Source organism: Oryctolagus cuniculus, chromosome 8 (assembly GCF_964237555.1).
Source record: "Oryctolagus cuniculus chromosome 8, mOryCun1.1, whole genome shotgun sequence".
Classification (NCBI taxonomy): Eukaryota; Metazoa; Chordata; class Mammalia; order Lagomorpha; family Leporidae; genus Oryctolagus; species Oryctolagus cuniculus.
The window spans coordinates 143,020,046-143,152,898 of NC_091439.1; the positions used below are offsets into that span (position 1 = coordinate 143,020,046).

Sequence of the window (132,853 nt, forward strand, 5' to 3'; positions counted from 1 at the left end):
GAATGTTATAACTGTAAAGCTGTGTAGTTCTGCATATACTCCTATGAACTTACTTCTAAGGGTACAATTAAAATCTTGCCATAGGACCCCAAATACCCTGAGATGCACGGAAAAAATACCCTCTTTTTTTTTAAAAAAAGATTTATTTTATTTATATGAAAGACAAAGTTACAGAGAGAGGTAGAGACAGAGAGAAAGATCTTCCATCCCCTGGTTCACTCCCCAGATGGCCACAAAGGCCAGAGCTACACTGATCTGAAGTGCAGATACAGGGGTGCAAGGACTTGGGCCACCTTCTACTGCTATCCCAGGCCATAGCAGAGAGTTGGATCTGAAGATGAGCAGCCAGGACTAGAACCGGTACCCACATGGGATGCCGGCACTTCAGGACAGAACTTTAACCCACTGCGCCACAGTGCCAGCCCCTAAAATTCCATCTTAAGTGTTAAAGTGATATTATGGTTGGGATAGAATGTCAGGTAAGAATAGAAGTAAAAAGGAGTGAGTGCTCCAACATGAGAAGCAATCCACACACCAGACTCATAGAATGACAATCACTTTAAATAGCACTCTGACCTCAGAATCAGCCCTTAAGGCATTCTGGTCTGGCTTAAAAGCCAGGAGAGCATTTCAGGCATGGAAAGCCAAGACACTGTGGCAAAAAAATGTCCTACATAAAGGACCTCAGTGGGTGAGACCCCATTAGAAAGAGGTGGTCATCAAAGAAGGAGGTACTTTTCTCTGAAAGGTGGCGAGAACTTCCACTTTGCTTATGGCTTTGTCTAAATACTGGTGGCATTTGTGGATTCAAAAGGCTTCCTATTCCTAATGTTGTACTTAAGAAATTTTTATTCATTAAAAAATAAATTAAAAAATAAATAAAAATTAAAAAATAGCCTTGAATGATCATTGATGTCATACATAAGAGTGTTAATTATTAAATTAACAATCAGAGTCACTGCACTAACTTCCCATGCAGGACCTCTGTCCCCAAAGAGTTGTATTATTATTATTATGTATAAGTGCTCGCAAAAGATATATCATTCTTGTGTGCTTCTTTAAAGTTAAGTTTCTTAAAAAAGAAAAAAAATGAAATTAACTTTAAGATACAATGACTTTGAATAGCTATTGTCTCAGCCATTGAGGAACAGTTGGTTTTTTCATGCAAATTGTTGAACTCTCTACTTAGTATAGAGTTGGTCTTCTGTGCATAAAGTTAATCAAAAATGGATCTTAGTGGAGAATGGGACTGGGAATGGGAGACAGAGGAGGAGGAAATGTGGGAGAGTGGGTGAGAGGGTGAGTATGGTGGAAAGAATCACTGTATTTCTAAAGTTCTACTTACAAATGCATGAAGTTTTTGTTCCTTAAATAAAAAGTTTCTTTGGGGGAAAAATAAAAATATATTTAAAAATATCCTTTTAATGGATATATGAAATAGACCAAATGTTGAATTTAAAAAAAATAGCTTTCATTCAGATCACACCAAGTCTAAAGCTTTGCAACCTCATGATTATATATCCTTGGGCAAACCAGTTACATACCTTTTCTGGCCTCAGTTCCATATTCTTTTTTTTTTTAACTTTTATTTAATGAATATAAATTTCCAAAGTACGATTTATGGATTACAATGGCTTCCCCCACATACCGTCCCTCCCACCCACTACCCTCCCCTTTCCCACTCCCTCTCCCCTTCCATTCACATCAAGATTCATTTTCGATTATCTTTTTTTTATCTTTTATTTAATGCATATAAATTTCCAAAGTACGACTCATGGGTTACAATGGCTTCCCCCACATACCGTCCCTCCCACCCACAACCCTCCCCTTTCTCACTCCCTCTCCCCTTCCATTCACATCAAGATTCATTTTTGATTATCTTAATATACAGAAGATCAGCTTAGTATACCTTAAGTAAGTATTTCAACAGTTTGCTCCCACACAGAAACATAAAGTGAAAAATAATAGATGATTTTTTTTAATGATGATGAAATCAGATCAGACCTATTGTCATGTTTAATCCCAGTGAGAGTCAAGTTGGGAGTTGATAATTTCTTTTTTTTTTTTTTTACAGAGGATCAGTTTAGTATGCATTAAGTAAAGATTTCAACAGTTTGCACCCCCATAGAAACACAAAGTGAAATATATTGTTTGAGTACTCATTATAGCATTAAATGTCAATACACAGCACATTAGGGACAGAGATCCTACATGAGGAGTAAGTGCACAGTGACTCCTGTTGTTGACTTTACCAATTGACACTCCTGTCTATGGCATCAGTAGTCTCCCTATGCTCCTCCAGTCATGAGTTTCGAAGGCTATGGAAGCTCCTTGAGTTCTCCGACTCTTATCTTGTTTAGACAAGGTCATAGTCAAAGTGGAGGTTCTCTCCTCCCTTCAGAGAAAGGTACCTCCTTCTTTGATGACCTGTTCTTTCCACTGGGATCTAACTCGCAGAGATCTTTTGCCAGAGTGTCTTGGTTTTCCATGCCTGAAATACTCTCATGGGCTTTTCAGCCAGATCTGAATGCCTTTAGGGCTGATTCTGAGGCCAGAGTGCTATTTAGGACATCTGCCATTCTATGAGTCTGCTGAGTATCTCACTTCCCATGTTGGATCACTCTCCCCTTTATTTATTCCATCGGTTAGTGTTAGCAGGTACTAGACTTGTTTATGTGCTCCCTTTGACTCTTAGTCCTTTCATTATGATCAATTGTGAACTGAAATTGATCACTTGGACTAGTGAGATGGCATGGGTACATGCCACCTCGATGGGATTGAATTGGAATCCCCTGGTATGTTTTTAACTCTACCATTTGGGGAAAGTCAGCTTGAGCATGTCCCAAATTATACATCTCTTCCCTCTCATATTCCCACTCTTATGTTTAACAGGGATCACATTTCAGTTAATTTTCAACACTTAAGAATAACCGTGTATTAATTACAGAATTAAACCAGTCATATTAAGTAGAACAGACAAAAAAACTACTAAGAGGGATAATGTATTAAGCACCATTGTTGATCTTCTGTCCTGTTGATCTGTCTATTTCTGAGAGTGGAGTATTGAAGTCCCCCAGTACTATTGTATTGGGGTCTAAGTCTCCCTTTAAGTCCGTTAACAAATCTTTTAGATAAACCGGTGCTCTGTATTTAGGTGCATATACATTGATAATTGTTATATCTTCCTGTTGCATTGATCCCTTAATCATTATGTAGTGTCCCTCTTTGTCTCTCTTAACGGTTTTTGTGGTAAAGTTTATGGTGTCTGATATTAAGATGGCTACGCCTGCTCTTTTTTCATTTCTGTTGGCATGGTATATCTTTTTCCAGCCTTTCACTTTCAGTCTGTATGGATCTTTGTTGGAAAGATGTGGTTTTTTTTTTAACTTTTATTTAATGCATATAAATTTCCAAAGTACGACTTATGGATTACAATGGCTTCCCCCCCAATACCGTCCCTCCCACCCACAACCCTCCCCTTTCTCACTCCCTCTCCCCTTCCATTCACATCAAGATTCATTTTTGATTATCTTAATATACAGAAGATCGGCTTAGTATACCTTAAGTAAGTATTTCAACAGTTTGCTCCCACACAGAAACATAAAGTGAAAAATAATAGATGATTTTTTTTAAATGATGATGAAATCAGATCAGACCTATTGTCATGTTTAATCCCAGTGAGAGTCAAGTTGGGAATTGATAATTTCTTTCTTTTTTTTTTTTTTTTACAGAAGATCAGTTTAGTGTACATTAAGTAAGGATTTCAACAGTTTGCACCCCCATAGAAACACAAAGTGAAATATACTGTTTGAGTACTCGTTATAGCATTAAGCCTCAGTGTACAGCACGTTAAGGACAGAGATCCTACATGAGGAGTAAGTGCACAGTGACTCCTGTTGTTGACTTTACCAATTGACACTCCTGTTTATGGCATCAGTAATCTCCCTATGCACCAGTTATGAGTTTCGAAGGCTATGGAAGCTCCTTGAGTTCTCCGACTCTTATCTTGTTTAGACACGGTCATAGTCAAAGTGGAGGTTCTCTCCTCCCTTCAGAGAAAGGCACCTCCCTCTTTAATGACCTGTTCTTTCCACTGGGATCTCACTCACAGAGATCTTTTTGCCAGAGTGTCTTGGCTTTCCATGCCTGAAATACTCTCATGAGCTTTTCAGCCAGCTCCGAATGCCTTTAGGGCTGATTCTGAGGCCAGAGTGCTATTTAGGACATCTGCCATTCTATGAGTCTGCTGAGTATCTCACTTCCCATGTTGGATCACTCTCCCCTTTATTTACTCCATCGGTTAGCGTTAGCAGGTACTAGACTTGTCTATGTGCTCCCTTTGACTCCCAATCCCTCCACCATGACCAACTGTGAACTGAAACTGATCACCTGGAACAGTGAGATGGCATTGGTACATGCCACCTCGATGGGATTGAATTGGAATCCCCTGGTATGCTTCCAACTCCACCACTTGGGGCAAGTCAGCCTGAGCATGTCCCAAATTATACATCTCTTCCCTCTCCCATTCCCACCACCATGTTCAACAGGGATCACATTTCAGTTAATTTTCAACACTTAAGAATAACTGTGCATCAATTACAGATCTAAACCAGTCATATTAAGTAGAACAGATAAAAAAACTAAGAGGGATAATGTATTAAGTTGTTCATTAACAGTCAGGGCTATGCTGATCAAGCCACCGTTTCCCATAGTGTCCACCTCACTCCAACAGGTTTCCCTCTTGGTGTTTAGTCAGTCGTCACCGATCAGGGAGAACATATGGTATTTGTCCCTTTGGGACTGGCTTAATTCACTCAGCATGATGTGTTCCAGATTCCTCCATTTTGTTGCAAATGACTGGATTTCGTTGTTTCTTACTGCGGTATAGTATTCTAAAGAGTATATATCCCATAATTTCTTTATCCAGTCTATCCTTGATGGGCATTTAGGTTGGTTCCAGGTCTTATCTATTGTGAATTGAGCTGCAATAAACATTAGGGTGCAGACCTCTTTTTTGTTTGCCAATTGAAATTCCTTTGGGTAAATTCCAAGGAGTGGGATGGCTGGGTCGAACGGTAGGGTTATCTTCAGGTTTCTGAGGAATCTCCAGACTGACTTCCATAGTGGCTTGACCAGTTTGCATTCCCACCAACAGTGGGTTAGTGTCCCTTTTTCCCCACATCCTCTCCAGCATCTGTTGTTGGTAGATTTCTGCATGTGAGCCATTCTAACCGGGGTGAGGTGAAACCTCATTGTGGTTTTGATTTGCATTTCCCTGATTGCTAATGACCTTGAACATTTTTTCATGTGCCTGTTGGCCATTTGGATTTCCTCTTTTGAAAAATGTCTATTGAGGTCCTTGGCCCATCTCTTAAGTGGGTTGTTGGTTTTGTTTTTGTGGAGTTTCTTGATCTCTTTGTAGATTCTGGTTATTAACCCTTTATCTGTTGCATAGTTTGCAAATATTTTTTCCCATTCTGTCAGTTGTCTCTTCACTCTCCTGACTGTTTCTTTTGCAGTACAGAAACTTCTCAATTTGATGCAATCCCAATAGTTGATTTTGGCTTTGACTGCCTGTGCCTCCCGGGTCTTTTCCAGAAATTCTTTGCCTGTGCCAATATCTTGAAGGGTTTCTCCAGTGTTCTCTAGTAACTTGATGGTGTCAGGTCGTGGATTTAGGTCTTTAATCCATGTTGAGTGGATTTTTGTGTAAGGTGTAAGGTAGGGGTCTTGCTTCATGCTTCTGCATGTGGAAATCCAATTTTCCCAGCACCATTTATTGAATAGACTGTCCTTGCTCCAGGAATTAGCTTTAGATCCTTGATCAAATATAAGTTGGCTGTAGATGTTTGGGTTGATTTCTGGTGTTTCAATTCTGTTCCATTGGTCTATCCATCTGTTTCTGTACCAGTACCATGCTGTTTTGATTACAACTGCCCTGTAGTATGTCCTGAAATCTGGTATTGTGATGCCTCTGGCTTTGTTTTTGTTGTACAAGATTGCTTTAGCTATTCGAGGTCTCTTGTGCCTCCATATAAATTTCAGCACCATTTTTTCCAGATCTGAGAAGAAGGTCTTCTGTATCTTGATTGGTATTGCATTGAATCTGTAAATTGCTTTTGGGAGAATGGACATTTTGATGATATTGATTCTTCCAATCCATGAGCATGGAAGATTTTTCCATTTCTTGGTATCCTCTTCTATTTCTTTCTTTAAGGTTTTGTAATTTTCATCGTAGAGATCTTTAACGTCTTTGGTTAAGTTTATTCCAAGGTATTTGATTGTTTTTGTAGCTATTGTGAATGGGATTGATCTTAGAAGTTATTCCTCAGCCATGGCATTGTCTGTGTATACAAAGGCTGTTGATTTTTGTGCATTGATTTTATACCCTGCTACTTTGCCAAACTCTTCTATGAGTTCCAATAGTCTCTTAGTAGAGTTCTTTGGGTCCCCTAAATACAGAATCATGTCATCTGCAAAGAGGGATAATTTGACTTCTTCCTTCCCAATTTGTATCCCTTTAATTTCTTTTTCTTGCCTAATAGCTCTGACTAGAACCTCCAGAACTATATTGAATAGCAGTGGTGAGAGTGGGCATCCCTGTCTGGTTCCAGATCTCAGTGGAAATGCTTCCAACTTTTCCCATTCAATAGGATGTTGGCTGTGGGTTTTTCAGAGATTGCTTTGATTGTATTGAGGAATGTTCCTTCCAAACCCAGTTTGCTTAGAGTTTTCATCATGAACGGGTGTTGTATTTTATCAAATGCTTTCTCGGCATCTATTGAGATAATCATATGGTTTTTCTTCTGCAGTCTGTTAATGTGGTGTATCACATTGATTGTCTTGCGCACATTAAACCATCCCTGCATACCAGGGATAAATCCCACTTGGTCTGGGTGGATGATCTTTCTGATGTGTTGTTGCATTCTATTGGCGAGAATTTTATTGAGGATTTTTGCATCTATGTTCATCAGGGATATTGGTCTGTAATTCTCTTTCAGTGCTGCATCTTTTTCTGGCTTAGGAATTAAGGTGATTCTGGCTTCATAGAAAGAATTTGGGAGGACTCCCTCTTCTTCGATTGTTCTGAATAGTTTGAGAAGAATTGGAGTTAGTTCTTCTTTAAACGTCTGGTAGAATTCAGCAGTGAATCCATCTGGTCCTGGGCTTTTCTTTGTTGGGAGGGCCTTTATTACTGTTTCAATTTCTGTCTCAGTTATGGGTCTGTTTAGGTTTTCTAAATCTTCCTGGTTCAATTTAGGCAGGTTGCATGTGTCCAGGAATCTATCCATTTCTGATAGGTTTCCCTGTTTGCTGGCATACAAGTCCTTGTAGTAATTTCTGATGATTCTTTTTATTTCTGTGGTGTCTGTTGTTACGTTTCCTTTTTCATCTCTGATTTTATTGATTTGGGTCTTTTCTTTTTTTAGTTAGTTGGGCCAATGGGGTGTCAATTTTGTTTATTTTTTCAAAAAACCAGCTCCTCATTTGGCTGATTTTTTGTAATGTTTTTCTTGATTCAATCCTGTTGATTTCTTCTCTGATTTTAATTATTTCTCTTCTCCTACTAGATTTGGGTCTGGTTTGCTGTAGGTTTTCTAGATCCTTGAAGTGAATTGAAAGCTCATCTATTTGGTGTCTTTCCAATTTCTTGATGTAGGCACCTATTGATATAAACTTTCCTCTTAACACTGCTTTTGCTGCGTCCCATAAGTTTTGGTATGTTGTGCTGTTATCCTCATTTACTTCCAGAAAGTTTTTGATTTCTCTTTTGATTTCTTCTATGACCCATTGTTCATTCAGGAGCATGTTGTTCAATCTCCATGTGTTTGCGTATACTCTAGGGATTCCTGAGTTGCTAATTTCCAACTTCATTCCTTTATGGTCTGAGAAGCTGCATGGTATGATTCTAATTCTTTTGAATTTGCTGAGACTTGCGTTATGGTCTAGTATGTGGTCAATCCTAGAGAAGCTTCCATGTACTGCTGAGAAGAATGTAAAATCTTTAGCTGTAGGATTGAAAGTTCTGTATATATCTGTTAGATCCATTTGGGCTATAGTGTCGTTTAAATCTACTGTCTCCTTGTTGATCTTCTGACCGGATGATCTGTCTATTTCTGAGAGTGGAGTATTGAAGTCCCCCAGTACTATTGTATTGGGGTCTAAGTCTCCCTTTAAGTCCGTTAATAAATCTTTTAGATAAACTGGTGCCCTGTAGTTAGGTGCATATACATTGATAATTGTTATATCTTCCTGTTGAATTGATCCCTTAATCATGATATAGTGTCCCTCTTTGTCTCTCTTAACAGTTTTTGTGGTAAAGTTTATGTTGTCCGATATTAAGATGGCTACGCCTGCTCTTTTTTCATTTCTGTTGGCATGGTATATCTTTTTCCAGCCTTTCACTTTCAGTCTGTATGGATCTTTGTTGGAAAGATGTGTTTCTTGTAAGCAGCAAATAGATGGGTTTTGTTCCTTAACCCAATCAGCCAATCGGTGTCTTTTAACTGGACAGTTCAGGCCATTCACGTTCAAAGTGACTAATGATAAGTGGTAACTTTGCCCTGCCATTTGCCAAAGATAAGTTCTAATATATGCTTTGAATTCCCTGTGATCTTTTGCTGTGAGGTTTCCTTCCTTGGTTTCCTTCCTTTACCTTCTTTCATATTGATGACCGTGTTTCTTTGTTTCTGTGTGTAACACATCTTTAAGCATCTTTTGCAGGGCTGGACGAGTGGCAACAAATTCTTTCAATTTCTGTTTGCTATGCAAAGTCTTTATTTCACCTTCATTCACAAATGATAGCTTTGCAGGATATAATATTCTGGGCTGGCAGTTGTTCTCTCTTAGTACCTGGGCTATATCTCGCCATTCCCTCCTAGCTTGTAGAGTTTCTGATGAGAAGTCAGCTGTGAGTCTGATTGGAGATCCTCTGAGAGTAATCTGACGTTTCTCTCTTGCACATTTTAGGATCTTTTCTTTATGTTTCACTGTGGAGAGTTTAATTACAACGTGTCGTGGTGAGGATCTCTTTTGGTCGTGTTTATTAGGGGTTCTGTGAGCTTCCTGTACTAGGATTTCTCTGTCCTTCTCCAAACCTGGGAAATTTTCTGCTAATATCTCACTAAAAAGGCCTTCTAATCCTTTCTCCCTCTCCATGCCTTCAGGAACTCCTAGAACCTGAATGTTGGGTTTTTTAATAGTATCCTGAAGATTCCCGACAATATGTTTTAGATTTCTAATTTCCTCTTCTTTTCTTTGGTCTGACTGTATCCTTTCCTGTTCTCTGTCTTCTAAGTCCAATATTCTCTCTTCTGCTTCTCCCATTCTGTTTGTAAGGCTCTCTATTGTGTTTTTCATTTGATCTATTGAATTCTTCACTTCAGTCATTATCCCAGTTTCCTGTTGTACTAGTTGTTTCGTTTCATTTTGATTCCTCCTTAATATTTCATTTTCACGAGAGAGATTTTCTGTCTTGTCCATTAAGGATTTCTGTAGTTCAAGAATTTGTTTTTGATAACTTCTTAATGTTCTTATCAATTTTTTGAGATCTGCTTCTTGCATTTCTTCTATGTCATCATCCTCATAATCTTGAATTGGGGTGTCTTTTTCATTTGAGGGCTTCATGGTGACTTCCTTGTTTTTATTACCTTGGTTTTTGCGTTTGTTATTTGTCATATTGGAGATATTTGGTTTCTTCACTGTGGTGCTTTTTCTTGTTATACTATGACTCTAGATTAAGTGGACTATCTGTTTTTGATGGAGCCTTAGGGCTTGAGATGGGTGTGGCCTGAGAGCTCTGTTTGGTGTGCCAAAGGTGACACTCCCAGGTTAGGTGTGGTAAACCTCTCTCTCTCTCTTTCTTTTTTTTTTTTTTGATTCAAAAGGGAAGTTATTCTGCACAGCTGAACGAAGTTGGAGGTAGTTAGCAGGCAAATGATATACCCACAGGAGCCAGAGATCAGAAGCTCTTTCCCAAGGACCACAGAGGGAATCTGTTCGGCCCTCAGAGTGGGCTCAAATTCTCCTTCAGTCTCCCACTGGGTTGCCAAAGTTATGGAATTGTAGCGTCTCTGGAGAGTACTCACATGAATTCCGTGAGTTCTCTCCCCCACCGTCTCTTTTTTCACAGTCTCAGTTCAGTAGCACCACAAATTTACTAGGTCCTAATCTCCTGTTAATTCGCCCCACCCAGAGTCAGGTTTTTCTGCTAGGCTCAGGGCCGGTGCAGACCTGAGGTCGCTCTGCTTATGACATATGTCCAAGATAGCGCCTGCTCTTTGTCTTGCTCACCCTTGAGAGGTGAGTGGAGAGAGAGAAACCCGTGTCCGTACCAGTCACCTTTTTTTTTTTCCTCTCTCTCTCTTCCAGTTAGCCTGGTGAAGTTCCCCCCCCCCGGGGTCGTTCCCTCTAGTCTCCTCTCTCCGCTTGCCTGCTGGTGTCTCGGGCTATTGAGGTTCAGCTCACCTCGCATTCCAGCGCTGGTGTGTTGAGTCTGCCGCTGGAGTCCCGAACTGTGGGCTCCCACGCTCTCCACGCAGGTCCGCTCCCCTTCCAGTGCCGATGTGTGGACTTGGAGCCCTGGACGTCCCGAGTCTCCCCGCTGTTGTCTGTGTGGCACACACTCCCCTTCGAGCAGTGGCGCGCAGACCCTGCAGCTTGTGCAGCTCGGTCCCGTGGCTCGGCTTCCACGCGGTGGGCGACCTTGTTCTCCCAGTAGGTCCTCCGATTCATGGGCACTCGATCCAGAAGAGTTTCCTCTGCAATATTTTCCTGGTTCTTTTTTCTGAGGCTACCGTAACTCCCCTTTTATTAAAATAAATTTTCCCAGACTATCAGTGCGCGCCCTCACTATTCCGCCATCTTGGCTCCACCCCAGTTCCATATTCTTTAAAGTTAACATAATAGGAGCAATCTAATTTTTTTCTGGAAACATAAAATGCTGAAAACATTTTCTTATATAAAATAAATGTTAGTGATTATCATTATTATCTATTCACATTTTCCTATATAAAAGTATTCAAGTATCTGTCAATTATGTATTATGTTGTAGTGTACACATTTAGATACAACTCACAATGTATTTGAAATAAAATTGTATACATTTAATTTTATTAAAACACTTCTATTTCTCTTGAGATGGTAACTCAAACTAGGTTCAATTCCTGTTTAATTCAATGAATAAGACATTTCTTGCCCAATTACCTAGGTAGTGTAACTTATTAACTCAATTGTGCTTTCTGATGGTACCTGCATATTTTGCAAAAAAGATATAAACTGTGTGTCATTTTGGTAAAAAATAAATCTCTAGGTTAAATTTGATATTTAAAGAAAGGGACTGTTCTATGGCAGTAATCTTAAGCTGGTACACTGATGCACTTTGATAAATGGATTGGGGTTTGCTAATTGTGTATTTGCATTTTGAATGTATGGTGCATATATATATATGAGTGTTTGCTCAATTTAAAGCTACAATAAAATAATTTTCTGCTTGGATACATTTGACGAAGAATAACAGAGCCACATTTTAAATGAGTTTGGTGCTTCAGATTCATCATATATGTTCCTTCCCTGTACTAAACTCAAAAATCAGATTGTGAATGTTATGAAATCATTTGAAGGTAGATTATGATAAGATAAACATTAGCATATGTTCTATAAGTATAAATCACCCACCAGAATAACAAGAAGGAGCTATTCCAAGCACCCACAAATATCAACAAAAAGCAAGAAGTGTGCCAAAAGTAGTTTACGATAAAATACAACAGAAGTAATGAAATATTAAGACTTAAATCCAAACATATAAATAATATGATTAAGTGTAAATGTTTTGAAAACACCCCTAAATTTACAGCTCAGCAGAATGAATATAAAACAAGACACAAATGTGTGTACTCAGAATGAGTATGAATTAAACATTTATGTGTTAAAAGTAAAGGACCATCTGCTAACACTTGTCAGAAGAGATCTTATCAGTGTTGGGCAGCATCAGTTTCAAAAGAAAGGGTATGATTAATGCTGAGTGTATTTGTCAGTTATAAAGGGGGCAGTTAATTATGAGATCATAATATTCTTAAGTATTCATGCTACTAATAACAAACCTTCAAAATATATGTAGCCAAACACGAACAGAACTGCAAGGAAAAGAAACATTCAATAAAATAAATGTTGAAGAGAAATTTGAATGCCATCTTGATTTCCCAAAAAAACACACTATATTCTAGATTTCAAACACATCTCAATGCATTTATAAGGATGTAATTCATTAGAACAAAATAGGGATGTTTCCTACTACCACTTCTATGCAATATTGCACTAGAGGTTCTAGACAATTTGATTAGTCAAGAAAAGATTTAAACTCATTTTCTTGGAAAACTTTACAGCTTTCTTTAGCCTGGTATTATAGTATAGTGGGTTAAGCCTCTGCCTGTGATGCCAGCACCCAATATGGGCGCCAGTTATAAAGCAGTGGAGGATGTGCTAAGTACTTGTGCCCCTGCATCCATGTGGGAGACCCAGAGAAAACTCATGACTGTTGTTTCAGACTATCTCATCCCTGGCTGGTGTGGTCATTTGGGGAGTCTCTCTCTCTCTCTCTCTCTCTCTCTCTCTCTCTCTCTCTCTCATTGGGCCTTTTAAATAAATCTTTAAAAACCCCAATTTTGAGAAGAAAACAGACTTCTTGCTGGCTTGTGAGGACTTCAAAGAATTCCAATCACTCCAGAAGCTGTCCTCAAAAGCAAAGAAAATATATGAAATCTTCTTAGAAAAAATATATAATGGCTTGGAAAAAGCAGCATAAGATGGCCCAAATACTTGGGGCCCTGTACCCATGTCAGAGACCTGGAGGGAGCTCTGGGCTTCTGGCTTCAGTCTGGCCTTCAGCCATGGCTGTTGCAGCCATCTGGGGAGTGTACCAGTGGAAGGAAGATCTTCATTAATCTTCACTCTGCCTTTCAAATAAATAAAAACCTTAAAAACTGATATATGTAAATCCAGCAATAGTACTGGGTTTCCCATTATTGTTGTGTTAGAATTTTCCATAATTTATGGCTTGTCTCAAACACAAAATTTGAATCCATAGGGGACACAAGATATTGGAATATCATGGTTCTAGCATAGTTTGATTTTTCTTACTGTTTAGAAGTCCACAGATTTCTATAAATAATTTTTCCTCCTCTGTAGCATCACTAAGTACTTTGTCAGGCAGCTTGGACATAGTAGGTGCTGTCTAGGGAGTCACAGTGTGTTCAAACCCTTGGTAGTGACCACAGGTGAAGGTGGCATTGAAGTGGCAACAGAGATTGCATATTGTGATGGTGTTGATAACCAGCTTTTATGTTCATTTTGATCTTGATCCTTAGGAAAAATTTTTTTCCTAGGATGTCTTCTGTTCAACATGCCTTTTTTAAAAAAATATTTATTTATATATTTGAGTTACACGGGGGGGGGTGTCTTCCATCCACTGGTTCACTCCCTCAATGACTGCTGCAATGGTTGGAGCTACACTGATCCAAAGCCAGGAGCCAGGAACTTCATCCAGGTCTTCCACATGGGTTCAGGGGCCCAAGGACTTGAGCTATCTTCCACTACTTTCCCAGGCCATAGCATAGACCTGGATCAGAAGCAGACAGCCTGGACTTGAACAGCATCCATATAGGATATGCTGGCATGGCAGGCAGCGGCTTTACCCACTATGCCACAGTGCCGGCCCTCATTGTGCCTTTAAAATTATTTATGTATTTATTTATTTATTTATTTATAAGTCATAATTAGAGAGAGAGTGAGAGCAAGAGGGAGAGAGGGAAAAAAAGGAGCATTTGCACTTCCATCTGCTGATTCACTCCCTAAATGGCTGCAAATTCTTAATTCCATTGTGATTTCTTCTGTGACCCACTGGATACTGAGGGATATGCTACTGATTTTTCATGTATTTTCTGACCTGTCAAATGTCCTTTTGTTTTTGATTTTCAGGCTTTCAAAAGTTGTTTTCTTTGGGAGCCAGAAACATGGGTAGTGTTATCCATCTGCTGGTTTGCTCTTCAAATGCTTGTAACAGCTGAGCCTTTTCCAGCCACACTGAACTCAATCCAGGTTCCTCACATAACTGGCAAGAACCAAAGTGCTTGAGCTACTAACTGCTTTTTCTCAGCATTCACATTGGTGGGAACTGGAAAGGGAAACAGAGTCAAGACTTGAACCTAGGTAATATAATATACAATGGGCATACCAAATGATATCTTAACTACCAGGCAACTCATCCCTAATTTTTCAATTGAAATCCCTCATGGCCAGAGAAAATATTTTATGGTTTAAATCCTTTCAACTTTATTTAGGCTATTACATGATCTAGTAAACAGTCTTCTCTGGCAAATGTTGCATACATACTCAAATGGAATGCATTATTGAATGGTATAAAATAAACACTTTGTTGTTATAGAGTGTAAATTTTCTATATCCTTTTCAGGCTTTTTTGGTAGTAGTACTTCCATTATTGAAAGATGGATATTGGCATCTCGGAGCACTGTTGTTTTATGGTTTATTTGTCCATATATTTTTGTCCATTTTATTTAATTTTAAAAAGCTTTGTTAAATATATATATATGACATATTTAATACATATTGGATGATCATTTTGCTACTTCATATTTCTTGTTTATTTTTAGTGGCATCTTTTGCCTTAAAGTCTAATATGGGGGTATAGTAGTTGAAGGTGCCGCCTACACAGCCAGGATCCCATATGGGCTCCAATTCAAACCCCAGCTGCTACAATTCCAATTCATCTCTCTGTTATGGCCTGGGAAAGCAGTAAAAATGCCCAAGTTCTTGGGCCCATGCACGCACATGGCAGACCTGGAAGAGGCTCCTGGCTTTGGATTGCTGCTGCTCTAAACCTTCTGGCCATCTTGGGAGTGAACCAGTGGATGGAAGACTTCTCTCTCTCTCTCTCTCTCTCTCTCTCTCTCTCTGCCTCTGCCTCTCTGTAACTCTACCTTTCAAATAAGTAAATCTTAAAAAAAAATCTATTCTGTGGGTGATGTGACATACTGGGTAAAGCCACTGCCAGCAGTGCCAGCATCCTATATAGGCACCAGTAGAAGATGGTCCATGTCCTTGAGCCCCTTTATTTATGAAGGAGACCCTGAAGAAGTTCCTGCATTCTGGCTTCAGACTGGCTAAACTCTGGCTGTTGTGGCCATTTAGGGAGTTAACCAGCAGATGGAGCATCTGTGTTTGTCTCTCCCTCTTCCTCTCTATAACTCTTACTTCCAAATAAATTAATAAATCTTTAAAACAAAAAGATGAAAAGTTTAGTCTGAGCATTGTTTGCTAGTATAACCATCATTCTTACATGCTGGAAATTGTGTTTTTTCTTTAATTTCTGATCATTTTGCATCTTTGAATCTTAAGTGTTATCTCTTGTATATGATGTATTACTTGAACTTATCTGCTGTTTTGTTTTAATGGACAAAATTTGCCTTTTTAAAAAAGATTTCTTTCTTTACTTTTTAAAAATAACCTTGTCTTTTAATTCCTTTCACCATGTACTTTTCTTAAAGATTTATTTAATTTATTTGAAAGGGAAAGATACAGACAGAGGGAAGACAGAGACAGAGAGATCTTCCATACACTGATCACTTCCCAAATGGCCATAATAGCCAGGGATGGGCCAGGCTGAAACCAGGAGCCAGGAGATTCTTCCAGGTCTCCCACATGGGGTCAGGGGCCCAAGTACTTGGACCATCCTCTGTTGCTTTCCCAGGCACATTAGCAGGGAGTTGGAACAGAAATGGAGCAGCTGGGACTGAAACCAGTGCCATTTAGGGATCCTGGTGCTGCAGACAGTGGCTTAACTTGCTGTACCACAGCTCTGGCCTTAACATTTTAAAATCTTAATTTATTAATATTCTCATTTTGATGTTTGATTAAAAATCTCACTCAAATATAATGTGTCTTGGGGGCAGGTGTTGTGGTATAGCAAATTAGACCACCACTAGGAATACCTGCATACTATATTGGAGTGCCTGGGGTGAAGTCCCACCTGTGTTTCTGATCCAGCTCCCTGAAAATGTACACCCTGGAGACAGAAAGTGATGGATCAACATTTGGATCCCTGACACCCAAGTGGGAAGATCAGATAGGGTTCTATGCCTCAGGATTTAGACTGACTCAAGCCTGGCTGTTTTAGGCATCTGGGAAAGTGATCAAGTGTATGCAAGTTCTCTTTGTCTCTGTCACTCAGCCTTTCCAATAAATAAAAATGTTACAATAAATATACCTTAATAGTAGACAATGTGGGGCCAGCACCGTGGCTCACTTGATTAATCCGCCACCTGCAGTGCCAGCATCCCATATGGGCACCGGGATCTAGTCCCAGTTGCTCCTCTTCCAGTCCAGCTCTCTGCTGTGGCTCAGGAGGGCATTGGAGGATGGCCGAGGTGCTTGGGTCCCTGCACACACATAGGAGACCAGGAGGAGGCACCTAGATCCTGGCTTCAGATCAGTGTAGCTCTGGCCATGGCGGCCATTTGGGGGGGGGTGTGAACCAATGGAAGGAAGATCTTTCTGTCACTATCTATCAAATAATAAAAAAATAGACAATGTGTCCTGGGCTTAAACATGCCCCATTTCCTGTCTACCACCTTTCCCCCAAACAAGTTTAGAATCAATACTGGCAGAGGGCCTTTTGTGTAAACTGGTCCAAGAACTTGCTTTTTCCTTACCTTCCTTACTTCTGTCTAGTGATGGGATGATTGCTTTGCTTAACATCTTAGAATTAAAGTGTTTAGGAGCTCTCATTTCTTTTGCACCATTGGCAGCCTCATTTGCATTGCCACTATTTAGATATTCAGTCTCAACAGTTTCAGTTGGTTTTAGTAGTTCTTACTTTGATGGTAGATTTTTTTTTTTTGCTGGTCTTGGAGGGTTTCCCCTGGATAAGTGGTGGATATGTTTTGAGCCCAAGCTTAGAGGTCATGACTCAGGGTAGAGTGGTTGTGAAGATGGCCCAAGTCCTTGGGCCCGTGCACCCATGTGGGAGACCCAGAAGAATTTCCTGGCTCCTGGCTTCAGATCAGCATACTCTGGCTATTGTGGCCACCTGGGAAGTGAACCAGCAGATGGAAGACTCTCTCTCTGCCTCTCCTTCTTTCTCTGTGTAACTCTGACTTTCAGATAAATAAATAAATCTGTAAAAAAGGATGTCAAAAATTAACTTAATCTGCCAAGCAAATGGACAGCCAAGGGCAACATCTGTCTGCATTTCACTAACTGACCCTCTTCTTTCCAGGGGGATGGGCATTCCTTTTAAAATCAGACAACAGGAAGAGATGTTTCAAAACTGTAGCTATCTTATTTCTCAGGTGTTCACGTATGCTCTACTGTCCTAATACATACACAGTACTGTCCTCTGATTTTTGAAACCCAGTTGACCCATCAATAAGAGTTAGATGCCTTCTTTTGCCCCTGATTTTCTGTCTGTAAATAGTTTTACATTACTTGAAAGCCTGCAACTATTCTGAAGAGGGAGCTGTATGAATACCTACACTTTTTCACTCTGATGTGTAATAAAAGTGTATATATAAATACATAATTATGTAATTATATTTATATGAGGATGCAGCAGAAAGTTTATGGAAAACAAAAGAGAAGTTTATTTTGTTAAAATATTGTTGAACCCATGAATGGTATTTTTATTGATTGCATTTTTCATGAACTTTTTGAAGAGCAACTTATTTGCATGAGTTTTAACATTTGGTTTTCAATTTGGATTTCAATCAAAATAAACACAGCCTTTACTTCCATTTGCCACCACCTTTTAAAATTGCCCTTGCATATGTATACATGTATTTATACATGATCCAACTTGGTTATATTTTCCATGCAAGAATATTTTTGCTCCAGAAAGTTATCTAATTTCCCCCAAATTCAGTTAAAATGATTTACTTTGTTGACATTAGTGGCAGGAAACATTGCTCTGAGTCAAAAAGAATTCATTTTATTATTTTATTTTCTATCATCATGCATGTTTTTATGGTGCTATTAGTTACAAACTTTGCTATTTTATATATAATTTTAAAATCAGAAACAAATACAAACATATTTAATTCTCCTGGGGGAAATCTGAATTATACATTTAGTCTGAAAGCTGCAATAACTGGAGGTTACTGCCAAACTATAGCTGTGGTGCCTCTGGGTCTACCAGGTCAAAAGGATTTCCATCAGCACAGCACAGCCCTGCAGACCTGGGTGGAATTCCAAGGGTTGACAGACACATTTGAGCAAGGGGTTGCCAGCTCCTCTGCCCCCAGAGGCTGAAGTTACCCTGGGAATCAGAGTGCATCCACCTGCCTATGTGAAAGCACAATTCCATCCCTTAGAACCCCATTCAGCCTGGAAACTGGCTCTGGTTTTGCAGGGGTGTCTTTAGAATAAGATTTGGCTGGAACGCTTCCTGCATCCATGTTAACACATGATTATTCTCTCCACCTCTTTCTGCATGCCCAGGACTTCTGCAGCAGTCCATGTGTGTGCAACACTGTTAACTGTAGAGAAAATGGTGTTATTTAGGAGTTTTAAAATATGCATTTGCCTGCTAATAGTTTACTTTCAGAGACCCATTTATGTCACTATGCATACTTACATTATTTTAAGCATGTGTAATGCTGGGTGTGTACAGTATAGTACTGAATGTGTAATTTGAATCAAGTGTAGTGCTCTTTGTTCAACCTGGATGGCCTTGCAGAAATGCTTCCTGTGTTACTTGCAGCTTTTTGTGTGGCAGCTGGGGGTGGGGAGAACAACCTTAAAATGGTGGCCCCTGGGATCTCATGATCCCAAGCTATGCTTGAAGCATTCTCATCCCCAGCACTGGACATTTCAAAGTGAACTATTACAGGACAGAATTTCTATGAAATGGAAACTGTATGAGGAGCCACTTATAGAGTAGATTTTAGTAACAGTAGGAAGCTAACGAATAAATATCTGATATTAAGCAAAAAAAAAGATAACTTCATTGTCAATAAACATCCAGAAAAAATTAAAAAAAAAATCCTGTTTCTTTAAAATGGTGAATTATCAGACTGGCCTAGTGTGGCACTTGCAAAACTGTATACAGAACATTTCCAGGATGAATACAGATTTTTCAGGGTATTGATTACTTCACAAAAAAACAAATGAAATGACTACAGTTACCCTAGGGCTAGAGTTGCCTTATACTATATTTATATATGCATAGGTTACATTTAAATATTCAAAGAACAAACAAAAAGAATGGGTGCATATGTAATGAATTAAAACAGTGATTATTTGAGAAATTAGTAATTTTAGGAGCAATAATAGAATAACAAGCACATATAAGGAAATTTACCATAAAATAGTCTTCTGCAAATATATTACAAATGAAAATAAGATAAGAAATTGCAAAATGTAAATGAAACAAATATCTTGCTACTTTCTAAATAACCATGATGGAAAGATGTCAAAATATAGAAGTACTCTATTGAAACTTCTAAATATCAACAGTAAATTAATGGTCCTATAAAAATCCAGATTTATTTATTTATTTATTTATTTGAAAGAGTTACACACAGAGAGAAAGAGAGGCAGAGAGAGAGAGAGATCTTTCATCCGCTGGTTCACTCCACAATTGGTCACAATGGCCAGAGCTGTGCCGATCTGAAGTCAGGAGTCAGGAGCTTCCTTTGGGTTTCCCACGTGGGTGCAGGGGCCCAAGGACTTGGGCCAACTTCCACTGCTTTCCCAGGCCATAGCAGAGTGCTGGATCAGAAGTAGAGCAACCAGGTTCTCAAACTGCCACCCATATAGGATTTTGGCACTGCTGGTGGCAGCTTTACCAAATACACCACAGTGCTGGCCTCAGGGAAAATTATCTTACCAGGAAATGGTTAATGCTCAGTCTTTTCTAAGATGGCTCTGGAAAACTGTGTTCATGAATATCCCCAGGGAAATAATTAAAAATTTCAAGGGATTTAATTATTTTACAATGATAAAGACAATCCAGATAGCCATAAATTCATACTGCTAGGATTAACTTATATTAGCATAATAAAGATATATATAGAGGTGAGCCAAAACTGCCATGGCTCACTAGGCTAATCCTCCATCTGTAGCACTGGCACCCCAGGTTCTAGTCCTGGTTGGGGCACCAGATTCTGTCCCGGTTGCTCCTCTTCCAGTCCAGCTCTCTGCTGTGGCCCTGGAAGGCAGTGGAGGATGGCCTAAGTGCATGGGCCCTGTACCCACATGGGAGACCAGGAGGAAGCATCTGGCTCCTGGTGTCAGATCAGCACAGCGCACCAGCAGTAGTGGCCATTTTTGGGGGGGTGAACCAACAGAAAAGGAAGACCTTTCTCTCTGTCTCTCTCTCTCACTAAATCTGCCTGTCAAAAAAAGTTTACTCTCTTGTACACCCTAGTTAACATCTCTCCAATCAGAACTGGCATGTCCACTGATTCTAATAATACACAGGTTACTAATAGGCCCTTGTGTTATTAATTGCTGGACCCAATATATGACTAGCCACCTAAAAGCAGTTAAGTTGATGATACTTAGAACACAATGTAGTTCCTAAACCAAGAAGAATTGATGACTTGACTCCCAAACGAAACCAATGGGGAATGTGATAGGGTGACTTAAAAAATTGGAAACTTAGGAAATTTGTGACAGAATGACCTAAGAAATTTTTTCCACAGGATAGATATAATACCTGAGTGTGCTTTGTTTATATGCCTGTAACCAGCATGTTTTTGGCTTCTGTACAACTGCTTGCTGGCTTGCCAGACAGTAGTTTTTGCCTTTGAAAATTCCCCCACTGGCGCCATGGCTCACAAGGCTAATCCTCCACCTGTGGTGCCAGCACCCTGGGTCTAGTCCCGGTTGGGGTGTCAGATTCTGTCCTGGTTGCTCCTCTTCCAGTCCAACTCTCTGCTGTGGCCCGGGGAGGCAGTGGAAGATGGCCAAGTCCTTCGGTCCTGCACCCACATGGGAGACTAGAAGGAAGCACCTGGTTCCTGGCTTCAGATTGGCACAGTGTGCCAGCTGTAGTGGCCATTTGGGGGGTGAACAATGGAAAAAGAAGACCTTTCTCTCTGTCTCCCTCTCTCTCTCTCACTGTCTAAGTCTGCCTGTCAAAAAATAATTCCCCCAAAATGCAACTCAGGGCTGTCTTCTCTGGACTTGTTCTGTGAGCAGGACAGCCACCAGCTGGCTACTAAAGACTCCTCAATTTGATTTCATTGATTACAGTGGACTTTGTTTGATGTCCCCGACAACAGAAGGTAATATAGAAACAGTATAAAAATTGCATGGACATATTATTTGTGTATAGTTATAAATACTGCTTTATGATTTTATCATGCACATTATAATATACCACTTTCCCCGTGCTATAATCATTGCCATGAATCCATTTTGTCATATTAATATATCTGTTTTCATAAAACTAAATACAAAATACCTCATTATAAGCTCTAGTCACCCACTGTGCTGTGAAACATTAAAATTTATTTATTCTACATTTTGATATTCCTTATCTAACCATTCTTTAGCCCACCCCCATAATTAAGAGTCTCTAGTAACTATTACTCCAATTTCAGGTCAGACAGGGTGCTGGATGAACATGACTGTGGGATCCTTGGGTGACAGGACTGTGAAAATACTGTGGCTGTGTGGGAGGCTGCAGGCTGTGACTGAGACTTTGGGCATCAATGTGGGTGGCTCTACATGCTCATAGCTACCTTATTTTCTGGTGAGGGTCATTGCTGCAGAATACATGTTCACAGGGAGTACTGCTTAGATTCTTTGTGTTGTTCTTGTGGCAGCAAGGATGAGCCCACTGGGGCTCATGCACAGGCATTGGTCTCCTTTGAGGAGAGGAGGTGAGCATAAGAATATGACAACAGAGCAGAACAAATCTTCCTTCATATATAAAAAAAAGAGATTTACCACACTTAACTTGGGTGTCACCCTGGACACTCCCTTCACTTGAAACACTGTGCAGAACTCCCTGACCACACCCAGCATTCAACTCTAGGTATTCACTGAAAGAACACTCTTCTAGGCCAAAGAAGCAGAGTCCAAATATAAAAGACATCACAGAGGGAAAAAAATACTAACAAGTATCACCACAAATGCCTAATAATAAATGAAACAATTCAATAAACAAGAAAATGGAAGACAACATGATGATCTCAAAAGAACAAAACTCTTAAATAATAGAATGTGAAGAATAGATGGAAGAAATAGCAGAAATGGAATTCAATAAATTAATCATAGAACTGTAAGTAATCAAAAACAAATTCATGAACTAATATCCAAACATGACAAAAAAGTTTCCCCATGAAATTGAGATTTTAAAATGAAATCAAATTAATTATTGGATATGAAGAATTCAAGGAACAAAAATAAGTACAGTGGAAAGCCTCTCAATGAGGCAGTGGAATAGACTCAATGAGGCAGAAGAAAGAATATACAAATTAGAAGGCAAGTCTCTGGAAAATTTACAGTCAGAAAAAAAAGAAAAAAGGAAGAAGAAATTAAAAAGCTAAAAACAGTATCAGAGATTTGATACTATCAAATGTCCCAACATACAGGTTTTACAAATTTCTGAAGGTTTAAAAATAGAGAATGGATTAGAAGGCCTATTTAGTGAAATAATTACAAAAAACTTCCCTAATTTAGAGAAAGGAAGGGATGTCCAAGTACAGGAAACACACAGAGCTCTTAATGGACATGACCAGAAAAGATTTTCACCATGACACATTGAAGTCAAACTCTTCACAGTAAAACATAAAAATAGATTGTAAAATGTGCACCAGAGAAACACCAATTTACTTTCAGGAGATCTCCTATTAGACTCACATCAGATTTCTCATCAGTAACCCTACAGGCTAAGAGAGAATGTCAAGATGTATTCCAAGTCTTAAGCAAAAAAAAATTGTCAACCCAGAATACTATACTCAGCAAAGCTCTCACTTATGAATAAAGGTGAAATAAAGAACTTTCATAACAATCAGAAATCAAGAGTTTGTCACTGCTCCTACAGCCATAAAAAATATGCTTTAGGATGTGCTATACACAGAAACATAGTCATCGCTACAAAAGGTGAAACCAGAAAATCTCCAAGTAAAAGTTTAAAGGAAAGCCAAAGTAAACAATATGAATATTTATGGAAAAATGGCAGGGACAAGTTGTTACTTATCAATATTCACCTTGAATGTAAATGGCCTCAACTCTCCAGTTAAAAGATAAAGAGTGGCTGAATGGATTAAAAAACAAAACCCATCTAATTGCTGCATATAAGAAACACATCCCTCAAACAAAAACACATGCAGACTGAAAGTAAACAGATGAAAAAAGTTATTCCATGTTAACAGATGGTATAGCCATCCTAATATCATACAAAATAGACTTTAACATAAAAAAAAATTTAAAGAGACAAAGAAGGTATCAATTCAACAGGAGTATGTGACTACTGTTAATGGAGTTAAAGGGAGCCATAAACCCCAATACAATTGTAATGGGGTCTTTAATACTCTACTTTAAGCAAAGAACTAATCAACCAGATTGAAAATCAGCAAGAAACAACAGAGCTAATAGACCCTATAGAACAAAATAATCTAACAGATATCTACAGAACTTTTCATTTTAGATTTATTTACTTATGTGAAAGTCAGAGTTACACACAGAGAAAAGGAGAGGGAGAAGAGAGAGAGAGAGAGAGAGAGAGAGAGAGAGAGAGAGAGAGAGAGATCTTCCATCTGCTGGTTCACTCATCAATTGGCTGGAATGCCCTGAGCTATGCCGATCCAAAGCCAGGAGTCAGGAGCTTCTTCTGGGTCTCCCATGAGGGTTCAGGGGCCCAAGGACTTGGGTCATTTTCAATGCTTTCCCAGGTTACAACAGAGAGCTGGATCAGAAGTGGAGCAGCCTAGATTCAAACCGGTGCCCATATGGGATGCTGGCACTACAGGAGGCAGCTTTACCTGCTATGCCCCAGTGTCAGCTCCAACAGAATTTTTCATCCTAAAGATGCAGAATATACATTCTCCTCACTAGTGCATGCAACTTTCTCTAGGGTAGACCACATACTAGGCCACAAAGTAAGTCTCAGCAAATTCAAAAAAACTGAAATCATACTATGTTTCTTCTATAACCACAAAGGAATGAAGCTGGAAATCAACAACTCAAGCATCTCTAGACCACATGCAAACACATGGAGACTGGACAATATGATCCTGAATGAACAGTGGGTCACTGAAGAAATAAAAATAGAAAAAAATTCTGGAATGAATAAAGATGACAATACAATATATGAAAACTTCTGGGATACAGCAAAAGAAGTGTTAAGAGAAAAGTTTATAGCAACTGGTCACTACTTCAAGAAATTGGAGGGGCCAGCACTGTGGTGTAGTTGGTTAATGCCCTGGCCTGAGGCACCAGCATCCCATTTGGGCACCAGTTCTAGTCCCGGCTGCTCCTCTTCTGATCCAGCTCTCTGCTATGACCTGGGAAAGCAGTAGAAGATGGCTCAAGTGCTTGGGCTCCTGCACCCGTGTGGGAGACCTGGAGGAAGCTTCTGGCTTCTGGCTCCTGGCTTTGGATCAGAGCAGCTCCAGCCATTGCGGCCAACTGGGGAGTGAACCAGCAAATGGAAGACCTTTCTCTCTCTGACTCTGCCTCTCTGTAACTCTGCCTTTCAAATAAATAAATAAATCTTTTTTTAAAAAAGAAAGATATTGGAAAGGAACCAAATAAATGAGCTATCAATGCATCTCAAGGTCCTAGAAAAACAACCATAAAACAACCCAAAATTAGTAGGAGGAAAAAAAACCTTAAAACTAGAGAAAAAATAAAGAAAACTGAAACCAAAAAAGAATACAAAAGATCAGCAAAATGAAAAGCAAGTTTTTTGAAAAAATAAACAAAATTGAAACAACACTGGCCTAATTAACCAAAAAAGAGGAAGAATACAAAGAAATAAAAGTAGAGCTGGAAAAGGAAATGTAACAGTGGATACCAATGAAATAAAAAGAATCATTAGCAATTACCACAAAGAACAGTATGACAACTAATCGGGAAACCTAGAAGAAATGGTTAACTTTCTGGACTTATACAACTTACCTAAATTGAACCATGAGGACACAGAAAACCTAAACAGACCAAAAAACAAGATAGAAATTGAATCAGTAATAAAGACCCTCCCAGCAAAAAAAAGCACAGGACTGATGGCTTTACTGCTGAATTCTACCAGACATTTAAAGAACAAACTCCAATTCTTCTAAACCTATTCAAAACAATTGAAAGAGGGAATCCTGCTAAACTCCTTTATGACACAAGATATACTGCATGACATTTATAATCAAAACATCCAAGAATTTGCAGGATGGACAGGCCAATTAAACAGAATAGAAACTCCAAAAATCAATCACACATCTACAACCAAATTATCTTTGACAAAGGAGCTAAAATCAATCCCTGGGACAAGGATATTCTCTTCAACAAATGGTACTGGGAAATCTGGGATTCCACATACAGAAGTATGAAACAAGAATATTACCCTACTCTCTACAAAAAATCCATTCAAAATGTATTAATGACCTAAATCTATGACTCAATATCATCATATTATTAAATAATTCTTTGGGAAACCCTACAAGGCACTGGCATGGACCAAGAGTTCTTGGAAAAGACCCCAGATGCTCAGCAAATCAAAACCAAAATTGCCAAATGGGATTACATCAATTTGAGATGTAATTTCTGCACTGCAAAAAACAAAAAACAAAAAAAAAAAAAACACTCAGCAAAGTGAATAGGCCACCAACAGAATGGGAGAAATTATTTGCAAACCATGCCACTGATAAAGGATTAATAACCAGAATCTACAAAGAGATCAAGAAACTCCACAACAGCAAAACAAAAAACCCAGTTAAACAGTCATTTTTTCAAAATGGGAAATCCAAATGGCCAATAGGCACATGAAAAAATGCTCACATTCACTAGCTATGAGGAAAATACAATCAAAACCACAATGAAGTTTCAGTTCACCCACATAAGAATGGCTTTCATACAGAAATCAACAAATAACAAATTCTGGTGAGAATGTGGAGAAAAAGGTACTCTAATCCACTGTGGGTGGAATTGTAAACTGGTATAGCCACTGCGGAAGGCAGTATCAAGATACCTCAGTAACATGAATATAGAACTACCATATAACCCAGCCATTCCTCTCCTGGGATTTTTATCCAGAGGGAATGAAATTTACATATGCAAGAGTACCTGTACCCCCATATTTATTGCAGCTCAATTCATAACAGATAAGATATGCAATCAATCCAAATGTCCATCAACTAAAGATGAAATAAATTATGGGGTATGTACACCACAGAACACTTACTACACAGCAGTTAAAAAAAATGGAATCCTTTCAGTTGGAACAAAATGGATGTAATTGGACAAATCATACTTAGTGAAATAAGCCAGCCCCAAAAGGACAAATACAATCTCTGATATTTGATAACTAATAGAACACCTAAATGGTAATCTATAGAAGTAGAATTAACATTTTAAGATTTCATGACTTTGAATAGCACTTGTCTTGACTGTGGAGAAATTTTTTTTTCATACAACTTGTGAAAATCACACACACACACACACACACAAAGAAAAAATTCCATATTGCATACAAGAGAGCAAACATGATTTGTAACACCTAAGACATATCTTGCAAGCAAAAGACATTCTGAGGTATTCACAAAAATGCCAAAGTAAAACTCAGTGACGTTCAGATTATAAAATAAAGATATAAGTATCAAATATATTCCTGTGTATCAAAAATAAACATTATGAAAGTACAATTAGCATTAACATTCAATGTAGCATTAAAGTGAAAATAACACCAAGAAAAAAAAAAAACTTGGAGTTCATATTTGAAAAATACAAAATATAAGAACATGCAATTTTTAAAACAAAGCAGTGATTTCAGTAAGAGACTTAAATTTTAATACAGCAAAAAATAGTAGTCATTTGAAATGCAATCAAATCTTCAGGAAGATATAAATTCATATATAGTAAAATGACTGATTCAGCCATAGATAAATGTTGACAGGGACATTAAGAACACGGAAGCATCATATACCTAAATAAAATAGTGCAGGCATTATGAAAAATAATTTGACAGTTTTTCAGCATGTTCTACATGGGACTATAGCCTCAGCAGGTTATCTCCCAGGTAGGCCATTAAAAGATACAAAATTTATATGCCCATAATGGCTCACTGCAGCAATAGTCATGAAAGCCAAATATGAAAGCAACCCAAATACTAATGTGCAAGAAAAAGAGTTCAGTATATCTTTTATAATGGCATACTATTTGGCAATAAAAATTAATGAAGAAATGAAAGACCACAAAAATAATGAAAGTCAAAATATTTTTTTAATAAAGAGAGAAGAAATCAGAAGCAAAACCCCACACATTGTATCATATTCAAAAAATGGCTAATCTCTGGATCTGAGTTTAGATTAATGCCTGTCTGCAGCTAATGGTGGATGAGAATTTAATGTAGTTACCTGGTCTATGGAACTTATGTTGGCAACATAAAATGAGGTCAGATCCCAGACACAGCTATGCTGAGAGATCAAGGTCTGGGACAGAGACCTTGCTTCCAATGTCTTCTGAAAACTTGGGGAATCAGGTCACCCTGGGAAGAAAAGAGGAGCCAGGCACCTCATAAATGACAGCCTCTCACCTGCGTGAACCCCAACACACAGCCTGGATTCTCTCTAGTGACCATCTGGTCCCCACTGCACTATCAGGGAAAATGCAAGGCTGCCACCACACAGCTGCCCAGAGATGACTCCTGGACTCCTGGGCCAAGTCCCTGCCAGGAAGGGACAAGACTTGTGGAGTCCAGGTGCCAGCCCAGCCCTGAAACTGTGGACAGAGGAGCTGAGGGAAGTGCTGTGCCAGTAGCAAGATGGGACCACAGACTCCAGAGCCCTCACCACCTTCCCCATCTCTGCATGCCTGCCCTGCGCTCATCTTCTCATGGCTGCTGAGGGGTGCGGAATTCTGTGGAGAAAGACTATCCGAGAACAATGGATGAATCTCCCAGCAGCACAACCCCCTCCTAGGACCTCTGTCTGCCATAGAACTGGACAACGATTAATATGTCAAGATCCCATGGGATTATGTAATATTTATTCCACCGCCACTGATTGGACAGTTTAGATAGCATGTACAACATCACAAAAGATACAACCAATCACCATCCTCACAGCGCTGACGTGCCAGATGGGAAAAAATAAGAGGGGAGTCCTGGGTTCAGTACCAAAACTTCATTCTCTATGGCTCTACCCTACCTGTAGTGGGAGGGCTTTTCACCCCTGGTCCTACCTCCTGCTGGGCTTCCTCCTGCTTTCTGGTCCCTGTCACTCAGAGGATCCTACCTGGAGGTCACAGCACCTGTTTCAGGTCAATTACAATCCAATGGCTATTTACTGGCATCTGAACCTTCTTTTCTGCTTACATGTGACACATTTCTCTGTTGAGACTGTTGGGCACCAAAAAATATGTTGTGCCCAGATCATTAGATCCCCGCAGAGACCCCCAGGGAGTTGACCACACTGAACTGCAAAAGTAAGGTTTACTCGGGAGTACAAGCCGTGACAGAGACCTCATCCAACCAACCAGCACAGTGGAGGAAGGAATGAGGCCCCGGTCTTTGGGAGAGTTTTTAAAGGAAAAAAGGGCTACATCAGCAGGAACAAGAGTTACATACAGCATGGAAGCTTTGGGTACAGGGAGTTACTTTGTTTAGCAATCTCTACTGTGCTTTCCGTGGTCTACTGAGCTAGCTGTCCCTGGTAAGCTTTGATATCTCCAGAATGCCTGAATGCCTGCTTTTACAAGGACTCAGGTCTGCTATGGGAAATGGAGGCTGCTTTTTTTATTGTTTTAAAATGGAGTCACTTTGGTTCTTCAGAGACATTTGTGTGTGTGTGTTTTTTTTAAATAGTAACTTAAAGAACATTTAAAGACATCGCATTATTTACTCATTTCCCTTTCTCTTTTCAATTTTTTTCTAATTTGCCTATTGTCTTAATTTTTTATTCACTTCCTGCTCATGTGTGTGTGTATGTGAGTGTGTGTCTTTCCAGTAATCTCATTTATAAGTTGTATTTGTTTTTTGTATTTCATGGATTAGCCATTATATAAACATCATCCAATATATTCATATTTTACTGCTCAGAAATTGATATTTAAACCTTATATTTCCTTTTTTATTGTAATATTTCACTGACTACTCCTGCAGTAGAAAGTTGAAGAGATAGTGCAGGCATCAGGGACTAGGTTTACCCCTAGAGAAAACAATTTCAATGATTCTGCATTAGTGGTGGTTGTTGTAGGTTCCCTTCTCTGTTGATTAGATTAAGACACTGGATTGTTGTTGTTTTCTTTGTTACTCTGTATTTTTTTTAACTGGATGTTGCACTTTGCTTTTAAACATGTGACCAGAGTGAGCATGTGATTTTTGTTGCTCCCCCTCTTCGTGGAGGAACGACACAGGACCCTGCGTTGTTCTTTTGTCTGCTTGGCCCTTCCCGGGTTTGCTGCTGGTTCTTCCCGGGTTGGCTGCCGTCCCTTCCACCTCCATGGAAGGGCGGTGCCCCCTGCCACTTTCCCCACTTCCGCGGGGGTGTGGCACACCGCCGGCCAGCTCTCTCGGGGGCTGCTCAGATGTTCCTAGGTGTTCCCCTTAGATGTTCCTGGTGCATGTTGTCTCTCTCCTCCTTTATAGTCCTCTTCCACCAATCCCAACTCTGCTACCCACACGCCGAGTACGCTGCTCTCCTGCAATCAGGAGCAGGATCAGCTCCTGCAGGTTATTGGTCGAACTGGAGGCAGCTGCGTAGAAGCTGTTTACTCCTCTCCCAGTGCCATATTGTGGGAGAGCAGATACATAGAATAAGTCTTAATTCCAGTAACTTAGTCTAGTCCGAGTTGCTCCCCACAATTTTCTTTTTGTAATTTTTTACCTACCTGGGTGACTTGTAAGGGAATCTTAACAACCCTTGCATTTTTATTATATATTGCTTACTTTTGATTTTTTATGTTTTCATATGTAATTTCATTTATTATATTAATATTTTGTTTAGGATAGTTCTAGCTCTGTTTTTGAAAGGGATACTTCTAAGAAACTTAATTTTTCTTTCAAGTCATGTTCCACTTGCATCATTATCAATGTAATGCTGATTTTCCAAAAGAAATTTTAAACCTTTCTCTGTTTATTTCTACTTTGGGTAGGTCTGGGAAACATAGATTTTTCTTCCTAAAAGTTTGAATTATTCTGTAAACGTGGATCAAAATTTAGATTTTTGTGACTCTTTTCCTTACTGTACTCTTTGGAACAGGGTCACTATGAATAGCCCATGCTTAAGGAGTAGAGTTGACACATATCCTTGAGGTTGGAATTTGTTTGGGATTCTTTGCCTGGAAGTATTATCTCTCATTTATTTATGTATTCAGTCATTCATCCATGTCACTGTTGATTCAGCAATATTTACTTTATACTTTGAATATTATCTAATTACACAGAAAATACACATTATGAAAAAAGAAACCTATACATGTATGCTATTATTTAACTTATTCCAGTTTTGGCCATTGGGGAATTTTTCATCTGGTTCCATTGTCATACCCCCTCATGATGGAATTATTTATTCATTATGGGAACATCTTATTCTCTGGCACTGTGACATGTCCCAGGCTCATATTTGTATATCTCCTTGCCTGAGACAGACTCAGCCATTTTTCCAAAGAGCCCTGGATCCTTTGATTGTAGAATAGTTTTGGAAATCAAGATCTGGGCACTATGTATGTTCAATGCTGCTGGGTTGTTGTTACTTCCAAGCCCTATCAGCTGTCAGAGCAAGGGAATGCATGTAAACAACTCCGTATATATGGATTTATAAATATTCCTATCCTTTATCTATCTATCGTAAGCTGAATGTGTTCTCATTGTTGTCTCCAACTCCAATCCTTGACCACAAGAGTCTTCTTAGTCATCTCCCTTTGATTTTCTGTAAACTTCCTTTCCAGAATCCTAATTTTAAAACATTTCTGGAGGCCAGCATTGAGGGGCCGTAGGTTAAGCCACTAGCTGTGATGCTGGCATCTCATATGATCATTGGTTCAAGTACTGGCTGCTCCACTTCTGATCCAGCTCCCTTTTAATTTACCCTGGCAAAGCAGCAGAAGAAGGGCAAGTACTTGACTCCTACCATCCATGTGGGAGACCTGGATAGAGTTCTTGGCTCCTGGCTTCTGCATGGCCCAGTGCTGGCCATCGTGGCCATTTGGAGAGTGGACCATCAGATGGAAGATCTCGCTTTTCTCTCCTTCTCCCTCACCATCTCTATAACTGCCTTTAAACTATATAAATATTTTTAAGATTTTCCTTAACTTCATTCTAAAATGTGTCTCTGTTTATATGTATGTGTTATATGTACATCACAGAACATTTGGAAATGTAATATAGGCTATGGGTAGAGATCAAACCTCCTCCTATAGTTAGTCACTTAACATTTACACACAGATAACCACATATATACATATACTTTTACAAACAAAACTATGACCAAGGTAGACATGGTATTTTGTAGTCTATTTTTCCTACTCAACAGTGTGTAATGAGCTTTTCCCTTCAGGTTGTTAACTATTCTTTTTAAAGGTCATAATTTTAATTGGCTGAAAATAGTAACCTTTCCTTTTGACCACTTAAGTTTTACAATTTTTCTATGATGAATAACTATAGTAAACACTCTTCATATAAGTCATTATGCATATCTCTGATTTTTAAGTTTAGACTGCATTGTGTAAGTTGAACTATTAGGCCTGAGAGGTAATTACTGGGTCCCAGAGTAGTGGCATTTTAAGGACTATGGTAAAAAATGCTAACCTTCCGTATAGAAAAGAGAGCAGTAATTTATCTAGCTACCAAAATTGTAGAAGAGTCATTTTCTTGAGAAAATGCTTAGTAATAAGAGGTATTGAAAAATTTTAAAAGAATCAACTGAGTCATTAAAATGTCATCTCATTGTTGTTTTGCATTAAACTTGTTTTATTATTAATGTGTGAATTTTATTTCCTAAGTTAATTGTATATTTATATTTCTTCATTTCTATACTGCATTTACTAATTTTAAAATAGTTTATAATTAAATGGATGGAGGGGCCGGTGCTGTGGCATAGTGGCTAAACCTGCCATCTGCCGTGCTGGTATTCCTTATGGGTACTGATTCAAAACCTGACTGCTCCACTTCCTATCCAGAAACCTGCTGTAGTCTGGGAAAGCTGTAGAAGTTGGCCCAAGTCTTGGGCCCCTTCACCCCTATGGGAGACCTGGAAGAAGCTCCCGACTCCTGGTTTCAGACTGGTCCAGCTCTGATTGGCTGGGCCAATTGGGGATTAAACTAACAGATGGAAGACCTCTCTCTTTCTCTCTCTCTCCCTCTCTCTCTTTGCCTCTCTGTAACTGTGCCTTTCAAATAAATAAATAAATCTTTAAAAAATTTTTAAATGAATGGAACAAATTTATATATTTCATATATATGGTTTTAAGAGAATAATGATATTCCCCACTCTACCTTCTCTCTCTCCCTCTCTCCCTCCCTCCTTCTTCTTTTCTTATTTTCCTTTTTATTTTTACAATGACATTCTGTTTCTTTAAGATTTATTCATTTTATTTGAAACTCAGAGATACACAGAGAGAGAAAGACAGGCACAGACCCCCAGAGACACCTGGGACCCCCCAGAGACTCCCCTGAGAACCTGAGATTCCCTGAGACCCCAGAGACCCCCCCCAGAAATCCCCAGAGTCCCCTAGAGATCACCAGAGAGCCCTGACCCCCTGAGACCCGCTGAGACCCCCAGACACCCCCTGAGACCCTCAGAGATGCCTAGGACCCCAGAGACACTTGGGACCCCCAGAAACTCTCAGAGACCCCCAGAGAACCCCTGGACCTCCAGTGACTCCAAGAGAGGCCCAGGGACCCCCTGAGATCCCAGAGACTGTGAGAGAACCTCAGAGACCCCCAGAGAGACCAGAGACCCTGAGAGACCCCCAAAAGACCCCATAGACCCTCACAGACACCTGGGACCCTCAGAGACTGTCCTGAGACACGCTGAGATCCCAAGAGACCCCCTGGGACCCCCAGAGATTTCCAAGACACCCAGAGATGCCCAGGGACCCCCTGAGGCCCCCAGAGATCTCCTGGGACAACAAAGAATCTCAGAGACCCCTCCCAGAGACCCTGAAATACTTGGGACACCAGAAGTGGACTGAAAGTGACTTAGGAACCCGGAAGTGGACCGGAAGTGAGTCTGAGAACCATGAAGCTGACTGGAAGTGACATGAAATGGACTGAAAGTGAAATTAGGAACCTGGAAGTGGATCAGAAGTGACCCCGGGAACCCAGAAGTGGACCTGGAAATACCGGAAGTGACTCTGTGAACCTGAAAATGAACCAGAAGTGGGTTTAAAATGACTGGAAGTGGGTCTGGGAACCCATATGTGGTCTGGAAGTCTATTGGGAGTGGGCCCAGGAACCCAGAAGTGGGCCAGATGTGACTGGCAGGAGGGAAGGAGGGAAGGAAGGAAAGAGTGAAAGAAGGGAAGGAAGGAAGGAGGAAGGGAGGAAAGAAAGGAGTGAAGGAAGAAAGGAAGGAAGGAAAGGAGGGAGGGAGAAAGGAAGGGGAAAGGAGGGAAGGAAGGAAGTAAGGAAGGAGGGAGGGAAGGAAGAAGGAAGGAGGGAGGGAAGGAATGAGGAAAGGAATGAGGGAAGGAAGGAAGGAAGGAGGGAGGGAAGGAAGGAAAGAAGGAATTCATGAGTCAAGCTGAAATTCCTGCTGAGTCATCATAACATTTCTGCTGACTCATCATTATTACATACCCACTCACTCAGCATTATTATTTACCTAGTGAGTCATTATTACACACCTGGTGAGTCATCATTTCATACCTGCTGAGTCATGACTATTATACACTTAGTTACACACCTGCTAATGCATCACTATTGCATACCTTCTGAGTCATCATTATTACATACCTGCTGACTCATCATTATTACATACCCAGTGAGTCATCCTGACATATACACTCAGTCATCCTACTATAATTGCTGAGTCATCCTACAATACATGCTGAATCATTCTACTATACTTGCAGAGTCATCCTACTACACTTCCTGAGTCATCATTTCACACCCACTGACTCATCATTACCTGCCTGCTGATGCATCATTAACATACATGGTAAGACATTATTACACACCAGCTGAACCATTGTTATGACATACCTGGTGAGTCATCGTTATTACACACCTGCGGAGTCACCGTTTCAAACCTACTCATTCATCATTACATATCAACTCAGACATCGTTCTGTACCTACTGACTCACCATTTCATACATGCTGAGTCATCATTACCTACCACAAGTACACACCTACAGTCATAAAACTACACCTACTAAGTCATACTCCTTGACCTACTGAGTCGTACTTCTAAAATTGCCAAGTCATGCTTCTAGATTTCCTGAGTCATGCTTCTAACACTAACCCAAACCCAAATCCCAAACCAACCCTAACCCTAAACCCAAACCTAACCTGCTGAGTCATGGCACTAGGCCTGCTGAGTCATGCTTCTAACCCTAACCCTTACCCAACCCCAAACACAACCCTAACATAGCCCCTACCCCTACCCGAACCCAAACCCGAAACCTAACCATAAACTCAACCCTAACCCTAACACTAAGCCATACCCCAACCCCAACCCCAACCCTGGCCCTGGCTCCCAGGCCCAGCCCCAACCCCAACACCAGCCCCAGCCCCAGCCCCAACCCTAACCCCAACCCTAACCTGACCCTAACCCTAACCCAACCCTAATCCTAGCCCTAGCCCTAGCCCTAGCCCTAACCCTAACCCTAACCTAACCATAACCCTAACCCTAGCCCTAGCCCTAACCCTAACCCCAACTTTAGGGTTGTTGTTTTATCTGTGTACGCTTAGAAATAGGTGAGTTTGTTGATCGACTTATGGATGGTTCTGTGGATTAATTGTCCATGTCCCACCTTAGAAGACCCGTGTTCAAATCCCAGCCCTGGCTCCCCAGTCTGGCCTCCTGCCCTTGCTGACCCCCGGAAGGCAGTGTAGATGGATAGAGTCCCGGGAGGCAGTGTAGATGGATACCAAATCCCGGGAGGCAGTGGCCATGACATCATAAAGACAGCAATGCCATTATGAGAATTTAGAAGGCAGTGAGTTGACACAGACTGTGGACTTTGGGCCAAGCGTGGAGGGCTCAGCAGAGAGAGAGAGGAGGGTTAAGGGTGTGCTGGTGACCCCTCCTCTAGTTGGGGGTAGGGAGGAGAGATGAGAACCTATGGCTGCAGTGTCTACCCTGAGGGGCCCGCAAGCCACCAGCCTTTTTCTCGCACCACGTCTGGTTCATTTGGACACTGCACAGCGGGTGAGTGGACGCTGACTCCCCCTGCTGGGGACCAGGATGGAGGTCCTGGGGGTGGGCTCAGGGCTCCATGCACCTGTAGAGACCTGGATGGATTTCAGGCTCAGGACCATTTGTGCACCTGCTGAAACCCGGATGGAGCTCCTGGGGACCCCGTGCACCTGCTGAGACCCGGATGGATTTCTGGGTCAGGGCCCTTTGTGTACCTGCTGAGACCCAGATGGATTTCTGGGTCAGGGCCCCTGTGCACCTGCTGAGACCCGGATGGAGGTCCTGGGGGTGGCTCAGGGCCCCTGGACACCTGCTGGACACCCGGATGGAGGTCCTGGGGGTAGGCTCAGGGCCCTGTACAGGTCCCTGCTGAGACCTGGATGGATTTCAGGCTCAGGGTCCCACAATCCTCCCTGAACAGTGGCTCATGAAATCTGTGTTTTTTGTGGTTGTTGTTGTTTCCTCTCTAGTGTGCGTCTCTGCCGTAAAGCCGTGGGTCTGTCGGCTGCTCAGCGTCCTGTGTGTGGCGTTGTCCTGGGCCCTGGCCTTGAGCCTCGTCTGCAGCACCTCGTGGCACCTCTGGGAGTTCCGCAGCAATTTGGTACCCTTTGTGTCCATCGAGTTCTGGGCGGCCGTCTACTACCAGTGGGTCAACGTGTCGGGGGCCCTGCGGGCGGTGCCCATGTGCAGCCACATCGACAGCAGCTGGGTGCTCCCGGCCAAGATGGAGTATGGCCGGGACCTGCTGTTCTTCACCAACTTTGCCAAGGCTGCGGCGCTGCTGCTGGGTTGGGCCCAGCCAGGGTTCCGGGAGCTGCCGGAGCTGGACTCCAAGACATCCACCTTGTTCCTGGCACTAAGTGGCGGCTGCACCTTGACCGCCATGACCTGGAACGTGGCAGCTGATCGGTGGGGGCACAACGCCCTGGGCTTCCCCTTCCTGCTGCACTTCCCCATGGCCAGGGACAGCCTGGTGAGGGCGCACGGCACCTACGTGCTGCCTCTGAGCCTGGCCACTGCCGGGCTGACACTGGCCAGTGCCCTCCTCGTGTTCCTCAGGGAGGTGTCCTGGTACAGCGGCGTAACCAGGTGGCGCCTGGAGCAGACAACCTGGGCTGATAACCCCGCCCCCTGGGCTGAGAGCCCCCAACCAGGGCTGAGAGCTCCCCCCTGAGAGCCCCCCCACCGCCTGGGCTGAGAGCCCTGCCCCCCTGGGCTGAGAGCTCCCCCACCTGCACTGAGACTCCACCTGGGCTGAAAACACCACCCTACCTGGGAAAAGAGAGCCCCCCATCTGGGCTGAGCACCCCCTACCTGGGCTGAGAGCCCCCCCACCTGAGCTGAGAGCACCCCCCCACACCTGAGCTGAGAGCTCCCCCAATCCTCCTTTGGAAAATTTCTTAAAGAAATTTTGGCATCCTTGGCTCTTGTCTACCCAGTCCATGTCCTAGCACAGCGTCCTGCGCCCTCTGCCATCCACTGGGTCCATTCCTGAAATGCCCACAGCAACAGCCACAGGGTGGGGCCAGGCTGGAGTCAGGAGCCTGGAGCTCTCCATCCGGGTCTCTAGCAGGTGCACAGGGCCCCTGCGGCCTCCATCCGGGTGTCTAGGGGCTCCATCTGGATCTTTAGGGGCTCCATCCGGGTCTCTATCAGGTGCATGGGCTCCATATGGGTCTCTAGGGACTCCATCTGGGTCCCCCCAGGGCTCCATCTGGTCTCTAGGGCTCCATCTGGGTCCCCCAGGGCTCCATCCGGGTCTCTATCAGGTGCATGGGGCTCCATACGGGTCTCTAGGGCTTCCATCCTGGTTCCCCCAGGAGCTCCATCCGGGTCTCTAGCAGGTGCACCGGACCCCCAGGACTGGAATGCATGTAAACAGTGACAGGCAGACAGAAGAAAAGAGGAAACACAAAATGGAGGTTGTGGAGACCATTCATGCATTTTACACTTGGGTGATGATTTATAACGCCTAATAAAATGTAACCTATATGTTGAGTTATTATGACAAGAAAAAAAACATGAAAGAATCAAGATGGTGGGGCAGCAGCATTGCACAGGGGGCGGAGCTGCCTGGGAGGCGTGACCATCGCGGGCCCCGCCCTTCCGAGGAACCAACATGGCCGCCTGGAGTGTGGCCTCCTCGAGCCCCGCCCCTCCCGAGAAACCAAGATGTCCGCTCGCAGCGGGAACGGAGGGGCGGCCGGCACGGTGACTCCGCACTGGCTGATGGCGCGGCCAGGTGGGGCCAGGATGCCAAGGCTGAGCGGGGGCGGCCGGCGGCGGGGACGGGGACCGCAGGGCGATGCCGCCCGGGAGTCGCCATCCCCGTCCCCGCCGCCCTCACCGCCCGCGTCCCCAGCGCCCGCAGCGCCTCAGCCACCGCTGCCGCCAGCCCGGGAGAGCCCCGAGCTGCCGCTGCCCGCCGGCTGGGAGCGGACGAGCGACTACGACGGGCTCCTCTTCTACATCGACCACGACACGCGTCAGACCTCGTGGATGGACCACGCGACCGGTCAGTGTGGGGTCATCGACAGCGCCCCGGGTCCGGAAGGCAGGGGTGGACCCCATCCCCAGGGCCCTGGGCTCGGTGTGACCCCCTGGGAGGGTCCAGGTCGCCAGATCCCTCCCCCAGGGCCCTGGGCTCTGTGTGGGGTCCCCAGGAGGGTCCAGGTCGCCCCGACCCCATCCCCAGGGCCGTGGGCTCGGTGTGACCCCCTGGGAGGATCCAGGTAGCCCCGACCTCACCCCCAGGTCCCTGGGCTCAGTGTAGGGTCCCTGGGAGGGTCCAGGTCACCCCGATCCCACCCCTAGGGCCCTGGCCTCCCTCCAGTCACCTTTCGCAGGGCGGGCACTGGGTTCCCTCACATCACCCGCCATTCCGGCCCTTGGAATTTCCTCTCCCGAGCTGATGGGCTGATGGACGGCCCTGTCTTCCTGTCCCTGTCCTGGACCTCTGGGAATACCCCTCCCACCCCAGTGCCTGATTCCCATCCTGTGAGACCAGGTGTAGTTGGCTTCGTGGCTCTGTTCCCATAGCCATTGAGGGAAAGCATCTGTCCAAGCCCAGAATTGAGCTCGGATCCACTGCCTGTCACTCTGAGAACGGCCGGCCCCCTCTTTGTCACTCTGAGCCAAGTCACACCCCCTCCCTGTCACTGTGAGCCAAATCGCGCCCCCTCCCTGTCACTCTCACCCAAGTCCCGCCCCCTGCCTGTCACTCTGAGCCTGGCCCTGCTCCCTCCCTGTCTCTCTAAATCAAGCCCCATCCCCTACCTGTCACTCTTGAGCCCGGCCTCGCCCCCTCCAGTCACTCTGACCCAAGTTCCTGCCCCCTGCCTGTCAGCCAGTAGAGGGGATTGGCAGTAAGATGAGGTTGGTAAACTGTATTTTGACTGTAATGAGAATGAAGCACCACCAGAAAGCATAGATGACATTCACTTACGGAAAGGAAGGGGTGTGGTGCATCTAGGCAGATGCACAGCCCTAGGACATTTCCAGCTAAGGATGTGTCTTTGGTTACAAAGAGTAAATCAGGGACCTTCTGGAGCTCAGCCACTGGAATCAGCTGATGGCATTGTGGAGTTCCATTTCACCATGCCCTTTCTTTTTTTTTTTTTTTAATTTAATTTAATTTTTTTTAATTTTTTGACAGGCAGAGTGGACAATGAGAGAGAGAGAGACAGAGAGAAAGGTCTTCCTTTTGCCGTTGGTTCACCCTCCAATGGCTGCCGCGGCCGGTGCGCCGTGGCCAGCGCACCGCGCTGATCCGATGGCAGGAGCCAGGAGCCAGGTGCTTTTCCTGGTCTCCCATGGGGTGCAGGGCCCAAGCACCTGGGCCATCCTCCACTGCACTTCCTGGCCACAGCAGAGAGCCAGCCTGGAAGAGGGGCAACCGGGACAGAATCCCGCGCCCCAACCGGGACTAGAACCCGGTGTGCTGGCGCCACTAGGCGGAGGATTAGCCTAGTGAGCCATGGCGCCGGCCCACCATGCCCTTTCAAATACTCAAAGCAGATATATCTGCCATGAAATGGATAGTGTTTTCACATATTCCAATAAATCAATCAAATTTGTGCCGAGGGTTAACTTAAAATTCAAAGTCTCTTGAACATATGTGTTATTTATATTGTACCTTCAGTTTCTGTTTTTTTTTTTTAATATAGATGGCAGATTAAAAATAAGTAAATAAAATTCTTCATTGCTATAAATTCTCTAGATTATTATCTATTCTACTTTGACCAATAAGCTTGCTTCTTGCTCTTCAAAGTTTTGGAAACCAACTTATTTTCTAGTCTAAATCTTGTTCAAAGATGTCATGATGGGATACCTCATTGTAACTTTCATGAGGTAACACTATACTACTTTTTATTCTCTTTCCAATTTTTTTTTACATTTTATTTCAGACTAGTTTTAAATTTATAAAAGATAAATTGTGAAGTGGTTATACAGAGTTCCCATATATCCTTCTCCCCATTTCCTTTGTTAACATCTCATAAACTAAACTTGGCTTCCCTTTTTTTTTTTTTTTTTTTAAATCTGGAAACCTTTTATCCTTCCTATTCTGACCAGCCTCTAGTAATCAACATTCTGTGTTCAGGTTGTTTTTTTTTCCCTTTTAGCTTTAGCTCCCACGTGTAAAGGAGAATGTATGCTACCTGTCTTTCTGTGTCTGGCTTATTTCACTCAATGTGGTGTCCTCCAGTCTCATCAGTTTTGCTGTAAATGACAGGATTTCATTCATTTTTTAAACCTGAATTCCACTCTGTGTGTGTGTGTGTGTGTGTGTGTATGAGATTTTTCTTTATACATTAGAGAAATGGACAGTGTGGTTTATTCCATATCTTGGATACTGTGAACAATGTTGTTATAAAAGTATATTCATTTTTGGGGGGGGGTATATACCCAGATGTGGATTTCTGGATTTTATGGCAGATCCTTTTCCAGTTTTTTAGAAATGTCCATGCAGTTTTCCACAGTGGCTGAACTAATTTAGTTACACCAAAGTATGTAAGGGTTCCCTTTTCTCCATATACTTGCTAGTATTTCTCTCTCTGTCTCTCTCTCTCTCTCTCTCTCTCAGAATAGCCATTCTGACAGGATGAGGCGATACCTCATTGTGGTTTTGATTTGCATTTCTTATTTTGAGAACTATTAGGTCCTTTGCCAATTTCTTAAATTATTTGGTTGTTTTTTTGCTATTGAACTTTTTTTTAAGATTTATTTTATTTATTTGAAAGACATAGTTACAAAGGGGGGGGGGGAGAGAGAGAGAGAGAGAAGTCTTCCATCCACTGGGTCACTCCCCAAATGGCCACAACAGCCAGAGCTGAGCCTATCCAAAACCAGGATCTAGAATCTTCTTGCAGATCCCCCTTGTTGGTGCAGGGGCCCAAGGACTTAGGCCATCCTCAGTTGCTTTCCCAGGTACATTAGTGGGGAGTTGGATTGGAAGTGGAGCAACCAGGACATGCACAGGCACCCATATTGGATACTGGTGCTGCAGGCCAGTCCTTTAACCTGCTGTGCCACAGCAGCTTCCCAGTTGTCGAGTTTTTTGAGTTGTTGCTATATTTTGGATATTAATCCTCCCTATCCCAATGGCTTACAAATATTTTTGACTGTTTTGTTGGATGTCTCATCTTTACTGATTGCGTCCATTTCTGCATAGAGCTTCTTAGTCCAATTTTCCTGATTTTTACTTCCTTTTGAGTTATGTCCTTAGAGCTACACATTTACAAATCTAATTAGAAATGCATTTTGACTGATTATCATATCTGAAAGCATATTTGTCTTGTATAGATTTGGTATAGGTTGTTTATGTCAGAGTCATTGAGCCAGTAGATTTATTATCATATTTATGAACATTCTGCTAGCATCCAAACTTGGATTTCTAATACTAGATTTTTTTCTTTTGCTGGTTATTATGTTTTCACATTAATGGTTGTAATCATGTTCTCTCTTGCACTGACATTGTGAAGTTTTGGTAGGATAAGCCTCTTGTAAATTTTCCTTCACTCTTGACATATGATGACCCCATTAAAATGAAGATTTCAGACCTGGAATTTTTTGCCTTATATATATTTTATTTTATCTTTCTTAAAGTCTAATTGAAGTCATAGAAAACTCCCCTTTTGTTTTTTAAATTATTCCAGTTTAATAAAATTATTTGATTATTAAACTCCATATTTAAGTTCTTCCTTAATTTTATTTAAGCAATTACATTTTTAATTTCAAAGAGCTGTTATTCTTTCTCATTTTTCTTTTCTGTACCATTCTTATATTGTTCTGTGCAATATACAATTCCTTGCAAATACCTAGAAAAACTAGAAATTTGCTGCTGTATATTTAATCTTTCCCAGAAACTATGTTGATCATTCATCGACTAATTCATTTTTGATTGATGACTATGTTATATATAGTTTTGTATCTTTATATAGATGGGTGGTTGTCTCTTCAGGTGTAAATACGAAGCTCATGTGAAACTGTGACATTCTAAGCTATTTCATTTCTATATGCAAACAATATTCTGAGTATTCCCTAGATTCTGCTTCTAAAAGGGAAGGCAGTTGAGAGTCAATGTGCTGGATAATGACAAAGCTTTGCTTTACAGTGAAGCCTGAGTCCTGGATGATAAAATCCTCCATCAGTGCCAGGAAGTGCATAATGCCTAGTAATTAGGCATTCAATGTTTATATTAGGTGACTTAATAAATATTTCTGTGGAGACCATGAATGTTACTGAAACTACCCTAAATTTTAGATTATAAAATGATGATTGTATCTTTATGGAACATACCCTGGATTGAGCATTTAGTTATTTTATATGAGCAATAACAAAAAGATATTAAATACTCTTTTGGCTCTGTTATAAATTGTATATGACTTACAATGTATATCTCTAATAGTCTAGAGATTCAGAGTATTCAGCATGCATGCATAATAAATTTCATGTAAAATATCAGTCCATCGAAATTTTTTCAAGAAGATTTGTTAAATGTATGACTGAAAAAATTGGAATTTATTACAATTGATTGTGAATTCTTTTTTTAAGATTTATTTTATTTATTTGAAATACTGAGCTACAGAGAGAGATAGAGGCAGAGAGAAGGGTCTTCCATCTGCTGGTTCACTCTCCAGATGGCCACAATGGATAGAAGTTCAATAGATAGTTGGTTCACCCCTCATTGGCCAGTGCGGCTGGTGTGCTGTACTGATCCAAAGCCAAGAGCCAGGTGCTTCTCCTGGTCTCCCATGTGGTGCAGGGCCCAAGCACTTCGGCCATCCTCTACTGCATTCCTGGGCCCCAGCAGAGAGCTGGACTGGAAGAGAAGCAACTGGGACTAGAACCCAGTGTGCTGGCGCTGCAGGCAGAGGATTAACCTATTGATCCATGGTGCTGGCCAATTCTTTAGTGGTAAATTTAATTTATCTTTCACTTTTTTCTGATTTAATTTTGTAAATAATAAAATGAAGTAGAACAGAGAGAAATTCAAATCATCTTCTTTAAAAAGGAGCAAAATTTACATTTCACCACATTTCATATTGAAAACAGAAATAAAGTTTCAAAAAGACTTTAAAATAGTTATTTTAAAATACTGAATTTATTATTTAACAATAGAAGATGATATTGTTATGCCATAATATAAATATGTGAATCTTATTTCATAAGAATTAGAAACTAACTAGAATACATGTGGCTTATCTAATTCTTATTTCATAAGAATTAGAAACTAACTAGAATACATGTGGCTCACATTTCTAAATCTCAGAACTGCTGCTATGATCCAGGTATTACAATGTCTAGAGATATTTGACAAAAATAATAATTTTTAAGTAAATGTTAGCAATATCAATGCATGCGATATGTTATAAAGTTTCTAAATTTTAATACCTTTTTAAAAATTTTATCATATAGGTACATTATTATACACTGACTATATGACACTATCATTTTAAGCAATATAGAACATATGTATACATTCAGCACTCATTTCCCAGAATCCATTTGGTAAGTGAATTGAAAAAAGCAAATGGCATTAATATTCCTTTTCTTACAGAAACTCATGAGTTGAGGGTACTTCAAAAAGTTCATGGGAATATATTTGTGAGATACCTAAACATGGATTTCAATTTTTATACCAAATAAATTTATCATTTAATTCAATTTCTCATGAACTTAACGTATCCTTTTATATGGCATTGGTCCCAAAAAGACAAGTACCATGTTTTCCCTGATCTAAAGTATCAAACAGAGTACAAAAAAATGTATAGAAGTGAAATTTCCACTTTGAGATTGGATGATTGTTTACAGTCCTTGTCTATACTGTTGAGGAACAGTGTTTTTTTCTTCTTACTATTTATTGAACTCTTTACTTAGTGTATGGTTATTCTTATGAGTATCTACTTTATGCTTATACTGATGAGAATCTACTTTATGCTTTATACCCACATATATGCTGTGGTATATTATATCTGAGTTACTTTTTTTTTTGAGTTGTTTTGCTGATAAATAGAAGTATAATTGTTTTACAACTTACGATCAAAAGTAAAAATTGATATTATCTCTCATTTCAGTATTTAATATATAGTTCAGATATAGTAATCTATTGTGGGATTTTTCTTTGTAAGATTGTTTCATAGTTGTGGTAAGATTTATGCCGTATATTTTATCTGTTCATTTTTGAAAGTGCTATTTTCTTAGCGATTTATCTCTTTGGTCTAGCTTTTCAAACTTATTGATGTAAATTTTCTTGTAATTCCCTCTTTGCATTTCAATATTATATTAGATTTTCAGGTTTGTAGTTATGACACTTTTTGATCATTGTTGTTGAATATCTGCATTTCTTTCCTTTATTCTTTTTAGTTTTGTCAGCTAGTTGGTTGGATTATCAAAGGAATCAACACCTGCCTTTGTTGCCTTATGTTTTATACATTTTTTTTTTGACAGGCAGAGTGGACAGTGAGAGAGAGAGACAGAGAGAAAGGTCTTCTTTTGCCATTGGTTCACCCTCCAATGGCCGCCACCGCCGGCGCGCTGTGGCCGGCACACCACGCTGATCAGATGGCAGGAGCCAGGTACTTATCCTGGTCTCCCATGGGGTACAGGACCCAAGCACTTGGGCCATCCTCCACTGCACTCCCTGGCCACAGCAGAGAGCCGGCCTGGAAGAGGGGCGACCGGGACAGAATCCGGCGCCCCGACCGGAACTAGAACCCGGTGTGCCGGCGCCACAAGGCGGAGGATTAGCCTAGTGAGCCGCGGCACCGGCATGTGTTATACATTTTCTATTCCATTATTTCCCAAAGTTATCCTTATGATATTTATTATTCTTGTCTTCTTTTAGCTTATTTTTTATTTACACAAGTTCTTATTTTTTATTTTTTTAAAAAGATTTATTTAGTTATCTTAAAGGGAGAGAGAGAGAGTTCTTCTCTGCACTGGTTCACATCACATCTGCTATTTGCAACAGCTGGCACTGGCCAGGCTGAAGCCAGGAGCCCATAACTTAATTTCAGCCTCCCACATTGGTGGCAAGAGTCCAAGAACTTAGATAATCTTCCACTGCTTTCTAAAGCACATTAACAAAGAGATCAGAAGCTAAGCAACTGGGACTTGAACCAGTACTCCAAATGGGATGTAGGCATTGGAGGAGGCAGTTTAGCTATCCTCACAATGCCAGCCCCTTTATACAACTTCTTGGGTTAGTTTTTTTTTTTTTTTATTTATTTGACAGATTTATTTGACAGTGAGAGAGAGAGAGACAGAGAGAAAGATCTACCTTCTGTTGGTTCACTCCCCAAATGGCTGTTACGGAGCTGCACCGATCCAAAGCCAGGAGCCAGGTTCTTCTTCCTGGTCTCCCGTGTGGGTGCAGGGGCCCAAGCACTTGGGCCATCCTTCACTGCTTTCCCAGGCCACAGCAGAGAGCTGGACTGCAAGAGGTGCAATCGGGACTAGAACCGGTGCCCATATGGGATGCCAGTGCCACAGGCAGAGGATTAACCTAGTGAGCCAAGGCACCAGACCCAAGTTAGATTTTCAATCATTAATTTTCTGTTGTGTTCGTTTGGTCATATAGGCATTTTAGGTAATATTGTATCAACACTCATATAAACATTTCCAAGTTTTGTTTTCTAACATTTTGATTACATTTATTATAAAATTTTTACTTAATTCCACTGTTATTGTTATTTTTGAAGAATGAGTTACTTAGGTGTTAGCTGGATATGTTTTCTTTGTTGTATTATATTTCCAGTGCCAAGAAAAGTATTTTTTCATTTCTGAATAATTTTTTGCAGTACCCTTGTTCCAGGTTACTCATTCAGACAACATTGGCATTGGTTTTGAAGCACCTAAAATGTATACATTCACATAAATTTATAAATGTGTACATAAAATGGATAATAAATATGTATATTGCATCAAATCCTTCCTTTGCTTAATATTGAAAATGATGCTTGTAGCATCATGAATGTCAAAAAGCAGATTATAGACTGGTGCCGTGGCTCACTAGGCTAATCCTCTGCCTGCGGCGCCGGCACCCCAGGTTCTAGTCCCAGTTGAGGTGCTGGTTCTGTTCCCATTGCTCCTCTTCCAGTCCAGCTCTCTGCTGTGGCCCGGGAAGGCAGTGGAGGGTGGCCCAAGTGCTTGTGCCCTGCACCCACATGGGAGACCAGGAGGAAGTCCCTGGCTCCTAGCTTCAGACCAGCACAGTGTGCTGGCCATAGCAGCCATTTGAGGGGTGAACCAACGGAAAGAAGACCTTTCTCTCTGTCTCTCTCTCACTGTCTAACTCTCCCTGTCAAAAAAAGAATAAAAAAAGCAGATTATTTGTGAAATGGGAACAATTAACTTACAGGAATAACTGCAATGAGGAACATGCCTAGGGTAACAGTTATATATTTACATGTATTTCACAGTGAACATAATGAAATGATCATATTTCAATATAAAATTTTAAAGTACATTATAGGACCAACACAAATAACTATAAATAATTCATGTTACACTATATTACGTTTAGCACTGTCTTTGCTAGACTTTGCTTAGTCATTGCAAATACAGATTTCCTAGGCTAAATATGGTAAGTCCCAGGGAGTTTCAGTTAATTTTGTGTCAACATGTTTAATTAGTTAACATGCTATCTAAAACTGGGAAACTACCTCATTTTTATTATTTTAATATTTTTCCATAACCTTCATCCTCTGATTTACAGGCATGAGAAATGACATTTTGTTATTTTCATGCAAGAAAGAGAAATTATTACTTAGTTATTTATTTGTTATCAACAATGTGACTCATTTTCATAATTACAAAACAAATAGTCAAGTTAGGAAATGCATCAAAATCAGCATCTTGTTAGCTAAAATAAATATTTTTTTCTTTTCTTTTTTTTTAATTTGTTATTTTTTTAACTTTTATTTAATGAATATAAATTTCCAAAGTACAGAATATGGATTACAATGGCTTCCCCCCCATAATGTCCCTCCCACCCGCAACCCTCCCCTTATCCACTCCCTCTCCCCTTCCATTCACATCAAGATTCATTTTTGATTCTCTTTATATACAGAAGATCAGTTTAGCATACATTAAGTAAAGATTTCAACAGTTTGCTCCCACACAGAAGCATAAAGTGAAAAATACTGTTTGAGTACTAGTTATAGCATTAAATCTCAATGTACAGCACACTAAGGACAAAGATCCTACATGAGGAGTAAGTGCACAGTGACTCCTGTTGTTGACTTAACAAATTGACACTCTTGTTTATGGCATCAGTAATCTCCCTATGCTCCAGTCATGAGTTTGCAAGGCTATGGAAGCATTTTGAGTTCACCTACTCTTATCTTATTTGGACAAGGTCATAGTCCAAGTGGAAGTTCTCTCCTCCCTTCAGAGAAAGGTACCTCCTTCTTTGATGACCCATTCTTTCCACTGGGATCTCACTCGTGGAGATCTTTCATTTAGGTTTTTTTTTTTTTTCCCCCAGAGTGTCTTGGCTTTCCATGCCTGAAATACTCTCATGGGCATTTCAGCCGGATCCACATGCCTTAAGGGCTGATTATGAGGCCAGAGTGCTGTTTAGGACATTTGCCATTCTATGGGTCTGCTGTGTATCTCACTTCCCATGTTGGATCATTCTGTCCCTTTTTGATTCTATCAGCTAGTATTTGCAGACACTATTCTTATTTATGTGATCTCTTTGGTTCTTAGTTCTATCATAAAATGAATATTACTACTCTATTGAATTCAAAATTTAGAGAATTTTTTGAAAGATTTATTTATTTATTTGAAAGGCAGAGTTACACAAAGTGAAAGAGGCACAGAAAAAGAGGTCTTCCATCCTCTTGTTCACTCCCCAATTGACTGCAATAGCTGGAGCTGTGCCAACCTGAAGTCAGGAGCCAGGAGCTTCTTCCAGGTCTCCCACATGGGTGCAGGGGCCCTAGCACTTGGGCCATCTTCTACTGCTTTCTCAGGCCACAGCAGAGAGCTGGATCAGAAGTGGAGCAGCCAGAACTCGAACCGTTGCCCATGTGGGATGCTGGCACTGTGGGCGATGGCTTTACCCACTATGCCACAGCACCAGCCCCTCGAAATTTAAAGAATTTGAAGATTCTTCTTCTGAAAAATATCTTTTCTTTTTTTTTTAAAGAAAGTGTTATTTGTTTTATTTGAATGGAAAAGGGACAGAGACACACAGAGAGAGACAGAGAAACAGATCTCCCATTCACTGGTTCATTCATCAGATTTCTGTGACAGTGAGGCTCTGATTTTGGGTTTTCCACATGAGTGGCAGGAACCCAACAACTTGAAACTTCACAGTAATCTTGAATTCCTGTATCATTAGTCTTCCAAATTTCTTCTTCATTTTATGTATTTTGTTGACTATTCTGTCTTTATTTCCAAATAATTTATAGAATTATTTTGTTGATATTGACAAAATAGTAAAATAGTTTGCTTGGGATAATACAGATTTTGTTGGCTTTAGAGATCAGGTTGGGAAGAATGAATGAATCTTCCCACACTTCAGGTAGAAATATCTCTGAATTTATCTTTTTAAAGATTTATTTATTTATTTGAAAGGCAGAGTTACAGAGAGGCAGAGAGTCAGAGAGGCAGAAATAGAGAGAGAGAGAAAGAGGAAGAGAGAGAAAGTGAAGGAGTCAGTCTTCCATCCACTGAATCACTCCCCAGTTGGCGGCAATGGCTGGAGCTGGGCCAATCTAAGCCAGGAGCCAGAAGCATCTTCTGGGTGTCCAGTGTGGATGCAGGGGCCCAGGGACTTGCACCATCTTCTACTGCTTTCCCAGACTACAGCAGAAAGCTGGATTGGAAGTGGAGCCACCAGACAGGAACCAATGCCCAAATGGGATGCTGGCACTGCAGGTGGTGGCTTTACCTGCTGCACCACAGTGCTGGCTCCTGAATTTATTTATATAGCTTATTATTTTTGAGAGTTTTCTGATATTGCACTTGTACATCTTCTATGTATTTTGTATCCAAATATTTCATTTTATGCTAATTAAATGGTATTGTATCATTAATCATGCATTCTAAGTTTAAACAATTGATGTTTGTATGTTAACATTTTAGCCTGAAATTTGGCTATAAGTGTATGTTAGTTCAGAATTTTTTGCTCGGTACCTAGGAATTTTGGGGATAGATGGTACAATAATCAGTGAAAACATTTAGTTGCTTCCCTAAAACTCTATCTCTTTGGTATCCTTTTTGGTTCTTACTGCACTAGCTAGGTTTAACATTATGATGTTGCATAGAAAAGTTCTGAAGTAGCATCCATACTTTGTTCTTCATGGTGGAGAAAGCTACAGTTTCTTACCTTTATGTATGATGTCAACTATAGGGTTGTTTTGTAGATGCTATTTATGAAGTTGTAGAAATGCTCCTGATTCCTAATTTACTGAGAGTTATTGCAATAAATGTGTATTAGATTTTGTTGAATGCTTCAACAATTTATAATGTATAGCTTTTCTTCTTTTATTGGTGCGTAGTTTGGTTACAGTTTTTGACTTTTGAATCTTGAATTGGCCTCATATAACTCAATTTTGATAACATTTCTCCAGAGCATGTTGTGTTTATATATTATTGTATTTAATTTGCTAATAGTTGAGGATTTTAGACCTATATTCATAAGAGTTAAGGCTGAGTTTTCTTTCATGTTATGATTTTATGTGGTTTGGTTTTACTCTAACACTGATTGCATAAAATGAATTAGGAGGTATCCCCTCTGCTTCTTTGTTTTTGAAGAGATTTCAGAGAAATAGTATATTTCTTCATTTTAGCATTTGTTATAATTCACTAGTAAAACCATTTGGATCTGTTACTTTGTGATTTGGGATGATATTAACAACTATTTCTTCAATTTCTCCTATAGTTTTACAGGACTTTTCAGACTATTTTTGTCTCCCTGCAAGATCATTTTTAATTGGGTATTTCTGCATTTGCCATTAGGTTGCTTAACTTTTGAATTTTAATATCTCATATATTTTGGATTTTAACATTTTATTATATGTAGCATTTGGAAATATTTTTGCTCAGTCTGCAGAGTGTCTTTTCAATCTGTTGATTGCTGCCTATTGTGAAGAAGCTTTTTAGTTTGATGTAACCCCACTTGTCTATATTTGCTTTTATTCCAATACTTTTGCAGTCATATCCAAAAAATCTTTGCCATGTTAATGTTAAGCTTTCCCCCTGCATACCTTTATAGAATCATTTTCTTAAGATTTGTTTTATTTGCAGGAAAGGCAGAATGACAGAGACAGGGGGAGAAAGGGAAGGAGAGAGAGAGTGCAAGAGCCAGGAGTCAGGGACTTCATCCAGGTCTTTCATGTGGATGGCAGTAGCTTCTTTTTGAAGACCAATTCACTGTATGTGCATGGATTTATTTTTGGGATCTCTATTCTGTTCCATAGTCTGTTTAGGCCAGTAGTATGTTTTATTACTGTAGCATTAAAATCATTTTTAAATTTTTTTTATTTCTTTATTTGAGAGTTAGAGTTATAGACAGAGAGGAGAGACAGAGAGAAAGGTCTTCCATCCTTTGGTTCACTCCCCAAATGGGCATAATGGCCAGAGTTGTGTTGATCCACAGCCAGGAGACATTACCTCCCTTTGGGTCTCCCATGTGGGTGCAGGAACCCAATCACTTGGGCCATCTTCCACTGCTTTCTGAGGCAATAGCAGAGAGCTGGATCTGAAGAGGATCAGCAGGGATGAGATGGGATGTTGGCACCACAGGTGAAGGCTTACCCCACTACGTCACAGTGCCCACCCTTGTAATTCATTTTTAAATCAAGAAGAATTATATCTTCCTCCAGTGTTTTCTTTGCTCAAGTTTGTGTGTTTATTATATTATATTGTGGTCACAACTGAACTTTAGAATTGTTTCCTGTATTTATATAAAGGATATTGATCTTCTTGTAGGGATTGCATAGATCAGTTTATATGGCATTTTCCTTTTAATAATAATAATTCTTCCAAATCACGATTAGAGGATGATCTCCTATTTGTGTATCTAATTTTATCATTGATATTTTGAAATTGTCAGTATGGAAGTGTTTCACCTCTTTGGTTAATAGTATTACTGAGTATTTTATTATTTTTGTTGCTATTGTGCCTGAGTTTGCTTTTTTATCCTTCTTTTTTCTTTTTAATTTTTATTTGAAAGAATTATAAAGAGGGAGAGGCAGAGAGAGAGAGGGAGGGAGGGAGAGAGAGAGAGAGATTGAGAGATTGAGAGAGAGAGAGATTATCCATCCTGTGGTTCAATCCCCAAATGGCTGCAATGGCCAGAACTGGGCCAGGCCCAAACCAGGAGCTGGGGGGCTTCATCTGGGACTCCCATGTGGTTACAGGGGCCCAAGGACTGGGCTATTTTTTGCTCTTTTCTGTTGCACATTAGCAGGGATCTGGATTGGAAGTGGAGCAGCCAGGAGTTAAACTGTCATCCACACGGGGTGCCAGTGTTGCAGGCCTGTCCCTTAATACATTTTAACAAATTTAGAAGTATTATTTAAAAATGTGTCATTAATCTCCACATATACTGAGATTTTTCTGACTATATTTCAAATGCTGATTTCAAGTTTAAATCATCATCAACTGATAGACTGAATAATTTTTATTTCACTAATTTATTAAGGTATATTTTATTCACCAAAATGTGGTTTATCTTTTTTCATTATCTATGCGAAGTTGAGAAGAGTGAATGTTCTGCTGTTGGTGGCTGAAATATTATATGAATGTTAATTCAATCTTTTTGATTAATGATCTTGTTCATTTCAAATATGTTTTCTGAGTTTGAACTTGTGGAATCTATAAATTACTAAAATACAGGTTTGGAAATCTCCAAATATAACATGATGTCTATTCTTCCTTATAGTTTTCTCAGTTTTGGCTTCATGTATTTTGATGCTCTGATATAAGCTACTAACATACTAAAGAAGCTTTTGTCTTATAGGAGATCATTATTTGATATGTCTGATAACTTACCTGGCCTTGAAATATCCTTTATTTTAAATTAGCATAGATATTCCAGTTTTGTGTTTTTTTTTTTTTTAGATTAGTGTTATTGTGCTCTTTCTCTTTTCATGTCTGTGCCCTTATATTTAAAGGGGGTTTCTTAGAGACAACATGTAGAAGGATCTTGTTTTTATGTCTCCCTATCCTGTGGTTGTCCATGTCTTTAAGCTGATAGAATATTCACATTGATAGTGATTATTGGCATCATTTAATTCCTGTTTGTGATTCTTTTCTATTTATTATTACTGTTCTTTGTTTCCCTTTTCTATCCTTATCTCATTTCTGCTTTCTCAGATTTTAATTGTTTATTTTGAATGTACATTCCTTCTTCTATTTTAACAAATATACTTCTTTAAAAATTATTTTTAGGGATTGTCCTAGAATTTTTGATATGCATTTACAGCTAGTCTAAGTGCATTTTTAAATAACACTATGCTATATCCTGGGTAGTCTAAATGACACATATCAAGATATTATCAATATTATCTTCTCTGATATCTATTATAATATTGTCACTCATTTAACTTATGTATATATTAAAATCACCTAATATTTCTTCTATTATAACTTGAGAGTTGTCATTTAGGTCAATTAAGGATAGAAGAAATAAAAATTTATTTTTACTTTGATTTATTTCCTCCTTGACACTGTTCATTATATAAATCTTTGCTTTATGACCTATATTATTTTCTTTTCTATGAATAACTTATTTTATGATAAACCTCCTCTACTTTCTTGTCATATGTCTTTTTTCTACTTCCTGAAGAATAATTTCATTATCCATAAATTTCTAAGTCTGTTTTTCTTTCAATAGATTAAATATTTCACTCCTTCCTTACATGGCTTCTGAAGAGAAATCTAATACATTCCTTCCCCTCCACCTCCTTTAAGGTTAATGTAATCATTTTCTTCCAGTTTATTTCATTTCAAGATTTTCACTTTAGGGTTTTTTACAGTTTAATATGATTTGACCTTGTGTTAATTTGCATACCTTTTATCCTGAATGCTGTTCTGTAAGCTTCTGGGATCCATAGTTCAGAATCTATCTTTAATTTGGGAAAACTTCATCCATTTTCAGTTTTTGGGATGTTTCTGTTGGCATGTCTCAAACTCACTGATATTTTTCACCACTTGATTGAGTGCAGTCTACTGATAAGCCTAAAAAAGGCATTGTTTTTTTCATTTGTGTACAGTTATTTAGATGTTCAGTATTTTCTGCTGATTCTTTGTTAACATTATCATATCTCTGCTTACGTTACCCACTATATTTGCATTTGTAAACATGTTTTCAGTCCTTACCATGTAGTTGTATTTATTACATATTTCTTATCTACTAATTTCCAAAAACACACCCTGTCTAGATCTGATCCTGTTTCTTACTTGATCTTTTCAAACTAAGATTTCTCTTGGCTTCTAATATGACTTACAGTTTTTGTTAATATGTGGAACTAATGTGTAAATTTTTTTCTTACTTTACATTATTCATTGGCTTTGTTTCCCATTTTTCCTGATTAATCCTTTTTTTTTCTTCCCAAGAATTTTTCTTAAATACAGTATCTGTTTCATAGCTCTTTCCATTTTTACTCATTACTGCTCTACTGGAGGAGTCCTGTTGATGTGACATAAAATATGGCTGAGCAAAGTATTCCACGATGTTACTGAATTCTGGGGATTTGATCTTTGTAGTTGTTAGATTCTTTTGCTTATCTTTCTGGGTGACACAGTAAGACTAAAGAGATTTGAAATTGTCTCATTGCCATTCTCCAGGTTCATGAGGTCCTGATAAACTTATTTTCTCTTGGGAAGGAGGAGCTTGTCATTAAGAAACTTTGGAGCATATTTCAAAATGATTGTTTCCCGCTTCCTGCTGCTTGAATAAAGACCTTTCTCATCTCTTTACTGTGAGAAATTGATGTGGTTCCTGGAACTGAAATTCACAAAAATGTGGAGTACCCCAAGACTGTGGCTCAAAGGAGTTTTCAGTCTCAAAGCCAATCTACACTTAGCTTCCCTCAGTTCACTAAAACTGTCATAAAGTGTCATTATCAGTGTAAATCTCCAGCATCTTCTTCCTCAGATAAACTGATCTCAGTGGTTGTTTTCAGTATGCTCTGTCTCTTGAGATTTTGAGAAGCACGTTTGTCCTGTGATCTCTGTTCTCTGATGGTTATGAGAAAAGTTGTTGGTTTTCAATTTATTCCAAATCTCTCTTCTCAGAAAATCAGGAATGTCAGTTTTTAAGCTCATACATGTCATAGCCAAAACAAGAATTCTATCTTCTTTCCTATGTTGTCACGTTTAAAAAACAGTATTTTTCACTTTGTGTTTCTATGTAGGTGCAAACTGTTGAAATCTTTACTTAATATATGCTAAACTGATCTTCTGTATATAAAGAGAATTGAAAATGAATCTTGATGTGAATGGAAGGGGGGAGGGAGAGGGAAAGGGGAGGGTTGCGGGTGGGAGGGAAGTTATGGGGGGGTGAAACCATTGTAATCCATAAGCTGTACTTTGGAAATTTATATTCATTAAATAAAAGTTAAAAAAAAGCCTGAATTTTAGATACTATATTTGCTGAAAAGCATTAATGGTAAAGTGCATCTCTTTATGAAAAACTAGCCAACATGGTAATTCATGCCTTTAAAAGTCCTGAAATGTACAGCAATAATGTCACTGTTTAGTCTTACAGAATATGATAAAAAATAGCCGATACATGCCATCTTGACAGCAATTCTATCTGTTCTGGTCAATGCTGTTCTTTATTCTGTATAATTTATTCTTTAGAATATGAACATATTTCATTAATCTTTGTTCATTATATTATGAACAATTACAACCACTCATACTTAATATATGCTTTACTGCTATATCAGAAGTTTTCATAACTTTCTCCTCCCTTTACTCCTTCAAAATAAAAATTGAAATAAAGTCAAATGGAAACCCAGATCTCTTTATTATCTATCTTGCTTCAAAGTTTCAGGTTTTTTTCTGTTTGTCCTCAACACACTCAATTCTCCCATGTTCCTATATTTTTGGACATCCTCTACTCTTTTCTATATTACAGGTGCATAATTTCTCTGTTATTCCAAGCAAACACAGAGACCATAAAGACCATAAGCAATATAATTGTTGTCCAACACATCTATCCTGTTCAATAATAGCAGGCAGCCTGATTTGATTTAAAATAAATATATCTTGATATTCAAAACTCTTTAATAGCATCTCATCACACGTGAAAAGTCCAAGACTCCTTTCCCTGTCCTAAGGTGTTCTCCTTGAAGAAGTTCAAATTTTTATTCTCTATCATGTCTGCTACTTCAGAGCATTTTTATTGGTTTTTCAGTGCTGTTTAGCAGGAGAATCCAGGCAGTTGGCTGGCTTGGGATAGAAACTATAAAGGGCATTAAAAAAAGGGCCATGTGAGTTTTGGAGGTGCAAAATATGGGGACAAAATAGGTGAAGCATCTATTGTATCTATATAATGCTGTGAGAAAACATGACACTTCATGGAGGTACTGACCAAAAAAAATTTAAAATTAAGGAAAAGTTCAGACTCCTGTCACATGTAACCAAATATCAAAATATATACTCTGATTTCCTTTTCTAATTTCTATAGATTAACTGAGTAGATTTTTGCAGTTGTTCTGACTTTTTCCCTATATCCATGGATTTCCTCTTTCTTTCTTTTTTTTTACTATGAAATACACAAATTATCACAAACTTAGAAGCTTAAATTTATAAATTTTTATTTCACAAATTCTTTGTGTCAGCACATCAGGGTATGAGGGAGCTGGCCATTTGCAAAGCAGCATTCAAGATGCTGGCCATGGCAGGGTTCTCATCTAAGTACTCACCTTGGGATCAGTCTATTTAAAAGTCCACTAGGGTATTTGGGTGACTTTAGAAAGAATCTGTAAGCAATAGAATCTTTTATAAAATGAGGTAATAAGGTGAGCGAAAACCCCTCACTTTCACCATAACTATAACTTTGAAGTAATTCACAAGCATTAGGAGAGGTTTATACAGTGGCATAAATATCAGGAACTGTGTGTCATGAGGGTCTCTTTAAAAATTTGTCCATGACATCCATTAACACCTTTTTTACTAATCTTATTTCTCTACTTCCCTCACAACAGATTAGCTGGAAATGTTTTAACTTGCTGGATTTGATTCCCCACTTTCTTTGCATGTATTCAAGTCATATGCTTCTCCATCATTCTACGAAAATTGTACTATTCCAGGTCACCAATTATCTACCTAACCATGCAGAGTCAAATTGGCAATTATCAGCTCTCCTTTTTCAGCCTAACAGTGAAATCAGCTAATAATTATCTCTCCCTGAAATATCCTCTGAACCTAACATTTGGAATATCCATATTCACTTATTTTTCTCTTTCTTTAGCTATCTCCAATCTCATTTTCTGCTTATTCTTCTTCTATAAAATCTGTTTCCCTTGAAAAAACTCCTGCTTTTATTTTTTTTCTCTCTGTACTCAATTAAGTGCATGGATAATATCTTCAATTCTCATGGTTTTATATATCATCTATAAGGGTAGACATTATGGTAAAGTGGGTATGCCATCACTTGGGATGCCTGCATGTGATATTGTAGTGCCTGGTTTGAAATTAGACTACTTCACACGTTTGACTCAGCTTTCTGGTTTTGTGCCTGGAAAGTTGCAGTTGACAACCCAGTGTTTGGGTTCCTGCTACACATGTGAGAACCTTGATGGAATTCTTGACTTCTGACTTCTTACTGGCCTAAAACTGCTATTGTGGACATTTGTGAGTGAACCAAGAGGTAGACACACTCTCTGATGTGCCCTCTTTATGTCTTTCTCAGCCATTGCCTTTCAAATAAATGCATTTTAAGGAATGGTTATTTAACCATTGAGGAAATTATTTAACCTTGAGGAAAGGTTATTTAATGGATGCAAAGACAAAGATAGGATTAAGAAGTTCTGATATTCTGTTGCACAGCAAGGTCACCCTAGGTAATGATTATTTACTGCACTTTTTAAAAATTTTTAATTTTTTTTAGATTTATTTATTTATTCAAAAGTCAGAGTTACATAGAGAGGAGAGGCAGAGAGAGAGAGAGAGAGGTCTTCCATTGGATGGTTCACACCCCAGATGGCCGCGATGGCTGGAGCTGCACCGATCTGCAGCCAGGAGCCAGGAGCTTCTTCCAGGTCTCCCATGAGGGAGCAGGGGCCCAAGGACTTGGGCCATCTTCTACTGCTATCCCAGGCCAAAGCAGAGAGCTGGATCAGAAGAGGATCAGCTGGACTAGAACCAGTGCCCAGTGATGGTGCTTCAGGCAAGGGCATTAACCAGTTGTGCCACAGTGCCGACTCCATACTGCACATTTTTCTATAAAAACACTATAAGAAATAATTTTAAATATTTCTATCAAAGTAAATGATAATGTTTAAAAAGATAGATATATTTAGCCTGATTGGGCATTAAATAATTTATGCATATGTTGAAATAAATATATCTGATGGATACTTACAATTTTTATGTAAGTTAATTTTTTTAAATAATGAAAATAGGGGCCAGTGTTGTGTTGTGACACAATATGGTAAGCTGCTATTTGTAATACCATCATCCTATGTTGGAGTGCTGATTTGAATCCCTGCTGCTCTGGTTCAAATACATCTCCCTGCTAATGCACCTGGATAGACAGTGGAAAATGGCCCAAATTCTTGGGCCCCCACAATGCATGTGGGACATCAGGATGCAGTTCCTGGCTTTTGGCTTCAGCCTAGCCCAAACCTAACTCTTGTGGCTATTTGGGGAATAAATCAGCAGATTAAAGACCTTTCTCATGGTGTTTGGGTGCTGTGGTGTAGCAGGTAAAGCTGCTGCCTGCAGTGCCGGCATCCCATATGGGTGCCGGTTTGAATCCTGGCTGCTCCACTTCTTTTCCAGCTCTCTGCTATGGCCTGGGAAAGCAGTATAAGATGATCCCTGTACCCATTTGGGAGACCTGGAAGAAGCTCCTGGCTCCTGGCTTCAGATGAGAACTGCTCTGGCCATTGTGGCCCATTGGGAGTGAACCAGCACATGGAAGACTTCTGTCTCTCTGTCTCTCTCTCTCTCTCTCTGTTTCTCTCTCCTTCTACTCACTCTCTGTGTAACTCTTTCAAATAAATAAAGAAATCTTTTAAAAAGAGACCTCACTCTCTCTCCCTCATTTTCTGTCTCTTTCTCTGTCACTCTGCCTTTCAAATAAATAAATATATAAATAAATACTTAATAAAATTAAACAAAAATTAGCTATGTACCAATGAATCCTAAATTTATATATTTATTCTGGACCTCTTCTTTTTACTCACTTCTATTAATCTGCTGTACAATAACCCATTTAAATGTTTAATAAGAACATTCTCTAATCTGACATTCATCTCAATAGCTGAGAATTTCAATTTTCAATTGTCCAACTGCAAATAATCATAGTGATGCTCATCAACTCATCAATCATCTTCTCTCTCTTTTCCTTTCACATAAACTAATTAATACATAAAAACCTACCTGTTACTGTCTTTGAAATATTTCCCTTATATGACAATTTTTGACCCTATCCTTTCCTAGCGCTCTGGTTCATGTAATCACCATTTTTATTATGGGTTATTGAAACAGGCAGCTCTATTGTCTTTACTTCAATTGCATAGTTTTCCATTTTCAATACTCTCTATCTGGTTTTATTATTAATTTAGAAAATAGAGCAATTTACTTTCAAATGAAATTAAAGCATGTCATTCCACTTACAGAATTCTCTGATTGCCATTATTTCAGAACTAAACTTAAATCCTTTACCATGATCTAGAAGACATTCTCAAACTTACTTCCTGCTGTATTTTTATTGCTTTTATGTTAATGATGAAATTGGGTATTTTGAATTGGTCCTCTGGACCCAGTTTAGATGATTTCAATTTTGCTATAAAATCCAAGCATCATAATCCAGAGCCATTTCATTAAATGCTTTCTTCTCTCCATCAGCCTGATCAGCATGTTCATCTTGGCCACATCTAAGTCGGAGTTGCTTCACAGCTTGTCTGATCTGGTGATAGCTGGCCTTGACATCCTCAAGAAATGCAAGTGTGTGTGGCCTTCCGTCTTCCTCATGGAAGCTCTGCTGTCAGGGGGAATTGATGGCATGCCAATCCAACTTGTTTCTCCTGGAGGTGCACTTTCAGGGTTCTTTGGGCTTCCTCCAGAGTTACACTGTTTTATTTGTTTTTCTTCATTCTTTCCTTCCTTCTTCCCTCCCTATGTTTTTTTTTCCTTTTCCTCCTCTTCCTCTTTGTCCACTTCTACTTCTACTACTACTACTACTGCTACTACTACTACTACTTCTCCTTCCTTCTCTTTTGCTCTTTCTCCCTTCTTCCCTCCCTTTCTCTATCTCTTTCTCTCTCCCTTTCTCTCCCTCTCTCCCTGTCTCTCTATTACAGGTGGCTGTAGATAGCTTTCAGTGCTGTTTTCTTGTCCTCAGCATTTGCCTTGACATCCACTTTGGAAGGGGCAGAAGCTTTTTTGTTTTGGTGCCATCTTGTTCAAAAAGGCCATATTTTCTCACTTTGTTTAAATATAACTTATGAGTCATTTTGTTTCAGAATTACACTGAAGGAGGAAAATCTAGTCACTCTGTATTTTTTTTTTTTTGAAGATTTTCTTATGTATTGGAAAGGCAGTTACAGAGAGAGAAGGAGAAACAGAAAAAGAGAAGAGAGAGAGAGAGAGATCTTCTATTGGCTGATTCACTTTGCAAATGGCAGCAGTGGCCAGGACTGGCCAGGATGAAGCTAGAGGCTTCATCTGGATCTCCTACATTGGTGGCAGGGGCCCATACCCCTACTCCATCTTCTCATCTTCTGCTTTTCTTGAGCCACCAATAGGGAGCTGGATAGGGCATGGAAGAGGTGGGACTCAAACAGGTGGCCTTATGGGATTTCAGTGTTGCAGGCTGTGGCTTTACCAGTTACACCAGGATGCTGGTTCTAGTTATTATGAAAATTTATATAGTTAAGTATGTGAAAGTTTTAAGCAAACAATATCCTATGTCTATTGTCATTAACAGGAAGTTTGTAGAAAAATATATCTTGTAGCACTTTTTATCAGTGAAAAATGTATGTATTTTGGTAGTCAACCTCATTCACTATCTCATAGTTTTAAATAAAAATACCATCTGGCGCCGTGGCTCAGTAGGCTAATCCTTCACCTGCAGTGCCGGCACACCAGGTTCTAGTCCCGGTCGGGGCACAAGATTCTATCCTGGTTGCTCCTCTTCCAGTCCAGCTCTCTGCTGTGGCCCGGGAGTGCAGTGGAGGATGCCCCAGGTTCTTGGATCAGCACAGTGCACCGGCTGCAGCGCGCCGGCCACAGTGGCCATTGGGGGAGTGAGCCAACGGAAAAGGAAGACCTTTCTCTCTGTCTCTCTCTCTCACTGTCCACTCTGCCTGTCCAAAAAAATTATAAAAAAATCAAAAGACCATGTTATGTTGAAAGAATCACATCACCTCCTGAGTTATAATAGGAAAATAAACAATGCAATATTAAAATAAACTAGTATATGCTCTGAAAACATATTTAACCTCTCTTAATGGCATAAATAGTAATTAAAACATTAAACATTGATACACATATATATGTAAAACATTTACTCATAACAGAAGATAAATAGTATAAATGGTATAGAATATTAGCAATGGGTTTCCATCCTCAAGCCAAGTTTAATTGTTTGGTAGTGACTGGTTCAAACATGTTGATTGTGAGTAATGACTTCTCAGGAATGATTGCTATGGAGTTCAGAGGGAAGAACTGAATTAAAGATAGTGTGCTTCACTGTCTGTGTGTCTCATCAGTCATGGTAGAGAGACCTAACATTATTTTTCTCTCAGACATGTAGTTTACCTATTTTCCAGTTGAAGACACATAGATATGAATACAAAAAGGATAGTAACAAATATATAATATAGGCATTAGGTATATTAAATTTCATGTACTGGCATTAAAATGAATAGGTATCATTAAAAAGTGAGTATGACAGACTCCGAAGATTATGCAATGCTAATTTGTGTTTTTGATACTGATCTTCTGTAATTTGAATCTTGCTTCTACAACATACCAAGTACATGATGCTAGCAAATATTCTTAAAATATGAATAACAACTCACTTCATAGGGTTATGTTATTGAAAAAATCACCTTAATACAGTAAGTAAAATCAACATTGTTATGAAAATTAAAGTGTATTTTAAAGGCATCTGCCTAAATAACCTGGATATTTTGCTACCAGTTACAATGGAAGTGGATATAGAGCTTGTTAGCTTCCAAGATGTCTTATTAATCGCAAAGGGGGACCCTAGATTTTATCTTTTTCTAATTTTTTAAAACTTAAAGTAAACAACATTAATGTGTTTAATATATACAGATTTAGGGACATAGTGATACTTTCTACCCTACCCTCCCTCTGACCAACACCCCCATCTTTCCTCATTCTTCCTCTCTCATTCCCTCTTAATTTTTACAATGATATATTTTCAGTTTTTGTTATGCTCATAAGATTAACTTTTTCATATGCTGATTTCCTTTCCCTTGGGTAAATTTTCAAGAGTGAGAATGCTCATCTTATAGTATATCTATTTTTATCTTTCCAAGGTATCTCCATTCTTTTGAATTCCTTTTCAGGCATTTCATCAATCTCTTGATCTTCATTTTTTTAATTAATTAATTTTTCTTGACAGGCAGAGTGGACAGTGAGAGAGACAGAGAGAAAGGTCTTCCTTTTCCGTTGGTTCACCCCCCAATGGCTGCTGTGGCTGGTGGGCTGTGGTTGGTGCACCGCGCTCATCTGAAGCCAGTAGCCAGGTGCTTCTCCTGGTCTCCCATGTGGGCGCAGGGCCCAAAGGCCTGGGCCATCCTCCACTGCACTCCTGGGCCACAGCAGAGAGCTGGCCTGGAAGAGGAGCAACCAGGACCAAATCCAGCGCCCCAATTGGGACTGGAACCCAGAGGATTAGCCTATTGAGCCACGGCTCTGGCCTTCATCTTCACATTCTAATATTGATGTGTTGTCTTGTTTCTTTGGGGAAATCATGCTTTCTTTCTTATTCTGATTTCCTGCCTTTCTGCATTTATTTTTAGTCTTTTGTAAAAAACTTGGTGTTCTCCTCTGATGGATTTCATCTTTAAACCATGCCTCTGTGGCTTAGTGAATTGTCTGTTCTTTCAGATGCTTCTCCCCAGCCGGTACTAGAACCCCAGGGTACTGGCACTGCAGGCAGAGAATTAGCCTAGTGAGCCATGGCCCCAGACCAATATGATGTTCTAATACATGAATACCATTTGCAATGATCAAATCAGAATATTTAGCACACCCATGAACTCAGATATTTATTTCTCCATTGTGGTGAGTACAATAAAAATTATGTTAATTTTTACAAGATCATTTTGACTTGAATGTAAGCAATGCTTAACATAAGGTTAAGTTACAGCTATGCAAAACAAGGAGGATATTATTGCACCAAATGAAAGAGATAATTGGGAGGTTGTTACAGTACTGAGTTCATTTTCTGTTGCTGTAACTGGTTAATTTATAATGAGGTTGATTTTGGCTGCTGATTCTGGAAGCCAGTGGGTTCTAGAGCATGGCCACAGCATCTGGCAGATAGGTAACCATATGCATAGAGGAGACAAAGCATGTAGCATTCCCAGGCTTCACAGCAACTTGTCCTTGAAGTAACTAATCCAGTGTTGCAAGAGCAATAACTCACACACCTCTGAGAAGAAACCCAGTCCTTCCAGGACAACATGAATCCTAAATGACCTAATGACTCCTGAAAGTCCTCACTTCCTGATACCGTATAAAAGACAATCAAATTTCAACATGTGTTACGGAGAAAACCATATTCAAACCTAGCATAGTGCAGAGAAACTAACAAATTGTAAAGGAAAAATGATTTTGAAAGGTAGGAAGTTTCTGATTGGATGCTGGAGATGAATCAGACTCCACAAAAGGATTAATGAATATAAATCATATTTAGGGCACAATAAGAGATGCTAGGGAAGAAAGTAAGATAAACGAGAAATATCCAAATGAGAACTTTTCCATTTTAGTCCTTTCCAAAAACATGAGCACATATCTAGGAATAGTTCCAATTCTGTGAAAACCTGAAAGTCACATTTGAAGAATGCTTAATGAATGTGAAAGTGATTTATCACAAAAGACAAAGGATCTTTTAGGTAGTAAAGTAGCTGTTAGATTGATGTGAGATTTTTTTTTCAAATTGGACAATGAGTAGATATCATAGGTAAAGACTTCTGAATCCAACTTAATAATCAAACATAAAATAAATTTAAATTTGATTTTGTATATAAAATCAACAACTAAAAATACATGATAGTGGCTGGCATTATGACACGGTTGGTTATGTCAGTTTGCTGCTCTGCTTCTCATTCAGCTCCCTGCTAATGCACCTGGGAAAGAAGTACAATGGAGCTTGAATGCTTGGCCTTTGCCACCTTTGTGGGAAATCCAGATGGATTTCAATTTCTTGGCTTCAGGCTGTCCCAGAGTTGTCCCTTGCAACCATTTGAGTAGTGAACCAGCAGATTGAATATCTCTGTCTGTCCCTCTGTCTCTGTAAACTCTGAATTTTAAGTAAATAAATAAATAAAATATTTTAAAAAGCATGTGAAATAAATCACATATTGTTGCTTATCCCTTATCTTAGAAAAATACTGTTCACAATTTTGTAATTTAGTTCATTCAGATGAAATCTGAATTCCATTCTTAAGCAATGCTAACCAAGATAAATGAAAACATGTCCACAGAAAAACTTCTACACGAATATTCCTTCCCATAGTTTTTCACTGTAGTTGGTGAACAAAAATTTACTTGGAGGTAGAAATGGGAAACAAGCCAGAGTGTTAGGGGTATGTCAAGACTTTTCCTAGGAACTGATAGAATCAGCCATTGTTTTCTGGGTAGGTTCTGGGTAGTTGGGCAATATGTTGAGAGGAAATGGGATCCCAGAGGAATATAACTTCTTCTGGTGGTAATACCCATTTTTCTGGATCTGAGCTAGGTGGGGCTTCCTTTTATAATATGGATAATACATCTATTCTTGATACTTTTAATGATTCTTTTGCACAAGTTATTTTATTCTTTTTCTAAACTGGAGCAGATTCTAAACATGAAATCTCTTCAGTAACAGATTAAGTACTTCAGAAATCATAATTTTTCTGTTTTTTAGAGGCAACTTAAGCCAGTAAATTTAGTCTCAGTAATTGCTGATTTGTAAGGATTTATTGCTGAGTATCAAAATAAGGTTTTCTCCATTTTTGACAGCTTTAAAAATATGGTAGTGGGGCTGGTACTGTGGAACAGCAGGTTAAAGCCCTGGCCTGCAGTGCCGGCATCCCATATGGGTGCTGGTTTGAGACTCGGCTGCTCCACTTCCAATCCAGCACTCTGCTATAACCTGGGAAAGCAGAAGAGGTGGCCAAGTCCTTGGGCCCCTGCATCTGCATGGGAGACCTGGAAGAAGCTCCTGGCTCCTGGCCTCAGATCAGCTCCGCTCTGGCCATTGCAGTCATTTGGGGAGTGAGCCAGCAAATGGAAGACCTACCTCTGGCTCTATCACTCTCTGAAACTCTTTCAAAAAATAAAATAAATCTTTTAAATAAATAAACAAAATATGGTTGTTATTCAATTTCATAGATGTTATGGGGTATCAATTGTCATGTGCTTTGAAATTCTAACACAAAATGAGAATCATGTTACTTAACATATCCAACAAAACATGTTAAAAATTAAAAATAACATAAAAATCCATCAACTGATGAATGGAAAATCACAAATATATCTGTTCAATGAAACATTATTTGGTCATAAAAGGAATGAAGTTATACATACTACAACATGATTTTTTTTTAATGATTTTTTTATTTATTTGAGAGGCAGAGTTATAGAGAGAGGGAGAAACAGAGAAAGGTCTTCCATCCATTAGTTTAAATGGCCACTATTGCAGGAGCTGGGCCAGTACAAAGCCAGGAGCCAGGAGCTTCTTCTGGGTCTTCCATGCAGGTGCAAGGACCCAAGCAATTTGGACTGTATTCTACTGCCTTCCCAGGCCATTAGCAAAGAGCTAGATCAGAAGAGAAGCAGCTGGGACAAAAGCCTGTACCCCTAATGGAATATCAGCACCATAGGCAGAGGCTTAACCCCCTGCACCACAGCACTGGCCCCTATGGATGTGTTTTGAAAGCATTATGCTAAATGAAAGAAGCTGTTCACAAAAAAACAAACAAACAACAAAATACCATGTTGTATGATTCCACTTATATAAAATGTTTAGAATCAGCTAACCAATAATATTTTGAATCATTGAGTTTCTTCCTTTTGTGGCTCATATTCCCTCCAGCCCTGCTACCAATTCCATATATTCCTCCTGGTTGAAAAAGTCTTCCTTTTCTCTCAGTATGTTATTTGTTTCTTATGTTATGTGCCAGCAAATATTTGAATTTTACTTAAATTATTTTGGCAGGAACCAATTTTAGTACATATCCTTAAATATATTTATGGGTGAATAAACATGATAGTTTTTCTTGTCCCTAGCTATAGATACAAAGCCAATTTGGGAAACATTTGGCTACATATCACTACTTTTTTTCCCTAATAAGTCTACCACTTTACTGATCAACTTGTATGCCCTAGGGACAATTCCTGGTGTAGTATCCCCAGCAGGGTCCTTTTTAGTCATTCGGAGTTGGCTTACAGCATGAGACGTGTTTGTCATTCCTGAGATGAATGTAACTGAAGTCTAGAAAATTTTAGAATATGACATTTTGTTTCATTATATCTCTTGGAGAGCATGTCAAAAAAAGGTAATTTATTTTGTTACATTATTAAAAGTTAAACTTCCTAAGAAGTTAAAAAAATTTTTTTGACAGGCAGAGATAGACAGTGAGAGAGAGAGACAGAGAGAAAGGTCTTCCTTTTCCGTTGGTTCACCCCCCAAATGGCCGCTACAGCCAGCATGCTGCACTGATCCGAAGCCAGGAGCCAGTTGCTTCCTCCTGGTCTCCCATGCGGGAGCAGGGCCCAAGCATTTGGGGCATCCTCCACTGCTTTCCCAGGCCACAGGAGAGAGCTGGACTGGAAGAGGTGTAACCAGGACAGAACCTGTGCCCCAACCGGGACTAGAACCCGGAGTGCTGGCACCACAGGCGGAGGATTAGCCTAGTGAGCCGCGGCACTGGCCAAGAAGTTAAACTTTAATATAATGATAATAGTTGTGGATGGTTAGATTTATATAATGTTTACCTTCAACCTGAAAAATCCTCCTTTTTCTTTTGTTTTTAAAATTGAAATCATCATTACCAGAAGGAAAGAAACTGTTAACTTCTGTGGCTTAGGAGCTAAATATTACCCTCTGTCTCCCTCTCTCTCTCTTGTTTTTTGTAATAATAATTTTCTTAAATCATTCAAATCTTGGAAAAGAGATGAATTAGTGTTTAAACTTGCTTCATTTTTATCTTTGGTAAATGGAATAGTGGCAAACAGAATTGCTTCTTTTGAATAGCTATGCAAGGTCAAAAGTGAAGACTTCCTATTTATTTAACTGTCATATTGAAAGGAAACTGGAAGGATTTCTTTTAGTACAGTGTAATGTGAAAATTCATAAGGTTAGAAATAATTCCCATCCCAACTGAAAACTCATAGGTAACTTTTAAAAAAGATTGAATTACAGTTGTCATTTCTGTGTTTTCAACAGAGAAAGCAGTAGGGAGAATACCTGACTGAATGTTCTCCCTCATTTCTGAATAATTACTACATTCTTTGAATAATGACCTTGTCAGGTGACACTTTACTGGGAAGGCCAGAGAGCATATGATTTTCAAAGTGCTTGAATTCATGCATAGTAATTGCACCTTTTTTTTTTTTAAAGTAGCATTTTGACTAAGTGAATCCTTTAACTTTTAGTGGTACTCTAATATTGGCTCAAGTGAGTATTTGCCCTTGATATATTGATTGAAAAACAGAAAAATCATTTTGAGCTTTGATGTTTGGGGAAACTTTAAATTTATTGGTTCATGGCATTTTTGTGTGTTAAAATATATTTTAATCTCTAAAAAGAAAGATGGAGACTAATCAAAGCAGTGTCCATTTGACTATTATACAAGTTAATAAATTAATATTTTGTTCTGATTGCTGTCGCTCGCTCCGCAGGCTTGCGGAGGAGCGGCAACGGATTTGCTGTTGTCTCTTTCCCCGGTCTTCCCTGGATTAGCTGCCACACCCCCCGCCTCCGTGGAGGGGAGGCACCCCCACCACTTCCCCCACTCCGTGAGGAGCAGCAACCTGCCAGCCGGCTCTCTCAGGGGTTCCTCAGGTGTTCCTTCAGGTTTTCCTCTTGCATGTTGTCTCTCCTCCTTTATAGTCCTCTTCCACCAATCCCGACTCTGCTGGCATTCTCTCCCCACACACTGAGCACGCTGCTCTCCTCCAATCAGGGGCAGGATCAGCTCCTGCAGCTTGTTAGTTGATTTGGTGAGGCAGCTGTGTGGAAGTTGTTTACTCCCTCTCAGCACCATATGGTGGGAGATCAGATGCATAGCGTTAGTCTTAGCAGTTCCAGTAATTTAGTCTAGTCTTGGTGATCTCAGTATTTATCCTCAGTATTTATTTGTCCATAGTCTTGGTACTTATTTGTCTCCTGGGTGATGGGCCCTGCTCCCCATTAGGTCCTGCTCCCCACAGATTCCCCCTTCTTTTTATTCTTTGGCGTTGATACATGCCTGTCTTCGGTGCTCCACAGTCACACTCTGCTCTGCCCGCAGGTGCTTATCGCCTTACTAATCAGGCAGACTGAACCTGGGTTTTCTCATTGCCATGTTGTGGGGAGGCTTTTAGGCGCTGATGAGTGCCTGTGTTCGGTGACCCACGGTGCATTCTCTGCTCTGCTCTGCTAGAGTTGCCCGCAGGTGCTTATTGCCTTACTAATCAGGCAGACCGAATCCGAGCCCTCTCATTGCTATGTTGTGGGAAGGCTTTTAGGCGCTGATGCGTGCCTGTGTTCGGTGTCCTGAGGTGCATACTCTGCTCTGCTAGAGCTGCCCACAGGTGCTTATCGCCTTACTAATCAGGCAGACCGAATCCGAGCCCTCTCATCACCATGTTGTGGGGAGACTTCCTTATTTTTCTCTATTTTGTTTTTCTCTATCCGGCTTTCTTATTCCTCTCTTATTTTACTTCTATCTCCAGGCATTCTTATTCCTCTTATTTTACTTCTATCTCCGGGCATTCTTATTCCTCTTATTTTACTTCTATCTCCAGGCATTCTTATTCCTCTCTTATTTTACTTCTATCTCTGGGCATTCTTATTCCTCTTATTTTACTTCTATCTCCGGGCATTCTTATTTCTCTCTTATCCCCGCGGGTTCCCGGCACCCACCCCGCGGCGGCTTTCCGGCACCGCGCGGCTTCCGCGCCCCGCTGCTTCTCGCGTGCGCTCTGTGGTCTCTGTGCCCTTCACGCTCGCCCCACGGCCTCCATGCTCTGCGGCTTCTCCAAATCACGGCCTAGCTTACATCTCCACTTTTGGCTTAGTTTTCTGTCTTTGCTCCCTGGGCTCATCTGACGAATCCCAACCTAGCTTACGTCTCTGCTTTTGGCTTAGATTTTCGTCTTTGCTCCCTGGGCTAATCTGACGAATCCCAACCTAGCTTACATCTCCACTTCAGCCAGTCCCCGGCTTCACTTTCCCCTAGCTTATATTTTTCTCTCCCCGGTACTTTTCCTAGCTTTCTTCCAGCAGTATTTTTCTCTCTATTCTATTTCTCTTTATCTCTCTATTCTATTTCTCTATCTCTCTCTAAGCTTTCTTCCAACAGTATTTCTCTCTCATTTCTCCTAGCTTCTCCCTGCAGTCCATATCCGAGTCTAAGTTTTTTCTAGCTTTCACTTTTGCTTTCAATCTTAGATTTCTCCTAGCTTCTCCTGGGCACTTTCCAGCTTCTTCCCCCAGTCCGTATCCGAGTTTTTCCCCAGGTTTTCGCTAGCTTCTCCTGGAACTTTTTTCTGTCCGGCTTTTTGCTAGGCTCTCCCTAGTCTTTCTCCAGTATTTTCATGCTTCTTCCCTCCTAGGTTTCATATCTGAGTCACAGCACCATTTGTCACTCACTCCGCAGGCTCGCGGAGGAGTGGCAATGGATTTGCTGTTGTTTCTTTCCCCGGTCTTCCCCGGATTAGCTGCTGCCCCCCGCCTCTGTGGAGGGGCAGCACCCCCGCCACATCCCCCGCTTCCGCGGAGGAGCAGCAACCCACTGGCTGGCTCTCTCAGGGGTTCCTCAGGTGTTCCTTTAGGTGTTCCTCTTGCATGTTGTCTCTCTCTTCCTTTATAGTCCTCTTCCACCAATCCCGACTCTGCTGGCATTCTCTCCCCACACACTGTGCACGCTGCTCTCCTCCAATCAGGGGCAGGATCAGCTCCTGCAGCTTGTTAGTTGATTTGGTGAGGCAGCTGTGTGGAAGTTGTTTACTCCCTCTCAGCGCCATATGGTGGGAGATCAGATGCATAGCATTAGTCTTAGCAGTTCCAGTAATTTAGTCTAGTCTTGGTGATCTCAGTATTTATCCTCAGTATTTATTTGTCCACAGTCTTAGTACTTATTTGTCTCCCGGGCAACGGGCCCTGCCATGTTACGGGACACGGGCCCTGCTCCCCAATAGGCCCTGCTCCCCACAATTCCTACAGAATTTTTGATAATAATAATGTTACACTGTAGATAAAATTCATTACCAGACCCATCACCTTTCTTAGCAGTTACACCATGAACTTAGCATTTTTTAAAGATTTTTTTTCCTTTATTTGAAAGGCAGTTACAGAGGGAGAGACAGAAACAGAGACTTCCTTCCACTGGTACACTCCCCAAATGCAACAGCCAGAGCTGAGGCATACTGAAGCCAGGAGCTAGGAACTTCATCCCTGTCTCTCACATGTGTGCAGGGGCCCAAACATTTGGACCATCCTCCACTGTCTTCCCAGACATTAGCGGAGAGCTAGATCAGAAGTGGAGCAGCCAGGGGCCAGCACTGTGGCATAGCAGGTAAAGCCGCCACTTGCAGTGCCGTCATCCCAGACAGCTTTTTTGTTTGCCAATTTAATTTCCTTTGGGTAAGTTCCAAGGAGTGGGATGGCTGGGTTGAATGGTAGGGTTATATTCAGGTTTCTGAGAAATCTCCAGACTGACTTCCATAGTGGCTTAACCAATTTGCATTCCCACTAACAGTGGGTTAGTGTACCTTTTTCCCCACATCCTCTCCAGTATCTATTGTTGGTAGATTTCTGAATGTGAGCCATTCTAACCAGGTTGAGGTGAAACCTCATTGTGGTTTTGATTTGCATTTCCCTGATTGCTAGTGATCTTGAACATTTTTTCATGTGCCTGTTGGCCATTTGGATTTCCTCTTTTGAAAAATGTCTATTGAGGTCCTTGGCCCATCTCTTAAGTGGGTTGTTTGTTTTGATGTTGTGGAGTTTCTTGATCTCTTTGTAGATTTGGGTTATCAACCCTTTATCTGTTGCATAGTTTGCAAATATTTTTTCCCATTCTGTTGGTTGCCTCTTACTTTCCTGATTGTTTCTTTTGCAGTACAGAAACTTCTCAATTTGATGCAATCCCAAATGTTAATTTTGGCTTTGACTGCCTGTGCTTCTGGGGTGTTTTCCAAGAAGTCATTGCCGGTACCTATATCTTGCAGGGTTTTTCCAATGTTCTCTAATAACTTAATGGTGTTGGGTCATAGATTTAAGTCTTTAATCCATGTTGAGTGAATTTTTGTGTAAGGTGAAAGGTAGGGGTCTTGCCTCACGATTCTGCACATGGAAATCCAATTTTCCCAGCACCATTTATTGAATAGACTGTCCTTACTGCAGGGATTGGTTTTGGATCCTTGGTCAAATATGAATTGGCTGTAGAGGTTTGGGTTGATTTCTGGTGTTTCAATTCTGTTCCATTGGTCTATCCATCTGTTTCTGTACCAGTACCATGCTGTTTTGATTACAACTGCCCTGTAGTATGTCCTGAAATCTGGTATTGTGATGCCTCCAGCTTTGTTTTTGTTGTACAAGATTGCTTTAGCTATTCAATGTCTCCTGTGTCGCCATATGAATTTAGCATCATATTTTCCAGATCTGACAAGAAGGTCTTCGGTATCTTGATTGGGATTGCATTGAATCTATAAATTGCTTTTGGGAGAATGGACATTTTGATGCTATTGATTCTTCCAATCCATGAGCATGGAAGATTTTTTCATTTTTTGGTATCCTCTTCTATTTCTTTCTTTAAGGTTTTGTAATTTTCATTGTAGAGATCCTTAAAGTCCTTGGTTAAGTTTCTTCCAAGGTATTTGATTGTTTTTGTAGCTATTGTGAATGGGATTGATCTTAGAAGTTCTTCCTTCAGCCATGGCATTGCCTGTGTATACAAAGGCTGTTGATTTTTGTGCGTTGATTTTATATCCTGCTACTTTGCCAAACTCTTCTATGAGTTCCAATAGTCTCTTAGTAGAGTTCTTTGGGTCACCTAGGTAAAGAATCATATCATCTGCAAAGAGGGATAGTTTGACTTCTTCCTTCCCAATTTGTATCCCTTTAATTTCTTTTTCTTGCCTAATAGCTCTGGCTAGAACTTCCAGAATTATATTGAATAGCAGTGGTGAGAGTGGGCATCCCTGTCTGGTACCAGATCTCAGTGGAAATGCTTCCAACTTTTCCCCATTCAATAGGATGTTGGCCATGGGTGTTTCATAAATTGCTTTGACTGTATTGAGGAATGTTCCTTCCATACCCAGTTTGCTGAGAGTTTTCATCATGAAAGGGTGTTGAATTTTATCAAATGCTTTGTCGGCGTCTATTGAGATAATTATATGGTTTTTCTTCTGCAGTCTGTTAATGTGGTGTATCACATTGATTGTTTTGCACACATTAAACCATCCCTGCATACCAGGGATAAATCCCACTTGGTCTGGGTGGATGATCTTTCTGATGTGTTGTTGCATTCTATTGGCCAGAATTTTATTGAGGATTTTTGCATCTATGTTCATCAGGGATATTGGTCTGTAATTCTCTTTCAATGCTGCATCTTTTTCCGGCTTAGGGATTAAGGTGATGCTGGCTTCATAGAAAGAATTTGGGAGGATTCCCTTTTTTTTGATTGTTCTGAATAGTTTGAGAAGAATTGGAGTTAATTCTTCTTTAAATGTCTGGTAGAATTCAGCAGTGAATCCATCTGGTCCTGGGCTTTTCTTTGTTGGGAGGGCCTTTATTACTGTTTCAATTTCTGTCTCAGTTATGGGTCTGTTTAGGTTTCCGATGTCTTCCTGGTTCAATTTAGGCAGGTTGCATGTGTCCAGGAATCTATCCATTTCTGATAGGTTTCCCTGTTTGCTGGCATACAAGTCCTTGTAGTAATTTCTGATGATTCTTTTTATTTCTGTAGTGTCTGTTGTTACGTTTCCCTTTTCATCTCTGATTTTATTGATTTGGGTCTTTTCTCTTCTTTTTTTAGTTAGTTGGGCCAATGGGGTGTCAATTTTGTTTATTTTTTCAAAAAACGAGCTCCTTGTTTGGCTGATTTTTTTATAGGTTTTTTTTTTTTTGGATTCAATCCTGTTGATTTCTTCTCTGATTTTAATTATTTCTCTTCTCCTACTAGATTTTGGTCTGGTTTGCTGCAGATTTGCTAGATCCTTGAGTTGAGTGAAAGCTCATCTATTTGGTGCCTTTCCAATTTCTTGATGTAGGCACCTATTGATATAAACTTTCCTCTTAACACTTTTTTTTGCTGCGTCCCATAAGTTTTGGTATGTTGTGCTGTTATCCTCATTTGTCGCTCCCCCTCTTCATGGAGGAACAACACTGAACCCTGCCTAGGCTTCATATCCAAATCACGGCACCATTATGTCGCTCCCCCTCTTCGTGGAGGAACGACACAGGACCCTGTGCTGTTCTTTCGTCTGCTCGGCCCTCCCCGGGTTTGCTGCTGGTTCTTCCCAGGTTGGCTACTGTCCCTTCCACCTCTGTGGAAGGGCGGTTCCCCCTGGCCACTTTCCCCACTTCCGCAGGGGAGCGACACACCGCCGGCCGGCTCTCTCGGGGGCTGTACAGGTGTTCCCCTTAGATGTTCCCCTTAGATGTTCCTGGTGCATGCCGTCTCTCTCCTCCTTTATAGTCCTCCTCCGCCAATCCTAACTCAGCTGCCCACACGCCAAGTACGCTGCTCTCCTCCAATCAGGAGCAGGTCATGCAGCTTGTCAAGTTGCTGAGAGGCAGCTGGGTAGAAGCTGTTGCCTCCTCTCCCAGCGCCATATTGTGGGAGAGCAGATGCATAGAATAAGTCTTAATTCCAGTAACTCAGTCCAGTCCAGGTTGCTCCCAACATCATTTACTTCCAGAAAATTTTTGACTTCTCTTTTAATTACTTCTATGACCCATTGTTCATTCAGGGGCATGTTGTTCAATCTCCAGGTGTTTGCGTATGCTCTAGGGATTCCTGAGTTGCTAATTTCCAACTTCATTCCTTTATGGTCTGAGAAGCTGCATGGTATGATTCTAATTCTTTTGAATTTGCTGAGACTTGCTTTATGGCCTAGTATGTGGTCAATCCTAGAGAAGGTTCCATGTACTGCTGAGAAGAATGTAAAATCTTTAGCTGTAGGATGAAAAGTGTGTAGATATCTGTTAGATCCATTTGGGCTATAGTGTCATTTAAATCTACTGTCTCCTTGTTGATCTTCTGTCCTGTTGATCTGTCTATTTCTGAGAGTGGAGTATTGAAGTCCCCCAGTACTATTGTATTGGGGTCTAAGTCTCCCTTTAAGTCCGTTAACAAATCTTTTAGATAAACCAGTGCCCTGTAATTAGGTGCATATACATTGATAATTGTTATATCTTCCTCTTGAATTGATCCCTTAATCATTGTATAGTGTCCCTCTTTGTCTCTCTGAACAGTTTTTGTGGTAAAGTTTATGTTGTCCGATATTAAGATGGCTACGCCCGCTCTTTTTTCATTTCTGTTGGCATGGTATATCTTTTTCCAGCCTTTCACTTTCAATCTGCTTGCATCTTTGTTAGAGAGATGTGCTTCTTGTTAGTAGCAAATAATTGGGTTTTGTTCCTTAACCCAATCAGCCAATTGGTGTCTTTCAACTGGACAGCTTAGGCCATTAATGTTCAATGTGACTAATGATAAGTGGTAACTTTGCCCTGCCATTTGCCAAAGATAAGTTCTAATATATGCTTTGAATTCCCTGTGATCTTTTGCTGTGAGGTTTCCTTCCTTTATCTTCTTTCATATTGATGACCGTGTTTCTGTGTTACTGTGTGCAACACATCTTTAAGCATCTTTTGCAGGGCTGAATGAGTGGCAACAAATTCTTTTAATTTGTTTGTTATGAAAAGTCTTTATTTCACCTTCATTCACAAATGATAGCTTTGCAGGATATAATATTCTGGGCTGGCAGTTTTTCTCTCTTAGTACCTGGGCTATATCTGACCATTCCCTCCTAGCTTGTAGGGTTTCTGATGAGAAGTCAGCTGTGAGTCTAATTGGAGATCCTCTGAGAGTAATCTGACGTTTCTCTCTTGCACATTTTAGGATCTTTTCTTTATGTTTCACTGTGGAGAGTTTAATTACAACGTGTCGTGGTGAGGATCTCTTTTGGTCGTGTTTATTAGGGGTTCTATGAGCTTCCTGTACTAGGATTTCTCTGTCCTTCTCCAAACCTGGGAAATTTTCTGCTAATATCTCACTAAAAAGGCATTCTAATCCTTTCTCTCTCTCCATGCCTTCAGGAACTCCTAGAACCCGAATGTTGGCTTTTTTAATAGAGTCCTGAAGATTCCTGACAATATGTTTTAGATTTCTAATTTCCTCTTCTTTTCTTTGGTCTGACTGTATCCTTTCCTGTTCTCTGTCTTCTAAGTCCGATATTCTCTCTTTTGCTTCACCCATTCTGTTTTTAAGGCTCTCTAATGTGTTTGTCATTTGATCTATTGAACTCTTCACTTCATTATGATTTCTTGTCACTATCAGTTTCATGTTGTACTAGTTGTTTCATTTCATTTTGATTCCTCCTTAATATTTAATTTTCACGAGAGAGATTTTCTATCTTGTCCATTAAGGATTTCTGTAGTTCAAGAATTTGTTTTTGAGAACTTCTTAATGTTCTTATCAATTTTTTGAGATCTGCTTCTTGCATTTCTTCTATCTCATCATCTTCATAATCTTGAATTGGGGTGTCTTTTTCATTTGGGTGCGTCATAGTGACTTCCTTGTTCTTATTACCTCGGTTTTTGTGTTTGTTGTTGGGCATATTGGAGATATTTGGTTTCTTCACTGTGGTGCTTTTTCTTGTTATACTATGACTCTTGATTAAGTGGACTGTCTGTTTTTGATGGAGCCTTAGAGGCTTGAGATGGGTGTGGCCTGAGAGCTCTGTTTGGTGTGCCAAAGGTGACACTCCCAGGTTAGGCGTGGTAGATCTCTCTCTCTCTCTCTCTCTCTTTTTTTCTTTTTTTGATTCAAAGGGGAAGTAATTCCGCACAGCTGAATGAAGTTGGAGGTAGTTAGCAGGCAAATGATATACCCACAGGAGCCAGAGATCAGAAGCTCTTTCCCAAGGACCACAGAGGGAATCTGTTCTGCCCTCAGAGTGGGCTCAAATTCTCCTTCAGTCTCCCACTGGGTTGCCAAGGTTATGGAATTGTAGCGTCTCTGGAGAGTACTCATGTGAATTCTGTGAGTTCTCTCCCCCACCGTCTCTTTTCACAGTCTCAGTTCAGTAGCACCACAAATTCACTAGGTCCTAATCTCCTGTTAATTCATCCCACCCAGAGTCAGGTTTTTGTGCTAGGCTCAGGGCTGGTTCAGAGCTGAGGTCGCTATGCTTATGGTGTATGTCCAAGATGGTGCCTGCTCTTTGTCTTGCTCACCTTTGAGAGGTGAGCGGAGAGAGAGAAACCCGTGTCCGTATCAGCCACTTTTTTTCTCTCTCTCTTCTAGTTAGCCTGGTGAACTTTTCCCCCCAGGGTCTTTCCCTCTAGTCTCCTCTTTCCGCTTGCCTGCCGGTGTCTTGGGCTATTGAGGTTCGGCTCACCTCGCGTTCCAGCGCTAGTGTGTTGAGTCTGCGGCTGGTCCCGAACTGTGGGCTCCCACGCTCTCCATGCAGGTCCACTGTGAATCACTAGTTCTGGAAGAGTTTTCTCTGCTGTTTCTTCCCCTACTCTTCCTTGAACCTGCAGTATCTCCACTTTTATTAAACTGTCTCTCCCCAGACTATCAGTGTGCTCCCTTCCTATTTCGCCATCTTGCCGCTCTCCGTCCACAATATTTCTGATGTCCATATTGTCACATGTGCGTGTGTTTCATTATTTTCTTTTGTAGAATAGTACTACCACATTTCATTTATTTGTTATCATTTGATGATTATTTGGGTTATTTCTGCTTCCTGGTGAGAGTGAATAATCATACTATGAATATAGATGGGTAAGATTTTTATGGATATATTTTTATTTCTCTTGGGTATATGTCTGGGGGTAGAATTTATCTGGATGATCAAGACAACTATATTTAACATTTTGAGGAAGTGGCAAAAATACCTACACTATCTTATAATCACCCCAGCAATATCTGAAATGTTCAGTTTCTGTGTACCTTCTAATATCTGTTATTGTATCTTTATACATCCTCATATACATGAAGTGGTAGCTTGGAGTTTTGGTTTGCATCTCCTTAATAACTAATGACTAATGAACATCTCTCCATATATTTGTGGCATTTCTGTATCTTTTTTAGAGAAATTTCTGTTCAGATCTTTTACTCATTTTTAAAACTGGATTTTTAGTCTTTTCATTGTTAATTTTATGTGTGTTTTACACATTTTGAATATGTGTTCTTTTTTAGCTATATCATTTTCAAATAGTTTCTATGAGTTATCTTTTCACTTGCTTCATGGTGTCCTTTGAAAAACAAAAGCTTTTAATTTTGATAAAGTCCTGTTCATTAAGTCTTCCTTTTATTGCTTGTGCTTTTGGTATCATATCCTAAGCCAGTGTGAAGAATATTATCCCTATGTTTTCTTTCCTTTTTTTTTAAGATTTGTTTATTTGGAAGGCAGAGTTACAGAGAGGCAGAGGCAGATAGAGAGAGAGAGAAAGAGTGAGAGCGAGAGAGAGAGAGATCTTCCATCTGCTGACTCAGTCCCCAAATGCCCGCAACAGCTGGAACTGAACCAATCCGAAGCCACGAGCCAAGAGCTTCTTCTGGGTCTCCCACATGGGTGCGAGGGCCTAAGGACTTGGGCCATCTTATACTGTTTTCCCAGGCCATAGCAGAGAGCTAGATCAGAAGTGGAACATCTGAGTCTTGAACTGGCGCCCATATGGGATGCCAGCATTGCAGGCTGCAGCTTTACCCACTACACCACAGTGCCAGCCCCCTTCTGTTTTCTTTTAGCATTTTTTATAGGTCTTTAATCTGTTTTGACTTAATTTTGTATATGCTGTGAGGTAAGGGATTACATAATTTATTTGTATGTGGATAACACAGCATATTTGTTGAAAAGATTTTTCTTTCCTCCATCAAATTATCTTGGCACCCTTGTTGACACTCAATTGACCAGAAATATATGGGTGTGCTTTTAGGATCTTAATTCTCTTTCCTGGAGTATTCTGGGTCCCTTGCATTTCCACTTAAATTTTAGGATTGGTTCGTCAGTTTTTTAAAGAAAGTATCTGAAATTTTAATAGGGATCCTTTTGAATCTATACATTAATTTGAGGAGCATTGCTGTCAACAGGTCTTTCTGTTTACTTGAAAACTGTTAGATATCTTTACACTTATTTTGATCTCTTAAGATTTTTTAACATTTTTACTTTAAGGTATAGAAATACACCTTTTTCTTTTAACATTTATTTCTATGTATTTATTTTTGTTGATGCCACTTTAAAAAGAATTATTTACTTAATTTTCAAATATTGTAGCCCATATATTCGTAGCATATTGATATGCATTTGATCTTTGCACAGCATATTGATATATTCTACAATTTGTTGACCCCATTTAATAGATCTAATAGCAATTTTGGCTGATTCCTCAGGATTTTGTATATACAAATTCAAGTCCAGAGTTTATCCATGTTATTGAGTTAATTTCATTGAATACTTCACGTCTTTTGACCCTATCTTCCTGTTCTTATTTTATTCTGCCTTTTTGATGTTACAATTTCTGACTTTGGCCAGAAATTCTTCCTTCATTTATATTTTCAGACATTGTAAATGTACTTCTCTTAACTCTTTGTCAGATGGTTTTTTTTTTTTAAGATTTATTTTATTTATTTGAATGAGTTTCAGAGAGAGGTAGAGACAGAGAGAGTTCTTCCATCCAATGGTTCACTCCCCAGATGGCCACAACAGCCAGAGCTGTGCCGATTCTAAGTCACAAGCCAGGAGCTTCTTCCAGGTCTCCCACACAGGTGCAGGGGCCCAAGCACTTATGCCATCTTCAACTGCCTTCCCAGGTCATAGCAGAGAACTGGATCAGAAGTGGAGCAGTGGAATTAGACCAGCACCCATATGGGATGCCTGCACTTCAGGCCAGGGCTTTAACCCACTGTACCACAGTGCTGGCCCCTGTCAAACTGTTTCAATTAAACTAATTTTACATGGAATGATAGAATTTTCTGACTGTCAATTGTTCATTCTGTTTGATACCTTTTTGTTGTTGTTGTTTAAAGATTTATTTATTTATTTGAAAGTCAGGGTTACACAGAGAGATGAGAGGCAGAGAGAGTGAGAGGTCTTCCATTTGCTGGTTCACTCCCTAATTGGCTGCAATGACCAGAGCTGCACCAATCTGAAGCCAGGAGCCAGGATCTTCTTCCAGGTCTCCTATGTGGCTTTAGGGGCCCAAGGACTTGGGCCATCTTCCATTGCTTTTCCAGGCCACAGCAAAGACCTGGATCAGAAGCAGAGCAGCTGGGACTTGAACTGGTGCCCATATGGGATGCTGGCACTACAAGCAGCAACTTTTCCCACTATGCCACAGCACCTGCCCTGATACCTTGTTTGTATTAGATTTTTGTGAATTTTGGTTTGCAGGCCTATTTTGAGTGGGAGGTTTTATGAGCTTAGTGTTCTTTTTATTTGACTTTGCTCTTTACTCCCTATGATGATTTTTCAATTACCTGCATCTGGTTCCCTAACATGCCCGTCCATAGGTTTTATAATGACAGTTTGATGTTCAACCCAGAGTATTACTGGGTATTGGTTTACACATTCAGCTACTGCATTTTCTTTCTTTTTTAAAGATTTTGTTTGTTTGTTTGAAAAACAGGATAACAGAGAGAAGAGGAGAAAGATCTTCCACTTCTTGATTCATTCCCCAAATGTCCACAGTAGCCAGGTTTGGGCTATACCAAAGCCAGGATCCAGGAACTCCATCCAGACTTCCATCATGGGTGGCTGGGACCCAAGTGCTTGAAACATCTTCCACTGCTACCCTAGCCTGTTGGCAGGAAGCCAACTTGGGAGCAGAGTGTTTGGGACTTGACCAAGCACTCCTATATGAGATGCTAGTATTGCAAGGGGTGCCTTAATCCCCTGCTCCACAACCACAGCCCCCACTGTACTCTATTTCAGGTGAGCAGGAGCCTTGTACCAGCCCTCAATGTCCCATGTACTCTTTTCACAGCCAGTGCACTGCAGCCAGCGCACTGCACTGATCCGAAGGCAGGAGCCAGGTGCTTCTCCTGGTCTCCCATGGGGTGCAGGGCCCAAGCACTTGGGCCATCCTCCACTGCACTCCTGGGCCACAGCAGAGAGCTGCCCTGGAAGAGGGGCTACCGGGACAGAATCTGGCACCCCGACTGGGACTAGAACCTGGTGTGCCAGCGCCGCTAGGCGGAGGATTAGCCTGTTGAGCCACGGCGCCGGCCGTCCCATGTACTCTTTCCTTCCCATTTCTATGAAACATATGTTCTTACCTCACTGGAGCCCCACCTCTGGCTACCATCATTTCTCTTTGGATCCAGCATGCCAGTAGCCTCAGCCCTGCACCCTGCTTTGAATTTCTTTTTCTATGTTGGGCCATGGAGGTTTTTATCTTATTTCTGAGCTTGGTTATGCTTTTTGTTTTCCATTTTATATTTCATATACAATGTTTTCTGTTTTGAGTAGCTGCTCTACTTCTGATCCAGCTCTCTGCTAATGTGCCTGGCAAAGCATCAAAGGATGGCCCACGTGCTTGGATCCCTGTGCCCACATGGGAGGCCTGAAAGAACCTCCTGGCTCCTGGCTTCAGTCTAGCTCAGCCCTGTCTTTTACAACCAGAGGATGGAAGATATTCTCTCTCTCTCTCCCCCTCTCCCCCTCTCCTCCTTTCCCTCTCTCCCTCTCTCCCTCTCTTTCTGTATGTTATTCTGCCCTTGAAATAAAACTTTTTTAAAAAATGAATATTTCTCCAGTAGATTTTCCCCCAACTCACAGGAAAATCCTTTCAGTTTCAACTAACAGTTGAATATTTACTTGCTATATTACATTTGCTATGCTGAACATTTTACCTATTTCATTCAATTACAGCAACCCTACAAAATTTATATGATTGTCATTGTATAAAAGAATAATTTGAATCTTAGACTGTTGAAGAACTTGTCAGTAGTCAGTAGAATCAGTACTCAAATGCAGGTATATCTCATTTGAGTCTGTGCTTTAAATCACTTTTTTATGCATTTCTATGCTAATTGAGAGAAGTTTGCATTATATTCTCTTCTCCTTTCTGACAGATTAGTACAATTTAATGATATTTTCATACAAAAAATAAGAAATTAGAGAAGGGAACAGACTGCATGATTTCTGCATTTGTCAGAACTTCAGCTTGTGTTTACTGTAATATAGGATTTCATAATGTGTTTGAGGAACATTCCCTGAACTGCTGGGATTTTTCCTAATAGACTATCATTTATGCTATTGTTAATGTTTAAGAGGTGGTGATGAGAGACTTTGTTTTTCCCCATTTTTCCATTTTTATTAATATGATATTTGTAGATGACTTCCAAAGAGGCATACTTGTGATTGTGTGGCTTTGGTATATTTTTTTAAATGCTAGATTAATCACAATAACTTTTTGCAATCTAAAGGAAAGCATCATTTTTTCCAAGTTAATATTTCAGACTCTTGGTATCTGTTGTGCATGCAATCACTCTAAGAAATGAGACAGACATACTTTACAGAAGGGTAAAAGATGGTGAGAGTTGTCATTACTGAACTGAGTAGTATATTGAGAAGTTTTAGCAACATTCCAAGTATAGGAATTTGTGGGTGAAGAATTAAACTTAAATCTCATGCCTTGCCTGCATTAACTAACTAAAATATGCCCATTATTTACTTAGTAGCAATTGTTAGGCCAGTAAGAAAAAAAGGAAGCTATGCAAGCTTTCAACCTATACTAGGTAATTGGACTTATAGCTGAAGAATAATAATGACTGGGGCAGGTGCTGTACCTCAATGTGTTAAATACCTGGCCTGCGGTACCAGCATCTGATGTGGGTGCCAGTTGTAGTCCCAGCTGTGGTACTTCCAATCCAGCTCCCTGCTAATGGCCCTGGGAAAGCAGTGGAAGATGGTCCAAATACATGAGCGCCTATACCCTCATGGGAGACCCAGAAGTTTCTGGTTCCTGGCTTCGGCCTGGCTCAGTCCTGGCTCTTGCAACCATCTGGGGAGCAAACCAGAGGATGGAAGGTCTCTCTCCCTCTCCCACTCTCTGTCTCTCCTCCTCTCTCTTTATAACTCTGCCTTTCAAATAAAATAATAAATTTTAAAGAATAATAATGACTGTATAAGAGTAGTGCTTATTTAAGTTTGCAAGAAATCAAGAATTAAGATAATGAGTATTACAGTCAGGTAATAAAAAGAACACGTGTGCATGCTAGTGCTTTACTAGGCTGATTATAAATGAGCTTTTGTGTTAGCTTGGAGTGAAACATTGAAGGAATACAATTTTAGTTAGATTTCTAGTGATGAAATAAGTAAGGAAGTATAGAATAATTCTTAATGGGTTGCAACTCTTTGATGAAATGAATTTCCTCTATGCCTTTCCTCTAATTGTGGAGAGGGTTTATTGGAAATCGCAAGTTTGAGCTACTCAGACTGTATCCCATGTATCCCATTTCTCTAGGGCCAGCTCAGCCCTTCATCCTGTCAAAGCAGATAAAATAGAACAGGTTGCAATTTGCTATAGAGGGGTCTTGGGATGAAGCATTTTAATGTCTATAAAGAGTAGGCAAGACCTTTATTTTTAAAGACTCCCATGGAACATTTCAAATGGCATGGATATTTCTTGGTGCCTTTGCCAAAATTAATGGATTTGTGCTATGAAATTAAAGGAAAGCTAAGCATTTAGGCCTGCTTATCAACCATTAACATTTTACTAAGTTTATTTTAGCTGACTTGCCCTAAAACTATCACATATTTGAGTAAATAATACCTTGAAAAGAAAGTCCATTAATTTTTTTTTAACTTTTATTTAATGAATATAAATTTCCAAAGCACGACTTATGGATTACAATGGCTTCCCCCCCATACCATCCCTCCCACCCGCAACCCTCCCCTTTCCCACTCCCTCTCCCCTTCCATTCACATCAAGATTCATTTTCAATTATCTTAATATACAGAAGATCAGCTTAGCATACATTAAGTAAGGATTTCAACAGTTTGCTCCCACACAGAAACATAAAGTGAAAAATAATCGATGATTTTTTTTAAATGATGATGAAATCAGATCAGACCTATTGTCATGTTTAATCCCAGTGAGAGTCAAGTTGGGAATTGATAATTATTTTTTTCTTTTTTTTTTTTTTACAGAAGATCAGTTTAGTATGCATTAAGTAAAGATTTCAACAGTTTGCACCCCCATAAAAACACAAAGTGAAATATATTGTTTGAGTACTCATGATAGCATTAAATCTCAATGCACAGCACATTAAGGACAGAGATCCTACATGAGGAGTAAGTGCACCGTGACTCCTGTTGTTGACTTTACCAATTGACACTCCTGTCTATGGCATCAGTAATCTCCCTATGCTCCAGTCATGAGTTTCCAAGGCTATGGAAGCCCTCTGAGTTCTCCGACTCTTATCTTGTTTAGGCAAGGTCATAGTCAAAGTGGAGGTTCTTTCCTCCCTTCAGAGAAAGGTACCTCCTTCTTTGAGTAACTGTTCTTTCCACTGGGATCTCACTCACAGAGATCTTTTTGCCAGAGTGTCTTGGCTTTCCATGCCTGAAATACTCTCATGGGCTTTTCAGCCAGATCCGAATGCCTTTAGGGCTGATTCTGAGGCCAGAGTGCTATTTAGGACATCTGCCATTCTATGAGTCTGCTGAGTATCTCGCTTCCCATGTTGGATCACTCTCCCCTTTATTTATTCTATCGGTTAGTGTTAGCAGATACTAGACTTGTTTATGTGCTCCCTTTGACTCTTAGTCCTTTCATTATGATCAATTGTGAACTGAAATTGATCACTTGGACTAGTGAGATGGCATTGGTACATGCCACCTTGATGGGATTGAATTGGAATCCCCTGGTATGTTTCTAACTCTACCATTTGGGGCAGGTCAGCTTGAGCATGTCCCAAATTATACATCTCTTCCCTCCCTTGAAAGTCCATTAATTTTTAGAACTGTGTCACTTCAACATAGGAAGAATACAGATTTACAAAAATATCATTTTAAAAATTAAGAATCATGTGTTATGGTCAAGATAATACATCAGATTGGTACAGTTTGACCATTGTTTTTAAAATTTTTGACTCAGTCTGAGATTGAATTGCCTTTATGATTTCAAATAGCTATTCCAGCCAAGAACCCTGATGAGGAGATGGCACGGAGAAACTGGAATGTAATAAAGTGCCAAGTATGAATTTTTGGATTCTTCTCATGCTTTGAGAATAGGAGTATCTTAAGACTTGATAAAATGGTGCAATTTTATATTTCCCATTTGACTTACATTAAAAGGTTGATTGTCTTTTAGTTAAACTATAGAGGGGAAGAGCAGAGATTAAAAGATGTAGTTCTTAAAAGGGGATGGCTTTAACTGCAAGTTACATGAGTGACGACACCCCACTAAAACAAGATGCAGTGCAGCAACAAATATTTTTCATTGAAGGCTCCTCTTTTCTGCAGTAATTTAGAGTTAATTGGTGCAGCTTCTCAATAGAAGACTTTGTGTTTTATGTTCTTTGATTCTTCCTTCTATCTCTTCCCAGCTGCTCTTTTATCTTCCCTTTCATGTAGTGCAGTACAGCTTAGGCAACTAGATGTAATAATGATGTAAACTAGTTTAGGTGAGAAACTTAGATCAGCATGCAGATAGCAAGAAAACAGTGCACACTAACCATTGCCAATTTGTGTTTGCTTAGCCTTTGCTTGGACTGTGTACATGCTAAAACTATAGGTTCCCATAAAATCAATAGATAATGCTAGCAAAACTATTATCACTCTCTCTTCAGGAAATTGGCTAATAACAGAGAACCTCATGAAGTTTGGTATTAAATAATTTTAAGACTTGCGAGAATCTTTCCTCTACTATCTTACATAACTGAATAGAAATGTAGAGGTATCAGGCAACAAAGTGTGACTATCAATGTAACTATAGAACTTCCCATCTCTATAATGTCACCTTAGGGTGGTATGGGATGGGGAATACCCAAGAGACTAAAGATTGGTTAAAAGTGAGTGAAAACTGGCAATAAGAAAATGCCTACTGAACATATGATTGGAGCCAATTTATGAAAATCTGTTTTATAAGTGTTTTCCTACCATTATCTTTGCAAAACAGATAATGAACTTAGAAATAAAGTAATATTGGGTTGTAGTATTAGCAAGATAAATGAACTTTCATAAAATTACACAGGAAAATATGTACACATTATATACCTTATGCCATATCTAAGCTCTTTGTCTCATCCTTTGCTCAAATATTGCATATCCAATGGGTAATATATGTATTTATATTTAGTTCAGAACCCATTACTTTTATTACTACAATATAATAAAAATGAAGTCAAAGACACATCGCATACTGATTTCCAAACAGATGGTATATAGCTGGAAAATAGACTAAAGCTATAATAAAATGGGGAAAATGGGTTCATGAAATTAAAAGAAAGCTTAAAATACTCAGGGTGTCAATGAGTAACAAAATATGTAGTAACCGTGGGAGATGATGGCTTTATTTGAAGTGAGGGGAGGGAGGAGAAAGCTAGAAGGAGGCAAAAACACAATTGGGTCTAAAATTGAATTTCTCTGATAAGGCATTTCAGAAGCAGCTTGTCTTATTCACTCAGCAGCAAAATAATCATATGCACTTTAATAATCTTTATTTCACAGGAGTGCATTGCCAGAGTAACAGAATGTAAGCAGAGGAACAGCACCTTGCAGATCACAAAGGCAAATTTATGGAAAGAAATTTCACTGAGTTTCCCTTTTTCTTGCCAGGGTAATAACGGCTCTTATTTTTCCTGCACTATTTAATAATCTCACATAGACATTCTTTTACCTTTCCCTTTTTCATATCTGTTCAAACATGGACTATAGCATAAATCAGGAACTGTCAAGCTCAGTGGGCTAAGCAAAAAGCAGATGTTATATCTTTAGCATTTTTATATAATTATTTTTATTGCCATTTTACCACTGTCTCCAACCCTTCCAACTTTATTGTTGTTTTCTTCTCTCCATAAACCAATCTGATGATAATATTCCAAGAAAGAGGGCTTAAGGTGGGAATTGGTATTCAGCTATATTAATCTGTATTTATTAACTAAGCTTGCTTGCATGAAGATTTTAAGGAGATGATTGCAACTGAGGCATTATTTTTAGAAGGAAGTAAATTGATTTGTAGCAAGTGGACTAAAATGCATTTAGGCCAGAAATGCATTTACTGCAAAAATAATGATTTCTTTATACTCATGAACACACACTCAAATATACATACACAAGGGGGGAAGTTAGAACCAAAAGGAAGCAGAGTTAGGTTCTTTCAGCTGTCCGTAGGACACAGAATCTAATAAATTGGCCTTTTTTAATATTAACAAAATGAAAGTTTCCAGTGCTTTTTTTTTTAAAGAGAGTAAAAACTGGAGCTAATACTATGCTTACTAAACATCTGATTGGGGCCAATTTATGAAAATCAATGGTTTAGGCCGGCGCCGTGGCTCAATAGGCTAATCCTCCACCTTGCGGCGCCGGCACACCGGGTTCTAGTCCCGGTTGGGGCGCCGGATTCTGTCCCGGTTGCCCCTCTTCCAGGCCAGCTCTCTGCTATGGCCAGGGAGTGCAGTGGAGGATGGCCCAGGTGCTTGGGCCCTGCACCCCATGGGAGACCAGGAAAAGCACCTGGCTCCTGGCTCCTGCCAGGATCAGCGCGGTGCGCCGGCTGCAGCGGCGGCCATTGGAGGGTGAACCAACGGCAAAGGAAGACCTTTCTCTCTCTGTCTCTCTCTCTCACTGTCCACTCTGCCTGTCAAAAAAAAAAAAAAAAAAAAAAAAAAAAAAAAAAAAAAAAAAAAAAAAAGAAAATCAATGGTTTAGGCCAGCGCCACGGCTCACTAGGCTAATCCTCCACCTTGTGGTGCTGGCACACTGGGTTCTAGTCCCGGTCGGGGCGCTGGAGTCTGTCCCGGTTGCCCTTCTTCCAGGCCAGCTCTCTACTGTGGCCAGGTAGTGCAGTGGAGGATGGCCCAAGTGCTTGGGCCCTGTACCCCATGGGAGACCAGGATAAGTACCTGGCTCCTGCCATCGGATCAGCGCGGTGCACCGGCTGCAGCGTGCCGGCGGTGGCGGCCATTGGAGGGTGAACCAACGGCAAAGGAAGACCTTTCTCTCTGTCTCTGTCTCTCACTGTCCACTCTGCCTGTCAAAAAGAAAAAAAAAAAATCAATGGTTTATAAATGTTTTCCTACTATTATCTTTGCAAAAAGCTATACCTTGTAAAAGTGAATTTAGAAATAAAGTTATATTGGACTGTGGTATTAGCAAGATAAATAAATGAGCTTTCATGAAATTACACAGGAAAATATGTTTACATGATAAAGGTTTGACTTCCACCAAGAATTTTAAGTCAATGCTACCTCTTAGTTTTAGCATGTCCTCTGAATGCAAATCTGTGTAGTTTATATAGTTCTTTCTGTGGGTATGAAGGAAAGGTATCATCCACAAAGTAAACTGTGCATAGTTTCATCCTAACATATTCTGAACTTTGATAAGATTTATTAAAATGTAATTTTTAGAAATTATTCTTTCTTACCAGGTAAATCTTGCACAAATACCAAAACTTAAATTCATAAAGCTACCCTAGAAATAGTTAATGGCAAAAGAAAAAGTAAAATTTGAAAATGCCAAGCAAAAACATGTTAAAACAGCAAATTACAGGAAAAACATTCCACAGTGTTGTAGCTAGTGTGTTTCTGATGCTCGTGGAAATGGGTCGTGTTGAAATACTAAGATTTCTGATATTCAAGAGGAATTCCAAACCCAAATGCTGTGGAAGTCAAAGCCTGATTCTCATTAAGCACAATTCAGAGTTCTAGAGATTTTTAAACCCAGCAGACTCTATTTTAGATTGTTTCTCCATATTACAAAACTATTGATTTAAAATCGGCTCCTGATTTTCATTCTACATAGAGTCACTTTATTTGGGGCTTTCCGGGAGCCACTATCTTCTTTGATGGAAAATCTATTATTTGACCTATCTGATGTTAATTATTTCTTAATAGCCTATGAGTTCCATAAGATAGTATTACCAGAAAGGCAGATATTCCTCTCCTTGAGTTCTTCTTGACCTGTAGATTCTCTAAGGAGAGTCCGCTGTGGAAGAAAGATTATTGGTTTGTGAAAAGAGTAGCGTATCTGTTTTCTTGGGATTTGAGCCTTTATCCCTGCTACATGAAAATCATCAACTCCACCACATTTTTAATTGTTATAAAGATGAGCATGCGGCTGCCAATAAAAGCTTGGAGATAGGTGAATACAGGTCAAATGGTGATCTCACTTCAGCTGTAAATATCTTGAAATCATCTGCTGATAGGGCAAGCATTTAGCCCAGGGTAAGATGCTGTTTATAATGCCCATGTCCCATACATGCCTGAGTTCAAAGCCCACCTGTGGCTCCTGACTCCAGCTTTCTGCTAATGCAGACTCAGGGAGTCAACAGTGGCAGCTCAAGTATTTGGGCTCCTGCCACCCACATAAGGTTTCTAGACTGGGTTCGCAGCTTCTAGTTTTGGTATTGGCCAAACCCTGGCTGTTGGGACATCTTAGGAGTGAACCAACCAAAGGGAGCTCCCTGTCTATATGTCTTTCTGCCTCTCAAAAAAAAATCACCTGTCACCATTTGGTCTACCTCATTTAATAAAAAAATAATAATTATTTTTCCTTACTTGAATTCAAGGCAGTTTTGGAACCACATGAGACAGAATCTTAAAATGAGACTCCTTATTTATGTTAGCTGAGGCACTAGACAAAGGGTTTGAAGGTGAGAGAATAAAACATGATCTAGTTCTTACACGAGGAGGAGGAGGAAATGAGTTACATGATTTTCAAGATATTTAACCATGTCAAGTTTATAAAGGATTGGGAGTGTATGAGTCAGGGAACAGACTGGTCTTCCTGTCAATAAAAACAAAAACAAAAACAAAAACAGAGACTAGCTACTGTGCTAAGTGTCCTATCACACTTCCAAGGGGAAGGAGTCAGGATGCAACAACTCCCTTCATATGATCAGGAGAGAGGGGCTTTCAGAAGATTATCTGGGGAGCATAAATAGTGACTCCTGCCATGTTGGACTTGAATCTGACTCATGCCCAAGACTGATTGGCCACATGTTTTGAAAGTGGAATGACAAAGAGATGGCTTTTTTAAGTGACCTGTATTCTTAGAGTTTGTAAGAACAATTGTTGCTTAAGTTTATGTCATGGAACAGAGGTGGTCCATGTGCACAGGAGAGATGATACAGATTGCCTTAGACCCATATACCTGACTAGAAAGTGCCAGTGATGCCAAAAGTCAAGTGAATTACCATCTTTTCTAGCATAGTAAGTGAAGAGAGAGCTTAACTAAATCAGATTATCTGCAGGTACCTGTCACATCCTATTTCTCCTGTAAATGGTCAGCCTGTATTAGGATTGAATTGGGAAAAAAAGGTAGCTATAATTTTGATTATTGAAAGTTTTTATTATTTTACTAAGATTAGATGTGCCCATGGTGTATTTTGATTATCTGTTAGTGAAGAAAAACATCAACTCTACCCTAAATTTCATGAACAGACATGGGAAGCCCCATAGAATAAATTAAGACATTCTGAATGTCAACAGTAAAGTTTCTTTATAATAAAGAAGTTTTGCTTTTTCAGCCTAATGAGTATGTGTGTGTGTGTGTGTGTGTGTGTGTGTGTTGGAAAATGGTGATCTTGAAAGAATAGAAAAGTTTGGTGTTGGGGAAAAAACATTGCCAATTTGATCCTTTTGATCCTCAGATTATTATCTCTGGCTCTGGGGCCAGTAAATCAATGCTTTATTCTTGGCCCTGTCCATACTTTAGTGAGAAGATACTAAAGTCAGACAAAAATCATAGTTATCAGGAAGATTTTCATTAGATTATTTTATCCATGTAATCTTTTCTCTTCTTTAGAAGTCCTTCTACAGCTTTACTTGTTCTGATATCGCCCTACTTTCTGTTTTTGCCCAGAGCTCAAGTAACGGAATCAAAATCAAGGAGAATTGATTAACCTTAAAAATCAATCAGATTTTCACTAAGTATCTGAATGTTCCAGATAGTATTTTTTAAAAAGATTTATTTACTTATTTGAAAGGCAGAGTTACAGAGAGAGGCAGAGGCAGAGAGAGAGACAGAAAAAGAGAGAGAGACAGAGAGAGAGGTCTTCCATCTGCTGGTTCTCTCCCCAGATGGCCACAATGGCCAGAGCTGAGATGATCTGAAGCCAGGATCCAGGAGCTTCTTCCTGGTCTCCTGCATGGGTTTAGAGGCTCAGGACTTGAACCAGTTTCTACTGCTTTTCCAGGCCATAGCAGAGAGCTGGATTGGAAATGGAGCAGCCGGGATTTGAACTGGAGCCCATATGGGATGCTGGCATTGCAGGTGGCGGCTTTATCTGCTACATCACAGTGCTGGCTGTGCTTTAAAGAAAAAAAAATGGCTGCTTTAAAGAAAAAAAATAAAAGAGTTGTTTTACTGCCTTGCTAAAAGTAGGCCTAGACAAAGGGATTCCTTCCCAGTGAGGTCTGTTTGTTGAGTGCATACGAGATGGGCTTTCTATAAAGCTAGTTGCAAGGAGGTGTTTGTTCTGAGAAAGCAGCAGCACCAAGGAAATCTGTGTAAATCCTGCTGGCTTTTAGAGTCACTGGTCCAGAATGAACAAAACATGAGCAGGAGATGGGTGTTGTCCTATCAAGTCAAGTCAGACTCTAGTCGAGGAAACAAGGGACTCTCACTTCAAGTTGAGGGGACCTGACCAATGTGTGCCATGCCCAGGTGCCTGAGAGTTCTGTCAGTGCAGATTTTTTAGCTGTGTTCACTGCTGCTATGAACACGTACTCATTATTTGGGTCATGCACACTTGATTGATATTTCTCTTTTGTAAGCTGAAAAATAAATATGCATTCAAAAATGTAGACTACTGCAAAAGCTGCACATCCTATGGGTAACCAGAACTTCACCTGGCAACAGAGCTTGTGATTCATAAATATGCAAATATTCTCCTCTGAGAATCTCTACTTGAAAAGGAGGAGGCTCAAAAATTGATAGTTTGCAGAAGTAATAGCTGGCATGAGAACTGTCCAAATTATATAGGAAAAAAGAAACTGTTGCTGCATAATTGATATTGACAGAATTTCAGAGCCTTAATGGACACCATGTTTCCACTCTCCTTTGTCTGCCTGAAGTCACAGAGGACTTGTCTCCCTGTCAGCAGCTGCATTTTGAATTGCAGGACAATCTCGGGGTATTTGCATAAAATTTGAACACCTCCATTCTGAAATGTAAACATCTCATACTTGGCAGAGTCATTGATGTCTCCTTAAAGCGATTCCAACACAGCCAAGGAAAGGTTCAGGTGTCTGGAGTTCTCTGCTGAAGACCTCACTGCCAAGCCCCATCTTTGGGCTTTAAAAGCTGTGGCAGGGGCCAGCACTGTGGTATAGTGGGTAAAGCCACCACCTGCAGTGCCAGCATCCCATATGGCTGCAGGTTCCAGTCCAGGCTACTCCTCCTCCGATCTGGCTCTCTGCTATGGCCTGCAAAAGCAGTAGAAGATGGCCCACATGGGAAACCCAAAAGAAGTTCCTGGCTCCTCATTTCGGATTGACGCAACTCTGGCCATTGTGGCCAAATGGGGAGTTAACCAGTGGATGGAAGACCTCTCTCTCTCTCTCTCTCTCTCTCTCTCTCTCAGACTCTCCTTCTTTCTCTGTGTAACTCTTTCAAGTAAATAAATGAATCTTTTTTAAAAAAAAAAGCTGTGAAAGACTAGTTACAAATACTGGCAAATTTTCAGATTCCCTTAATTGATACCATCTTTAATTTACATTTACAGAAAAGGTTGTTTTTTAAATGTAATTATAATGAGCTACTTCTCAGCAATTTCCCTTTTATCTCTGTCATTTTATTATAGTTCTGACCAAGCTACTGATTTTTTTTTCACAGTAATGACAATATATTGTATATCGTAAGGTGTGTATCACTTTTAAACTTTCTTTTCTTTGAATTTAGACATATCACTTATGAGCATCTTTAGTATCTTAGCTGAAGGCAGTACTTACACTGTGAAGCTGAGTCACCAGCTTCCTCAGAGTTCTATAAGTTGTCCTGATGATGTTCATATACAAAATTTTTCAGGGCTATCTTTGTCCAATGTAGTCATTCACAAGTACCAGGTAATATACTTAGTACATTTCTTGATTATTATGGAACTTTAAATTTCACTAGATTTAAAAACTAACATATTTTGAGCTAATTCTAATAAGCAGCACAATCTTTGACTTACAATTTTATTGTTTTTTAAAAAATATTTCTTTTTTAATGTATTATAATAGTCTATTTTTCACTAGCTTTCCCATTATCTCATTGCCTGTCTATTATGGCTCCTACTGAATTACTCCTTTCTACTCACAGTCATCATTTTATTTCATAAAAATCCAACATGTTTTTATTACTGTCTTTAAGATTACCATCACCTGTATTTTTCTTTAATATCTCAGTGTATTCCAGACCTGCCACTGTGAATTCATGGCCATGTTGGTTAAGTGTTCATAATGAGGTCATGAACTCCATCAAAATTCTCTAAGTTGTGCTAGCAACCGTCATGCACACATGTTTTCAGAGACATTTTAGACCCACATGATAGTCACTCTTTTCAGGTACTATATTAGGTTCTTTTCAAGTTCTTTTTTATATTTCATGAAATTCTAAACTTCCTATTAATATATGAAAGTTTCAATAGAATGAGTTAAAATCCATCTATTTTAAAGATTTCTCTGATAAGTGTATGATCTTCATTTGATTTACATTTTGTGAAAATTATTTCATTTTCCTTTTTTAAGGTAATTATTATCATTTCCAGTAATTTACCTCATATTTGCTTGTCATTCTGCTATTACTTCTAGAAAATAATTGTTACTTACCCTGGTCACAGTGTATTTTATTTCATAACACCTGGATTCTCTTTTTATGTATTTATTTTGTGTGTGTGTGTGTTTGAGCTTATATCACCCACATGTATCCTTGGTATCCCATTTAAAGCTAATCTAACCACTGTGAACTTGAGGCCATCTTGGTTGTATTTTTTTTAACTTTTATTTAGTAAATATAAATTTCCAAAGTACAGTTTATGGATTACAATGGCTCTCCCCCATAATTTCCCTCCCACTTGCACCCCTCCCATCTCCTGCTCCCTCTCCCATTCCATTCACATCAAGATTCATTTCCTTTTTTTTTTTTTTAATTTTTTTGACAGGCAGAGTGGACAGTGAGAGAGAGAGACAGAGAGAAAGGTCTTCCTTTTGCCATTGGTTCAGTCTCCAATGGCCGCCACGGCCAGTGTGCTGTGGCTGGCACACCACGCTGATCCGAAGGCAGGAGCCACATGCTTCTCCTGGTCTCCCATGGGGTGCAGGGCCTAAGCACTTGGGCCATCCTCCACTGCACTCCCGGGCCATAGCAGAGAGCTGGCCTGGAAGAGGGGCAACTGGGACAGAATCTGGCACCCTGCATGGGACTAGAACCTGGTGTGCCAGCGCCGCAAGGCAGAAGATTAGCCTATTGAGCCACGGCACTGGCCAAGATTCATTTTCAATTATCTTTATATACAGAAGATCAATTTAGTATATATTAAGTAAAGATTTCATCTGTTTGCACCCACACAGAAACACACAGTGTAAAATACTGTTTCAGTTCTAGTTATAGCATTACTTCACATTGGACAACACATTAAGGACAGATCCCACATGAGGAGTAAGTGCACAGTGACTCCTGTTGTTGATTTAACAATTTGACACTCTTGTTTATGGCATCAGTAATCTCCCTAGGCTCTAGTCATGAGTTGACAAGGCTATGGAAGCCTTTTGAGTTTGCCGACTTCAGTCTTTTTCCAACAGGGTTGTATTTTGTTTTTAAAGAAACTTTCATTGGCCACAAAATTGCATAAGTTTTTCTGACAATTTTCATGTATACAATTTTTCAGAGACTTCTTAGGCAAATATGGTCATTCTCCCTTTCCAAGTATCATATTTGATGGCAATTATGAATTTTTCCAGAACTATGACATTTATCTTTGATTTCTGAAAGTGTCAATAGTTTAATTCAAGTTACTGACACTTTTCCTTCATGGTTATAATGGTATTTGATGTGGATTTTTAAATTTTGTGAAAATTTTTAATTTATATTTCTTCTTAATATATTGTAATTGTTTAGTTTTCAACAATTTCATTTATATCTGTTGGTCACTCTATATTGCTCCTACAAAATTTCTCACATCTTTCAAAGTGATCATCATTTATTTATTTCATATCATCTGCATGCTTTTTCATCTGTTTTATAAATTATAGTTAATACTAATACCTGTATATTAACATCCTAGTGCAAGTCAATCTTAGCAGTAGAATCCCATGGCCATCTTGGTTGGCTTTGTTATTATGAGGTCCCCAACTCCATCACAATACTACAACTGTTCCTGGCTACCATATTTTACACATATTTTTAGAAATATCTTAGACTCATTTGATAATTCATCATTTTCAAGTTTTTTTTTACTTTTTCTGGACTTTATGGAATTTTAACTTTCTCTTTGATTTTTAAAGGTTCTAATAGAATATTTCCAGATATAGACATCTTTCCCTCAAGATTTTTGAGGTACATTACAAATTTCCCCATACCTCTGGCCCCTTATGCTCTAATAATATTTCATATCATTATACTTATATACTTATCACAATTAATGAACCACAGCTATATTTCTAAACTTTTTAATCCAAATTTCTTTTATCTCTTTCACCCAGCCCAGTGTCTGTCAATTAACATTCTGTGTTCAGGATAAGTTTTTCTTTTAATATTAACTTCCACATGCAAAGGAGAACAAGCAGTTTTTGTGTCTCTGAGTCTGGCTTATTTCACTCAATGTTATGTTCTCTATTTGTAGCACCCATTTTGCTACAAATGACAGGACTTCATTCTTTTCATAGTTGAATAATAGTTCATTGTGAATATATATCCCATTGTCTTTATCCATTCATCTTATTAAGCATATTTGGTTGATTCCATATTTTCGTTATTGTGAACAGTTCTGCTATAAACATGGTTGAGCAGAATCTCTTTGATACAATGAGTTTAAATATTTTGGATAATACTCAGTGTTGGGATCATTGGAGCATATAGAAATTCTATTTCTAGATTTCTAGGACATCTCAATATTGTTTTCAATGGTGACTGTATAAAGTACACTCCTGATAACAGTGTATAAAATTCTAGTTTTTCTATATCCTCACCAACATATTAATGCTTTCTCCTTTTTGGATAATATTCATTGTGATAAGGGTGAAGTGATATTAATTTGCACTTCCCTGATAGCTAACATTATTGAGCATATATGTGTGTGTGTGTGTGAGTGTGTGTGTTGATCATTTGCATTTATACTTTTGAGAACTGTCTATTCAGGTCCTTTGCTCATTTTTTAAATATGTATTTATTTATTTGAAAGTCTGAGTTACACAGAGAGAGGAGAGGCAGGGAGTCAGAGAGAGAGAGAGGTCCTCCATCCAATGGTTCACTCCCCAATTGGCCACAATGGCTGGAGCTGTGCCAATCCGAAGCCAGGAGCCAGGAGCTTCCTCTAGGTCTCTCACACGTGTGCAGGGGTCCAAGGACTTGGGTCATCGTCCACTGCTTTCCTAGCCAATAGCAGAGAGCTGGATTGGAAATGGAGCAGCTGGGTCTCGAACTGGCATCCATATAGGATGCCGGCACTTCAGGCCAGGGTGTTAACCTGCTGTGCCACAGTGCCAGCCCCTCTTTGCTCATTTTTAAACTGGTATCTATAGGGATATGGAATACACTTTATGTGAAAAACCTCATGAAAATCACTCATAGAGTTTTTATTTTCTCATTTATGTTCAAATAACATGTTCATGGTGCTGAATGCCCCTCATCATCCTCAAAGAACTGAGACTGGGATCTCATTAGTACCCATGATGGTGGATGCAGCTGTATTCTGCACAGAGCTGTAAGGGAGGAAGCAAAGGCAAGTTCAGGGACCAAAAGGATTCATGACAATGGATAAACTAGATCGACAGCATAATATATAATTATGTATCTTTAAAATTATGAGATTAAACTTTTATATATACATACTTAAATAAAAGTTAATATGAGCTTTTCAAAAAAATATATGGATATACTCTCATATTAACCCTTTGTTGGAGCTTGCAAATATTTTCTCCCAATTTTTCAGACTTCTCTTAACTCCCTGATTGCTTCTTTTGCTGTGCAGAAGCTTCTGAGTTTGATATAAATTCATTTGTCTAGTTCTTCATTTGTCAGTGTTTTGGGGGTCTTATCCAAGAAGTCATCATGTTACACAAATATCTTGGAGAGTTTCCCCTTATATTTTCTTTCAGAAAGTTCAGAGCCATAGATTAAAATCTTAAATTTAGGTTTTTGATCCACCTTGAGTTGATTTTATATATAATGAGAGGTTAATACCACACACACACACACACACACACACACACACTTTAGTTTTGAAGAACTGTTTATTGAAAAGACTACCCCTTTTTAAATGTACATTCTATAGAACTTTGGTCAAAAATCAGTTGCCTGAATGCACATGAAGTGATTTCTGGACATTTTATTTTCTTCCATTGATCTATTTGACAATTTTATGTTATTACTGAAACTTTGTAATATGCTTTGAATTAGGTACTATGATGCCTCGACCTTTATTGAAAAATGAAATGACACAGATTGCTAGGTACAAGATCAATATAGGGCTTGGCATTGTGGCATAGCATGTAAAGCTACTGCCTGCAAAGCTAGCATTCCAAATCGGTACCAGTTTGAGTCCTGGTACCTCCATTTCTGATCCAGCTCCCTGCTAATAGCCTGGGAAAGCTGTGGAAGATGCCCCATGTTCTTGGACCCCTGAACCCATGTGGGAGACCAGAAAAAGTTCCTGGTTTCTGGCTGGCTCTGGCCTGGCCTAGTTTAGTTGTTGTAGCCATTTGGAGAGTGAATCAGTAGATGGAAGATTCTCTCTCTCTCTCTCTGTGTCTCTCCTCTTTCTCTCTCTCTCTGTAACTCTGCCTTTCAAATTAATAAAGAAAAAAGTTAAAAATTATTTTAAATGAGACATATCTATCTATCCATCTAATCAACAGAATTGCTATGTACAAAGAAGACACAAATAGGAAACAATTTTAAAGGACACAGACAGACTAGAAAATGAATACCCATACAAGAAATGAAACAAGGAAGGACTAATCTATGTAATATCTTCAAGTGTTATTTAAAAAATATAGAGTAGTACATAATTCCTATCAGTTTGTTTGACAAAGATTTTAAATGAAGTTTGAGAAAACATTGTATTCTCATCAAAATTGATACAGGCCTTTCTTTTTGGTGATTTTAGCTCCCACATATAAAGGAGAACCTGTGGTATTAGTCTTTCTGTGTCTGTCCAGTATGTTTTTGTTTTTGTTTTTGCTTTTTTGCTCAAGTTTACTTTGCTATTCTGGGTAGTTTTTTCATACATATTTTTGGATTGTTTTTCTTCTTCTATAAAGAATGTCATTTGTATATTGACAAGGATTGCACTGAATGCATACTTAAGATGCTATAGATTCTTAATGATAATAAATCTTACAATCCATGAGCAATAAATATCTTCACATTTTTATGTCCTTGATGATTTCTTTCATCCATATTTTATAAATTTTATTGTAGAGATCTTTCATTTCTTTGGTTAAATTTATTCCTAAATATTGGATTGTGTTTGTGATATTGTGAATGGGATTTCAAACCTGATGTCTCTTTCAGTGAGATCATTGTTGGTACATAAAAATCCTACTGTTTTGGTTTGCTCCCTTTGTAACTGTGATTTCACTGAACTGATTTATAAATTCTAACAGCTTTCTGCTGTAGTGCTTGGTTTTCATCCAGGTACAACATCATGAAATTTACAAATGTTAATTTTAAAAGTTTATTTATTTATTTGAAAGGCAATTACAGAGAGGGCAAGGCATAGAAAGAGAAATATTCCATCTATTTGTTCACTCCCCAAATCGCTGCAACAACCAGGCCTGGGTCAGTCTGAAGCCAGGAGCTAGAGATTATCCAAGTCTCCCACATGGGTTCAGGGGCCCAAGCACTTGGTCCATCCTCTGCTGCTTTCCCAGGTGCATCAGTAGAGAGGTGGATCATGAGTGGAGTATCCAAGAATCCAACTGGTGATCATATGGGATGCTAATGCTGCAGGCGGTAGCTTTACCCATGATACCACAGAGCTGGTCCCAAATATGGCTATTTCGAATTACTACTTTCCAATTTTAATTACCTTATTTATTTTCCCTTCCAAAATGTTCTTGCTAGTACTTCCAACAATATACTGAATAAGACTGGTGAAAAATGGACATTTTTCTCTTATTCCATATTTGAAAAGAAGTGATTTCTGCTTTATACTTTTCAGTATAAAAGTAGCTGTTGGTCTGTCTTATAAAGGCTTTATAATTTTGAGATGTGTTCTTTTTAACCTAATTTGTAGAGGATTTTTTTATTATAGAGATATTCGATTTTATCAACTGCTTTCTGTGTCTGTTAAAATGCTCACATGATTTTTCCCTCATTCTGTTGATGTGATTTATGAGGTTTTTGATTTCCAAATGTTGAATCACCCTTGCATCTTTAGATGAAATCAAACTTACTGTTTTGTATAATCACTGATGTAGCTTTGGATTTGGTTTACTAATGTTTTGTTGAAACTTCTGCATTTATGTTCATCAAGCATACTGGTCTGTAGTTTTATTTTTTGTGTTGTGTCTTTGGTTTTGGTATTGGTAATGCCAGCTTTCTGAAAAGTATTTTATAGTTTTCTTTTTTAAAAGTATTTATTTACTTGAAAGGCAGTTACACAGAGGCGGGGGAGGGTAAGATAAATAGCAAAAGCAAGAGTGAGCAAGAGAGAAAGAGTCTTTCATCCATTGGTTTACTTCCCAAATGGCTGCAATGGCCAGGGCTGAGCCAATCCTAAGACAGGAGCCAGGAGCTTCTTCTGGGTTTTCCTCATGGGTGCAGGGGTCCAAGGACTTGGGCCATCTTCTACTGCTTTCCAAGGCCATTAGCAGAGAGCTGGATCTGAAGTGGAGCTGCCAGGCTTCAAATTTTCAAATTGGCACCCACGTGGGATGTTGGCACTCAGGCCAGGGCTTTACCTGCTTCTGCCACAGTGCTGGCCCCTTACAGTTTTGTATACTCTAAAATATTTTGCAGTAATTAGAAGAGTATTTGAGTCATTCCTTTTTAAATGTTTTATAGAATTTAGGGTTTTCTTTGTTGGGAAACTTTTATTAATTACTACTTCAGTAGTATTATTCAGGAATTTACTTGAGGCTTTTAATTTGTTAACACACAGTTCATAGCAGCTTTTTATGACACATCATATTCTGTAGTATCAACTGTAATGTCTACTTTTCTTCTCAACTTTTATTTATTGAGGTTTTTTTCTTCTTTTTTTGTTATTCTGGATAAAGGCTTTTCTATTTTGTTTATCTTCTTAAAGAACCAGCTATTTGTTTTATATCTCTAATATTCTTTTAGTTTCAATTTCATTTATGACTGTTCTTATATTTATTTTTTCTTGTGCCCTGCTAATTTTTGCCTATGGCTTATTTTTCTTTTTCTGTTTTTTTTTTTTTTAAGATTTATATTTTTTTGAAAGTCAGAGTTGTTTTTTTTTTTTTTTTTTTGAAAGTCAGAGAGAAGAGGCAGAGAGAGAGGTCTTCCATTCACTGGTTCACTCCCCAATTGGCCATAACGACCAGCGCTGTGCGAATCTGAAGCCAGGAGCTTCCTCCAGGTCTCCCACACAGGTGCAGGTTCCCAAGGACTTGGGTCATCTTCTACTGCTTTCCCAGGCCATAGCAAAGAGCTGGATAGAGGCTGGCACCATGGCTCACTTGGCTGATCCTCCACCTGTGGTGCTGGCACCTCAGGTTCTAGTCCGGGTTGGAGCACCAGGTACTAGTCCCAGTTGCTCCTCTTCCAGTCCAGCTCTCTGCTGTGGCCTGGGAGGGTAATGGAGGATGACCCAAGTGCTTGGGTCCCTGCACCCACATGGGAGACCGGGAGGAAGCACCTGGCTCCTGGCTTCAGATTGGCACAGCACCAGTTGTGGCAGCCAATAGGGGAGTGAACCAACAGAAGGAAGACCTTTCTGTCTCTCTCACTGTCTATAACTGTCTCTGTCTCTCTCTCTCTCACTGTCTAACTCAGCCTGTCCAAAAAAGAAGAAGAAGAAGAAGAAGAAGAAGAAGAAGAAGAAGAGCTGGATAGAAAGTGGTGGAGCAGCCGGCTCTCCAACCGGTGCCCATATGGGATGCCTGCACTTCAGGACAGGGTGTTAAACCACTGCGCCACAGTGCTGGCCACTTTTTCTGGGTTTTTGAGATGCAGCATTAGACCATTTATTTAAGATCTTTCAAATTTAAATGTAAGCACTTGTCATTATAAAATTTCCTCTTAATACTGCTTTTGCTGTGTTCTATGCTTTGATATGTTGTGTTTTCATATTCATTTGGTTTAAGAAATTTTCTGACCTCTTTTTAATTTTTTAAAATGATACATTGGTCATCATGTTGTTTAATTTTCATGTACCTGTGAACTTTCCAGTGCCCTTTTTTATTATTATTGATGTCTAGTTTGATTGATTTCAGTCTGAGAAGGTAGGTACATGGTATGATTTCAATCTTTTGAAGTTTTTGAGACTTGATTTCTTCATTAGTAATCAGTGTCAGCATTGTCTACATGTGCCACAGGTTTTCGTTCTTCAGCCTTTTGTGGATGTTACAGTATGACTTTGAAGTGGCGTGAGCTTCCATAGGTTCTTAGTCCCTAGAGTTGTCAGTCATACTGGGGTTTGTGATGTCTGTATCCACATTTCTGGTCATGCTACCCTTTTCTACCAGGCAAACATGAATATTTCTGGTGCTTGTGGCAGCAAAATTTATGGCCTTTTTACTATACTATGTGGATAAGACATTCCCCAGGTCCTGATATGTTAGCCTGAATAATACCCAGAAATTTAGCATCATGAGTTCAAGTCCCAAGTCTGGGAAATGTTAAGGAGACATTCCCTGAGTCCTACAGGGTGAATACAGTTTATGCTGAGGGTTGTGTATCAGCAGGTCTGGGTCTGGAGCACTGGAATGCTTATAGGCTCCATTCCCTAGGGTCTAGGTGTATTTACATGACTCTCTGAAATACAGTACACAGAGTGCCAGCCCTGGAGATACAGGATACAGCGGGGTCCTTATCCAGGTCTCTCAGGTTGACTGCCAATTATTCCAGGGATTGAATTCCAGCCTGAAGCATACAAAGATAGGACTGTATAACTCCCACAGATGAGTGTTATTCCAGGGCTTATAACACCAGCAGCAGCAATCCTAGAGCTTCAGATAGTGGAGAGAACTTTCCTTTGTGCCTACAAGGCATGCAAAAATGATGCACTGTCCTGCCTTCCAGCACCATGTGCCAAGAGTTTCAGAAGAGGCCTCTTTAGTTCTGGTACTCTGGAATTCTGTATGAGATGCTACTGGTTACTAGCCATATGAGGCTGTGAGAATTTCTCTATATCATACAGAGCAAGCAAGTAGAGCTCCAGAGCTCCTGCAGTTGCAGAATTCACAAGGGCTGTCTCTACCATGGAAAATGCCCATGCTGTTTCTGGGGAATTCTGGTAGCAAAGGGGCTGCTTGCTTCATCCAAGGCAGGTGGAGTACAGTAGCTTCTTAAAAGTAGCTTGGGTCTGGCACTTTAGGGACAGATGAAGGTAATGTTGGTTTTGTCTTTGAAGCAAGGAAGTTGCTCAAAACCCAATCATCCCCCACAAATCTGCTTTCACTTGTAGGAAGCCTCCAAAAGGAGACACTGTATTGAATATTTTCCCATTTTGTATTAAAATGAGTATCTTGGCTGGGAAAGAAGGTTTTAAAACATAGTCTTATGTTTATATAAGGTAAATAAATTTTTTACTAACCACTTTTTATGCAAACTTAAAGTTATCATTAAATTCTAGAATTAATTCCAAAGACTGAAATGACTACCTCCACTGAGATAGCTACAACCTTATAGCTAATGTGTGCTCTTCCCCTCCTCCCTTTTGTTCAACAAACAGACCCACCAATCATCATTTCACTAGCTGAAAGGCACTAAATAATTTTCTTCATAGTACCACAGTGACCTAATATCTCCAAGTCAAACAGATAATTGGTTTCTTGATTTTGACAGCAAGAAATGAATCAGTAAGTTATCAGAGGATGACTTCATAATTGCAGAAGGGTTTTAACTTGCTAGCCTTTTTGGGAAATGAAATTATATTTTCCAATAGACATATCTACCACAGTACCTGACAGAGATGATCAATACATCATCATAAATAAAACCAGCAAACAAACCATAGTGATTATTTGCACTTTTAATGCATTTGTTAATCTTTATTGAATAGATTTATTGTCATACAATGAAGATAACTGGGTAAAAGCTCTGTCAATCATATGGAAAAACATAAAGGTCACTTTTTATAAGTAAAACTTTCAAGTTTGCACTTAAAAAGCAAAACTAAACAAAAAGCACACTGGCAAGGTGGTTTTCACAGAATGACACACTATATTCAAAACTGAGAAAAGGAAACAATATTGATGCCCCATTCTTAAAAATTAGTCAGATTTTTCCCAAAAATTGAGGTAGACACTCCTAGGGCTGAGTTCTGCTGAACTTTAAAATATATATTAAAATAAAAATACCAAAAGTGGACAGCTCCACATAAAATGAGAACACATTTCCCTAACAAAATTCAGAAAGAGTCCTGATTTCCCCACCACTGAAATCCTGTCATTGGGCTAATGATGCTTCACTGCCCTACTCTGTTATTAGTGGTCAACAAATGTAGATTCTGAATCTACTTTTTTTCTATCCAACTAAAGAACTACATTGGTGATGAGGCAGAAAATGAACAAATTAAATGCAAATACTTTAATTTTCAGAAATTTTGATTTTTTCATTACTTTACCTCTCCCCAAATTGAAAGAGATATTTTTGAAATGTTTCTAATAAATTAGTATAGAAAAATTATTTTTGGTACATTAACAGAGCAGTTATCCATTTTCTCAAAGTATAGGAATTTCAATTATTTTATTATTTGGTTTGTGGTCATTTGTATTATCACATTGCCATAAAAATGATAACTTCAAAATTAAGCCTACAACTAGAGATAAATAGCTATATTTCTATGAATTGTCCATGAGGCAAATGTTATCCAAACATCTCTTGTAGATTTCCATTATTCATTATTCCTGAAAAATCACTTCAGAGACAAAACAATTTTTTGTTTCAAATTTGTGACAACATCTTAATACTTCTGATAACTATAATCAATAGCAGGTAGTAAGACTTGTTTTCCAATGTGTTATATTAATGTATTTAAGTAATTAATAATGTATTTTAAGATAATTCTATTAATGTGTAAGTTTAGTGAAGAAATCTTAATAACACCAGAGATTGCTTAAAAGTGAAAAAATATTATAATTTTAATGAAACTGGCTGATATTGAAGGTTCCCTTCCAAAAATGAAATTCTATAAATCAATAAACTTAAAATTTGCTTTTATTACTAGGCATTTATCTTCATAAAAATATAACATTTAATTTATATCTAATAGTATAGTTCATTTGTATATTATAAGTACTACAGGATTTTTCTTCGCTTATTCTAAAAAAAAAAAAAAAAAAAAAAAAAACTACAAGATAACACTTTGGCTCTCCTGAACTGAAAATAATGAAAATGTTGTTCAGTATGAACTGCTTAAAAGAAGTACATAGGCTGGCGCCATGACTCACTTGGCTGATCCTCTGCCTGCGGTGCCAGTACCCTGGGTTCTAGTCCCGGTTGGGGCCCCAAGTTCTATTCCCAGTTGCTCCTCTTCCAGTCTAGCTCTCTGCTGCTGCCCAGGAAGGCAGGAGGGTGGCCCAAGTGCTTGGGCCCTGCACCCACATGGGAGACCAGGAGGAAGCACCTGGCTCCTGGCTTTGGATCAGCACAGCACACCAGCCATAGCAGCCATTTGGGGAATGAACCAATGGAAGGAAGACCTTTCTCTCTGTCTCTCACTGTCTAACTCTGCCTGTCAAAAACAAATATAAACATATGACCTTGGGAACATTTTTTGAAGCACAAAATCCCTGACATGACACCAGAAGTACATAAGGACATTCAACACACACGGGTCCTTTCTAGCATGTCACATGACAACTTGTAAGATTTTCTTGGTAATACTCAGGCAATATGCATGTTCATGATTCAGAAAATCTGATGAGGTTGCAAGCAATGAAAATAATAGGTGATCCTAGTAGGAAGAAAAGCTTGAAGTCCTTTCCTTTTTTCCTTGAAAGCCCTAAGAAAGGGTGCCTTCTTCCACATGAGGGACACAAGCACTAAATCTCAAAACTAGGTGGGAGGATACCTGGAAATTTAGGGACCTCCTGCTAGCCTGCATGCTCTCTATTAAACATGGTTTATCCCCTCTGAAACTCATGGGCACGGTTAATCCAGTGATGAGAAATTCAGCAGTGAGAACAGGTGAGGCCCTGTAGGAAGTGATCAGGATCCATTCATGTGTTCATGGATTAATGCCTTATCCTTAGGGGACCGCAACATAGACCACTTTGGATTGGCCCCCTCTGCACCCCTTCTGTCTGTCCACTGGTCTCTGTGCCACCCCAGGACTCTACCAACAAGAAGATCATCACCTGATGCTGCCCCTAGACCCTGCACCAAAACCATGAGGTCAATAATACCGCTTCCTTCTCACACACCAAGCCTGTGCTGCTGCACGATTAGCAACAAGAAAACTGACCCAGACCCCTACGCTGAGAGGACTGCTTGAGATCTGCTGCCTCAAGGAAATCAGGTCATACTGGAAGTTCAAGTTCTCCCTCACCACACAGAGACTGGAAAGCTGATGCCCCAGGGTTCAAAGAAGCTGCAGGCGGGGACTGCACACCACCCCGTGGTCCTGACAGCCAGCCCACTGCATACCAGAGTCCTAGCATCCTCCTCAGGGCTCCTGTGGTGTCGGAAACACAAACAGTAGCACTGGCTGAGCCGCCTGGAGCCCCTCTCAGGAGATATACCTTGTTCGATGACCGTACTTTGTGTAGTTCTTCTTGTCAGTGTATACACTTTAGAAATTGATTACAGCAGAAAACACATATGAACATGTATTTTTTAAAAAAAACTTGTTCTTTAGGAAAATTTTAGACCTATAGAGCTAACGAAAAAAAAAGGTACAAAAGTGAATTTTTGAATAAACATCTAGCTTTCATGAATGCATGGTGTTCTAAACCACACTAAATATATCACTGAGAACCAGAAGTAAATTGGACTGTCTTATTTTGTGATTTGAAATCTAACATCCTTTACTTTTCCTGCACAGAAGGTAAATTATGTTGTGATATGAAACTCAGTCTAAGTTTAGATACACAGGGGCAAGTTGCTTGCTCTAATGAAAACTTAGATCACTTACCCCAGATATTCCACTACCTTTAAAATAATATATCTATCATGGTGCATCATGAAGAAAATATACTTATGCCTAAAAATTTAAGTACAACTATTATAAACTGTTCAACAAAACTTAAAATTGTATGTTTTCAATATTGTGAAATGGAACATTTTTCTTTGCTTCCCAATAAAAGCATGTCGCAGTTTAATGTCTTGAGAATAAGAAGTGAGAGTTTATAAAGTGAAATACATTTTAAGGAGAGAATTTATAATGTTTATTTTTGAACCATTTATAAAATGTTCATTTTGAAATGCATTTTTTATTTGCATGTTAAAATTGTAACATTATCTATATATAAGTATTTTCATTCATCCTTACTGGTTATTGCAAACTACCACCTACCAGAATTAATTGCTTCCAACCATTTACAATTTGTTTCTTGACTTCAATTAACAATAATCGCACCTCAGATAAACCTCATTGGCTACGATACTGCCACTGTGCAAAGCTGTCTCTTCACTTCAAAGAAAAATAATTGATATATCTCTTGAGAAAACAAGTAAAAATAATTTGGCATCGTTTTACAAAATTGAAGTCCACAGAACTCTAAAACCACTGCAGAAATATTCTATAAACATGTACTCATACATATTGTTCTTACAATAGATTCATACCCATGTCATATGAGAGGAATTCCTTGCTCAAATTCAAAATTTTCACATTCTTCTCAGTATTTAATATGGTGACTGTAGTCGGCACAAGAAATTCTCTTTTTTAATATGTATTTATTTGAAAGTCAGAGTTACAGAGAGGCAGAGGCAGAAGCGGTCAGAGAGAGGTCTTCTATATGCTGGTCCACTCCCCAAATGGCTGCAACAGTGGGAGCTGCACTGATCTGAAGCCAGTAGCCAGGAGCTTCTTCCAGGTCTCCCATGTGTGTGCACAGGCCCAAGGACATGGGCCATTTTCTACTGCTTTCCCAGGCCATAGCACAGAGATGGATTGGAAGGGGAACAGCCAGGTCTCAAGCCACCACCCATGTGGGATGCCAGCACTGCAGGCAACAGCTTTACCTGCTGTGCCACAATGCTGGCCCCACACAAGTGATTCTCTACAATTAAAAGAAGAAATTTGGGTATGATCACCTTTCTAGCCTTCTTGTTTTTTGGGGGGCAGAGTGTTTGAATTTAGACTGACAACGATTCAGCCCACTCCACAAAGAAAAATGCCTAAATATTAGAGCATTGCTCCTGACCTCTCCTCAGTTGTTCCTCTATATGGGATTTCTTAATGACTTACATGATTGGAGATATGGGAAGGAGTAAATGAGCTACCATACTTCCTTGTGTTGTACTTAGAATGTTTTTAGGATGCCTACAAATGAACATGAGTTCTTGTCTGCCTTCATTTGTACTGTAAATTTAGAACATAATATGTGCACTGCAAGTGACTAGGTAAGGATGCAAGGTACTGGGGCAACAGAAGGGAGTCTTTTTTGCTAAGCACCAAGACTAACAACTCTGTGGGCTATAAAGCTCACATTTCCTTCCATGTCTAGCTTTAAATCATTCAGAATTCAGAGAAAGTAGGAATGTAAGTTATGAACACTCTTCACTGCCAGAAATTTTATGATACTCATGAGTTTATATTCAGGAATGACTTAAAATTTAAACAAAAATACCATAGTGAATTTTAAGGGATTCATCAATATCTATATTTGTAATTAAAATTCACATCTATAATTATATCTACTTTCACATGATTTGACAGAAATTATTATCTGGGATGGGTATTTAACAATGCCTTTTATAATTATAATATTATATTAAAAATAATCCTTGAAACACTTGGGAAGTTGATGCTATAAACATGTTTACCCAAAAATTAAATATCTTGGAAAAAATTTAAAGTTGTGAAAGATCTCCACAATGGAAATTATAAAACATTAAAGAAAAAAAAAAAAACAGAAGAACACAAAAGAAAATGGAAAAATATTCCATGTTTGTGGATTGGAAGAATTAATATCATAAAAATGTTCAAACTAGCCAAAGCAATTTAGATTCAATGAAATCACAGTAAAAATAACAAGGACATTATTCTCAGATTTGTATGGAAACACTAGAGACCCCAAATAGCTAAAGCAACTTTAAACAAGGAAAGTAAAGTCAGAATCATAACAATACTTGATTTCAAGACATACTACAGGGCCAGGGCAGTTATAAACAAAACAGCCTATAAGTGACACAAAAATAGACATGTTCACCAAAGAAACAAAATAGAAACCACAGAAGTTAATCCATGCATCCACAATCAACCAATGAACTAAAAACCAATCTCTGAAAAAAGGACTATCTCTTTAACAAATAGTGCTGGAGAAATTGGACCTCTACATTCAGAAGTATGAAATAAGACCTGTATTAACACCCTATACAAAATCAACTCACAATTGATCAAGGATCTACATCTATGACCTGATACTATCAAATTACTAGAGGAAACCATTGGGGAAACTCTGCAAGACATTGGCATAGGCAAAGATGTCTTGGAAAAGACCCCAGAAGCACAGGCAATGAAAGAAGAAAGAGCCAAAAGCAAAGAAGCTTCTGTGTTGCAAAGAAAACACTCAGCAGCAAAGTGAACGTACAGAACTGAAGAATATAGTTGTACTCTATATAATTGATAAAAGGTTAATATACAATATCTATAAAGACCTGAAGGGACTCAACTACAATAAAACTTATTGTGGCATAGCATGTTAAGCTTCTGACTGCAGTGCCAGCATCCCATATAGGCACTGGTTTGAATCCCAACTGCTCCACTTCTGATCCAGCTCCCTGACTGTGTGTCTGAGAAGGCAGCAAAGGATGGCCCAGGTGTTTGGACCACTACACCTAGAGGGAGTTCCTGGCTCCTGGCTTTGGACAGGCTCATCTCTGACTGCTGTGTTCATTCAGGCAGTGAACCAGCAGATGAGGACTTCTCTCTGTCTATCTCTCTCTCTAACTCTGCCTTTCAAATAATGACATACATACACACATACATCTTTTTAAAAAAGAGATAGGGGGAGACAGAGAGAAAGAGAGAGCACTTTCATTTTCCAGGTCACTCCCCAAATGTCTGCAATGGCCAGGGCTAGGTTATACTCAATCCAGGAACCAAGAGATTTATCCAGGTCTCCCCCATGGATCACAAGGTCCCAGGTACTTTGTTATCTGCCACTGCTTTCCCAGGTACATTTCTAGGGAGCTGGATTGGAAGTGGAGCAGCCAGGACTTGAACCAGCATCACAGGTTGCAGCTTATCCCAGCATTACAGATTGTGGCTTATCCCACTATGCTACATGCCAGCTCGTGTCCTGTCAAAGTTCTAAACTTCTATCAAAAACCACCATGACTGTGCACAGACTCCCCCACTGTGTGGTTGTGGGCCTCTTCTGGTCAGCATTTCAGATAATTTTCTGCAAGAGCATCGATCATTATCTTTAAATAATTTTAAGTTACCAATGTGCTCTAAGGCCATGAACTTCAGACTAGCTCTCTATAAGGAGAGTTGTATAATATCAATTACAGGAACAGGCATTTGAGCACAAAATGTTCAGAGCAACTTGGTGGTTCCCCACTGTTTCTATTGGATCTCAGACTGAATCACTCAAATGTGGTGTTCAAAATTTTAAGGTTAGCATTTTGAAAGTGCAGTATTGAGGCCAGCACTGTGGCACAGTGGGTTAAAGCCATGGCCTGCAGTATTGGCATCTCATATGGGTGATAGTTCAAGACCTGGCTGCCCCACTTCCAATACAGCACCCTGCTAATGCACTGAGAAAGGCAATGGAGGATGGCCCAAATGTTTTGGCCACTGCACCGATGTGGGGGACCCAGAAGAAGCTCCTGGCTCTTTGTTTCAGCTTTACTCAGCCCCCAGTTATTGCAGCCATTTGGGAACTGAACCAGCAGATGGAAGATTTTTCTCTCTGTCTCTCATTCTCTCTAACTCTGCCTTTCAAATAAATATATAAATAAATAAATATTAAAAAGTGCAATATCTTAACTGTTGATGATTGTAGATGGAGACAGGGAGAAACATACAAAATTAGTATATGAACTATTGTAAGAAATTTCTTTATATCAAAATGAACAGTTGGAATTCAAATGTTAAAAATATGCCATTTGCAATACCCCTAAAAATAAGTATTAATCTGGGGCCAGCATTGTGGTGTGGCCAGTAAAGCTGTCACCTGTGGTGCTGGCAGCTCATACAGGTTCCAGTTTGAGTCCTGGCTGCTGTACTTTTTTTTTTTTTTTTTGACAGGCAGAGTGGACAGTGAGAGAGAGAGAGAGACAGAAAGGTCTTCTTTTTGCCATTGGTTCACCCTCCAATGGCCGCCACCGCCGGCGCGCTGCGGCCTGCACACCACGCTGATCCGAAGGCAGGAGCCAGGTGCTTCTCCTGGTCTCCCATGGGGTGCAGGGCCCAAGCACTTGGGCCATCCTCCACTGCACTCCTGGGCCACAGCAGAGAGCTGGCCTGGAAGAAGGGCAACCGGGACAGAATCTGGCACCCCGACCAGGACTAGAACCCGGTGTGCTGGAGCCGCTAGGTGGAGGATTAGCCTATTGAGCTGTGGCACCAGCTGGCTGCTCTACTTCTGATATAGCTCTCTAGTATGGCCTGGGAAAGCAGCAGAAGATGGCCCAAGTCCTTGGGCCACTGCACCTGCATGGGAAGACCTGGAAGAAGCTCCTGGCTCCTGGCTTCAGAACAGCACAGCTCCATCCAATGCAGGCAATTGAGGAGTGCATCAGCAGATGGAAGACTTCTCTCTGCCTCTCCTTCTCTCTCTATGAGGCTCTGAATTTGAAATAAATAAATGAATCTTTTATAAAAAGCATTAATCTACCAAAATGCATATAGATAGTTATGAAACTGGGCAGAAAGAAACAAAATCAAATATAAATAAATGGAGTTATTCTAAATGATCCTTAAATTCAATTTTAATATAGAAATTCTTTTCTTCATATGTCTGTTGGCCATTTCAATTTCCTCTCTTGAAAAATGTGTTTAGGTCGGTGCTGTGGCATACCAGATAAAGCCACCGCCTGCAGTGCCAGCTTCCTATATAGGTGCTGATTTGAGTCCCAGCTGCTCCACTTCATATCCAGCTCCTGCCATGGCCTGGGAAAGCATAGAAGACCTGGAAAGAAGCTCCTGGCTCCTCATTTTGGATTGGCACAGCTCCAGCTGTTGCAGCCAATTGGGGACTAAACCAGAGGATGGAAGATCCCTCTCTTTCTCTGCCTTTCCTTCTCTCTGTGTGTAACTCTGACTTTCAAATAAATAAATGTGTGTTCAGAGGCTGGTATTGTGGCGTAACGAGTAAAGCTGTTACCTGCAGTGCCAGCATCCCATATGGATGCTGGTTTAAGTCCTGGCTTCTCCACTTCCAATCCAGCTCTCTGCTATGGCCTGGGAAAGCAGTAGAAGGTGGCACAAGTCCTTGGGCCCCTGCACCCATGTGGGAGACTTGGAAGAAGCTCCTGGCTCCTGGCTTCAGATCAGCTCAGCTCTGGCCATTGTGGTCATTTGGGGGAATTAACCAGTGGATGGAAGGCTTCTCTCTCCGCCTCTGCTTCTCTGTAACTCTTCTTTCAAATAAATAAATAATAAATCTTTTTAAAAAATGTTTGTTCGGCTCCTTTGGCTATTTCTTTCTTCTTCTTCTTCCTCTTCTTCTTCTTTTTTTTTTTTTTTTTTTTTACAGGCAGAGTGGACAGTGAGAGAGACAGAGAAAGGTCTTCCTTTGCCATTGGTTAACCCTCCAATGGCCGCCGCAACCAGCGCACCACGCTGATCCGAAGCCAGGAGCCAGGTGCTTCTCCTGGTCTCCCATGGGGGTGCAGGGCCCAAGCACTTGGGCCATCCTCCACTGCACTCCCGGGCCATAGCAGAGAGCTGGTCTGGAAGAGGAGCAACCGGGACAGAATCTGGCATCCTGCCTGGGACTAGAACCTGGTGTGCTGGCGCCGCAAGGTGGAGGATTAGCCTATTGAGCCACAGTGCTGGCCTTTGAGTGGAGTTTTTTGTAAGGTGTAAAGTAGGGATTTTATTTCATACTTCTGCAGAGTTCCAGTTTTCCCAGCATCAAACTGTTGAAGAGACTGTCTTAGCTCCAGGATGATTTTTGCTCCTTTGTAAAATTTCAATTGGTTGTAGATACATAGATTGATTTCTGGAGTTTCTTTTCTGTTCCAGTGATCTACATGTCTGTCTGTCTGTCTCTTTTTTTTTTTTTTTTGTCACTACCAGGCTGTTTTGAGTATAACTGCCTGGTAGTATGCTTTCAGATCTGGTATTGTGAAGCCTCCAACTTTATTTTTGTTGTTTAAGATTGCTTTAGCTATTCAGGATCTCTGTGTTTCCATATAAATTTTAGCATCATGCTTTTTAGATCTGAGAAGAATGTTATATTTATTGGGATGGCATTGAATCTATAATTGCTTGTGGTAGCATAGACATTTTGATGATGTTGATTTTTCCAATCCATGAACATGGAAGATTTTTCCACATTTTATGTCTTCTTCTATTTTGTTTTTTTTAATTTTTTTGAGATTTTCTTTGTAGAGATTTTGACATCCTTGGTTAAATTTATTCCAAATTATTTCAATTTTTTTTTGTAACTTTGTGAATGGACTTAATCTTAGAAGTTCTTTCTCAGCTATGGCATTGTCTGTATATATAAAGGCTATTGATTTTAGATCCTGCTATTTTACTAAACCCTTTTTGTGAGTTCCAATAGTCTCTTCATGGAGTCTTTTGTGTTCCCTATACATAGAATCATGCCATCATCAAATGGTGATAGTTTGACTTCTTCCTTCCCAATTTTTATCATTTTTATTTCTTTTTCTCACTTAATGGCACTGGCTAGAACTTTCAGGACAATATAAAATAGCAACAGTGAGAGTAGGCATGCTTGTCTGGTTCTGGATCTTAACTGAAATACCGCCATTTTTCCCCATTCAATAGGTTGCTGGCTGTGTGTTTGTCATAATTTTGCCTTATGTTGAGGAATATTCCTCCTGTACCCAAATTGCTTAACATTTTCATTGTAAAAGGATCTTGAATTTTATCAAATGTTTTATCTGCATCTATTGAAATAATCATATGGTTTTGTTCTTCAGTTTGTTAATATGATGTATCATATTTATTGATTTTCAGATGTTGAACCATCCCTGCACACCGGGGATAAATCCCACTTGGTCTGGATCAATGATCTTTCTGATGTATTCAATTGGCTGGTATTTTGCTAAGGATTTTAGCATCTATGCTCATCAGGGAAATTGGTCTATTATTATTTTCTAAATTAGGAATTAAGGTAATGCCAGCTTCATGGAAAGTGTTTGGAAAAATACTCTCCCTTTCAATTGTTTTGAATAGATTGAGAAGAGTTGGAATTAGTTCTTATTTAAATGTCTGGCTTTTCTTTGTTGGAAGGGTCTTTACTACTGATTCAATCTCCATCCTGGTTATTGGTGTGTTTATGTGTTCTATGTCTTCATGTCTCAATTTTGGTAGATTGTGTCCAGGAATCTTTGTTGTTGTTTTTTTTTTTTTCCCAAAGGAACCTTTTATTTCATGAATACAAATTTCATAAGTACAACTTTAGGAATATAGTGATTCTTCCCACCATAGCCCCCTACCACTCACACTCCCACCCCACCTTCTCCTCCCTTTTCCTTCCCAGTCCCATTCTCTATTAAGGAAAAAAACTCATTCCTCAACAGTCAAGACAAGAGCTGTTCAAGTCATCACTTCTCAAAGTATCAATTTCACTTCTACAGATTTCCTGTTAGGTGCTCTATTAGTTCTCACAAATCAGAGAGAACATATGGCATTTGTCCCTTTGGGACTTGCTTTTTTTAAAAAGATTTATTTTATTTATTTGAAAGACAGAGTTACAGAGAGAGAGGTAGAGCCAGATAAAAAGAAGTCTTCCATTCCACTGGTTCACTCCCCAGATGACTGCAATGGGCAGAGCTGAGCTGATCCAAAGCCAGGAGCCAGGAAACAGGAGCCAGGAGCTTCTTCTGGGTCTCCCACATGGATGCAGGGGCCCAAGCACTTGGGCCATCTTCTAGTGATTTCCCAGGCCATTGAAGAGAGCTGGATCGGAAGAAGACCAGCTGGGACACAAGCCAGTGCCCATATGGGATGCTGGCACAGCAGGCTGGGGATTTAATCCACAGTGCCACAGCGCTGGCCCCAAAAAGGCCTTCTAATTCTTTCTCTTTTTCCACACCTTCAGGAACTCTTAGAATCCATATGTTGGGTCATTTGATTGTATCCTGTAGATTTCCAATCGTATTTTTTAGTTTTCTAATTTCTTCTTCTTGTGTTTGGTCTGACTATATAATTTCCTGTTCTTTGTTTTCTAAGTTGGATATTCTTTCTTCTGTTTCCCCAATTCTGTTAATGATTTCCACTGTAAGTATTATATTTTCTATTGAAATCTTCACTTTTAATATTTCATTTTGTTTTCTCTTTAGAATCCCAATTTTGTGGCAGAAATGTTCTTTCATATCATGTAGGGATTTCATTAGTTCATGAATTTGCTTTTGATTCCTCCTAGGTAATCCTATGATTAATTGTTTGAATTGCATTTCTGGCATTTCTTCAATCTCATCATCTTTACAATCTAGGTTTGAGGTGTTGTATTCTTTTGGGGGTGTCATGTTGCCTTCCTTATTCTTGTTTCTTGAATTGGTGCATTTATTTTTGGCATTTGTGGAGATACTTGTTGTTTTCTTTTCTTTTCTTTTTTTTTTGGTATGGTGGCTTTTGTCTTTGAGCTGTGTCTGAGTGACTAGTGTCTGCTTTCAGGGAATATCTAGAGGTGTCTGGTGGGTATGGCCAGGGAGCTCTGTTCTGTACTCCAGGGTGAAGGGTGTGTCTGAGGTGACACATCCAGGTTTGGTGTGGTAAATCTCCTTTTCATTTTTAATCAGAGGGGAGGTTTCTTCTTGTCTGTTTGCATAGAATTAGCTGAGCTCCTCACCTCGAAAGAGGCCAGTGCCTGGGTGCTAGCCCCAATGAGTATATTATTTGTCCATTCTGCCACAAGAACCTGGACAGTCTTCAGTGTAAGCTCAGATTCCCCAGCAATGTCATTTGCCAGGTAACCAGGGAGCCCTGATCATGTGGAGCCTCCCACAGTGACTGCTCTTGCCTCAGCCACACCCTGAGTCCTCCCACGCATCATGAGTGTTTTCGAAGTCCACACACACAAGCCTCCCACAGTCATGAGTCATGTTCTCCCCACCACACTCAGGAGTCTCTGCTTGGCTGGTTGCTGGGAGCGGACACAAGCTGGCACAGGTGTTACATATGTTGAAAATGACACTTTCTTGGTGTCAGCTTGTTACATGATGCCTTTGCAGTGTGATCAGGGAGAGAGAAAACATGTCCCCCCTTTGTCTTGTTTTCTCCGGTTTGACAGGTACACTATCCCCCACAGTGCTCCAAGCCAAATTCCTTCTAGGCTTTTCCTACAGCATTTTTGCCAGTGGCTTGTGCTGCTGAAGTCTGGTCTTACTTCACTCTCCAACATTGGTGCAGAGGCTCTCCACTGCTGGACTCCTAAGTTGTGCATGTCCTTGCCCTCTAAGTAGTTCCATTATGTTCCTCCAATTTGTGTAGTTTCCTCTGCTGTTCTCTCCCTAACTTTTCCCCGAGACTGCACTCTTTCCACTTCATTTTTAAACTGTCTTCTCCTAGACTTGGGCCTATTCTTTTTGGTTTCCTCATTTGTTTGTATATAACTCATTGTAATAACTCCTGATCACTCTTTTTATTTATAGGGTGACCATATCTACATTTTCTTTTTCATGGCTGATTTTATTTATCTGAGTCCTCTCCCTCTTTTATTTGGTTATATGGGCCAATGGTAGGTCAATTTTATTTATTTGTTCAAAAAAGCAGTTCTTCATTTCCTTAATCTTTTGTGTTTTTTGTTTCAATTTTGTTTATTTCTTCTTTAGTTATTTATTTCTTCCTACTAAATTGGGCTTTAATTTGTTGTTTTTCTAGGTCCTTGAGATGCATTCACAGCTCATTTATTTGGTGACTTCCCAGTTTTGTGATGTAGGCACCAATTGCTATGAACTTCCCTCTTAACTCTGCTTTTGCTGTGTCCCATAAGTTTTTATATGGTGTATTTTGTCTTCATTTGTCTCCTGGGGTTTTTTTGATTTCTCTTTTGATTTCTTCTATGTCCCACTATTCATTCAGGAGCATGTTATTCAATCTCCATGTGTTTGCATATGATCTAGTTCATTCCATTGTGATCAGAGAAGATGCAGGGTATGATTTTGATTTTTTTGAATTTGCTGAGACTTGCTTTATAGCCTAGTGTATGGTCTTTCCTGGAGAAAGTTCACCACACTGATGAGAAGAATGTGTATTCTGCAACTGTGGGGTGGAAAGGTCTGTAGATATCAGATAGGTCCACTTGGTCCATAGTGTCAATTAGCTTTGTTGTTTCTTTGTTGATTTTCTGCCTGATTGATCTATCCAAGGATGAAATTGGGTGTTGAATTTGCCTATTACTGTTGTATTGGAGTCTATGTCTCCATTTAGATCCATTAGCAGTTCTTTTAAATAACCTGACAGGTTCCCTGTCATTGGGTGCATATACATTTATTACAGTCACATCTTTCTGTTGAATTGATCCCTTAATCATTACACAGTGCCCTTCTTTGTCTCTTTTAACCATTTTTGTGTTAAAGGTTATTTTCTCTGCTATTAGATGGTTAAATCTGCATTTTTTGATTTTCATTAGCATCAGATATCTTTTTCCATCCTTTTGGTCTTCATGTATCTTTGTTAGTGAGATGTCTTTCTTGTAGGCAGAAAGTAGATTGGTCTTTTAAAAAGAATCCATTTAGCCAGCCTGTATCATTTAACTGGAGAGTGGAGTCCTTTACATCCAAAGTAACTATTTATAAGTAACTGTTGTCCCTGCCATTTTCCATGAATATTCCTATCATTTACTTTGGATTTCTTTCATACTTTTATTGGGGAATTTTCTGCCATCACATTTATTCATGATGATGGCTTTCTTTTTGTATGTCTGTGTGTAGCAAATCCTTTAGCATATTTTGTAAGGCTCTATGAGAAATGACAAATTATTTCAATTTCTGTTTGTTATTAAAGGTCTTGATTTCACCTTGATTATTAGATAAGAGCATTGCAGGGCATGATATTCTGGCTTGACAGTTTATTTCTCTTAAGACTTGAAATATATCTTTGCCGTTGGTTCACCCTCCAGGCACACTGTGCTGATCTGAAGGCAGGAGCTTCTCCTGGTCTCCCATGCGGGTGCAGGGCCCAAGCACTTGGGCCATCCTCCACTGCCTTTCCAGGCAACCGGGACAGAATCCGGCGCCTCGACCGGGACTAGAACCCAGTGTGCTGGCGATATAAGCAAGTCTAGTACCTGCTAACACTAACCGATAGAATAAATAAAGGGGAGAGTGATCCAACATGGGAAGTGAGATACTCAGCAGACTCATAGAATGGCAGATGCCCTAAATAGCACTCTGGCCTCAGAATCAGCCCTAAAGGCACTCGGATCTGGCTGAAAAGCCCATGAGAGTATTTCAGGCATGGAAAGCCAAGACACTCTGGCAAAAGATCTCTGTGAGTGAGATCTCAGTGGAAAGAACAGGTCTTCAAAGAATGAGGTACCTTTCTCTGAAGGGAGAAGAGAACCTCCACTTTGACTATGACCTTGTCTAAACAAGATAAGAGTCGGAGAACTCAAGGGGCTTCCATAGCCTTGGAAACTCATGACTGGAGCATAGGGAGATTACTGATGCCATAGACAGGAGTGTCAATTGGTAAAGTCAACAACAGGAGTCACTGTGCACTTACTCCTCATGTAGGATCTCTGTCCTTAATGTGCTGTGCATTGAGATTTAATGCTATAATGAGTACTCAAATAATATATTTCACTTTGTGTTTCTATGGGGGTGCAAACTGTTGAAATCTTTACTTAATGCATACTAAACTGATCCTCTGTAAAAAAAAAAAAAAAAAAAGAAAAGAAAAGAAACTATCAACTCCCAACTTGACTCACACTGGGATTAAACATGACAATAGGTCTGATCTGATTTCATCATCATTAAAAAAAAGTCATCTATTATTTTTCACTTTATGTTTCTGTGTGGGAGCAAACTGTTGAAAGCCTTACTTAATGTATACTAAGCTGATCTTCTGTATATTAAGATAATCAAAAATGAATCTTGATGTGAATGGAAGGGGAGAGGGAGTGGGAAAGGGGAGGGTTGTGGGTGGGAGGGACGGTATGGGGGGGAAGCCATAGTAATCCATTATTCGTACTTTGGAAACGTATATTCATTAAATAAAAGTAAAAAAAAAAAAAAAAAAAAAAAAAAAAAAAAAAAGAAATATATCTTGCCATTCTCTCCTAGCCTGTAGGGTTTCTAATGAGAAATCAGCTGTGAGTGTAGTTGGAGATCCTCTGAAAACAATCTGGCATTTCTCTCATGCACATTTTAGAATGTTTTCTTTATGCCTTACTGTGGAAAGTTTGACTACAATGTGTCATGGTGAAGATCTTTTCAGGTCATGTTTCTTATGTGTTCTATGTGCTTCCTGTACTTGGCATCCCTTTCTTTCTCCAAATTGGGGGAGTTTTCTGTGATTATTTCACAAAATAGGCCTTCTATTCCATTCTCTTTCTACATCTTCAGGTACTCTTAAGACCTGTATGCTGGGTTATTTGATTGTTTTTTTTTAAGATTTATTTATTTATTTGAAAGTCACAATTACAGAGAGAGGAGAGGCAGAGAGAGAGAGAGAGAGCGAGAGAGATCTTCCATCTGATTGTTCACTTCCCAATTGGCCACAACAGCTGGAAATGCACCAATCCAAAGCCAGGAACCAGGAGCTGGGAGCTTCTTCCAGGTCTCCCACATGGTGCAGGGGCCCAAGGACTTGGGCCATCTTCTACTGCTTTCTCAGGCCATAGCAGAGAGCTGGATCAGGAGAGGAGCAGCTGAGCCCTCAAGTTGCACAAAGATGTCATTGATTCCTTTGTGGAGCCTCCAAGTAACAGATCCGTCAGCTGGAGTACCTTTAACTCTCCTGTGGCTCTCACTGACCACATGGTCAGGAACAATATCCAGGAAACAACTCCAACACACCATTGCATTTGAGAGTTTATGGTATGGTCACTTACATGCTCCATAGAGTACAATTGAAAAATTTCTCAATTTCTATTCATGGAAAACTTGAAGCAAGTTTACTCATCAGTAAAATGTGTGAACCACTGAGAGTAGTTCTGAGTTAAAGAACTGGGGAGACATTTGTCTTTGAGTCCTTTCCCCCTAAAGATAAGAATGGGCCCTAGTATGTGTACAGTTTATGTGTGTGTGTGTGTCTTTTTGTGTTTTTACTATTTATAAGTATTTCCCATATTTCACACATTTGCAATATGGCAATATTTCTACAATATCAAGGGTTATATTTATTTTAAAAATATTTTGTCAATCAGTCTACATTGTAAAAGAAAAATGAACTCTAAATCAATTTTTTGACTTTCTCCTGTTGTTTTTCCCAATGAACTGTCTGATAATTTTGAATTTACAAGAAAGTAATACATGCATAAGCACTTTGCTTAAGCAGAAATATCATAGAAAATAAGTGTGTGCTACATTTGAGTTTCCTTTTCAGAAAAATTTCTTTCCTTAAAACAATCTCATGAAAAATCCCTTACCAAAGTGTCACTATTTATACGGGCCCTGAAAAAAATCACATATGACTCCTCTGCTTTCTTTTTCCATCCTTTATCTCTATTTTTATTTTTCAATAATATGATTGTGTAGGTAATGAAAAATTTATCTTCATGCCTAAGTATCTATGTAAAACTTACCTACACAAGTCTTGTGTTTGCCCATAACCTCTATCCATAAACTCCTACAATATACAGCATATCCTAATGAGAATTCATATTTAAAATCCAATATTCTAACTTGCTGTGTTATACATGCTTGTTCTGGGGCTGGCATAGTAGTGTAGCAGGTAAAGCCACTGTCTGCAGTGCCAGCATTCCATATGGGCACCGGTTTGTGTCCCAGCTGCTCCACTTTTGATCCAGCTCTTTTTTATGGCTTGGGAAAGCATAGAAGATGGCCCAAGCCCTTGGGCTCCTGCACTCACATGGGAAGACCTGGAGGAAGCTCCTGGCTCCTGGCTTTAGATCACACAGCTCTGGCCATTGCAACCAACTGGGGGAATGAACCAAATGAACAAATGACCTCTCTTTCTCTCTGCCTCTCCTTCTCTCTCTGTGTAATGCTGACTTTCAAATAAATTAATAAATATTTTAAAAGAAAAACTGCCTGTTCTGCATGATCATGCTACTCAATAAGAGGTTTAAATTCTTTATTTCTGGACATGTTTTCTCTATAGTTGTGACATTTGAACACAATATTATATTTTTGTTTTTGAATATCTGAAAGTAGACCGCACCTGCATTTAAACTGAACTCCCATGTGGCTTTCACAAATCAGTATACAGCAACAAAATTTCAGACCAGCCATTCTAGATATGTCTGAATTGTGTCCAATGAGATGAAACCCTTAATCCACTTCAGGGAGAATTCAACAAAAAGAAGGGATACCATGACTGTTTCATACCAAGTGCATGCATGCAAGCCACAGCAGGCAGAAAAGGCAGGTTAGCATCCCCTCTAGCAGCTGTGACACATAGAATAGGAAAGCAAGAGGATTTGGTGAAGTGGCAGTCATGGGCACTTCATGTTCTTTCACTAAATCATTAAAATTCATTTTTCTGACAATCCACTGACATTATTTTGGAAATTCAGAGAGAAATACCTGCCATTATTTTATATATGATGAGACTTGATGGAAATTACAGGAAACCAACTTAACTGGCAATATAGAAAGTAAAATAATACTATATATACCAGACATGGACAATTTGAATTTCAAATAACACAAAAATTTGCAATAAACCAAAAATAACAAGACATAATAAGAGAAAGAAGTGAGAATAAAAAAGAATAATTGAGAATAAAAATAATAGAATTATTGAAGCATCATTTCATCAAATGTATATAGATGTGTGTGGAATTTTTTTTTAAAATCTATTGAAAGACAAGAAAATTTAAATCAATTTGTGTATATATGTCTTTTTATTGATCAAATGATATATTATTAAGATGTAAATTCTTCCAAGTTTGAGCAATAGATTCAGTACAATCTCAACAATAATCTCAGTAAGCTATTCTGTAGACAATTAAAAGCTATTTTTCATCCTTGAGAAGTCTGGAAAATAAAAAATAAAAGCAAATTTGAGGAATCTACAATTCCTAATTTTATGCTTTAATCTAAACATACAATCAAGAATATGGGGCCAGTACTGTGGCTTAGTGGGTAAATCCTCCCTCTGTAGTGCTGGAATCCCATATGGCCACCTGCTCAGATCCCTGCTGCTCTACTTCCAATCCTGCATCCTGCTGATGTGCCTAGGAAACCAGTGGAAGATGTCCCAACTCCTTGTGCCCCTGCACCCAGGTGGGAGACAGAAGAAGCTCCTGGATCCTGGCTTTGGATAAGCCCAGCTATGGCCATTGCAACCATTTGGGGAGTGAACCAGTGGATGAAGATCTCTCTCTTTCTCTCTCTTTCTCTCTCTTTCTCTCTCTGAAACTCTACCTTTCAAATAAATGAATCTAAAGAAAGTTCATAATGTTGGACAAAGAATAGACATATAGGTAAGTGGCAAGGTATAAATGGTCTCAAATACTTATTAATTTACTAATCTTTGTCAAAGGGACAGAGGCAGCCTGGTACAGGTAATGTAGTCTACAAAAATAGTGAAAATGCAAATGGGTGATAATAAGGGAAAATCAAAAAATGCAAACTGTGCAAATAACACATGAAGTCACTAGTGAATAAGGGGTCAGATTTGTGGTTTAGCAGGTCAAAGTTGGTGCCTACACTGCTGGCATCCCATACGAACACTGATTTGAGTCCTGGCTACTCCATTTCCAATCCAGCTTCCTGCTAATTCACCTGGGGAAGCAGCAGAAATTGGCCCAAGTCCCTGAGCCTCTGCCACTCACATGGGAGATCTAGAAGAGGTTCTTGGCTCCTGGCTTTGGATCGGCCCAGCACCAGCTGTTGCAGCCATTTGGATAGTGGATCAGCAGATGAGAGCTAGCTCTCTCTCTCTCTCTCTCTCTCTTCCCCTTTCTTTGTGTATAACTCTGCCTTTCAAACAAATAAATTTTTAGAAAAACAAGCACAAACATGCTGAATAAACTTGTATTTTTAAAAAAGTAGAAAGCATAGATATGTAAGAATAAAATGTATAAGAATTCTGTACAAAAATTAGTTTTACATACAATACTGAAAGCATTACCCATAAACATAATGTGGACTTTGAACAGATGTAAGAGAGTAGTGATAAGGAAGGTAGCAAGAATTAATGGGTAGAGAATTTGTCAGAATGGATGGACCCCTCTCTAGACAGAATCTGAGAGAGTACTCAGCCATTCAGACAGGTATAAGCAAAGTTACACAGTTTAATGGAGAGAACACACTTGACTGCTCAGATGTGCATCTCAGCAAAGAACTAGGGGGGGCTGAAATACTCCTGATAGATCAAGTGGACATCTCAGGAAAGAGCTGAGTACATAGTCTATATTCATACAGGAGCTTATCAGGGAATGGGATCAAGTTAGTCCCACAATTTCTCCTTCCCTCCACCCTTCTTCCTGAATAAAGGACTTATTGGGTGTGAAATAGGTAAAATTCATTCTAAGGCTTTAAAAAAACATTTAACTAAGCTCTTTAATACAACATGACACTTTATGGCTGTTATGTATTATAACATATGTAGAGTTGCAGGCAGAGAGAGGGAGAGACAAAGGTTTTAAATTTGTATATTTACTCCCCCAAATAACTGCAATAGCTGGAGCTGGGCCATTCCAAAGCCAGGATCCAGGATCTTCTTCTGGGTCTCCCATGAAGGTGCAGGACCCAAGCACTTGCACCATTGTCCACAGCTTTCCCAGGCCGTTAGCAGAGAACTGGATTGGAAAAAGAGCAGCTGGTACATGAACCAGCACCCATATGGGATGATAATGCCCCAGGTAAAGGCCTAACCTAGTACAACACAGCACCAGCACATGCTTCTAGACTTTAACTTGCAACAAATATAGTCTGTTAGTATATAAAATAATACATTGTTTTGAAAATAGTAAATACATTATGTAGGATTTTCCAAAATATGTAGGTTGCTTTTTAAAACTGACATCAGTATATCCTTATTCCACTAAAAACAAATACAATAATCAAACTGGTATGCACTTACTAGGAAGCAATTTTAAACATTTGGATTTTGTTTAAATTGCTCAGATTTGGAAGAGGACTCTCTAAGCATGCTAACAATGCCTTAACCATGAACATAGCAAGGACTTTTTTAAAAAAGATTTATTTAGAGGAGGCAAGATGGCGGAATAGGAAGGGAGCACACTGATAGTCTGGGGAGAGACAGTTTAATAAAAGTGGAGATACTGCAGGTTCAAGGAAGAGTAGGGGAGGAAACAGCAGAAGAAACTCTTCTGGAATGCGTTATTCACAGCGGTCCTGCGTGGAGAGCTTGGGAGCCTACAGTTCGGGACACCAGCGGCAGACTCAACACACCAGCGCTGGAACGCGAGGTGAGCCGAACCTCAATAACCCGAGACACCGGCAGGCAAGCGGAGAGAGGAGACTAGAGGGAACGACCCCCAGGGCGGGGGGGACTTCACCAAGCTAACTGGAAGAGAGAGAGAGGGAAAAAAAAAAAGGTGACTGGTACGGACACGGGTTTCTCTCTCTCTGCTCACCTCTCAAGGGTGAGCAAGACAAAGAGCAGGCGCCATCTTGGACATACGTCATAAGCAGAGCGACCTCAGGTCTGCACCGGCCCTGAGCCTAGCAGAAAAACCTGACTCTGGGTGGGGCGAATTAACAGGAGATTAGGACCTAGTAAATCTGTGGTGCTACTGAACTGAGACTGTGAAAAGAGATGGTGGGGGAGAGAACTCACGGAATTCACGTGAGCACTCTCCAGAGACGCTACAATTCCGTAACTTTGGCAACCCAGTGGGAGACTGAAGGAGAATTTGAGCCCACTCTAAGGGCCGAACAGATTCCCTGTGTGGTCCTTGGGAAAGAGCTTCTGATCTCTGGCTCCTGTGGGTATATCATTTGCCTGCTAACTACCTCCAACTTCGTTCAGCTGTGCAGAATAACTTCCCTTTTGAATCAAAAAAAAGAGAGAGAGAGAGAGAGAGAGAGAAGAGAGGTTTACCACGCCTAACCTGGGAGTGTCACCTTTGGCACACCAAACAGAGCTCTCAGGCCACACCCATCTCAAGCCCTAAGGCTCCATCAAAAACAGATAGTCCACTTAATCTAGAGTCATAGTATAACAAGAAAAAGCACCACAGTGAAGAAACCAAATATCTCCAATATGACAAATAACAAACGCAAAAACCAAGGTAATAAAAACAAGGAAGTCACCATGAAGCCCTCAAATGAAAAAGACACCCCAATTCAAGATTATGAGGATGATGACATAGAAGAAATGCAAGAAGCAGATCTCAAAAAATTGATAAGAACATTAAGAAGTTCTCAAAAACAAATTCTTGAACTACAGAAATCCTTAATGGACAAGATAGAAAATCTCTCTCGTGAAAATTAAATATTAAGGAGGAATCAAAATGAAATGAAACAACTAGTACAACAGGAAACTGGGATAGTGACTGAAGTGAAGAATTCAATAGATCAAATGAAAAACACAATAGAGAGCCTTACAAACAGAATGGGTGAAGCAGAAGAGAGAATATCGGACTTAGAAGACAGAGAACAGGAAAGGATACAGTCAGACCAAAGAAAAGAAGAGGAAATTAGAAATCTAAAGCATATTGTCAGGAATCTTCAGGATACTATTAAAAAACCCAACATTCGGGTTCTAGGAGTTCCTGAAGGCATGGAGAGGGAGAAAGGATTAGAAGGCCTTTTTAGTGAGATATTAGCAGAAAATTTCCCAGGTTTGGAGAAGGACAGAGAAATCCTAGTGCAGGAAGCTTACAGAACCCCTAATAAACACGACCAAAAGAGATCCTCACCACGACACATTGTAATTAAACTCTCCACAGTGAAACATAAAGAAAAGATCCTAAAATGTGCAAGAGAGAAACGTCAGATTACTCTCAGAGGATCTCCAATCAGACTCACAGCTGACTTCTCATCAGAAACCCTACAAGCTAGGAGGGAATGGCGAGATATAGCCCAGGTACTAAGAGAGAAAAACTGCCAGCCCAGAATATTATATCCTGCAAAGCTATCATTTGTGAATGAAGGTGAAATAAAGACTTTTCATAGCAAATAGAAATTGAAAGAATTTGTTGCCACTCGTCTGGCCCTGCAAAAGATGCTTAAAGATGTGTTACACACAGAAACACAGAAACATGGTCATCAATATGAAAGAAGGTAAAGGAAGGAAACCAAGGAAGGAAACCTCACAGCAAAAGATCACAGGGAATTCAAAGCATATATTAGAACTTATCTTTGGCAAATGGCAGGGCAAAGTTACCACTTATCATTAGTCACTTTGAACGTGAATGGCCTGAACTGTCCAGTTAAAAGACACCGATTGGCTGATTGGGTTAAGGAACAAAACCCATCTAATTGCTGCTAACAAGAAACACATCTTTCCAACAAAGATCCATACAGACTGAAAGTGAAAGGCTGGAAAAAGATATACCATGCCAACAGAAATGAAAAAAGAGCGGGCATAGCCATCTTAATATTAGACAACATAATCTTTAACACAAAAACTGTTAAGAGAGACAAAGTGGGGCACTATATAGTGATTAAGGGATCAATACAAGAAGAAGATATAACAATTATCAATGTATATGCACCTAACTACAGGGCACCACTTTATCTAAAAGATTTATTAACGGACTTAAAGGGAGACTTAGACCCCAATACAATAGTACTAGGGGACTTCAATACTCCACTCTCAGAAATAGACAGATCAACAGGACAGAAGATCAACAAGGAGACAGTAGATTTAAATGACACTATAGCCCAAATGGATCTAACAGATATATACAGAACTTTCAATCCTACAGCTAAAGATTTTACATTCTTCTCAGCAGTACATGGAACCTTCTCTAGGATTGACCACATAATAGGCCATAAAGCAAGGCTCAGTGAATTCAAAAGAATTAGAATCATACCATGCAGCTTCTCAGACCATAAAGGAATGAAGTTGGAAATTAGCAACTCAGGAATCCCTAGAGCATACACAAACACATGGAGATTGAACAACATGCTCCTGAATGAACAATGGGTCACAGAAGAAATCAAAAGAGAAATCAAAAACTTTCTGGAATTAAATGAGGATAACAGCACAACATACCAAAACTTATGGGATGCAGCAAAAGCAGTGTTAAGAGGAAAGTTTATATCAATAGGTGCCTACATCAAGAAACTGGAAAGGCACCAAATAGATGAGCTTTCAGTCACTTCAAGGATCTAGAAAACCTACAGCAAACCAGATCCAAATCTAGTAGGAGAAGAGAAATAATTAAAGTCAGAGAAGAAATCAACAGGATTGAATAAAAAAACATTACAAAAAATCAGCCAAACGAGGAGCTGGTTTTTTGAAAAAATAAACAAAATTGACACCCCATTGGCCCAACTAACTAAAAAAAGAAGAGAAAAGACCCAAATCTATAAAATCAGAGATGAAAAAGGAAATGTAACAACAGACACCACAGAAATAAAAAGAATCATCAGAAATTACTACAAAGACTTGTATGCCAGCAAACAGGGAAACCTATCAGAAATGGATAAATTCCTAGACACATGCAACCTACCTAAATTGAACCAGGAAGACATCGGAAACCTAAACAGACCCATAACTGAGACAGAAATTGAAACAGTAATAAAGGCCCTCCCAACAAAGAAAAGCCCAGGACCAGATGGATTCACTGCTGAATTCTACCAGACATTTAAAGAAGAACTAACTCCAATTCTTCTCAAACTATTCAGAACAATCAAAGAAGAGGGAATCCTCCCAAATTCTTTTTTTGAAGCCAGTATCACCTTAATTCCTAAGCCGGAAAAAGATGCAGCACTGAAAGAGAATTACAGACCAATATCCTTGATGAACATAGATGCAAAAATCCTCAATAAAATTCTCGCCAATAGAATGCAACAACACATCAGAAAGATCATCCACCCAGACCAAGTGGGATTTATCCCTGGTATGCAGGGATGGTTTAATGTGCGCAAGACAATCAATGTGATACACCACATTAACAGACTGCAGAAGAAAAACCATATGATTATCTCAATAGATGCCGAGAAAGTATTTGATAAAATACAACACCCGTTCATGATGAAAACTCTAAGCAAACTGGGTATGGAAGGAACATTCCTCAATACAATCAAAGCAATCTATGAAAAACCCACAGCCAACATCCTATTGAATGAGGAAAAGTTGGAAGCATTTCCACTGAGATCTGGTACCAGACAGGGATGCCCACTGTCACCACTGCTATTCAATATAGTTCTGGAAGTTCTAGCCAGAGCTATTAGGCAAGAAAAAGAAATTAAAGGGATACAAATAGGGAAGGAAGAACTCAAACTATCCCTCTTTACAGATGACATGATTCTTTATTTAGGGGACCCAAAGAACTCTACTAAGAGACTATTGGAACTCATAGAAGAGTTTGGCAAAGTAGCAGGGTATAAAATCAATGCACAAAAATCAACAGCCTTTGTATACACAGACAATGCCATGGCTGAGGAAGAACTTCTAAGATCAATCCCATTCACAATAGCTACAAAAACAATCAAATACCTTAGAATAAACTTAACCAAGGACGTTAAAGATCTCTACGATGAAAATTACAAAACCTTAAAGAAAGAAATAGAAGAGGATATCAAGAAATGGAAAAATCTTCCATGCTCATGGATTGGAAGAATCAATATCATCAAAATGTCCATTCTCCCAAAAGCAATTTATAGATTCAATGCAATACCAATCAAGATACTGAAGACCTTCTTCTCAGATCTGGAAAAAATGGTGCTGAAATTTATATGGAGGCACAAGAGACCTCGAATAGCTAAAGCAATCTTGTACAACAAAAACAAAGCCGGAGGCATCACAATACCAGATTTCAGGACATACTACAGGGCAGTTGTAATCAAAACAGCATGGTACTGGTACAGAAACAGATGGATAGACCAATGGAACAGAATTGAAACACCAGAAATCAACCCAAACATCTACAGCCAACTTATATTTGACCAAGGATCTAAAACCAATTCCTGGAGCAAGGACAGTCTATTCAATAAATGGTGCTGGGAAAATTGGATTTCCACGTGCAGAATCATGAAGCAAGACCCCTACCTTACACCTTACACAAAAATCCACTCAACGTGGATTAAAGACCTAAATCTATGACCTGACACCATCAAGTTACTAGAGAACATTGGAGAAACCCTTCAAGATATTGGCACAGGCAAAGAATTTCTGGAAAAGACCCGGGAGGCACAGGCAGTCAAAGCCAAAATCAACTATTGGGATTGCATCAAATTGAGAAGTTTCTGTACTGCAAAAGAAACAGTCAGGAGAGTGAAGAGACAACCGACAGAATGGGAAAAAATATTTGCAAACTATGCAACAGATAAAGGGTTAATAACGAGAATCTACAAAGAGATCAAGAAACTCCACAAAAACAAAACCAACAACCCACTTAAGAGATGGGCCAAGGACCTCAATAGACATTTTTCAAAAGAGGAAATCCAAATGGCCAACAGGCACATGAAAAAATGTTCAAGGTCATTAGAAATCAGGGAAATGCAAATCAAAACCACAATGAGGTTTCACCTCACCCCGGTTAGAATGGCTCACATACAGAAATCTACCAACAACAGATGCTGGTGAGGATGTGGGGAAAAAGGGACACTAACCCACTGTTGGTGGGAATGCAAACTGGTCAAGCCACTATGGAAGTCAGTCTGGAGATTCCTCAGAAACCTGAAGATAACCCTACCATTCGACCCAGCCATCCCACTCCTTGGAATTTACCCAAAGGAATTTAAATTGGCAAACAAAAAAGCGGTCTGCACCCTAATGTTTATTGCAGCTCAATTCACAATAGCTAAGACCTGGAACCAACCTAAATGCCCATCAACGGTAGACTGGATAAAGAAATTATGGGATATGTACTCTTTACAATACTGTACTGCAGTAAGAAACAATGAAATCCAGTCATTTGCAACAAGATGGAGGAATCTGGAACACATCATGCTGAGTGAAATAAGCCAGTCCCAAAGGGACAAATACCATATGTTCTCCCTGATCGGTGACAACTGACTGAACACCAAAAAGGAAACCTGTTGAAGTGAAATGGACACTATGAGAAATGGTGACTTGATTAGCATAGCCCTGACTGTTAATGAACAACTTAATACATTATCCCTCTTAGTAGTTTTTTTGTCTGTTCTACTTAATATGACTGGTTTAATTCTGTAATTATCAGTTATTCTTAAGTGTTGAAATTTAACTGAAATGTGATCCCTGTTAAACATAAGAGTGGGAATAAGAGAGGGAAGAGATGTATAATTTGGGACATGCTCAAGCTGACCTGCCCCAAATGGTAGAGTTAGAAACATACCAGGGGATTCCAATTCAATCCCATCAAGGTGGCATGTACCAATGCCATCTCACTAGTCCAAGTGATCAATTTCAGTTCACAATTGATCATAATGAAAGGACTAAGAGTCAAAGGGAGCACATAAACAAGTCTAGTACCTGCTAACACTAACCGATAGAATAAATAAAGGGGAGAGTGATCCAACATGGGAAGTGAGATACTCAGCAGACTCATAGAATGGCAGATGTCCTAAATAGCACTCTGGCCTCAGAATCAGCCCTAAAGGCATTCGGATCTGGCTGAAAAGCCCATGAGAGTATTTCAGGCATGGAAAGCCAAGACACTCTGGCAAAAGATCTCTGTGAGTGAGATCCCAGTGGAAAGAACAGGTCTTCAAAGAATGAGGTACCTTTCTCTGAAGGGAGAAGAGAACCTCCACTTTGACTATGACCTTGCCTTAACAAGATAAGAGTCGGAGAACTCAGAGGGCTTCCACAGCCTTGGAAACTCATGACTGGAGCATAGGGAGATTACTGATGCCATAGACAGGAGTGTCAATTGGTAAAGTGTCCTTAATGTACTGTGCATTGAGATTTAATGCTATAACGAGTACTCAAACAATATATTTCACTTTGTGTTTCTATGGGGGTGCAAACTGTTGAAATCTTTACTTAATGCATACTAAACTGATCTTCTGCAAAAAAAAAAAAAAAAAGAAAAGAAATTATCAATTCCCAACTTGACTCTCACTGGGATTAAACATGACAATAGGTCTGATCTGATTTCATCATCATTTAAAAAAAATCATCTATTATTTTTCACTTTAAATTTCTGTGTGGGAGCAAACTGTTGAAATCCTTACTTAATGTATACTAAGCTGATCTTCTGTATATTAAGATAATTGAAAATGAATCTTGATGTGAATGGAAGGGGAGAGGGAGTGGGAAAGGGGATGGTTGTGGGTGGGAGAGACGGTATGGGGGGGAAGCCATTGTAATCCATAAGTCGTACTTTGGAAATTTATATTCATTAAATAAAAGTTAAAAAAAACATAAAAAAAGATTTATTTATTTATTTGAAAGGCAGAGTTACAGAGAAGCAGAGGCAAAGAGACAGAGAGAAAGAGAGGTCTTTCATCTGCTGGTTCACTCCCCATATGGCTGCAGTGACTGAAGTTGGGCTGATCCAAATCCAGGATTCAGGAGATTCTTCTGGGTCTCCCACTCAGGTGCAGGGCCCAAAGACTTGGCCATTTCCTACTGCTTCCCAGGCTATAGCAGAGAGGTGGATCAGAAGTGGAGCAGCCAGGACTCAAACTGGTGCCCATATGGTATGCCAGCACTACAGGTGGCAGCTTTACTGGCTGTGCCACAGTGTCGGCCCCAAGGACTTTTTTTTTATAAAGATTTATTTGTTTATTTGGAAGGTAGAATTATAGAAAGTCAGAGAAAGAGAAAAAGGTCTTCCATCTGTTGGTTCACTCCCCAAATGGCTGCAATGGTCAGAACTGGGTTGATGTAAAGCCAGAAGCCAGGAGCTTCTTCTGGGTCTCCCATGTGGGGCCCAAGGACTTGGGCCATCTTCCACTACTTTCCCAGGCCATAGCACAGAGCTGATTGGAAGTGGAGCAGCTGGGACTTGAACTAGCATCCATAGGAGATGTCAGCACCACAGATGGCAGCTTTACCTGTTACACCACAGCACCGGGCCCAGGTATAGCTAATTTTACAGGAAAGCCTGGAAACAGCTTCATCTCAGCAAGTTCTCTCAGTTTGCTAAAATGCTCGAAGGGAGCTATTACTTCTAAAACATTCAATAAAAAATAACACTATACCTAAGGGAATTTCCTGGCTCTCATGACTATCATGCTTTTAAAGGTTTTTGTTCAGGGCCAGCATGGTGGCATGGAGATAAAGTCACCGCCTGCAGTGTTGACATCTCATATGGGTGCTGGTTTGAGTCCTTTTCAGAAACTTTTGAAAACTGGCCTGGGCTATAGACAGACAAGATTTTAAAGTAAGAAAAATGCAAGGATGAGCATGGGTCAGAATTTTAGGAGATGGTGTTACTGGATAGCTGTGGGGAGCAACTCGGACTAGACTAAGTTACTGGAATTAAGACTTATTCTATGCATCTGCTCTCCCACAATATGGCGCTGGGAGAGGAGGAAACAGCTTCTACGCAGCTGCCTCTCGCCAGCTTGAGTGATGACCTGCAGGAGCTGATCCTGCTCCTGATTGGAGGAGAGCAGCGTACTCGGCATGTGGGCAGCCGAGTTGGGATTGGCGGAAGAGGACTATAAAGGAGGAGAGAGACAACATGCACGAGGAACATCTAAGAGGAACATCTATCTGAAGGAACACCTGTGCAGCCCCCGAGAGAGCCGGCCGGTGGTGTGCCACTCCCCCGTGGAAGTGGGGAAAGTGGCTAGGGGGAACCGCCCTTCCACGGAGGTGGAAGGGACAGTAGCCAACCCAGGAAGAACCAGCAGCAAACCCGGGGAGGGCCGAGCAGATGAAAGAACAACGCAGGGTCCTGTGTCGTTCCTCCATGAAGACAGGGAGCGACATAATGGTGCTGTGGCTAGGATATGAAGCCTAGGCAGGGTTCAGTGTTGCTCCTCCACGAAGAGGGGGAGCGACATAATGGTGCCGTGACTCGGATAGGAAACCTAGGAGGGAAGAAATGGGAAGAAGTGGGAAAATACCGGAGAGAGAGACTAGCAAAGAGCCTAGGGAAAAGCGGACGGAAAAGGTGCCGGAAGAAGCTATCAAAAGCCTAGGCATAGACTTGGATACGGACTGTGGGAAAGAAGTTAGGATTGGACGTTAGGATTGAAAGCAAAAGTGAAAGTTGGGAGAAATCTCTAAGGTTGAAACCGAAAGTGAAACCTAGAAGAAACTTAGACTTGGATATGGACTGTGGGGAGAGGCCAGGAGAAATGAGAGGGGAATATTGTTGTTGGAAGAAAAGTTAGGGAAACATACCGGGTAGAGAAAAATATGTTAGGGAGGATGAAGCTGCGAGTGCAGGCTGAAGTGGAGACGTAAGCTATCTTGGGATTCTTCAAGTCAGCCCGGGGAGCAAAAGGCAAAAATCTGGAACCAGAGGCAGAGACGTGGGCCGCCAGGTTGGAATCCGTCAGATTAGCCCGGGGAGCAAAGGACGGGAATCCAAGCCGAAGGGTGCAGACGTGAGCTGGGTTGAATTCGCCAGGTTAGCCTGGGGAACTTGGACTGAATACCGGTGGCAGAAATGTGAGCTGTGCTGTGTGACTCATGGAAGCCACCGCGCGCAGAGAGAGCGCGCGGGGCACAAGTAGATAGGGAACGTGGGGCTAGTGCGATGCCGTGGTGCGGGCGTGAAGGGGCGCGGAGACCGCGGAGTGCACCCGCGAAGCCGGGAAGCCACGCAGATGAGAGAAGTGTGGGCTGAAGCGGCTCAGAGCTGGGAAGCCGCCGAGAAGCAGCCTCGGGGCAGGCGCCGGGAAGCTGCGGGAAGTTTAGAAGTAAAATGAGAGAAATAGGAATGCTGGTAGATAGAAGTAAAATAGGAGAAATAGGAATGCCCGGAGATAGAGAAATAGAGAAAAATAAGGCCTCCCCACACC

General features: G+C 39.8%; 1 protein-coding gene and 2 pseudogenes across 4 annotated transcripts; 1 reads left to right on the forward strand and 2 right to left on the reverse strand.

The window, feature by feature from the left end:
• Positions 1-34,993: 34,993 nt before the first annotated feature.
• On the forward strand, positions 34,994-102,376 carry LOC138843441 (protein WWC3-like). Of its 4 annotated transcripts, none has more exons than XM_070047297.1 (3): positions 35,413-35,545; positions 37,378-38,048; positions 100,187-102,376. In XM_070047297.1, the coding sequence occupies exons 2-3, from the start codon at positions 37,525-37,527 to the stop codon at positions 100,383-100,385; spliced, it is 723 nt and encodes a 240-aa protein (XP_069903398.1). In that variant the 5' UTR covers positions 35,413-35,545; positions 37,378-37,524; the 3' UTR covers positions 100,386-102,376. The 4 variants fall into 4 exon arrangements, with proteins under 4 accessions (XP_069903396.1, XP_069903398.1, XP_069903397.1 ...); XM_070047296.1 differs by having other exon boundaries at positions 35,422-35,545; positions 37,375-38,048; XM_070047298.1 differs by lacking the exon at positions 100,187-102,376 and adding an exon at positions 85,529-86,704 and having other exon boundaries at positions 35,422-35,545; positions 37,375-38,048.
• LOC100339685 (inducible T-cell costimulator pseudogene) lies at positions 90,612-97,744 on the reverse strand (annotated as a pseudogene).
• Positions 102,377-105,856: 3,480 nt separating the features above from the next.
• On the reverse strand, positions 105,857-105,980 carry LOC138843620 (U4 spliceosomal RNA; annotated as a pseudogene).
• Positions 105,981-132,853: the final 26,873 nt, after the last annotated feature.

What these genes read in the sequence shown, in the direction of transcription:
- LOC138843441 (XM_070047295.1), top strand. Translation starts at nt 35,449, where the DNA reads ATGAGAACCTATGGCTGCAGTGTCTACCCTGAGGGGCCCGCAAGCCAC. An exon ending in ATTTGGACACTGCACAGCGG is followed by an intron (nt 35,546 to 36,003) that starts GTGAGTGGACGC and finishes TTTCCTCTCTAG; the next exon opens with TGTGCGTCTCTGCCGTAAAG.